A 118,396-nucleotide genomic window follows, 5' to 3' on the forward strand; every position below is an offset into this window, starting at 1 on the left:
TTCCCCAAACCTGCTGTAGCAGGTATACAATATACCCTAGATGGCTTGTCACAAAGACTCAAATGGTGCTGGGAACAGTCTTCAGTTTGTTCCAGGGAGACCGGCCTATACCATCTCTCCGCAAAGCTTTCAATTAAACAGTGCCATGCTTACAATGCTCATCCACCAGTTACTAGAAATGTGTGAGAGACATGAGCAGTTAAGACATACTCCAGATCAGAGCAGAAACATCTTGACCTACAACCTAATTATATGTCTGAACATTACAAGTCTAAATCCCAGGAGTCTGAAAAGTTCGAGCTTAATTTAGCGGGATGAAAGGGGCACATTTATGAGTGTGCTCTCATCTTGAAAAATGTATATTGTCTGTCGCATTGTCAGTAATATTAATGCTAGTTTGAAAGGTTGACTAATATAACCACTAAATCTTCATATAATTTCATACAGCAAACAAGAATCTTCCAAATAATTTTTTTTGTTATCTTTAACTTTTTATAAAGTTATAATATCTTTAAATATTATCATCATTTTAAGCTTAGCATACTTGTATTCAAATCTGCTTTAGGTTTTCATGTATGCTTACTGTTATTTCATATATCATGGCACGTTGACTTGCACACCACACATTTTATTATTTTTATTGAATCAGTCTTGAAAAGCTGTATGTTTCAGAACCCTTATCCTTTATTCACCACTCAAATTAGCAGGTTTTACCTGTTAACATATTTCTTGCCAGAGGTACCAGAGGTGGCAAATCTACCCTCATCCTTCACTTAAGTTGAGGTACATTTAGTCATGTTTTAAAATACTCTGGTAAAAGTTGACTATACGTTTTTACTCAAGTTAAAATATAAAGGTTTGGGTACTAACATGTACTTAAGTAAAAAGTAACCAATACTACTAAATATTTTAGTGTCACGCTGGTAACTGGATTTCATGTCATATTAATATAAGGGCTGTCAATCAATTAAAATATTTATTTGTGATCAATTGCATGATTGTCATTAATCAACTCACAATTAAACGCAACATTTTTATCTGTTCTAAATGTATCTTAAATTAGTGCTTTTCATGTTTTTAATACTCTAATCAACATGGGCATGGACAAATATAGATGCTTTATGCAAATGTATGTTTATTACTTGGGAAAACATACTCAACATTTTGACAAAGACAAAATAATCTTGTAAATGTTTTAAGGTAATTATGATGTTTAAAATTGCGTAACTCATCAAGACACCAAACAGAACTTTACAAAAGCACAGCGTTTTGTTATTTTTATGAGTGTATACAAATAAAAGCAGACTCTTTACAGATTTGAATGATGTCTTGCTCTTATCTGTAAGTTTAAAAAAGATTTAAGTAATTTAAGTTTGTTTCGGCACTATATTTATTTATATATATTCTTTACAAAAGAGGGTCAAATAGAAATGGTAATAAAATTAGTGTAGTTAAAATTAATTTGCATTAACGCGTTATTAACGCTTTAATTTTGGCAGCCCTAATTAATATAACAAATATTACAAAACAAATTAAAAATGTTGTTATCTAATGAATGTATCCATTCTGAACATCCATTATAAAGAAAACAAGCAGAGAAAAGATGATGATGATCAGGTAATCAGAAATGTCTCTGTTCTCAGTCATGTTTACATTGCTGACTCCCTCTGTCTCATCCACGTCAGCCCCATACTTCTTGTTGCTTTCTGCCTTACACATTGTTGACTTTGTAAACTAGCCTACATCTGCGGTGTGTGAGAGCCAGGAAATGATATACCAGTGGTAGATTGAAAAAGCCACTCAATGACAGGAAACAGTTTGAAGGGCTGAAAATAGTACGCAGTGAGAAGGAAAAAATATTGACATTTCACCAAATAGATTAAAACTAATGTAACGAGTGTGATTTTAAAATGTAAGAAGTAGAAAGTACAGATCTTTGTGTTAAAATGTAGAAGGAAAGTAAAAAGTTGTCTAAAAATAAATAGTGACGTAAAGTACTGATACCAGAAAAATCTACTTAAGTACATTAAAACAAAGTATTTGTACTTCATTACTTCCCACCTCTGCCGAGTACACAGACTTCCCTCATAGAGTTTAAGAGCGTAATTAGAGAAGTCATGTAGGAGTAAACAGATTTTAATCTAGGTGAGACCTTTTTGGCCCAAAAGCAACATTGTTAAAATATCCATAAAAATTCGCTGTTAGCACAAAGTGCGAGTAATTACAGTCAGGTGAGCAGTTCATGCTGCAGGACACTAAACTGAATGAAAAAAAAATTAACTGCTCTCAGAACTATTGTATTTTGTTGCTCACTAACAGAGAATACTGCTGGCAATTACAATAAGGAAAACTGATTGTATTTTGATGCTTCTGCTTGGCTCTGAGCAGAAGGCTACTATGCCGAGAGAAGCTGTGAGGGAGATGAATGTATGCTATAATGGAAAATGGATGCCTGTTTGTATACAGTGAGTTTTTGAACCCTGGGCAGTGGTCACACTGGCTAAAGAACACTTATGCACTCATGCATATTTCTGTGTCTGATTGATTTTATGAACTATACTCATTCTATTAGGAACACAGTCATGCAGTGATCAAATCATGCAATCATGTTACAGCAAAATAATGCAAATACAAGTCAAAGTTTCGGGTAATGTTTACACCAAACACAAGAATAGGCTAAAAGTGTGATCTTTGGAACGTGAATTATGCTATGGTTTTTCAGAAACACATTTCTCCCTGTTTTGATGACTGCTTTGCACATTACCTAAAGTTGCTGGCATACAGTTCTAAAATACTGGTACAGTCTATAACATTAAACTGGTACCTATTCAGATTTGATTACCTTAATGCTCACTGTAATGCTCACTTGTTTGTAGGAATGCACTGATCCCACATTTTCTGTATTAAATACAGTACCAATGTTACCACTGCTGAAAAATCCAGATGTATCTGACCAGCAACCATCTGCCAGAACACAGACTGAGCTGGTAGACTATCTTTGCCAGCTGCTAAGTGTTGCTATAAAGAAAACATGTTTTAAAAACCATGTATTGATCTATTTCTTTCAAAAGTTAATAACTTTCCAGCTGGCAAATATCACCTACCAGCTTGTGTTTTAACTGATGAGTCTTAAACTTTCCAGGAGGGATTGCCTGGGTATTGGCTGATGCTCATTAATAAACTGAGACATTGACTATAACTCATACATATTCATGTGATGAAGTATGTCAGAGAATCCAATGTTAAAATACATTGACCAGGATCTGGTCCCATCAGAACACTGTTTTTACAAAAATGCTTTTTGATTTCGTTTCTCTCTACAAAATGTGGGAAAACTTTTTTAAGCATATGATAGACTATTTTTGAATGGGGCAAAGATTACCCAGGCATAAGACCCATCTCCTCCAAACCTCCCACCGTACAGAGTAATCCTAGTGCAAAGGTATAGTGCGTTCTGAACTCCAGGCTAGCAAACAGCTCAGTGGTGCATGAGGAGATGGCAAGAACATGAATGAAATATGCATGTCTACCTAAAGGAAAAAAAAAATTACTGCCCCATTTATTATTTTCACCACTATAGTAACTAACAGCCAAGTAGATAAAAGCTGAATGCATACATCCCAAGCTGCATGCAGTGGGCTATATCATAATACCACGCCAGTATATGTTATGGAGGAAGCTCTAGCTAATAACCAAAAGCTCCATGCAAGGAAAGAAGGAGCGCAGCAGCAGCAGCGTCCTGCTCTTTCCTTCAGCCGTTTTTTTGATGGAGGCGCCCTTCAGTCCGTTCTGCCCAGGCTTTAAGGGAGCAGGTGCAGGAAAAAGGGGTTAAGCACCATTACGGACAATTAGCTTCGCAATCTGATTTTATAGTAGCGGCGAAACGTTTATTTCCTCCCCCTCCCCGTGTGGCAAGAAGATGGTCGCCAAACAGAGGATCCGAATGGCCAACGAGAAGCACAGCAAGAACATCACGCAGAGGGGCAACGTGGCGAAGACCCTGGTAAGACAGACACTTTTCTTTATTTTTAATCCTGTGGGAAATGACAATTTACAGCCAAATATATATCTGGATAGATAACAGAATTTTAAAGGAGGGTGTTTTCTCTATTTGCGTTATCTCTGCTCAGTCGTTTCCCATGTCAGCGGAGAAACAATAACCCTCCTTATCTGTAGCATCATTTTCTTTTCTGGGGCGACTGTTTACTTCTGTTTGCTTGCTGTTGTAATAGATAACGCAATCACTCCGATTACAGGCTACACATTTGCTCGTCGGGATCCTACATTGTGTTATTTACCACTTATAAACCTATGCAAGTAATGAATTATTCCTGGGTTCGTCAGTTGTGTATCCAGATGTGATATTTAATCATGCACTAATTTATCCCCACCCCGATTTTTTGTTGTTGTTGTTTTTTTGTTTGTTACAACCGATATTTAAGCATAAAAACAGTCCTAGTGCAAACCTTTCCATTCAGTATATATTCAAACAGATGTGTTCATGATGTGACATACCAGCTCGCTCCCACCCCAAAAAAATGCCCAGTGGTCACACCCTCTGATACATGTGGCTGTAAATACAGCCATATTATGTGTACTTTAGGCCTACACACCTGGCACTAGATGATGATTCAGGGCTAAGAATCAGAAGATAAGAAGTTATAATACAATATGATGTATCTTAAGACCTTGTTTATATATGCGTATCGTTTTATTGCATGGCTGTTTCTGGCCTTAACTTAACTGCTATACCTCATGAGTTCCATGTCCCATCTTATTTAATGTCATGTCCAATTGCAGTTTTATTTTGAGATATGCACTAATTGATATACAGTTTATGACTCCTATGTTGTTGTTAAAGCAAATGAGATATTTATACAATCCATCAAATCCTAATTTTAGTTTAAACTGCCCTTCTAACAGACAACAAGACAATCAGATGTTCTTAAAATTAAACCAGGCTGAAACTATCATTAATGTACATGCATTCGTATGTTTAAGAAATTTCCCCACTGTGGGACGAATAAAGGTATATCTTATGTTACGTTTGTACCTTTAGACAGCTAATCTTCTCTGTTGAACTGGTCTTGTGTTGGTAATTAGAGATTTCTTTTTATGCTCTAAACCATTTGGCGAGGGAACACAGCACCAAACGGTGCTATTGTGGTGCAGCAAGTCTTTTTTTCATCTCCCAGCTCCAGGGTCCTGGGATCGATTCTAAGCTTGATTTACTCTCTGTTAGTTTCCTATGTTCTCCCATGTTCACGTGGGTTTCATCCCAATTCCCAAAATACATGGCAGTAGATGGACTGGCTACAACGTGTGCAAGGTGTATGTGTGTGTGGTACCCTGGGATGGACTGGTGCCCCATCCGTGGTGCATTTCTGCCTTGCAGCATGGGTAGACTCTACATCCAATGCAACCTTGACCAGGATAAAGTGGTTAGTGAAGATATATGAAGCACCCACTACTAAAGATGTATTAAGCACTTACTAGGTTCTTTCATTATATACACAATGTTTTCATTGATTAATTCGAAACATTACAGGTACAGGTTTAAAAAATAGTAGAATAAAAATATTTTACAAATAACATCTAATATACCATGAACCTATATAGTTCAAATGCCTTAGTACAATTGACAGTTTAGAGGTGAAGATGGCTGAGCCTTGGCTCTGTATTTTGTCATTTGAAAGGCGAGTGTAATTTGGCTATATAATTAAAGAGAAAACATGATAAATGCAGCAATAAGATACATTTGAATAAAACTAAGAAACAAAAGTGTGCAGTCTTATCCAGATGCTTGTGTGTCTGAAGGGTCTCATTTTACCTGATCAACTCTTTAATCATTTGATTATGTGAATGTAATCAGGTATACTTTGGCTTTGATGGAATTTGATTTGATGGAATTTGATGGAAAGCCTGCAGCCACACAGGTCCTTTGGGAATAAGATTTTGCCCTCTTTCTACAAAGATGTTACCATCTCATAACCAGGTGGCTTATTTTGAGCCAGTGGGATTATTTTGCAAGTAACTAAAATTTAAACATTTCCCATTTACTGATTGTGTGTGTCAATGAACCACAAAAAGTGTATAATTCAACATGGCTGTCTAGTTACTTTCTGAACTTAATGCAATTTTTTTGTTTTCTGCTTATCTTGCAGCGACCACAAGAGGAGAAATATCCAGTGGGACCATGGCTTTTGGCTCTCTTTGTATTTGTTGTCTGTGGATCAGGTAACATATCACATCTTACATTTACCCACATACAAATGGGTGACATATTAAAGTAAAAAAAACAACAAACAACATAACCTAACTTAGTGAGGTTTTGGGCAAACACAAGCTGCCAGACCAGCTTTAGTGTGCCTTGGCACAGATCTCTAGAACTGTACAAGGGGGATTAACAACAATCTTTTCAAAAATATATCCCCAGAGTTGGTGGATTGATGATTAGTGCTGCCAAACATGTCGCAGCAAATTGTCCCATAGGTTTTAAGTTGGCTTGAGATGTGGGGACTGTGAAGGCCATAGCATATGCTTTACATTGTTTTTTTATTCCCTTCACATGGTCATGAACACTTGTGCTTCTGTATTGGGGCATCTTCATCCTGATAGATAGAACTACCACTAGGATATAAATTTAGAAAATCCATATAACCAGGATATCACAAGTTTGAATCCAAATGCTACTTTTCTGTGTCATGTAATTTCTCTTTCCTGTCTGTCACTGTGACACTAACTTATTGTGGGCTTCTGTGAACATATGTATGTAAAGGAATACACCTAGTGCTTTCCTCTGTGTGTTATGCTGCTCTGTAACACACCATGAGCCATAGAAATAGTTGGTTGGATTTGTTTTTGCAAGAAGAATGTGTTAGTCTTTATCTTTCCAGTATGGCAGCTGGTAAGAACTGGCAACAGACTGAAATTAAGGACAAAAATTGTGGATATCCACCAAAAAAAGAAAGAAAAATGCATTATTGCAGATTAACATTGATCGGTCAGAATAACTTTATATTAATTTGCAATAAACTTGCACTCTCAGAGGGATCTAAGTGGACCCAAGCCTTTTCAGTGGAATTCCACAAATATCAGATACTCCCCCCTTCCCCTAATCTTTCACTTATATGTACATGATTAAATGTTTATTGCCATATGAATGAGAGAAAAACTAATTCTGTTTAATTCTAATACTTTAGCAGATGTAAAATTGTATTATCTTTGCTTTAACTGTTTTTTTTTTTTTTTCTTTTCAGCCATCTTTCAAATTATTCAGAGCATCCGAATGGGAATATGAGTCCTGCACCTTCTCTACACATTCAGAGGATCTGGGCCCATTAGGCACAGTAGAAGGGAAACTGGAGGCTGCAGTTTTGATCGTCAGCTGTACGCTAAGGAACAGAGCCCTGTGCACAGTACATGACATTGCCATTCAGCTGTTTACAATGTACCTGGATGACAGGAACAAGTGTTTTTTCTACTGAACCATTGTGGCTGGCTTTGCCTCCTTATGTCTTATCATGGATCATTTTTGTGCAATAGAATGTGTGCTTTTGTAACCATTATTGTTGTGCCATATTTTGTTTGTAAATGTTCTGTTTGGTGTCCCGCAAGACCGTTTTCAAAATAAAATTCTGCACATTTGGGAAATGTCTAGTTTTGCTTTTGTAAATACACAAGTCTGATCTCATGCATACAGCAAGAAAAGAGAATATTTGATTATAAAGTTAATAATGCAGCTAAACAACAATCTTTATCCATTACTGTTTTTCAAATAGCATTGGAATAATTATCATTGTTATGCACATGTTGTTCAGCAATGGGTGTGTAAATAGCAAAGCCACTCCCTTCTTGCAGCATTTAAACAACAAATTAATTCAATAGGATAAATATTGATCTGAAATTGTGCTTGTAGTTTGAAAAATGTAGCTTACAGTTTTATACACATAAGATGACAATAACAATGTTATCTTGTTTAGGACACCTGTCCTAAACAAATGTGCAGATGGGATAAAGATACTAGAAACTAGGAAGACAGAAGTAAATTAGAGATACTGACTCAGTAGTTCACCTTACCTACCCTAAGCCCCCCCCCCCTCCTCTCTCTCTCTCTCTCACACACACACACACACACACACACACACACACACACACACTTAAAATAACAATTTCTCGATCAAGGTTCCTTAAACATTTTATTGGGAGTTGTGAAGTGCAATTGAACTATTTTACACCTTATCACCGGCTTTGAGAGACATGCACGCAACATAAGCATACAACTTATATATAATGCAGTAATAATGCATATTAGTTATTAAAGATATTCAGAATAACTAAGTTGAAGGTTTGAGCTCCAAAGTACTTCACTGTCAAAAACAGAAACAAATCACATGGGTGCAATATACTTCAAATAACTTCAAGTGAACAAGGTTTACAGTAGGTGTTAACACAGCCAGGAAGTTGAGTTGTTGTCTTTTGTCCTGTAAATATCCTAAGACTGAAACCTCCATTCTTTTATAACAGCATAAAAAAGTCAAATATCTCAGGCAAACCAACAACCCAATCTATAGTTTGTACAACCTAAATAGTGTCTCTTAGTGTTTCTCACAATATCGGTATTTTACAGATTACTTACACTAAATATACAAGGATATACAGAAGCCCACATTCATTCTTCAATTCATTCTCTCAGGACATTATTCCCCCCAGATTCTTGTGAGTCACTGCACTGAAACAGCAGCTTTGAAGTCGCAACAGATCGAATAAGGAATTCAATGTTAAATACTGAAAATCAACACCGCTCTCCTAACCAACTTTAATCCCTTCATTCACCCAGGTATAATGATGACCATAATGCAAATAATTGTAACACCATCTCATATACCTTGCACATGTTGATGGTGCACTGATTGGATGTTCAACAATGGATTTTCACATTTACCATCATTAAAGTGCTTGCTTTTTGGAGTCTTAAAAAAAGACTGGTCAGCATTTCCACTACAAAAGTAAGTGAGGTATGGAAACACCATTACAAAGCCAAGAGATACCACTGGAAAATGACATCGCTTAAAATCCTTTAGACACAGGCACAGTGATTCGAGTTGTGTCCACTTTTAATATTTATTCTCCCAACAGTCACAATCCATGAAGTTTGGCAATATCCAACATGTCAGCAACCGACAGCCAGCAGTGTGTACAGCAATGTAGTGTAGCCTTGTCAGGTTCTTAGACTTTAAATATGTGCAAACTTTGACATGGCACTCTTGTACAAGAGGCATGTGTTTTCTGTAAGTGAAGTCTGCCTTCGCTCAGTTGACCACTCAATTCCTCTTCACAGGAAACTTGAAAGTTACACAGAGGGTCCAGAGTTCTGTGCGGGCAGCTGCTGCACCGGCATTGATGATTGCTGTGCTCCCTGTGTGGACGATGGTGGAGAACCACTCTGGACTTGGGCCTGAAACTGGGCCAGTTGCTCTGGACTGGCCAAGTTCTTCAGCAGGTTGTTTTCCTGCTCCAGCTGAGAGTTTCTTTCTATTAGTTCTTTGATTTGCTCTTTCAGCACCTCCACTTCCTCTCGAACAGCATACATCAAGTGACTCTTCACAAGATCCTGAAGACAGAGAATACAGCATTGCAGCATTCTGAATTAAATATAATTGAAGGATAAAACACGTTCAACACAACAGAATCAGAGAATTAGAAGACAAAGAAACTAAAACACATGCAAAAAAAAAATTAACAGTCTAATATTTACAGTAATAATATATTTAGTTAAAATTTTCAGTTATGCAGGACATTTTTGTCACGATCACCCCTTTGCATATCATTGACTGGAAACCCAAATTTTTATATACTGAAATACAGAAGAAAAATTGTGGACAAAACTGATTATTTGAAATGCATCTGGAGCAGCGCATTTTGAGCCAAACTGATGCAATGCTAAGCAAAGCAATGGGCATATGTTCAGTTAGGGAATACCTGCATTCAGCATTACAGGCTCATGCTCCACTCCGCGTCACAGAGAGAACAAAATGGCCGTCCCACACCGAGCTCAGCCAATCAGAGACCAAGATATTTATAACTGCCTGTAAAAGCTTCAGCCTTTGCCTAGCAACAGTAACGAGGCACAGGCTTGCGTGAGGCCGAGGACTGCTCTCCTGATTACGGCTTCATGCAGGAAATATGACTCCACTTTCAAAACATGAAAACAGGCAGGGGTATTTTTCTGGTTTCTGGGTATATTTCGGCACTGAATGAAAAAAATGTGTATCTGCCCCAAAGATTGTATCCTAAATATCAAATACTACTGCTTATTTGTTATTTGCTTTATAATTACGAGGGGTGAAGCCGCAATATCCACTTGTAACAATTCTACAAATGAGGCAGGAAAAAGAAAACCCAGCATAGCTGCAGCATGTGTAACAAAAGAGAAATTATAAAGAAAAATTATTATTAATATTATTAGAAAAATAATAAGAGAATAATGTGAAGTATTGAAAGAGCTGAAGCGACACTGCAGATCCAAAGCGTTTGCACCAAACTGCTGTGCACCAGTGTCCGTTCAGTGATTATGTAATTCAGTGGACAGACACAGATGCTGATGCAGCTCTGTCATCAGCTCGATCCTCACTCACTACTGTTCGCTTTACTACACAAATACACTCTTATTCTGCTGCCAGCAGGGCCGCATTATGTATATAGCAAGAAAAAAGAAACCCACACACTTACCATGGCTTGTTCGATTTTGTTGTCTATGGCCACGACACTGGCACCCGAAGAACTGAAAAACACATCAACACAGTTATGATTAATCGGAGAGAAAAGAGAATTTTTTTTAAAAACGGAACTGTCACAATCACAATTGAATATTCATTAATGCACAAAACTATATGATAGAAATATAGCATTTGTTTCAACAGTTATCTCTCGTTAAACAAGACACCACTTTAGAAGGGAAAGCAAAAATGTCCAGATTTCCAGAGCAGTATCTGCAGCATCTTTCTCTAAGAGAAATGGATCGAGTGCGATAAACCAATCACATTTCAAACCTTAATAAAACGACATTACCATCCACAGGGTATTAAATACACAAAGATTCAGTGTTTTAAAGATAAAAGAAAGAGCTATGGGAAGGTCCACGGATTGATTAAGAGAAAACACGGCATTTCTAGACACACTACCGAGTGCAGTCGATCTCATGCTCTAAAACACAGACGATTTTTCTTTTTACCTATTGTCGAGTCTCACAGAGGAAGTGTCGGTTCCCAGCAGTGATGACAGAAAAGATATCGAAAAATTTCTTAGCTGGCATACACCAAGATCCATCGCCACCGAATAGCATTGAGAATTCATGCTATTTCCTCCATACACACCGACGCGGGAACAAAAAATAATTAAAATGCGGCTCTGGAGCAATGCGCGAGTGTCACACAGCCTCTCCGCGGTTTACATGGAGTCGGTCGGCGAGAAAAGTCGACCTTCGGAAAGAAAGGCTGCTTATCAGCAGAGCGCACATCCACCTCCTCTGCACAAAGGATCTCCAAGGTCAGCTCATCTCCACTGTGCTGAAAATCTGCAGCCTGTATTATTTGCATAATATATCCGAGAAAAACAGCGCAGCGCCGCAGCCTATTGGTGGAGAAGGAACCTAATTTGACTAATTTATACGGGAAACGCCTCCACCGGAGACTCAATAGCGCCCTCACGCAAAATCTATTCAAAACGCTCGCTCCTAATAAGGAAGTTCCTCTTACACCAGAACAATGCATTTTGTAAACCGGGCAACAAATTAAAATATTTTATGCTGGACATAATTGTAATCTCTAACCCTGCACTAACAGCAATAGCAGCACCATGAATTTACCGGCTAATATAACTAGAGCTAAAACTATTCACACATTACCGAAAATAAATAAATTTTCACCTAAAAATAACACTTTCCCAACCAACACACAATACTGCCAAAAGCCACACTGAAATTTAACGTGCGATCATACAATTCCTTTACATGCTGATGACTCGTTAGTAAAAAAAAGAACCGTGATATCTAACAGGTTGTATTTATAATATATTTTTTATAAAATCCACGAGACATTCACTATTTACTTAAAATGCCAATGATTTAGCAAATGCTTTGTGAAAAATGCTCTTGTTTAGAGAATAAAAAAAAGAAAAACGCAAGGTTAAGTTATTAGCAGAAGGCCAGTGTACGGTTATAGTTTGTGCAAGCTGAGCAGTAATTCAGACATACACTAGCACAGGTATATAATGTATAATATTCCAGCCAGCCCTGGACACAAATAATTGCCTTTCATTAGCAACCCCATGTAAAGAGCCTGGCAATGCAGCGCCAACAGGCATTTTAGCTCATGAAAAATTAAATGCTTTGACCAGAATGACACACAAAAATCAAATTATAGTCATGTGATCAAAAGTAAGATAAACTTTATTAAATCCTCATTTGGAAAAAGCTGACTGGTTGTTACCGAGTGTTTATACAATGTCACATGACGATCTAAATGACGTACACAATGCTGACCAGAATATAATGATCACCTTACACACAAGCACAGTACACAAAAACAGTGTAAGCAGATTAAAATCTTTGTTCTAAATATGATCTTATCTTAAGGTATGGTTTTACAGGTTTTATTACAATAATTATTTATAGTTAAACTATCCATGAAGAATCTAAGCACAGGACGAAATGAATTTGCTTTCCCTCCAGTATCAAGTGAAGTTTTAGGTGACCCTGATCAAAGATTACTTTCTAATACCACCCCTCAGCTCCTGTGCAGTTCTTAACTTTATACAATTTATAAACAAAATCAAACTGTGTACTGTTTATTTTATTTTGTATAATCATTTTAAATAAAAAAAAATATATAGCAATCAATTTTCAACAGTAACCTGAATTGGTCCGGTAAAAACAATATATTAGCAGAAGTGACTAAAAAAAGTGCTATTTACAGGCATGCTTTCTGTGTACCATGAATGCATTCTGGGAAGGGAATGTATACTACTACTAAAGGTCTCAGCTTGTTTGACCCCAGATGGTAATGGAAGACTACTTCTAGGCTTCTATTCCAACATGCATGGAAGCTGCTACAAATATGAAATGCTCATGTAAATTCGCACCAAATGGCAGAAAAGAAAAGCACATTTACAAGTAACACAAGTGAACAAGAAGATTTTCCGGGGGTCTTTGACTGTAAGAGGCTTTAAGCAATTACAGTGCTCAAATGTACGTCATTTGTCTGTGGTCTGACCTCCTGAGTCCTTTAGACTAATGTCATTTAAGCGACTTACAACAAACCACTGCTCATTCATCCCTATGCTGTGACTTTAAGTTACCTAAGCACTTTGGACATACCACAACACACCAAAAAAAGATCGTGACACAATCTTCCTCTAAGCAATACTGACCATCATTTGAATGAATTAAATTGTAGAAAATTACATTACAACACATACGTTTCAGAATATAACCATATTAATTATAATACTGCCCCGTGTTTATTACTACACTAACTAGTGGCACATTTTTAAATAGCAGTTCCATTCAGGAAAAATGTCTATAGGTACTTTTCAAAACGAAATACAAAAAGACACATTGCAGCACACAACTATAAATAGAGGCTTGAGAACAGTGTTATACAAGGCATTTGCTCTTTCCAGTTGTGAGCTTTACCTCTTTAGATGCTTTTCCAACTCCCAGAACAATAGCTTTACGGCCATTCTGTCCCGGCCCTGCACCTGGAGATCCGTTTCTCTCATTGAGTCGTCAATCAACAATCCTTTAATAACAAAATGTAATCCACTATAGTCCACAAATCTCAAACACATACACATTAGGACACAGCAAGCAGTATGTTACACTGTGTACCTGCCACAAAAATTCTAAAAATCCAAGGGTTGCATGTGTCTCTTTGCAGTTGTTTCCACTGCACTGCCTTTGTATGTCTAATAGAGTTGTGAGCAATTGATAGAGCAGAAGAACGGGACAAGCAGTGATGTCACGTCATGTGACTTGCTGTTACATAAACCATCAGCAGAGATTAGGACCTTCCCAGTGATCAGCGTTGTTACAAACTGATGCACTGGAGGCTGCTGCCCACACCACATCAGCAAGCACAGAAAAACTCTCATAGCCCAACCCACTCTCTCCCTCCTCCTCTTTCTCTGCCAATGCAACATGCATTTCTCCTCCAACTACAGCTTTGTGGAGAGATGGGCCCCTGCACTTCAGCCTGGACTTATCTTGTCACTTTTCATCAGCAATGTAGACTAGCAATGGCTTAAAGTGACTACAACTGATAAAGCATGTGCATGTCTCATAGGCTTAGGCTGCTTTGACTAAAATAATAGAGAAGAGCCCTACAATAAGAGGGACTGTACCTGTCCAAAAAAAAAAAAAAAACCCACCAAGCAATGCTTTGGATGTTAGGGTAATGCAGTTGTGTTTAGATGAGTCTCTATGCAATCAAATACGCCAGAATGAACACATCAACTCTGCTACAGGCTCAAAAACAATATTGGATTCTAATGTTGGTCAGGTGAATGTACATGCTTGTTTAATTATTTATTCATATTGAATTTTTATATAAAAATATGGATTCTAAAGTACTTGTGCTTTAAAGGAAAAAAAGAAAAAGGCATTTTACTTGTCACAACACAGTGACATTCAGTGAAATTCTTTCTTCTTTCCCAAAACCTCAACTGTTGAGCCACTACACTAATGTAAAATTAAATAGAAAAAATCATTATTAATATGATATTAAATATCATCAGGAAAAAAAAAGAACATTAAGAAAGAACATTTGGCAGGTATCACATTCACATCTGCGTTCTCATTAACAAAAACTTTTGGTTCAGTTCGGTTCTGCTGTATTATTAAATATAAAATTTTTGTATAACCAACACAAGGTAGTTACATAGCATCCGGTTATTTTAGTAAAAAATTTTATTAAATGTGTTGACAAACACAGGGATTCTCCCCCAAATATACAATGATGCATGCACAACTCTGATTTAAAACTTGCTAAAATAAAATAAATTTGACATAACACTGCCTACTGAGTGCCACAGTACAAACGTAACCTCAGAAGCCCAAACATGCTGTTTATCCAGGCAGATGCTTCCTTCTCCAGGCTGGAAAAGTACCGTAGTATTAAGAAGTGTCCTTTCCAATATCATGAATGCTGAATATCAATTGATTTATCAAATAAATGATTATCAGCACATGCTTGTGTGTTACACATTCGAATAAATGCCACATTGCCGCCCAGCATGGCAGTGTACGTCATTTTGCCATTTGGGCTGACAGCAGCAGGTTACACAACAGAGCTTCATCCTGTGTTCTCCAGCTCCCACACTCACAGTGCAGCACACGCAGAAAAGACTGGCCAGCCACAGCAAGTTTCAGCAAGAAGAAGAGCAAAGTGAACTGCTTCATTGTATAAATACAACTAATCAGATCAATGTAGTGGGTTTCAATGAATCCTGGTAAACATGGATTATTACCTTTCATTCTCAACCCAATCCATATCAGCTCCTATTTAGCAACTCATGTTCTTGTTGAAGGACATTTGAATATCTATATGGTTTTTTCTTTTTCATTGTCATGGGATAATTTGTGGACAAACAGTCACCTACATATAATATATAATAAATGTTTTATAGCCTGTTGTGCGCTACTTTTTGAGGAAGTGTAAAAAGCTTCTTACATATTACATTACATAACTGTACTTATCTGTACACAGAAGCAGCAGGTATAATTAATGTGAAGTGAAATCTGGTATGTAGAGGATTCACTGGAAAGCAAAACAATCAGTAAAGCAGATCTGTGAGAAACCATTAAAGTGAACAGGGAAACAAAGACGCATAAATTGGATGCCACTAGAACATCGGACAACTTTTGCCACCATTGTGGAAGCCAAATCCACACACACTCATGCATTTCATCCCTATTGCTGAAACCACTGCAATCTGTACATTAACTGACTGTTATAACAGTTTGGAATGTACAATTTGGGCATACAGTATTATGGAGTCTATAACTGTATTAGTGTGTGTTGTTCTTAAGTCAAGTCTCAAACACATGAAAGAAGTGTGAAATAGTTCCAATGAAGTGGACCAGCAAGGATTAGAGTAAAGACAAGCTCTAGTTAACTGATGAAATGACACAATGGTGGGGATGCCATGATGGTGGTTGTTTGTACTCTACATGGTGTTCTTGATACAGATGGTCAGTCAAGCATGAACATGATTTCCAAATGAGGCCTTAATGTGATCATGTCAACCATATGATGGCAAAACTGTTAAGAGCATGACATGACACATAAAACATGAAATGTATAGCTTTTAACTTGGTGTACTGCTATTTCACAACCCTTTTTATGATCATCAAAACAAAACACATTACAGCCAATTAAAACACCCAATATAACTCCAGACATTCCAGGCAAGCCCCACAATAGATCACACTTTAAACTTTTAGTAAAGAGGAAATGTGAAATATTGCTCTGCAAAATTTATCAGCATCCTCCATCTCATGCCTTGTTATTTCTAAAATGTGCTTTCACTGCTGTATTTATTGTTTTGGATGAATGCAGCAGCTGATCAAAAGCTCCCAACAGGAAAAAAATATCACTTAATCGAAAGCCAGGCATGTGTGGAGATTTTTCTCTTTTCCTAGTGTCATCACATAAACCTAACAGTCATAACCAAAGAGAACAGTTTTCAAGCCACAAAACACATATGGCTCATCTGCTTTAGACTGGACATGACCACTAAGAACACAAGGTCACCACTAATGACTGAGAATTGTGTCATCTCTGGATTTCTTTCATCCCGATGAAAGAAATAAGATGCAGAAGACAATTACATTGCTTCAATTATCAGTCACTACCACACCTACACCTAAAACTAAATCCAGCAGCTCAATTTGTTTCGCATAATATAAAGTTATTTTTTTTTTAGTTATAATTTTTTTTTTTTTTTTTTTACTCTTACTGGAACCTTATTACTACTATAGGGTGAGCTGCCTTTTTCCTACATTCACTGAGCTCATTTCCCCACCCCTTTTCTCTTTCTCCATCTGTCACGTCAGATTGTGACGACTGTTCTGCTCCCTATTGGTTTGCCCTAATTCCAAGAGGAACATTCACAGACAACAACCGGCAGGATCCAGTTTGCTTGGGAGCAACAATCCCTCTGTTGAAAGTATCTGTGCATTGCAAGGGCATTTTAGTCTTGTGCTGGCTTGTACATGAAAGCACACCTGCAGCGTCTCAATCTGCATGCCAGAACTGCCAGAAAAAATGTAGTCCGACTGCAAGTCCTTAAATACATAGGAGAGCATAAATGATCCCAGCACAAATGTTGCATTCTATTGGGTGGAATATAGGATAAAGAATGAAATCCAGACCTACGGATTGAGAAATCCCACTCAGTTCAACTCCCAAATCAATAAAACATTTGATTCAAAAGGCAAATAAATGTAATTTAAGGGAGCATAAGAGAATCAGTCTGAACATGACTCCCTTGGTACATAAAATTCTGTTCCTCGTAGTTAATGAAGAGCTCCTAAAATTTTTAAAGAGCTTATGGCTCTGCTGAACACTTCATTAACAGCCACTGAATAAAATAAAAAGAAACCTCAGGCACAACCTGTAAAACTAAAGCTAAATTCAAATGTATTCATTTTTGGATGGAGTTTGCATTTCTCCAAGTGCAGAGCACAGAGCTTGATTAAACACTTCCCTCATTAGCCACTCTGCTTTTTGTCCTTTTGTTAAGGCAGGAACAGGTTGTGAGCTCTGAGCGAGCGGGCACATTGCCGCCTTCCGCACGCCTGGCAAGAGAACAGAGGTGTGCTGTTGAGAGAGCAGTGGGTATGCATGACTGAGAAAAGCCTGAGTAAGTCACAGACTGGAAAAGGCCAAAAGTCAGAACCACACCAATATGACAAGAACCATTGTTAAATACAAGCCACTTTCACATAATTAAAAGGTGGGTATAAAAGGATAGTGTTGTCAGTCTGTAGAGTTAATCTGTCCAGAAAACCATAAACCAGTTTCAGTGAATACCTTCACATTAAGAACAAATTTCCCTGGTTTATATGAGAATGTTAGAGTCTTTAACTCCATATGAAATGTGTTTTTGTAAATACAGTGGTCCCCCGGAACTCACGGGGGTTACGGTTTTAGATCCCCCGTGAGTTCTGAAGATCCGCTGATTTTGGACGCACCCCCGCAGCCCTTGCTGTTAGATAGGTTCCAAATAAGAACCCGCAAATTTTCCAAGTCGCAAGTTCTGAACCGCAAATTATCAGGGGGTTGACTGTACACCATCTTTGCTGATTGCGTGTCTAAATTACTGCAAAATTTTTAAGTGTGAATATGCATGGTAATATGAGAGACTTGTTAAGTATAAGGAACCCTTTCATCCATCCAAAGTCAGAGAAAATAGGGCAAAAGGATAATTATTAGGCTACAATTAATTAAGCAAATCAATAGATTTTGTTCGGATTACTAAGCACCCTGTAAATCACTCTCTCTTTACCCAAATTAACAACAAAATACAAATTGTCAATTATTTCTAATTAGTGTAGGATTACATCAGATGCAAAGCTGATGCTTGCTTCTCTATGATCATTTTAGATATCCCAAAGCATATAGAAACATAAGCTCAAGTAATGGCCTTAGCAAAACAAATAGGTCACGATTTTAATAAGGCATGCACCATAAGGAAAAAAAACTTGACCAAAATAAACCAAGAAAACGTGGTCAATTTGGAAACAAGAGAGAAGAAGCTAAATGACAATTTAAAAAAAAAAAAAAAAAGACAAATAATGGAACAGCAGCTCCATTCTGGTTAAATCCTAAATTCAGTCTACTATCTGTGTGGCATTTTACGTATTTCTTCCCGTATCTGTGGATTGGTTGGACTAAATGTGAATGGTGCACTTTTCTGGATTGCTGCTCTATCCAGTGTCTATTCCCAACTCACTGTTCCCAGATCAGGCTTTTTGCCACAGCCTTTACCAGTTTTAACTGACTGAGAAAATGTACACATAAATTTACAATTAAACTAACAAATGCTGCCACCGTTGTTGCACTTTGGGAAGAGAAAACCTTTCACTAAATCACACATGTAAAACAATCCTGAACTGTGTTAATGATCATACAGTGAAAACTGAAAACAAAACAACAAAAAAAAAAAATCTGAAATGCACGATGGAAGCAACTCATAAGGGCTTTTCCCCTCTCAAAAACATCGACACTGTAGGCAGTGAAACTCAGAGGAGAAAAGCTCTAAAGCACCCATAGTGAAATGACCTTACAACTAACATTAAGTCTGCATAGTACCAAGCAGAACATTCCCAGTGTTAAGGGCTAATGAACAGCTTAATAGAAATAGGACTGCTTATGACGTTTGTAAGTGAAATAGTGAGAATGCCACTGTGGTGACTTTCAGATTACTTTTTGCACATTCATGCCACTGCTACTTCATCAGCATTTTCACAGGCAGCATCTACTGATTTGAGCCTCACAGCTCTTAACTTGGTATCTCACCACAATGTCAGACGTCAACAAGGCTTAAAGAGAACATTGTGTGGCTAGATCAAAGCCAATATATGACCTGTTCTAATGCTCAATTTAATGTACTCGCAACAATTATAGAGAAACTCTATATGAATATTATCAGAAATAAAAACTAACTAATGATAACCAACACCTTCAAATGAGCCTAACTGACAACATTTGTTTCAGGGAGTAGACAGAAACAGAGAAATGGTTAATCGTGAGACAGTTGCCACAAAAGCCCTCATTTGACATTTAATGCCCACACAAACAAACAAAGGCAAAGCTTGCATAAAAGAAGTGTGGGGAAGCAGGAATCTCTGATGGTGCAAGTTTGCTCCCTAGTGTACATTTCAGGCATTGCAAAGCCTGGAAAAGCATTACAGTATCAGGAAGCTAAAGAAGAAAAAGGTTTTTTTTAAATATTGAGAATATTCAAAGTAAACTTGCACAACATCGTTAAATAATGTAATTTTGATTAAATATGAATAGTCTTTATAGGTCTATAAAGCACTAATCACATTCTCTAATAAACGTTTACTAAATAAATTAAGCAAATACAGTTTCATAAATAAACCAGAACTGAAGTAATGCACTATAAACCTAAAGGTTTTAAAAAGACTAGCATTTGAAAATGAATAAGTCCAGCACTACTCAGGCCAAAAAAAAACATGCAATTAACATGGACAAGAATTTTAAAACCATTTTCTGCCAAACTGAAATACTTAAAATGGAAGTCTAACAGCAATGAGTGCAACAGCTAAGAAGTATAATATAAACAAAATGAAAGATGAAAATGAATATTTAACCAAAGCTGCTATGCTGGATATGTTTTCTTATTATTTACTGAAAAATACTGCAGCAGCACAGAAAAGTAATTCAAGTTGGTTTCCCTGAGGTTTTTTGACATCTGTGCATGGTTAGTTTCATTTCTGTTTACTCTGAGCTACCTAGTTTTGCAATGCACATCTGCACTCGGGGGTGTTCAAATCTCAAAAAAAGAATGGAGATGGAGTAATGTGTTAAAAGCTAAAAGCAACCATTTCTCATGAGATCTGGTGTTTGTAATATCTTCAAAACATGTGCAGCTGAATTATTATGAACCCAATGCAATACCAAAGCACTTTGCAGTTATCTGATGGTTCAGTTATCAATGGTGGCAAACTTCACCCTAAACACAATGATGAGATTTAATCCTTACCACTTAATCAGTATTATTACTTCTGTGTCACTATTTTTCACTGCCTCTATAAAGTGTATGTCCATTCTGTTTAAATTACTTATGTAAAACAAATAACTATATTAAGTCACTAATGACTATATTCAGTGCTTTCAGGAGTGCTTACACTGTCAAAACATTATTTTAAGCATATTCCATCAAAGCATGTGCAAGAACATTGCCACGATCAAACCACCCAAAATGCCATTTGTTTGTGTGATCATGCATAATTTAGAGCGAATTAAGGAATCTTTCCAGATAACTTTTCCCAAAATAATGACTATTTTCACAACCGTACCTTTATATCAGGGTCATTGGAGACCTCTTGTGATTCTAGTGGTTTTAGCTGCTATTTAAACTATAATCCTGTTTATTTCTTAACTGCACTCTTTAGATACAACGACACACTACACATTGTAGTAGTTGTGTTACATGACTGAATCTAATGAGATTGGCATCTGCATCATCCAATGCTTTCTAAACTTTAAAAGAATATACTCCTCGACTGCCGTTTTGCACATCAAGTATCTGCTGTATACTGATACTCCCTCCTCCTCCCCATGCCTTTGAAGAGAGCGTCATCAAATATCAACTACACAGCATGCGCCACTAGTGGGCACTGTAGGAATTAGCATTCTCTTCACAGATTATGGTAAAAAAATAAAAAGCTTTTCTTTAGACGCATTAATCATACAGTTTACACACATTAAGTAAAATGTCGTTAAGTTTGAAAAAAGAAATAGCCTTAGACTAAAATTTTAATGCAACAATATAAAAATTCTCAATTTAAAATAAAATTATGTTCGCAGAAATTTCTACACATCAGCTGCTGGACTGTTTGTCCAACAGTCAAAAATAAAAGTTTCAGGCTGTTTAAAGAAAATAAAACTAACTGGCAAAAATAAAACAGCTAACAGTAGGGGGAACCAGGCAGCCACGTTTTGTCTTTTGCTGCTTTCAATCACATTGGTTTACACTGCTCAGTGTAGGGGTAGACAGTTTTCTAAAAGTTTTCCACAAATTCGACAGCGGAGTTCTTTCATTTGTTAAACTATAATAAGCATCTAATTGTCAGTTACTGGCAAACAAAAAAATTGTTGCATAACTACAGCTTAATTCAGCTTTTACAACTAAAAACCAGATCAGTCACAAGCCTGAGCTAACTCTAACAATCCTTCATCACCTGCATCACATTTGCCTGCTTAGGTGCTACGATAAGAATAATCATGCACCTTGCCTGGAGCACTTTGCTAAAGTGTGTTTTATCATTTCAGTACAGAATAGGATGAGTCATATGACATTTTGTCATATGAAAACTATCCAATGTGCCAGACAAGAATCCATTGAGCAATTCCGGTGTCACAACGCTATTTTCTAGTAGATTCATCAGAATAACTACAGCAAAAACAGAATAATATCCCATTTGAGCTCATCACAATTATCTCCAAAGATTTTCAATATTTCTAAAATGTTCTTATTGTAATAGCAACCTCCCCCTGGTATGTGTCAGCAATAAGTTTCAATAATGAATTTAAAAAAATGAGCTCATTTAAAAATCCTGCATAACTACTGATATTGTTTTAACAGTACTACAAGTGAGAGTGAGTACTGTGGACAGTCACACATGAATGAAGTGAGGACAGTGTGAGACAGACACCAGCAGTGGGTACATGTCTGTTTGGCTCTCTATGTCTCTCATATTACCTACACCCCTGGGTGGGTGAACGAATGTCCAGAGAGAGCAGAGAGGAAAGTTCTCCATCAATACTGCATGAATGTCACTGGATCTATGCTTGCTGCACCATACTAACGTACGCAGCAACCCACTCTATTGTTTGTGTGCGTTTCTGTGTTTGTGTGTGTGTGTGTGTGTGTGTGTGTGTGTGTGTGTGTGTGTGTGTGTGTGTGTGTGTGGCCTGAAATGGTTAAAGCCTGCTCACTGAAGATGAAAGTAATTTTAAAAATTCAATAACATGCAAGTCAAATTTATAAACCCAACTTGCTATGATCCCACTTTCACCAACATGTGAGACATACCAGAAAAACCTGTTGATATCACTAGGCTTCCTGGAAAAAAAAAACCTTTCTGCCAATTGTACACTGGCAACTTAACTTAAAACTATTGTACTTCAACAAAGGTAACTGTAATTGTTCTTATTCATGCTACTTTCTAAACTCGCCCTGGCCTTCTCCCTGAAAACATCATGTGTGGCCCAACTTAACAAATACAGCAGTAAATGATGTTGGTCTGCCCAATGGTGCCAAAACCGTTGCTAGTCAAGTGTGCTTTCTCAATATTTAATCCATGTTTTATTTACACATACCACAGTGAGATGGGCATATGCACAATCAGATAATCAGATAAAAAAAATGTTCTAAAACACCATTAAATCATCAAAACAGAGAAGTATTCACACACTGTACAGACAGTGGACCAAGTTTAAATGTAAAAGATTTACCCAGGTCACCACACGCACACAAAGTATAATTACTATAATTTCCTACAACCTCTGGAGATGTCCTAGCTGAAACTGCACACCAGTGACATCTGTCAATGATAAAGACAACATATCATCTACTGCCAATATACTCTGTAAGGATACTGAAGAATTTCCAGCACACATTCAATATTAGAATTATGAACTGTGTCAATTCTTCTGAGGAGAACTACAGAGTGGGACAACAGGCCTTTCTGAGAGAAAGAGAGAGAGAGAGAGGTGTGTGTGTGTGTGTGTGTGTGTGTGTGTGTGTGTGTGTGTGTGTGTGTGTGTGTGTGTGTGTGTGTGTGTGTGCGTGTGTGTAAAAACTGCCTACAGGGACATAACTAGGATTTACAGAGCAAAACCTAGCTTGATGAAGGAGCTTCAGGCACAGTACACTGCAACAAGCTCAGACAGGAGCCTCCATTAAATTCATGCTTCAGAAGCCCCTAACTGAGAGTAAGGGAAGCTCCTGTCAGCAATTCAACCATCAACTGATTGTGCGTTTTTGAGTGATACTTTAAAGTCGCCTTTGATCAATCAACTTATAAATAAAAAGCCAATGCACACTAATCATTTGCCTCTATTTCTGAATAAGGACACAAGCCTCGCTCTCAAACAGCAAAGTCGGCGCACCCAAGGCAGAGCAATAATGAAACAAGTTTATTTGGGAACACTAGCCATCAGCTACTGACCCATACAGAAAGACAGCCAGTGCTGCTACATCACTGCCTGTCACCTCCGGCACTGTCAGAGAGGACAAACAAAAATCGATGCTTCAGAGCACAGATGTAAACAGTGTGTGCAATTAAATTCAACTGAATTTAGAGTTTTCAATTAACATGAATACAGCATAATTCTATTTGTGGGCTCAGTATGTTTTTGCACTTATTTTACATTAACTGTATTTGCTGTAACGCTGTTTGATGCAGTATTAATTATTAATTGTAATTATCGCTTGTCTTTTGTGTCCTGTGTCTGTATTGAAATTATCCTATACCACTCCAGCACCATCACCTTATTCTTTTTTAGGTTTCTGCACATTTGCTGGATGTTTGGTTTTACTATACCATCAGCTGTTTGCAGGTTTGGTCCTTTGCTTTGCATTAAAAAGCTTAATGACTACATGTAATGCTATAGCAATGCTAGGTCAATGATGCAGTGCATGCTACATTATATAAAGCGTTTCCATTTTAAAATGCCAATCAACTTGAGCTCAAGGCATAAATAACTGAAAAAAAAAAAAAAAAAAAAAGGCACGCGACTAAGAAATACCATATTAAATCGCTTAGCTCTTATCCTGAGAATCAGGGCAAGAAACACGTTGGCTGGGGATTGATGTGCCACCGGGTTTTAGCCTGCTGGTCGCTATAGCAGCATGGAGGTTGCTCAGACAAGCGGGCAGACTGGTATAAAGGATTGGGCTGACTAGCATGTGGGGTAGGGATGGAGGGCATTGACATGGCCGGCAGCCAGTTCGGCTGAAACAATGACCCTGTGCTAATAGTTCACACAGTGGCATGCTGTAAACTCAACACAGGAACCAACTACTATTTAGTCGTGCACATGGGTTTATTTTAGACAAAGTGATGCACAACTACAATCATATAACCTCTGTATTAGCTGGTGGCAAACCAAACCCTTTTTTGGTTTTTCACTTATGCTGGTCCAATGTATCTATTGTAAGTAAGTCTATAGGTTCAGTTGTCAATCTTAAGAAAATATATATTTTTTTTAAACAATTAGGTTTAGATGGATTTAAAAGCAGCCCAAAACAAAAAACAGCTGTAGCCATCATATAGTCAGACAATTATTTACGCTAGTAACAGAGAAAGCATGATCTAGCATTTTGCCAAAGTCTTACATATACAAGACTGGAATGCAATACTGCGTGCAATTATGAGTGGTGTATTCTTAAAAGAGTCATATAAATATAAAACAATGGTACAGTTTTGAGAAATAAAACTAACAAACTTAAATTATTAAACTACATATAAACTTGCTGGGGTGGAGTCATCAGTTTGTGCAGCAGCTACCATTGTATTTCCTCTGACCTCATTTCACACAGCTCAGCCTGATGGACAAGGAGGGGAAATCTCATTGTGGGGCAACAGAGCATGAGCAACACATGGGTACATGCTCAAGGTTGTACACTTCAGTCAGATATTTCCTGCTCTATCTAAACCTACAGTAATACAACATTCCAATTCTGCTGACTCACATGCAGACCAGCCCAAGGAAGGCCAAGAATGAAATGCACCAAAGCTTCAGCCAACAGTTTTACAGCCTGTTAACATAAATGCAGACACCTAGAATCAAGGCATAAACAAAGATTACCACTAAATACTTCAGTTTAAACACAACTCTGGATGGATGGATAGATGATTGTGAAAATGTGATTGCACAATACAGCTACACAGAAACAATATGCAGTTCAGCATCTTCCAGAAGCCCTACTGCTCTAGTCAAATAGTTTTAATAGACCACTGCTTACCATACATTTTAAAAAGGCACTACCCGTAATAACGCAGGGAAATTCAGACACACACATATCTGAAATAAGTGTCCAACACAAGACATTCTGAGGTGGAACTTAAGCAATTTGCATCAGTGTTGAGCAAGACGAAAGATAAACTAATCATATGCATCACGTCACATGCACAACTGTAGAGAGAGCTCAAGGTAAGATTCTGATTGGAAAACTGCCATTATGTGTAGAGGAATGCATTTACCTTTAAGTAAAACCACTATAATAATATACTAGTAATTGTCTAAGCACATTAAGGCATTCCTTTAATAAAAGTGAGCTTGTTCATTGTGTGAACTTTAACAGGTTGCTTTATTAAACAGTGGCTTTCTTATGGTTTGTTATTAAGGGCTTTTCCATCACTATTTTACAGTAAAGCGAATTTTCATTTTTCGATACGATTATTCACGTATTACCAAGTTGAACAGCATGTTCTGATTCCAGGTCTCAGTATCTAGCAAAGCAGTTTCTGCTAATGGAGCATCCATGACTCCTGATGAAAACAGATTTACCCTGCCCTTTAAAAGATAATTCCTAACAGTGTTTTTTTATTTCTCCAGCACAGTCCTGATATAAAAACAGTATTCTTTGTTTCGAGGCTTTCAATTACAACGCAGGACAACCACTGCATTAGCAAAAAAAAAAAAAAAAAAAAACAAATTAGAGCACAATAATTGGTAGGTTCTACATTCCTCATGGAGGTTTGATATGATCTCTTTTCATAGAGAGACACAACACAAAGTACAAACAATTTAATTCAATATGAAACAGTAGAGGCTTGTTAGACTGCTGTTTTAACAAATGTAACTGTAGTCCTATTACTGACTCATTTTATTAAAAGAGACAATGGCCTCATTCCTCATTCGCCGATACGTGCAGCTAATTGCCAAATCAGATGCGCAATAAATATTACATATATGATAAACAAATATGTGCTGCAACATGCTAAGCAAATCAATGCCAATAAGTGAATTTAGATGAACTTAGTCAGTTTATTTGATCTACTAGCTATGTCTCTGTTTGGACTGAATTTTAGAGAGGTTGGCTAAATAAACCAGATAAAAAAAGATCTGCATAGTGATGTGTTTGTGTTGCTGATCTTAAATACTCTTCTGCCTTTTTTTTGGGTACATACTAGGCACAGCACTATATTTTAAATTTTCTGATGCACTAAGTATCTAACTGTAAAGGATTCCTGAAAGCAAACCATAAACCATCAAGAAGCTGGCACGTCAATCTATAATCATCCATCTGTTTATTTTTTAATCACACAACATGCAAACACAGCTACATTTTGACAAATTCTAATTAATAACAATCATAATAAAAATCTAATTAATAACACTCCCTTTGTGACATTTACACAGACAAAGGTTTACATGTTCCAACCAAATCCATAAACTAATATTTTTCAAAACTATTCTAGCTATTAGTAATATGGTTAATATTGAGTAATATGATGGAAACATTTCTTCTATCCAGAAAAAAATAGACCGCCATTATTATGACCCGTGTTCTATACCTTAAGTCAACTGTCTGTCATCCTTTTTTCTGTCTGAAGTATTTCTACACAGCCTGCTAGTTTGCAACTTTCACAATTTGCTAGACTTTGCTAAATAACCAACTTCACGTTGTCATAGCAACTTCGCTCATCATCTAATGTTATCATCACGTAACACTTCACATATCACTTTGCTATAGCCGAAAGGATTGAGTGTTATTCAGGCATATAGAACTTCTATATGCATATAGAGCATATAGAAGGAAATAATGTTATAGAATCTGAACAAAGTATTTATTTCCTGCAATATCTGACCAAGCAATTTTTAGCCTGAACCAAGCACAGTGGTTTATCTCTAATGCGGGCACAGGGATTTAAAATAATATTAGAATTGCTACTGTGCTACACAGTAGCTCTTTAAACATGCAAATGAAATGGCCAAGATGCACTAAAACATGTCCATGCTTTTACAAAAAGAAAGTAATTTAGAAACAAACTAGTCAACAACAGTGTTGAATTGGTGGAATAGGTGATTAATGATCAGGTCACAATTCGATTGGATTCATAATACTGACTTCACAATTTAATTCAGTTAAATGAACAAAATGAAAAGACATTTTTATTTGCCTTATAAAACTTAATCACAATGTGTTACTCAATAGTGCAAACTAAATGCTTGATTAATGCAATATGTTATTCCACAAAATGTTTCAGCTTACAATGTACCATTTAAAGTGCACATATTTTACTCTAGGATAGTGCAAGTATGTTGAAAGGCATGCATGTGAGCATCTTCATGATGTCAATGCATGTTTTCAGATACAGAAGTGAAATTAGCCGTAGCACTATTTTCTATCTTATATAACCAGAGATTGGCACACAATATGATAAATCACACACACACACACACACACAGACACACACACACACAAACTAAAACTGGCATTACCATAAACAGCACAAATGTATTCACGTAACTAAGCCATATTTGCTTGTGATAGTAGCTAGTGAATAAAGCTTGTTTGATCAAAATCAGTATCTAATAAGAGAGAGGAACAACATATCCTTATAAAGTCTCTACAAAATCTGCAGGTCTTACAGACCTTTCCCTTTTTATGATATTCCAACCTACAAAGTTTATTTATTTATTTTTTTTTAAGGATAGTCTGATCCCAGTGACAAACATGAGAAACAGCTGGGCTACTTTTACCTAAAGTAAACATTACGGATATGCAATACACTAGACAGCAGCTCTTTCTATGGTAAATTTCAATTTGGAACATTCAGATATTGCAGCATCATAGGAGTGAGAGAAACACACAACACGGTCACTTTAAGAGAACAGCCTGTTGAAAGTGAGACCCAGCTTTACCACAGCATAAGTCATGTACCTTATCTGTTCTGGCCTAAACTGGCAGAATGAAAGCATTTCCTGTCCTCTGCCATTCCACAAGGTCCATTAATTGGAGAGATCATCTACTTGATCTCCACACAATAAGCGATTCATCGAGTCTCTCGTGCATTGCTTGAATTACTGCCAAGGCAAGATTATATTAAAAAAGCAAACATGAAATAATTATCTTCCTAATAAGTCTACCAGTTGACATCAAGACCCAGGAAAATTACAAAACCTTATAAATGCAGCATCACTTTAGAATTATGGTTTGGGATAATAATAATAATAATAATAATAATAATATATAAAAATGTATAAAAATGTTTATACCTAAAATACAGCAATGCTGTAAATTAAAGTCAGTATAAATATGTAAAAAGATACAAGTACACATTTGGCTCTTCAACTAAGATTCTTCAAGAGATGAGCTAGTCCTGATACAGGTGATAAGATTTAGATAAGATAGTTCAATTGTAAAACAGCTGGGGGCATAATAAGAACAGCTTGTTTGGACAACATGCTGAAACAATCTGTGGCTATGTCAAATTATCCTTTGGGTCTAAAGCAACAGGCATTACTCTCTGTGCTTGCTGATTAATCTTGTTGCTTCAACCCTGTGTCACTTCCACAGCACCTTAGTCAGCAACATGATGCTTCGGGTAGGCAATTATTCACTTCCTTATAAGTCAAACAGTCACACCTAAAAGTATGACAGAAACTTCCTCTCACGTTTTGTTTAAATGAGTATCCATTCCGAAAGAATCCATTCCGAAAGAAACACACTAATTGCAAAATAAACGGGGCTACCGTGCCAATCAAACATCACCATATCAAAGTTTATAATACATTCAATGTAATTACATAAAAAAATTAAAATAAAAACAGTGGGCAGCCATTTTATTATTTAGCCTGCAAGCCATTAAATATATTATGGTAATGCTTAAATACTGTCCTTGCAGGTATTCTTAAGTCAAAGACGAAATAAATATAAAGTTGAGGAAATATGCTGGACTGTAAAATTCTGAATACAGTGCAGCTTTATGAAACGTTAGAAATCAGACAATCAACCCTAGCAGAAAATATCAAGAATAATGGCTTTGATAGAAGAAGCCAGAATTAACGTGAACGCTAACCCGATCTGTGTGAGGAAAGTGTACAAATGAAGACGGGGTAAAGCTGGACTAAAATGCTGCTGCACATCTCTCTTTAAACACAGATGAATCATAAAGTGCTAAATCCCACTAGCACCCTATAAGTAGGGAGTCAAAGGGGATTCTGAATCATGAAGATAATTAAGAAAATAAAGTAATCAGCAGTAATTTTATGTTATGTTAGGAATAAAAGTTGATTGCTTTCCTAGTTTGTTTTTACAATGAGCTAAACTATAGCATATAGATAATTTACTTGAATAATGTTTACTAGATATACAAACTGACACACACACGCACACACACGCACGCCTGTATTTATTGATTAACGCAATAAGTTGTAAAGTAATAATAATAATACAAAATAAAAAACCAGGTCTCTTTAAATTAATGACGATGGCTCAATCCATTATACAATCAAAAACTTCACACCAGAACAACACTAATCACTGCAACCCTTCAGGCTGTTACAGCTTATAACTGTGAGAGCAAAGCTAAAGGCCAGCACCAGTTAACACTTGGACAGTTACTAGCAATAAATTGATGTAGACTGTGCTTCTCTTTTTCTTCTTAATAATTCAAATATTACTAAAACATGCCAATGTTTAAAAGTGCAACAACAAAGGGAACAATCTTTAAAATAAAATAATTAGAAAAGTAGTAATTATTACTGTGCAGTAGATTTTGCATCTAGGCATTAAGATATCAGTCTACTATCTAGCACAAACTTGACACTTACCCATCATCTTCTCCATCTACAGGCAAGTTCTTCAGCAGACTGGCTGAGGCAGTTAAGGCACTGACTCCACCACTCTCCTCAGGAGCTGAAGAGGTGCCACTTTGTGAGGCACAATCACCAGTTGCTAGTTTTGGAAGTGTGAGAAGGGACTGCCGCTGAATTAGAAGGCGTTGAGCATCCTCCAGCTGCGTTGCAACCAGCGGGGGTAGGGTGGCATAAAGGGCACTGACTGCAGGCTGAGCCCCACCATCCTTAGAGCCATTCTGGAATAAGCTGGCCTGAGGATCACTCTTGATACAGAGAGGCACATTAGATGTGGGCAGACTTGAAGTAACAGAGATAAACTGGGCTCCTATGCCTTGGCTGCCGAGAGAAGTCTGTTGCTCCACAGAGAGTTGTGTTGGCAGCTGAGGCCCTTTTGGAGGCTGTTGTACAACTCCAGGACCTGTAGACTGTACTAACTGTGGCATGACACCACCAGTTGGAGCTTGGACCATCTGTGGTGCCTGCTGGGGTTGCAGGATACCTTGAGTAGCTGAATGGGCCACAGAAGCAGGTAGATTGCCCACAGGTGGCTGAGAAGTGGGCATCAACTGCCCATTGCCAGTAATGGTCATAGGAGTCATAGTGGTTGACAGATGGGGCAGGGTTTGTGTTGATCCTGAAGCTGCAACCTGGATTAACTGTGGAGACTGGGCAAAATCAGATGGCCGGGTACCTCCTTGGCTTAGCGAAGTGACATGCACAGGGGCTACTTGGGCTGCTGTAGCTGGCTGTGGAGCAGGTGAGTAAGCTATCTGCTGCTGACTGACTCCTGGCACATTCTGAACTGGAGTCAGCTGTGCTGTTTGAGCATATGTCAGCTGCTGTGGGGGTACAGCTGGAGACGGATGGCCAGTCGTTGTCTGCAAGCCTCCCATGTTGACTGGAGCCTGCTGATGATTGCTACCTGGCACTGGGGTGGCAGTGTTGGCCTTCTTGATTGGATGCATCTGAGGCTTGGTGATATTAGCAGGCATGGAGTACTCAGGCATGTGAGCAGGTGGTGGAAAGCTCTGCTGTAACATTGAAGAGCCCCCAACATCCACACTGGGAACACCTTCAGAATAGTGACTTAGAGTGCTGACTGAGCTGCTTACAGAGCTGACACCAACAACCTCTCTCTCTGAGCTGTCAGGTACAAACTGGCGGATGCTCTCCACTGTTCGGGTGCTAGGCGCATTTTCAGAGGACCCAGTACCTGGACCTTCTTTGTCATAATACTCTGTGCATGTCCATCTACCTTTCTTGAATGGCTCTGAAGTAGAGTCCAATTTAACTACTCGAAAACGTGAGCTGGTGGTATGAGGGGCAGGCATTGGGGTCTGCTGGGGTGAGTGCTTGCGGCAGGTGCAGCAGAAGGTGGTTGAATTATGTCAGTTATTCCTACATGGCTGGCACTTGATGACCCGATAACCGCAGAAGCGGTAGTGCCAGTGGCCACAGCACTACTTGCGCTGCTGCTCTGTTGACGCATTAAACTAACATTTTGATTATTAGTATTATTTAAGCCACTAGAAAGAGCTACACCACTACTGTTTGTACTTATGCCACCCAAACCAGGCACAGTGGAGTTTAAATTATTAGCATTACTTGCTAAGGGCTTAACACTAGCAGTAGTACCTGATGCTGCAGAAGCCATTCCAGTAGTCATTCCTGGGGCAGCAGCAATCAAGGGCTGACCAACACTGACTGTGCCAACAGTGGAATTATCCCCTATTCCTCCCACATTTGAAGGCATTTTCTGGTCTATGATTGGTAAAGCTCCAGGGTTTGGTGTGACATTAGACATGACAATATTACCAAGTGGGATCCCAGCTTGTGTCCCACCTGAGGCTGTTGAAGCACTATGAGTATTTCCAGAAGTAGCAGAGTGAAGCTGGTGATGGGTGTGAGGATGGTGATGGTGAACAGCACCATTAACCATAGTGCCATGAGTTTGAGGGAGTAACGGCGGTTGGTTTGGGGACACGGCTCCAGGGGTTTCTGCATCGTGAAGGTTACTTAGAGTGTCTTCTGAAGAGCTGCGCTCAGGTCCGGCTGCATCATTGGCACGGGACAAGGACACATCCAAAATCTCAGAAGAGGACAGGTCCTCTGTGTGAGACTCATCCAAGTCATCACAACTCTCTGTGTCTTCTGTAATGCTGTTATTTGTGCTGACAGAGATCTGTGCTGGAGTCACGCTGGTGATCTGAAAGCCACTTTTCTTTTTGATCTGTGCACCTGATGGGGGCACACCTGGGGGCAAAAGCGAGGACTGTGAGAGGATGTTGAGGCTGTGGGGAGGAGGGTGCTGGGTCCCAAGTGAAGACGCGGCTGTGGGCAAGGGCTGGAGCAACGCTGATGGCTTATAGTCGTCTGACGGAATCAGGTTGCTACCATGACTGGCACCCCCCGATGAAGGAGCCAACGCAGAGGATGAGCCACCGGCAATGTTAGAAGAAGCACGTCTGGGACAAGTCGCCGCCTGCGCCATTTTTCGAGCGTTCGCTGGATCTGACAACTCAGGATGATGCATTTCTACGGGTGGTCTCCGGCAGAGTTGTAAATACAGACTAGAAGAACTGCCGTGTCGACAGGCCGTTTGTTAGCAAGAGTTTCACTCGCCCAAGTAGTTTCCACATACAACGAAGGTCCGCTTTCACGAACTACAGCCAGGATTCTGTAATTCCACTTTTGCTCCGGGTGCTTGAACAATGTCCACGGCCAGGTCGCGCGCTAATACGCTAGCTAGGCTGGCTAAGTTCAAAACAGTCGTCGTTGAGTAATGCTAGCTCACAGCGTAGCCAACAGCGGTCTGGCTGGCTGTTTATCGGATACGCGCGTTCAAAGCGAGTCAATTTAACATACCGCGTCTGTTTTTCTGCCTAAACAAGACTGACACTAAGACTTCCACGTCGCTCTTTATATTAGACAGCGTTGGCTACAACTGCACGCATCGACACTGGGTTATATCAGTCACAGCTAACAGACTGGAAGTCGCATTTTGAATAGAACGCTATGTGAAGCTTTAACACGTACAAACTCCTCGACGATGGCACGTCGACAGATTGTATTCGCGTAAATTGACGGTGCCGCAAGACTTGTTTTAATCCAGCCTTTAGTTTAGACCAGTTGCTATCCTCTTCCACAGCTATCGCCTTGTAATGTAGCCGTGCTAGTGCTAGCCGCCTGTGACGAGACCAAAAGGGGAGGAGAATTCAGGAATATGGCGACTGCGCATGTGCGTTTACGGTGCTACCGACCAGACATAAAGCCAGTCTGAAGAGAAGGCTGAGTGTCAAATAGCGTCCATACTACTTCTACAAGTGCACTGCACTGGGTACGATATAATGGATACTTTACACTATGTAGTGTACTACGTGTTGGAAAGGAAATTATATGAGATTCAGCCATAGGCGGAACAGAGAAAACAGAGAAAGTGTCAAATATAACTGTGAGATCATCATAAAGAATAAAAATCAAAGTATCAAAGAAAATAATATTTTCTGTAACTACTGGGTTACTGTGCAGCCTTGACATTGAATTAGATCATTTTGGCAATTTATATTTCGGTGTGTGCGTGCACGCGCGCGCGCGCAAGGATCACGTGAGAGGGGAGCTGCATCTCGGGGCGTTGGTCTCTTGTCTCTTGTCTCTTGTCCGCTTCCGATCAATGTTAGTTAACCCACTGTGTGAGTTTTTTTTTTCCTTTGGTTTAGACGCCCTAACTAGATATCCTAAAAGAGTCAAACACAAATAATCATTTAGCACATTGTCTGACCATTTTTGCTGCCAGGGTCCCTATAACAGCTACTACTACTACTACTACTATTAATAATAATAATAATAATAATAATAATAATGTATCACATTTGTGTATTTTTTTTTGAGTCGTAGTTCTATTCCTAAACTTTGCAATAAAAAAAAAAAAGATCATTCAAGCTGACATTATTTTTGTATGCCTATTTGCTTTTGTGTCATTGTGGTTGTGTAATAGTGTTAATCAGTGTGATTTTCATGACTGCAATATAGGTTTCTGATGGTGTTGGGTTTTTTTGTTAGTTTAATTGGAGTATTTGTAAAAAAAAATTTTTTAATGTTTAAACATTTTTTAATGTTTAGAAACTCCTTGTGTTTTGTAAACCCCATAGATTAAGCAATATATATATATATATATATATATATATATATATATATATATATATCCTTTACTTCAGTTGATTACATGTTGAGAACGAATGATTTAAGAGTTTCTCTGAAAAAATGTAGTGTTGCCTTTTCATTACTGGCACAACAACTTAACAAAAGAATGCATTGAAAAACATGTTGATATACTCTCACAGAATGACTGCAGTGAAAGTACTGCTAGATGTTTCCAGTGTGAGCAGACATATGATCAGTTAACAATTATTGATTGTTCCTTGCTTCTGTTTGGAACAGGAGCAAACATACTTAGCTACATTAGACTGCAAAATCTGAATATGGGTTTAATGCAAGGTAATGGTTGAGTGAGATGTTAAACTATAGCTTAAACGGATAGGCATGAACTTTTTTAGATCAACATGTTTTTCCACTGGAATATTGTCACTTGGCATATATGAAGCAAACACTGTAAGGTCAAATGTAAAAAAGTAGTGCAGTAATACAAGGCCTTTTTATTAATTTGTAAATAATGATGGAGAAGTCATTTTATTGTTTGAGTAAATGTTTAGGGCAGTGCACATTTGATGACAAACGGGAGAAATACTAGTGACAATTTTTATCAGAGGTACATATATATCAAATGTGTGATTGCAGAAGTTAAGTGTGTAAGTGCATTCCCATAAAATGACCTTTTATGCTTCTATTTCTTTTCAATTGAAATGTTCGTTATTTCCAAACTGCTAAAATAAACAGGTGCTTTCTCATCAGGGACTCTTCAGGGGAGTTCATATTCAGGGAGAGCTGATAATGAAAGGATCTTCACACCTCTACCTCTATCAGCTTTCACTTGTGGGTTTTTCCCCACAGAAATAATGTTATGATTGACCTAGGGCTAGAGCATGTTTCTTGTCTTTGAATCTTTCCTCTATATCTATCCTCTATTAAATTGACTGAAGTGTATGAAATACAATTTGATAAGATTTCAACCTAAAACAAAAGTATGAGGAAAAGAAAATACCAAAATAACTGTGTGCCTTTTGTGAAAAGCAGGTAGACAGACGAGTACGCACCCATACAAATGTCAGAGAGAGAGAGAGATAGAGAAAGAGAGAGAGAGAGGCAATTGCAATGTAAGTGTCTGGTGCTGTCAGCAGCTTTAAATCACACTGGTACTCTACAGCTAAACAAACAGAGAGCTATTGTCCTCCTGAACAATTATGCTTGATTTCACTGGAGTCTGTTTTTAGTTCATAAACATTTATTAGAAAATCTTTATGATTAGATAAAAAAAAAGAATGCCACAAAGTGTTGAGTCACTGTTATGTGTAATTTGCGGTATTAGATGAGATGTTCCTAAAAAAAAAGTGTTTATGGATTTAACAAGTGAGGCCAGAAAATGATGTGGCTGCATGCACACTGTAGTGAAATGAAATTCCTGAAAAACAAAAGCTTAAGAAATCTGTCTGTCTGGACAATAAACATTTTACTGCATGTAAACATCAGTGTTTGACGTCAAAATAGACGATTATTTTCCCTAATTTCATAACAAAATAAAATAAATAAGATTTTCGTCTGAAAAAAAATCTAAATGCTCAAGTGTGCCACACCTTAAGGCAATATTCCAATATAAGTTCTGAGTGCTGAAGGATTGTTTTTTGTAAATTGATATTAATATAACTAGCAAATGCTCAGCTCCTTACAAGTGGTTTAAAATGTACACAAACCCCCCAAATGTAATAAATAATAATAAATAAATAAAAAAAAGGGGGGGGGGGTTTACAGGGACTTAAACACTGCAGGAGAATGTGCAGACACAATTCTTTTAATGGTATAAATTTAACACTGTTCCAAAAATTTGAAAGATGGTGTATCACAATCATGTAGACGAGTTCAAAAGCCAAGGATCTAAAAGTGTGAAGTAAGGGTTGCCAAATGAATATTAAATCAGTAGTTTGGTTTTAATTTTCTTTTACATTGCAATACATTTTTCTCTTCTCAAATGCAACTCCTCTTGTTCCTTTCTAAGCTGATTAGGTTGGCAGTACAGTTTGGTGAGGCCATTTTTTCCCCCATTATAATTAGTTCATTGAAATGTAGTCAGATATGTTAGTGTTGGCCCCACATATGGAGAAGTAAAAAAAATAATAAGAATTTTTTTTTTTAATATCTTTTACACATCCAGAGAAAATTCTGACACAGCATGCAAGGCAATAATAATGAAATGCCATATATATACAGTATGTGAGTGTGTGTGTGTGTGTGTGTGTGTGTGTGTGTGTGTGTTGTTTGTGATTATTTATTAATAATTAGTAAATGCCTTATCTTGGTCAGGATTATAGCGAGTTTGTTGACTATCCTACGTAAGGTGGGAATACACTCTGCACCCACACATTCAAAGAGCACTTAAGAGTATCCAATTATACTGGGGAAAATCCCACACAGACATTATTTCTAGTTTAGGATCAAACTGGGGATCAAACTTTTTCTATTAAAGCCAGCTATGTTATAGCAGTCTTTCATTATGCACATTATGCTAATTCTTATTGTTTTTGGACCTCTTCAATTGATATGAAAATGATGAAAGGTAAGCGTGGATTGAAAAAACTTTAAATTGCAGATCTTGAACTAATCCTTTAGTTTTGTCAAGTAAACGTGCAACCACCAAGTATTTCAAATACTGTATTTAATTGAGACTAGTATACCAGTCTACTAGTATTTCTGCCAAGACTGTTTGAAGTAAGATATGCGCATGTCTGCCCCCTGGTGGCTGGAGTGAGACTAAAGCGCAGTAAACGGCCTGCTAGTTTTCAGTGGCCTTCAATTCAGCATGAATGAAGAGTTTGAATAGTGAATAGGTTTGATGCAGATGCAAATATAAATGTAACTTAATAACTTTTTTATTAAATAATGTTAATAGTAAACTACTACTTATTATTATTATTATTATTATTATTTCCTGGACAATATGCAATCCATTTCTTTTACCATCCTGGAAACAAGTGACGTAAATTGTTTGCATGTGAGATCCATTTGGGTTTGAGATTTGATTGAGCAAGTGTGTTAAATCTGGATCACACAAACTCGCAGGTGGTTCTGTTGCATTGGATGTCTTGGTGAATTTGATAAGATTTACTTTTCTTCAGTAAATCACTTAAATTGCAAATCAAAATGAATTTCTAAATGTAAAAGCTAGAAAAATACAAAACAGACATTCTTTTTGCTAATAGTCTGCTGAAGTATTTGCTTTAATTAAACAAAGAACATATATTTATGCAAATGAGGCTTATGAAATTAAAATCTATTTGATTAGGTTTAATTAAAAAAAAAAAATTAACTGTGAAACATACTCTCAAGAGAAAGACTACAATTGTACAATTTGTCAGAATATGATTTATGTATTGTTCAATTTCGGCATAAATCCAGACAAATGAACATTTTGAGAAATTCTTCTGTAATATCCTTCTAATGTGATGAGCATGCAACATTTTCTGAATGCAGTCCTAAACAATGTGGCTTGACAATGTTATATGGCTGAGCCGAGTAGGCAGGACTAAAAGTTTTTGAGTTTTGGAAAATATTTCAGTTTAAGAGATGTCATGTTAGATACAATTTACTAAACAAATGCAAAAGCTTCCATATTTAGTTTTGTGTCATGCTGAAGCTTGTAAAATATAAGCACGTGGTGACTGTGGAACAGTTTTGACCACTAGGTGTCAGTATATATACACTGCACTTTTGGGCTATGTTTCAAACGCATGAGCCTGAATCATTGCTATATAATCAACTTTACCCCGAGTGACCACCGGGTTTGTTTTTTTATTAGAGCACACATTTCCTCGTTAGACAATATCCAAGGCTGCAGCAGCCATGACTGATAAGGGCCGCGACGTCGATTTAACCAGAGCCAAACAAAACACTGGCGTTTGGCTAGTGAAGGTTCATTGTTTAGAATTTTCAAAATGTACATTAAGTTAAAATACGCACTGCTGTACTAGTGAGCATATACAAGAAATGGTCTAAATAAAAATGTTGGAATCCTGATGTTTTCTCTATTAGATTCCTAAATATTTGGCCCAACAGTGGGGAAAAGCATCTGGACGAGGAGAAGTTGGCAAACTAAAAATAACTAAGTAAGCATCATCTGCCTTATACATAATATATTAAATACTGTATTTGATTTGAGATCATTCAAACAATTTTTTTCCATTTTCTTTTTGTTTCATCTCTGCAAGACAACAAGGAAAAACAATGGTGAGTATAAAACCAGCTTTCAGTGATTATTTAAAGCCAATGTCTGTGAAATGTATAAATATAACAAATTATAAATTGATGGGCAGCTAAGCACAAAGTTTCAGTGGTCATATATATTGGTATGTATTGTATGTCTGCAATTACAATGAAATGATGTGAAGAGTATGGCTTCAGGAAAAGAGTGACAGTTTTTGCAATTTGCTGTAACTGGTCATTTATGGTGTAAGAGCAGCCTTTTAGACTGTGAATTACCATAAAGCATAGGAAAATGCATTTTTACTGTGCAACAGAATAAGGCAGGGTTACTTATGGCCTTACTTACTGTATTTAAGGTGTCATTCAATCTGAATGAAGAGCTAAGTGTGGTTGAACATTCAGGAGAGAAGGCCATGTCAGTGCGAGCACCCAGAGAGCATCCATTCACTATGCAGGCTGTGGGGGGTCAGACCCTGGCCGTCTTCACAGAGAACTCCTCAGGTGAGCTTTGACATCAAACACTTCTGATGGAAAAGAGGAGTCTGTCAGAAACTTGAAATCTCTTTGCTACTTTAATAAAAATCTACAATAGAAAGGAAAGATTCACCTTGGAAGGCCTCCATATCAATATTTATGACATTTGATATTCCATATAATTTTTGGTTGAAACCTCAACTGACTCATTCGCCTATTTGCACTTTGAAGACAACACAAGACAATTTTGAAATACAATGTTAACCAGCCACTCATTGATAGATATATCGCTGTATATTGCAAAATAATCCTGAAAGCTGGACTCCAGCTTTTGTTCTTTTTCAGTCGATCATAAAAATGACATTAAAAAAAGAGTGAGAAGAGGAACTTATTTTATAGTTCACTAGAATGTTTTCCTTGATAAATAATATTATTTGTCTGCACTACTAATGTACTTAATCTGCCAACAAATCAGCATTCAGAATCTCTGAACACATATTGCATGCCAAATATATTTTAATATATATTCATAATCTTTTACTATGGCGGAGTTTTTTTGTTTGTTTTAAGCATGCATGCTGTTTGGCTGAAGCTCAGAATAGTGTTCTTGAAATGCCTCCAAAAGCCCAATAATATCTGTCCATTTATAGTACAGTGTGATGCACCTAAACATATTTTGAAGTTTTAGATGCAGGCAATCTGACAAATCTTGCAAACAAAAATTTATTTTCCCAGTCTTTAATCTTAGTCCAAACCTGTAGTTTAATGAAGCATATCTTTTGTCTTTGTCTGTGTTTTAAATTATTATAACACCACAAACATTTTTGTTACTGTTCATTTTTAACAATGTCGAGAAATTCTATTACAATGATGCATGCGGTGATGCATGATTTAGCAGTAAGGGGTTATTTATTCATAAATAGCTAATGACTGAAAGCAAAAGCAACAAAATGTGGAATTTAAGCTCAAGTTCTCTTTGTTCTCATTGCTTATGAATATTTTTTGCAGCCGTCTGCCTAGCTTTTGCAAGCCGCAGGTATTGATTAAGTGGTTGCTAAGCAACAGGTTAGCCACCGAACTTGGCAATGAATAGAGGCTCTCGCTTCAGTTAAAAGCTTTCTCTGGCCTATGGGGGTGGTAAGGGAGGGGGAATATTTTTCAAGGCAAGTTATGAATTGAAGTAGTTCAGGGTGAAAAAACACTTCAACAAATGGTACAGTATATAAATGCTCAAAGCTGGCATTTTAAGAATTTCTCTAAGAATTAAAATGTGTACATTTTACTCTTTTTATTTTATTTTTCCTGCACACAAAACTATACAAAACATGTTACAGCAATAAAATTAGAAAGCAACATTCTCCTTTACAACTGAATGATTTTGCTTGTAGATGAATAGATTTAGCTTGAACTATAATGTTATTTTTGTGATATATACCAAACTATTCACTGGGTCTTTTATTATTAAAGAAGGGAGCATTTAAAGCTTTTGAAGATGTAAAATTATATTATATTATAGCTTTTTGTTGTGTAGTTGACAAATCTTAGCTTTTGCGTCGTAAGAAAAGTTTCCTTAGATAGATCTCATGAAATATGTATTTGTATGAAAAATAAATCATAGCTGTTGAACCTGACACGTCTTCGCCATTAAAATCTTGTTGTAAATGTGCACTGTACACACAGCCTTTTCTTGGAGAGGATCGAAGCTAGAATAGTTCCAGACTAGTCATCTCAAGATAATATTTAATCTGACTGCTGAGCATTGGATAAGAGCCCCAGGCTCCAAATTGAGTTGGAATTTTAAATCGCATAAATGTGTTTTGGGCAGCATTTGGAAAAAGAGGAAACGGCTGTTTTTAGCAGTGAGATTCCTTTCCAAAGTAAACCAGCTGTGTGATTTAAGGGGTTTGTGTGTGTGTGTGTGTGTGTGTGTGTGTGTGTGTGTGTGTGTGTGTGTGATGAGTGAGTGAGTGAGTGGTGGTGAATGAACGTGCCTCAAAGGCTTTAATAAGGTGTCACAGTAAAATGTGAGATGTTGCTTGTTAACAGCCCTACTTCTCACCCAGTGACAGGCTGGAAAGTCAACTTTCCTTGACTCACGTAGGCGTATATAGTCAGTTGCCAGGTCAGGCTGGAGCAAAAAGCAGAATGCTGAAGCATGCACGTGCATTGAAAGATGTTTCATGATTATAGTACTTATATAAAACAGCGGGTATTATGAACTGAATCCATAAAAAGTCATAAATGATGCTGCATATGGAAAAACAGAGCCGACCTGGAAGGAATATAATAGTCAGATGACCAAGATGATTAATGTAGAAGGTTAGGCTTAAGTTGGCTCTTTTTTCACAGTCATTTTCTCAGTTTTTCTGTGTTTGGAGAATGGTGTTAGCCTGAAGCATGTTTTAAAGAGGTAAATATGAGTCACAGTAGCTGATTAGAGTCTCTGTATTAGCGTATAGCCAGCCATAGTGCCAGGATTGTCGCTGTCCACTTGTGTAGGAGTTACAGCTACTGATCATTTATACAGCTCTTAATTATAAACAAACCAAAAAAAAAAACAGTATATTTAGCGTTGTAGCTGTTAAATGGTTGAATGTGTCAGTGTATGGTTGATTTCTGAAGGTGATGTGTCTTGATCATGATGAAAGTATAATTAAGTATAAGCTAGTAAGATCATTGTGTGTTCAGGAATTCATAATTTCCATTTAAAATTCTTGTCTCTATAAGCTGCATTTGGAGCTTTATTAAAACACGCAGAGGAAGTTTAATCATTATGAAGTTGAGAAGTTTGATTTTGCTTAATTGTGTGGGTTTTTTTTTTTTTTTTTTCTTTTCTTCACACCCATCTATTCTCACCCATCTAGCACTTCACATTATTAATGCAAAACGCTCTGTTTAAGATTCTCTTTAAGATTCCGGTTTCTCTGGTGTTAAGCTTTGACAGCCAACAATTCTCTTTCTTTTAGTAATTTCCCATTTTGAAAGAATGCTATACTAGAAGACCTCTTATATGCATTTCTGTAAAAGCCAGAAAGCTACATTTTATTTCTGCTCATAAAGATGCTCGGTTGTGTTTATCTATTGTGATTATAGTGAGATGAAATCTTTTCTTGACATAATTGACATGCAAATTCATGTGTTTATTCATCCCTGTCTAATTGAGAAATGCACAGTTTATTATTACGCCTCTGTGTAAGATACTTTACAAGACCTTGCTACTGAGTGGGCAGACTTTTTGAGTTTTCTAAGCTTTGTTAGACTACATTCAATTCTAACACACTAGGAATTTGAAGCAAATGTATTAGTTTGGCACAGTGTCAGGAGAGTGGCCTTCAAATGCCTGAGTGATGTGTGAGTGTTTTATTAGAATATATTCTTTTATCTTTCTTTGTAGATTGTGATATGTCTGCGTCCTTGGTGTAACTCTGTGCTATATAAATAAAAGTATAGTATTAAAAAGGAATAAATGACAGGTGAATAAAAATAATAGTGTGGTGATTGGCTGACATTTGTACATTATTACTAATATGTACATTTATGGAAAGAAATCAAATCATATCTCTAACCTGACTGTGCCTCATTCTACAGGTGTAAATGTGTTCGAGATTCCTCAAGGTTATTTGCAAACTTGATTTCACATGGTATCTTGACTGATTAATTATTATAACGATGTTAGTCATGTCGCCCCTGGAACACTTAATAAGAATCAGTGGGCTTTTGTTGTAATGTAGGAGTATTGCCTGGCAGCAAATGGATGTGAGACTAACCCATGAATATTTGAGCAGTTAATGGCTGTTACATCTGAAATAAATGCACACAACCTCCCCCCGCCCACACTGCAAGGTGTTTGTTGCCCTAATGCCTGTGGGTTAGAGCTGCATCATCAGTCATGGATAAGGGCTAATAAGCCCCACAGTCTCTCATCAAAAATGAATGACCCTTATCTGCAATTAAAAATGAAACCCAGTTTGATGTTCTCACAACAAACTGTGGGGATGGGTATGATTCTGTCTTCTCAAGTGTCAACTATTCATTGTGACTCATTAGCAGAAGATGAGTGCAGGACTGATTCTATGGAAACAGATGTATTTTTGTGTGTGGAGATGCAGTCTGCCTTGTTGTGGGTGTATCCATATGTCCAAAGTTACTTCATTTAAAAATGACTGGCATTCGTCTGTAATCGAATTCACACAGGCATCAACCAAATGTATTAATCAACATTCACTAGTGTTTTTATTTGCTTGATATTCAAAGCTGTATGGATATGAATATCCTTCATAACTACCAAGCTATATCAAGTTGCATTGCTCATTTTATATTTTTTGGTGGCAGAAGAAAATATGAAAGTTGTCATTATTTTGTCACGCATGAATAAATTGATAAAATAATGACAAATAAAATGTTTGATAGAACAAGCATGTTGAAAGCTCCTTTATAAGGTAACAGTAAATGTGATCCATGTGTATATGGCTGGTTGTGCTTAATAAGAGTTTTTGTAGAGATACTTGTTCTGTCACAAAGTAAAAGCTTGCTGCATTTAAAATGGGATCAGTGCTTGAGGAGAAATTTTATAATTATTGGAAAATGGCCCTCTGTTTTTAGGTCATACAAAATATTGCACACTTATTTAGGGCACAGCGTAGCCTCTGTGTTCAATTATATTTAGGAATTGAGCTTTAAATTTGTCCATATTGAACCCATGCAACTCTATACACGAATATTCAAAGCCTTTAAAAAAATTATATATAGACTGCTATTATATTACTGTTAAAATTAGAAACAAGTCTAACCAAATCTACTGATCTGTTGAAAAATGTTAAATATAACAAGCATTAAATAAGGCATATAGTACAATTTACTATATATACTCTTTATTTTGCAAAACATTCACAGTTTCTGAATAAAAGTAGCTGTCAACTGTATTTTTTCACAACACAAGCAATTACAACATTTGCTCCCAAAGGGGAATAATATTTATCCATGCATTTTGTATTTTAACCTGTTGATCAGACATCACAGTGCCTGTGTACCCTGTTCTAAATCTGTTCTGAGCCTGAATCAATTCCTCTTATTTGAAAAAATTCTGTAAAGAAGTTGAAAGGTTTTCTATAATACAGTGCAGTTCAGAAACCATTATCCATATGCTCATTGTCTTACTATAAAAAAAAAAAGCTAGTTTGTGTCAAATAACATTAAACATTATAAGCAAGAAGAAAACACAATACATAAAACCTCTTTTGACTTCTCATGGCTGGTAAGTAGGAGCTGGAGGAATGCAGAAGCAGCATAACTTGCAAAATGTTTTTTTGTAAATACAGTGCAGGTCCTGTGCCGATGGCTGGAAACATCAAGGTAGGTTGATGGGTACGTTTGTGCTGGATTGGGTCACTTGACAAAGTGCAGAGCCTCACATTGCACTACTGATCCCCGGCTACTGTCCAGGCAGGTGAGCAGCCGAAAACCAGCTCTAAGAGCCATCATGACCGTTTCAAGCTTGAGTGTCTCCAGAGTGCACAGGAAGGTGCTGTCCTCCTTGAGCACCAGACGTGAACCCTGCTCAGACTTGATGAAGTGCCGGAACTGGATGATATTAGATGAAACCACAAACTCCTCAGGGAAGCCATCCAGGCGACTCTTGGAGATCTGTACTAGGCGTGATTTGACTTTCTCGATGAAGGTTGCATTGCTGCAGTAGACTTTGAGGCCGTGTGAGCGCTCGTGGCTATCGGTCACCTCAAGGAAGGCAGGCTCGCGTTGACCTGCCTGTTGCTGCTCCCACTCTTGCAGAGCCTGGGCCAGTTCACTCAGCCTGTAGAAGTCAGCTTCGCGGCGCAAAAGTGCCAGTTCCTTGAAGTCATCTGGCAGAATCAGCTCTCCGGTCCTCAGGAAATTCAAAATATGACGGAAAACAGGCCCATCACGATCAATAAACGTATTGCCCATGGAGTCTACATGCTGCACGGCTTTCTTACCACTGACAAGCTCTTCAAGTAGAGAGCCAGGGTGTTTGGCTAGAGTTTGCCGCTGTGCTGCATATAAGTAGCCCCCCACATTGAGGGTGATGGTGCCCGAGGAGGGCTTCTTAAAGCTCTTGCTGGGTTGCAGCAAGTCCGGATTGATCTGCCTTAGCTCGCTTTCCATCCTTCTGAGATTCCATTCCATGCCGTTTCCTGAGCCCAGCCTGATAGTGTGTGGGGGGAGGAGCGTGGTTTTGTGTGTGCGGGCGAGCAAGCAAATAGCAGTGGCACTGGCATTGAGCACGGGAGCACTAAGCCCTGCCAGCAAGTGCCGGAGCCTTTCGCAGCCACACAAACACACATATACAAGAGCACGCAAGCACGGTCACAAACGATTACAGTCTCACAGGAGGAGGAGGAGGAGGGCTGTTAAGGGTGGTTTTGTCTGCGTCAGTGGAGAAGGGGAGAGAGGCGAGAGAGGGAGAGAAAAGGAGAAAGAGAAAGGGAGCCTTAGCGATAGTGCACGTGCAGCCCTACCTCCCCTTTACAGCCTGGATTTAATCACCTCTACACTCCAATGTGCTCCTCCGCTCTGGTTAGGCAATTAGCACTCATTTGGCTCTGATGAAAGAGATCATCAGCCGAACAGCAGCTTGTGAACTTGGTGGACTTGTCATAAGCTTAGTTTAATTTATACTGGGCGTAAACTGAGCCAGTGGAAATAGGGAGTATATTAATTTTTATAGTTTTCACACATTTTATTCCTCTTTTGTCAGTCTTCTCCTTCAGAGGGCCATCTGTTCTTATTGTGTACTTGTAGTGACTATTGGCAGCTTTATAAATAAACCCGGCCAGATCGAGAACAGCGCATTGGCATGTTTATGTAAATGACTTGTTTCTCATCTTTCAGAATGCATAATTGTATCCAATGCAGCACGCACTTTAAGATTTAGACTTTAAGATGCCTAAAAGGGAAATCTTCTTTAAGATGTATACATTCTAGTGAGAAATTTAAATACTGGCACACAGATTGAGTTAAGGTACAGGCTTTGATTCATAATTATTCTCTGGCTGAGAAAGTGTTTGGCACATAATTGACCTCAGGCTGCCACAGAATATATTACAAAAGAGATACACACTGTCATTAGCCCATAAAAACACTTCCAGGGTTAAGACTCAATATTTTTTTGTGATATTAGCATAAGAATGTGGGCTGACAATAACAGACAGCCTAAGCAACGTCTGTTTGTCGCTAAGGAGACATGCCTTTTATACAGACCGTTGTGTTAATGTGTCTCTGGCATCGTTCTCTGCACTTAGCCATCAAGGCATTTCCGTCAGCTGTGTCTGTTAACAATGACATCTTGTCAGTCAGTTCAGATAATCTTTTTGCCCTGGGTCAAGGGAGCTTAGCTCTTTGACATTGGCATGACAGTAGTGTGCTGTTTGAGAATAGCAGCAAGCTCGTTTTTCTAGACAAGGGTAGAAGGAATAATTAACATTTTGCAGTTTATGATAATGTAAAATTGAAACCATGGATAATGTTTTTAGTCAGGTCTTAAGTCTACTTTACCCAATTATAAGTAACTGTAATATTTTGATCACTTAGTAATAAACAGCTTTAGTTTTAGGGCATGCATCTTAAGAGCTCTAAGGTGTTGAAGAAATAGCATGTCTCAAGTGCCTTTTTGCATCTTTATAGGAGATCAAGTTACAGTCTGCATTTCTCAAAGGAGACTTTGCAGTTTAATAGGAAAACTGTTCATACATTTACAAGCAGTTTAAATGGAGCATTGAAGAGAGACTTGGGACAAGAACTGATATAGAAAAGCTTAAAAAAAAATCCTGATGGTGTAATAATTTAGATAAACAGTGGATATAAAATGTCTACACACCCTTATAAAATTGCAGGCTTTTAAATGCCAGAAATAACAACTTAAATGTCAGACTTGTTACATCTTTAATGCGATCTTACAACAAACATAAATCCATAGAAAAGGGGAAAAAAAATGTAATTATTGGGAAACTTTTACACCCTGATAGCATATGTTTGCACACCCCTCCCAATCAATACTTCTATCTATAAACATCTACACTTTGGAATTTTACCCCATCTTTTGCATAAAAAAAAAAAAAAAAAGTTCAAGGTCCTTCAAATTGTGAGGAGATCTTGTGTGTGCTGCTCTCGTTCGGTCATTGTTAGGATTGTCTCTGAGCTGGCTATGACTGAGAGTCTCATCTCACTCATTTTTGTTTAGTTTTCTCCAATACGGATCCTGGAATATCAGTCACACAGACACCCGGGCATGTATGCAAGATATCCAAAGTTTAATAATGGAGAAAATGCATATATAGACCTCAGTGACGACTATGGGACTATTGCATTGCATATCAGTACATGATGGACAATAACATTTTGTAGAAGGTCATACTGTTCTTGGCACAAATGTACCATCATAAAAATTACAGTCGAAGCATAGCAATATGCAATGAAAGATAATATGAAGTCGTCACACAAACTGGGTAAATTACTCCTGGTAGACTAACCGAATAAGAGTTTTGGAATATTAACTAACATTGCCACTTTTTATTCTGAAAGAATAACATTTTATAATGGAAGCCTGGCTTAAGGTCAGGAGGAAAAGGAGGAGGATTAATTGGGCACAGAGAAGCGACCGTGCCAACATAATTCAGTTATGTCGAACCTGTACTCTCTCAATTCTTGTAAATGCCAGGTACCCTCGTTTGATAGAAGAGACCTTGAGAAATTAAAGGAATATGTAATCTTTCAGAGACAGTTTGCAAAACAGTACTGAAATAGGGTCGCCATGGATTTTTTATGCCATAGGTTTTCAATGTGATTGAGGTCTGGGCTCTGGCTGGGCCATTCCAGGACTTTGATCATCCTTTTCTGAAGCAATGTCCTGCTTGATTTTAATGTGTGCTTTGGGTCATTGTCATGTTGAAATGTGAAATTCCTCTTAACCTTCAGCTTTTGGACAGAGGACAGAAGATTTGGTGCCAAAATATCACTATTTGGAGCTATTCATTTTCCCATCTATCTTGACAAGTGCCCTTGGCCCAACTGAAGAGAAGCAGCCCCAAAGCAAAATGCTACCCTCACCATGCTTCACTGTCTGTATGCTGTTCCTTTGATGATTTACTGTATTGGCTTTGTGTCAAACAAACCTTTTAGAATTATGTCTAAAAAGTTGATATTTTGTCTTGTCAAACCATAACACATTTTCCCACATGGTTTTGGGTGACTGAAAGAATCTTTTGGCATAATTGAGATGGGCTTGCATATTCTTTTTTGTAAGAACTGGCTTCTATCTTACCACCCTACTGCACAGCCAAGACCACTTCAGGATGTAGGAGATAATAGTTGCATGCAAGGACTGACCAGTACCTGCCAGAAATTCCAGTGATTCCTTCAGTGTTGCTGTTGGCCTTTTGGTAGCCTCTCTGATAAGTTTTCTCCTAGTACTCTCATCAATTTCGAAGGATCATGCTGCTCTTCACAATGTCTTTGTGGGGACACATTTTCTCTTCTTATTGATGTTTTTGACAGTATTCCATAGTACTGTACACTGTTTCCTGATTTGTATTTTTCAACAGTTAAGTATCTTTGTTTCTTTGGCAGCTCTTTGTGGCCCGTAGATCTTAGTAGACTGTAACCCCAAACATCCAAGCAAATACTACAGCAACAGCTAAATGCCAACTCCATATGAAAGGGTGTGCAAACTTCTGCAATCAGGGTGTTTTTGTAGTTTTTTTATTTTTTATGTTCCAAATTATTATTTTGTTAATTTTTTTTTAGATTTCAAAAACATGCTATTTCTTTCTAAAATTACTGAAATTATTGATACTCCTACTCACCCATACATGTACTGTAGGTATCTGAAACAAGGCATCTGTGTGCATATGGTCAGAGTACACTAGAAAAAAAAGGAGTTGTTCGAGAAACTGCATGAGTAGAGGCAGTCCACAGATTGAAACATGAATAATGCAGTGTGTAATACTCAGCAGTGCAGACATATTTCTTGCAATCATATAGTATTTGAAATTATTACATAGAGGAATGAGGAATAAAAAATACATTGTATTGTTTGAGATATATGAGCCACATAACTTATTATTTTAGTTTGATGTTAAGACCAACCACTGTTTGACATCCATTTTTAAATTAAAGTTGGACATTGTCCTAATTTTTTTCCTTTTTTTTCCCCCATTTACATACAAGCACAGTTATGTTTGTGGATTTAGAGAAAGCGTACGACAGGGTGCCAAGAGAGGAGTTGTGGTATTGTATGAGGAAGTCAGGTGTGTCAGAGAAGTATGTGAGGGTGGTGCAGGACATGTATGAGGACAGTGTGACAGCAGTAAAGTGTGCGGTAGGAACGGCAGACTGGTTCAAGGTGGAGGTTGGACTGCATCAAGGATCGGCTCTGAGCCCTTTCCTTTTTGCAGTGGTGATGGACTGGTTGACGGATGAGGTCAGACAGGAGTCTCCATGGACTTTGATGTTTGCAGATGATATTGTGATTTGTGGTGAGAGTAGGGAGCAGGTTGAGAAGAGCCTGGAGAGCTGGAGGTCCGTGCTGGAGAGAAGGGGAATAAAAGTCAGTAGGAGTAAGATAGAGTACATGTTTGAATGAAAGGGAGGGCAGTGGAGTAGTGCGGTTGCAGGGAGAAGAGGTGGTGAAGGTGGAGGAGTTCAGGTACCTGGGGTCAACAGTGCAAAGTAATGGAGAGTGTGTTAGAGAAGTGAAGAAAAGAGTGCAGGCAGGGTGGAGTGGGTGGAGAAGATTGATAGCAGGAGTGATTTGTGATAGAAGAGTATCTGCGAGAGTGAAAGGCAAAGTTTATAGGACTATAGTAAGACCTGCTATGTTGTATGGTTTAAAAACAGTGGCATTGAGTAAAAGACAGGAGGCGGAGCTGGAGGTAGCAGAGCTGAAGATGTTGAGGTTTTCGTTAGGAGTGACGACGATGGACAGGATTAGAAATTAGTTTATTAGAGGGTCAGCGCATGTAGGACGTTTTAGTGACAAGGTGAGGGAGGCGCGATTTAGATGGTTTGGACATGTTCAGAGGAGGGACATGGGGTATATCATTTGGAGAATGCTGAGGATGGAGCCACCAGGAAGGAGAAAAGGAGGAGGTTTATGGATGTGGTGAGGGAACACATGCAGGTAGTTGGTAGTTGCGTTGAAAGAGGCAGATGTGGAGGACAGGGGGGTATTGAGACAGATGATCCGCTGTGGCGACCCCTAATGGGAGAAGCTGAAAGAAGAAGAAGAAGCAGAAGAAGACGACATACAAGCTTAGTTATGTTGCTAAGATGAATACGAAGTGAACAGACTTTAGTATAAGGGCTTTAGTCAAACTATGCAGTTTTCCATTAAGTTTAAGTGAATTTGAGTGGATTTTTAATATGGCGCTATTGATACATGATATTCCAAAATGCTATTTTAAGCACTTGTGTGGTTAACAGCAGCATAGTGTTTGTTATAAATAAGATTCTAGATTCATAAGATAAGATTCATTTACAAATGCCAACACAGGATGAATGTGCTGCTTTACAACACAGCCACTACAAACAGGCTTACAGCTTATGCATTCATTCATTTATTAATATTTAGGCAATCTATCCTGAACAAAGTTGTAGTGGATCTGAAGCCTTTCCCAGGAACACTCAGCTTAAGCTAGGAATACACTCTGAACCCATGTGCTTGTGCACAATTATACCTAGGGGCAATTTCCAGTACCCTTTCTACCTACCTACATGTTTTTTGTAGGTGGGAGGAAACCAGCAAACCAAAAATCAATGAAGAACATGTTACTGGCAAACCAAACAGCTGTATTCACCAGTTGAACACAATCATTTTGTCACTGTTAAGGCACATAATTAGCATTTTAAACAGAATTAGACTGTACTGAAAATGTGTACAAGTCCCTTACTAACTATACATTGGTTTAGTGCTTTTCTATTAGGCAATCTTTTGTTATAGTGTGTTTTTATGCCTCTAACTGATTATTGGGGCATTCTGTTTTTGGGGTTATCTATCAGTCTATCTATGCATTTGTTTGCTTTTTTGAGAACAATTGGTTGAATGTTTGTAGAATTTATGTGGAGTTCTCACAGTTACCAGCAGATGAACTGAGTAGGTTTTAGAATTGACTCAAACATCAAGGTCAAATGTTTAAAACGTTTTTTTATTTCGGCCTCTTTTCGGTTTATTTTAAGGCATATAAAAAAAAGTTACAAGAAGGATTAGACTTTTGTATCACTGTTTCTACTTGCTTCATTCAATTCTAGATATTTTTTTCTCTGTAACAGTATATTTGTATCCCACCTCTGCTAAGGCACACTAAATGTTCAGCTCTTATGAAAGGTCTGATGGTTTAACAGTATGTACAGCCCATTTGACCATGCATTTATTAGCTCATGTTTACAAAAGGCCTTTTAAAAAACCACTGATAAGATAGACATGCTTAATGTGGAGAGGCACTTGATTCTGACTTTCACAGTAAATGTAAATTTATGCTCTCTACTTTGCATATGCAAATTCTGTATATTAAAATGTAGGATCCTGTGCCATTCTAACTATTACCCTAGATTTTAACATGTAAATTGTAACAACTCATTAGAGCTGCGTTTAATTACAGCTGTCGGGATGATGTTATCAAGTCACTGTGTATTGTGATAGATTTCACAAGGCATATCATGAATATAAATATAATAACCTTTTGAGTTAAAAAAACAAACAAAACATAAAAACATAGTGGAAAAACTTCTTAAGTTCTTTTTAAGATCTTAAGTTCTTAAGTTAAACTTTGTCGTAAAACTGAGTACATGCGTGACCAGATGTCACTCAAATTTTTTTTAAGGGTAATTGATGATAATTATAGTGCACAGTCACTGTTTGTCATGCCAAGATTTTCTATAAATGGTAACGCTGTTAAATTATTCATAGTTTGCTGAGGTGTAAGATAAATCTCTTGATTGGCAGTTGTTGGAGGAAAGAGTTTTACATGAGACATTTGCCATTTGAAACTGCAAATTACAGTTGACTGTCATTGCATAACATGGAGGTGGTGGGTGGCAACGAGTTAAGACGTTCTAAAGAAAATGTCACACAGATGATAAAGATTGCCTCCACCTTTTCCAACTGAGATCACTCTGATGCCTGTTGAGTTTCACAACAGTGTTTCTTTCATAAACCCTTTCCACATTTCCAGTTCTATATGATGGTTGATACCCCGCCTTCTCCTCAGCATCTACCAGGTTTGATATTTAAACACAAGAGCAATATTCACAGTTAAAAGTGGGTGCCAAAAACAATCCAAAGTGAGAAATTGTCTCTCAGATTATTTTGCAGGGCATAAATATCCCACTGAAAAATTCATCACAAAGCTGTGTGTGCAATATATAGTACAAAAGGATGAATTCGCTCATGGGGATGATGGGGAAGATGCGTCAGATTGCTCTGTAATAATCCGTTTTTGCAGTCATATGCAAATTGACTGAGAAGTCTGGGGATTCATGGCACTGTTGCACACAGGTTGGTATAAGTGGGGGTTGAGAAAGTGAGAAAGAGAGACTGTTTGTGTAGATAACTCAGGATGTTTTGAGCCCTAGCAGTGCAGAGAGGATTGTAACCTGCGAGGGGGCGGAAGATTGACCTCTAACCTTGCCAACATCTCAGCAGCCCACAGCCTACACCACCCCCAACTCCATTCAGTTTGGATTTAAATGCCTTCTGCTACATAACTGGAGGCTTCATGAATAGCCATTTTTTTTCCTCCCCCAAATCCGAAGCACATAGCCTCTTGTGCCACTGAACCATGTGTTCCTGTGAGGCAAATGGATGCTTCAAAATGGAAGTGGGTGTATTTTATTAAGTCAGTCCAATAAGTACCTCTGGACCCATCAGTCAGTAATTGCTAATAATTGTGTACAAGACCAATGATGGATTTTGTGGGTGAAATCGTGATTCTGTTAAAAGGTTTTCTATTCGACCAGAGAGCCCTCAAAACCATGTCCTTTAGTGGTATTGTTTTATACAGGATTGCTTATTTTTATTAAATATGAAGGCTTCGAATCACAAGACCACACAGTGTAGCAGGTAAGTAGATAAGGACTTCACACTTATTATATATATATATATATATATATATAATATCAGAGGTGGCAAAAGTACACATCCTTAACTTAAATAGAAGTACAGATACTCATGTTTTAAAATACTCGAGTAAAAGTTGAAGTAATGGCTCTGAATGGGCTCTGACATGTACTTAACTAAAGAGTAGCCATTATTGCTACTTGTTTTCGTGTCATGATGGTAACTGGACCTCACGTCCTACTAATAATAGGGCTGTCAATCAGATTAAAATGTTTAATCATGATTAAGCGAATGATTATCATGACTTAACTCACGATTAATAGCAACTTTCAGCACACATTTTAATCTGTTCTAAATGTACCTTAAATTAATACTTTTCAAGTTTTTAATAATCCAACATGAACTTGATGCTTTATGCAGATGTATGTAAATAAGTAATGTTATGTCTACTTATTTATCTGCATTATTTGCCCGATTGCTACTTTTTGCAAAACTGCCAAACTGCATTTCGTTGCTATGTACCTGTACTATGCAATGACAATAAAGTTGTATCTATCTATCTATTAGAGAAACTATACTCAACATAGAGCATAAAGGCAAAATATTCTTTCAAATGTTTTAAAACATTATGGTTTCCACACGGATGGTTAATGAGGTGATACTGGAGAAACTACCTTATAACTTTCATAGGGATTAACTAATCTGAGAATATTTGTTTTGATGTGAACTTGTTTATATAAAATATTATAATGCTTGTGAGGCAATTCACTAAGATTCAGGTTGTTTTATTTGTATTTTTGAAAAGAGATGACCAGGACTGTAGAGAGCACACCCTTTCTCTTTTCTTTATTTTACAAAAGCACAGCATTTTGTTATTATGAGTGTATACATATAAAAGTAGGCCCTTTACAGATTCGATTGATGTATGGTTCTTATCTGTACGATCACAAAAGGCAGTAATTTAAGTTCATTTCAGTGTAATGAGGGGAAAAAAGGCACAAAATGACCCCAGAGAGATTGTGTGTATCTGCAAGAGTGAAAGGGAAAGTTTATAGGACTGTGGTGAGACCTGAGGAGATGTATGGATTAGAGACAGTGGCATTGAGTAAAAGACAGGAGGTGGAGCTGGAGGTAGCAGAGCTGAAGATGTTGAGGTTTTTGTTGGGAGTGATGACGATGGACAGGATTAGAAATTAGTTTATTAGAGGGACAGCACATGTAGGACGTTTTGGAGACAAGGTGAGGGAGGTGAGATTGAGATGGTTTGGACATGTGCAGAGGAGGTACATGGGGTATATCGGAATGCTGAGGATGGAGCCACCAGGAGGGAGGAAAAGAGGAAGACCAAAGAGGAGGTTTATGGATGCCGAAAGAAGAAGAAGCAGTAAAAGATAACACAAGTTGACGCAACATTCAAAAGGTCAACAAAAGACCCTACAACAACATCAAAGGAACTGCAGGCCTCACTTTCCTCAGTTAAGGTCAGTGTTCATGACTCCACCATAAGAAAGAGACTGGGCAAAAATTGTCTGCATGGCAGAGTTCCAAGATGAAAACCGCTGCTGAGCAAAAAGAACATTTAAAGCTCGTCTCAGTTTTGCCAGAAAACATCTTAATGATCCCCAAGACTTTTGGCAAAATACTCTGTGGGTTGACGAGACAAAAGTTGAACATTTTGGAAGATGTGTGTCCCATTACGTCTGGCGTAAAAGTAACACCGCATTTCAGAAAAAGAACATCATACCAACAGTAAAATATGGTGGTGGTAGTGTGATGGTCTGGGACCTTCAGGACCTGGAAGACTTGCTGTGGTAAATGGAACCATGAATTCTGCTGTTTACCAAAAAAATCCTGATGGAGAATATCCAGCCATCTGTTTGTGACTTCAAGCTGAAGCGAACTTGGGTTCTGATACAAAACACACCAGCAAGTCCACCTCTGAATGGCTGAAGAAAAACAAAATGAAGACTTTGGAGTGGCCTAGTCAAAGTACTGACCTGAATCCTATTGAGATGCTGTGGCATGACCTTAAAAAAGGCGGTTCATGCTCAAAAACCCTCCAATGTGGCTGAATTAAAACAATTCTGCATAGATGATTGGACCAAAACTCCTCCACAGCGCTGTAACAGACTCATTGCAAGTTATCGCAAACACTTGATTGCAGTTGTTGCTGCTAAGGGTTGCCCAACCAGTTATTAGGTTTAGGGGCAAACACTTTTACACACATGGATTTTGTTTTCCCTCAATAAGAAAAACCTTCATTTAAAAACTGCATGTTGTGTTTACTTGTGTTCTCTTTTACTAATATTAAAATTAGTTTGATGATCTGAAACATTAAAGTTTGACAAACATGCAAAACAAAATAAGAAATCAGGAAAGGGCAAACACTTTTTCTATCTAGCTAGCTAGCTAGAAAACTGATCATTATCCAACATTGACAGGTCTATATACTTTCACTCTTGCAATCAGTGAAAATATATAGGCCTGTAGATGTTGAATAATAAGTCTTCTTTAGACATTGACAGCAAATGCAGGCAGCAAAGAGCTAAGGAATAAAATGGATTTCTAAGTTCAGGGAGACTCAGTAGATTACATTTATCCCTTGTTTGTCAGACCATTATTAATAAAACTGCAAAATGTAAGTACTGAGTCAGAGAAAGTACCAGCCTAAACCACATGACTGCAAATGTCAAGTTGAATTTTGAATAGAGGTTGTATGCCAACACTACAATTGAGGGTTCTTGTTTCTGAAAAGAATTACACTGCATTGTTCGGTATTTCGCTACCTAATTTGATCAAGTGGCACTATGGATTCATGCTACAAGTAGATGTTAAAATCTGCAGAGCTTTCTGGCAAATGTAATGACTGGTTTTGTTTATATTAAGTCATAATCTAGTTATTGTAAGTTTAATGCATATGTTGTTTAATATATAAGTATTATTTATATGCATTTTATGCATGAATAAATTTAAAATGGTGGTGTTCTTTTTTTTCTGCTTCAAAGACCAGGTTACACTTGAAGGCATGGTGGTACAACGTGCTGAATGCAGACCTGCAGTCAGTGAGAGCTACATGAAGTTAAAGAAGTGAGGACACACAGTGGTGAATAAAAAAAACAGTGTTCAGTATTTAAACGTTAGTAACATAAACCTGTTGTTTGCAGACTACAGATTGAGGAATCCATGAAGCCACTCCGGCTGTCTCAGCAGCTGGAGAAAGCAATTACCACCAATTACAAACCTGTATCTAATCACACCTACAATGTTAGTGTGCTTCTGTATTTTCATCATTGTGTTTATCTCTGTTTTGCATTTAATTACATAAATTTTCTTGCCTGCAGGTGGAATATGAGAAGAAAAAGAAAGAAGAAGGCAAGAGAGCCAGAGCTGACAAACAGAAAGTACTGGACATGCTCTTCTCTGCTTTCGAGAAACACCAGTATTACAACATTAAGGATTTGGTGGAGATCACCAAGCAACCTGTGGTGAGTCACGATGTTCTTGAATCAGCCATACCCATGTGGCAAAACAAATATGTTAAAAAATAATGATCTAAACCTTGGGGGGTCGGACTCCAATAGCAAGTCAGAGTTGTGGAAATGTAACCTTCTACCTTGTGTAATACACCTGGTGCAAAGTAAATGCAATGCAGGAGAAAATAAAACAAAGCTTTATTGGGTAGTAGCCTCCAGGATATGAATTTGACCCTGCGTAATAGGATCGAATCCTCACATTAATTCCTATCGAAGATTTTTTCAAAGAAGAGCTGGTTTATAATGTAAGCAATTAATATGCACATTAATATTCTGTATCTATAGATACAGGTTTCTACCTCTGTGCAAACAGAACAGCTCTTTTTATGGATGTGAGCCAGTGGTTGGTGTAGGTAGTTTAAAAATGTCTCAAAATAGTTTTCTGTTTTGTAACACTGGGCAGCGATTTAATTGGGTTTGGAAACTGACCTCTGGATGAGCTGCCTGCTTTGAATTTATGCATGAGAGTTCCAAACTTCAGAATCCAATTCACCCTTTGTGTACTGGTTTAGTGTGCTATTCTACTGATGGTCAGTATTAAAGCACAGCAATCTACAAATGCTTAATTTTGAATGACCACAAGTATGGCAAAAGATTTGTTAGTAGTATAATCCAATTCATTCATCTTCAATTACTGCTTTATTTTGTGGTTGGGGCTGAGGTAGATCTAGTACTTGTTGGTAATACACCCTGGATGTGACATCAGTCTACCACTGGGCTGCATTCATTTAATTAAAATTAATAAGAAAGTAAAAAGATTTTGCAAAACAGTAGATTTTCATGTGTGAAATTACAGCTTGACAAATATATCATGTTCTTACGAGGCACTGAGATATTCAGACGTGACATTTGTGTCATAATGTAATGCACTTTGACTTCAGAACGGCGTTTCTCCTCAGGTGGGCTTTGTACTGCTCTCTGATTGCATTATCATTGTTAAGGGTTCTTGCCGTTCTCAAGTATACTGTAACTACCACATAAATACTGTCTCAGTTTGTTCTCGCTTGAGATGTAAATGTCATGAAGTTAGATGACTCATCAATACCGCTGAATTATGATACTAATCAGGAGCAGGGAAAGTTTTAAAGCATATGGTAGTCAAAGCTATGCTAACTACCGACCTCCAGTGGACAAGGTTTCTAATTGCAGCAAATTGATCTAAATATTATGAAGCATATACAGCGGTACCTCGACATACAAGTAGAGGTGATAATCGGAGGCGGAGGGAAAACTCGTTTTTTACTATCACTCCTGCACACTACGTATCCCTAAACTTTAATATTTTTACTTTTTCTCCTTTGCTTATCTTAATTTTCGTCACAATCTTCTCTTTCTGTCTTCGATTCGCCATCTAGCAGTGGCGTCTCGAGCTCGTAGCTCAAGTTTTTGCTCACGTGGCAAAGCAAAAAAATCGACAGAGTGACCGCTCGTATCTAAAAAAACTTGTATGTTAGGGCACTCGTATGTCGAGGTACCACTTTACACCGATCAGGCATAACTTTATGGCCACCGAACAGACATAACATAATGACCACCTGCATAACATTGTGTTGGTCCACCTTTTGCTGCCAAAACAGCCCTGATCATTCAAGCATTAACAGCACTCATTTCTCTTCAGCAATTTGAGCTACAGAAGCTTGTCTGTTAGATTGGAGCACACGGGCCAACCTTCGCTCCCCACGTGCATCAATGAGTTTTGTCTGTCTGTCTGTCTGTCTATCGATCTATAGATAGATAGATACTGAATTTGAGGACAAAATGTTTACTTCCTTCATAATATAACCCACCCTCACACAGGTGCCATGATGAAGAGATAATTAGTGTTATTTACTTCACTGGTCATAATCATTATGCCCAGTTGGTGTACAATACTTAAGGCAATAGTAGCTGCATTACCTTTGCTTTGTTTTTAGTACAGTGAATACCGAATGATTGTTTAGATAAATGAACCAACTTGCTTTGCCCCTTCAGGATTAAGAAAAGGATGACTGGCATTTTTTTTTATTGTTTCTCACAGAAAGCTGAAATAATTTAACCCACTCATTGAGTTGTTTTAAATTATTTAACAAATCGACAATTTAAATTACACTGACCAGCTTAAAACAGTTTCTGAGCATTAAGGAAATAAGCCAAGCAGCTTGTTTGTTCCAATAAACTCCTGTTAGAGTGCATATCTGACCGCCTATTTCTGTAGGTGACTTTTCTGTGGGATCCCAGTCCTGACAGGCACTTCTAGTTTAAGAATCCATCAGACAAAATGGCACCAAAAATCCATACAGAGATGCGAGATGAGAAAAATGCCTCACTATTGAAAGAATTTGTGGAGGATTTTGAGAAAATTCTAAATATAGGGCTATATCAAATCTGCACAAAACGTTTTCTTGCATGGTTTGTATCTAAAGCTTATGTTTCCTTAATTGTTACAGAGGGAATTTTTAACAATCATTCAAAAAAAAGAAACCCAGACTGCAGCGTTCACATATCACTTCAGGGGTTTTCATGTAAAAACTTGTTGCCATGGTGACAGAATGACATCACTTCAAGCGCCAGATATCACCAGTTCTTAGGCACGTGACCAGCTGCAGACCAGCTGTTTTGACTTTAGTAACCTTATGAGGGGGCACAGATTTATAGATGCTGAAAGGACATGATCATTATTCTAAGGTTTTGTTAACCAGCTGCTTGATTACTGCATTATTTTTATAGTTAACAAATGACCCTTAATCTTAAACAAGTTCAAACATTCCTAGATTTACCTGAAAGAAATTCTGCGGGAGATTGGAGTTTACAATCCCAGAGGACCTCACAAAAGCACCTGGGAGCTGAAACAAGAGTATCGACACTACCAGGAGGGAGAAAACGAAGAAGAAGAAGAAAAGATGGTTTAATATATTCAATGACATGGCTGTATTTATACAATAATGAGAATTTATTACTAATTTCTTGTCAGTTAATTGACTAACGTTGGAAAATTGGAATATTTCTTTTGTTTGTGTGAAATGAGAGGGCCTCAACAGAAATCGAAATAAATGTGTCTATGCGTAATACTTTTTGTATTTGGTTAAACTGCTATTCAACATGGCAGAATGCCTAATTAACTGTTTATTAGTGTTATAGGTTGACCGATTAATCGGCATCGACCGATTGTGCCGCAAAAAAATGTAGGCCGATTATTACGCAGTCTGATTACGCATCTGACAGAACAAACGGTGCGTGTAGGTTCTGCACTTGCTTGAGAGAAAATACCCCTCTCATACAAGCTGGTGGCAGTAGTCTGTAATCGGCATCCAAACATTTCCAATCATGCCTACTAAGACAAGAGCAAGAATGACCACAAGCGTGTCCGTTTATTTTTTTTTTTTACCTGTGCTCATTTGCCAAGCTAATTAGCCAATCGGATTCTCTTTCTCTCCAACAAGCTCCGCTGCTGATTCGACATTGAGAATCTTGCTCCATTTCCTCATGCAGAACATTCTATATCCTTGATATTAGCTTTGTGAATGTAGACGTCAAAGTTATGTACTGTAGCACTTGGCACAAAGGTACTTTTTTAACCAGTTCTGTTGATTGGGAATGTGATTAATTTCCTTGATGAATGGCCGGATCTAAACCTCCTCATAGAGACAAGGATTTGGGCTTCATTTTGTGTAGTCAGTCATTTTTGGAATTGACCCTGAAGTATCAGTGATTTGCTTCCATCTCTCATAATAGCTATGTTCTTTTTATGCAGTTCTTTGCTGATTGTGTACATTACAAAAAATCCCCCAATTTTGCTTTTTTGCTACAAAATGGCGCAAATGTATTTCCAATTATGCTTGAGTATCAGATGCTGCATTTTGAGATGCTGTAGAAACGGGCCTTTTTTTTTTTTTCTTTTTTTTTTTTATAGAATTTAATGGAAAAAAAAAAACCTTTTTTTGCCCCCTCCCACTGTTTGTCTTAACAGTGATCTTTAGATGCTGTTTCCCTCCTTCACCATCCTCCTCACTGTGTGGGTGGTCAGTGTGGTCAAGGGTCCAATTTCTGGCAAGTTTTCAACAGCTTCAGACATTTTAAATTCATTGTTAAGTCCCTTTTGTTTAAATGTATGAGTGATGATATTTATACTCCGGGGATGCAGGACATGGATAAATGCAGCAGCTAAAGAACAAGTGAAGTCTCCATCCCCCACAAGTGCAATTTGTTTTGCATTCCTTAAGGGCTTGGAATTAAGGTACACAATCTCGTAAAATAGTGCCATATAAAAAGGTTGGTTAATAGTTTATTGAACAAAAATTAATATTGAGTACAAATTGAGAGATAACATACAAAGAAAAATGTGTGTATTTGTATACTATTTAAAATAATTTAAAAAAAATCCAAAGACAAGATCTTGTAGTTAAATTTATTAACACTTGGACTATAAATGAACAATTCATTTACTCCCAATAAAAGTAAAATTGCATGGCACAGCTTTAATTTACAGTGCTAAGTGTTGTTATCATATAACACTTAGCACTGTAAATTAAATCTGTGCCAAGCAATTTTTATTTTTGTATGTGTGCAATAAGATTTTTATAAACTTTATATATATATATATATATATATATATATATATATATATATATATATATATATATATATATATAGAGCACACATACAAGCAAAATATCACAAAGTTTGCATTAGTAAAACTGGTTTGCATTAAGGTCATTTATCTGCATTTACCTTTTACGATATGACATTTACGATTTCAAAAAAAGCTCCAGGATTGAATCAATCCCATGCTTTACCTGCAAAATACATTTTTAGCCATAATTCTTATTCCTGGTAGCACAATATGCGATAGATAAGAGGTATGAAAATCAGACATCTGTTAAATACCTACTGTTTCAAACTCCACGTGACAAAACTGTCCTGATCGAGATCTTCACTGTATTCGAAGAAATCCACAAAACCCTAGAAAACAGAAAATCCAAACCCATTAAAAGTGAGGTTAGCACAAACAAAAGTAGTATTTATCAAACATTGTGCTCAGGTAATACATGCAATTATAAGTTTCATTGGTTATAACCTCATCAAGTTAAGGGTCATCTTTGCACACATGTTCTACTCAGCATCACGCTGATTAGTCTCATGAACATGGCCCTGATATTGATAATTATTTACCTTAGAAAGGACTAGGTAGTGCTCCCTTCAGCCATCTGAGCATCCATTTACCTGTGGGGGGAGAGGGGGAGGAGCTAAAAGTAACCAAAAACCTTCATCTGTCTAAGAAGTGTAATCAGGTAATACATGCTATTAGGGTCACTGGTTTTAACCTCAGAAGAAAATAATCATCATAGCACACATACTCAAATGTAATTATACATTTTACTCCTCATTGCAATTCTTTATAAACGATCATTTTCTTTTCTGGCCTCAGATATTGTTACTATTTATTTAAAAATGTGCTTTTCAATGTGTCCGTCATTTACATACCTATAAATCTCCCGCTGTCCACCCTTTTCTGGACAATGATCAATGGCTGAGCAGAAATATGAAATCATTGTGGTTCTGTGGTAAAAAACAGTAACAAAAAGAAAATTCACCAGGAGCCATGTGATTTCTGGGAGAGTACAGCGTGACCTCACTGGACACGTGATCAGCTAATACATGCTTTACCATTTCACCGGTTATAACCTCAGTAAAGGGGAGTCATCATATACCATTATATTTAGCTTGGTAATAATCATAACCCTCGCACGTTCCACACACCGAGAACGAAAAGTTTATAGGAAAGCGTGCGACACACTGATTAAAAAAAGCGCACGATGTTGACGTAGCAGTCATGGTTGCCAGGTCCTCCAACTTTCTCCCAAAGAGCATTTATATAATTTTTGTTCCATGGTGTTAAAAAAGCATAATAGTATATACGGCATGATAGCGACTTCGTCACGCCATACCACACATTTTAAGTACAAACTCTGAAATGACGCATGCAGCAGGGAACTATGCAAAGGAATATTCCAGAATACTGTATACCTTTTGTTTGTTTTATACCAGACTGGCAACGCGTCTAACAGTCATTTCTTGAAAAAGAGCGCCCACGTGTGGGAAAAAATACCAATGTTTACAAATGCACTTTTTGTTAGTTCGGAGGCCAGTAGAGGATATTCAGGCTGAAACTAAAAGATTCAGTGCAAACATGATCAAAAAGCTGCATCCTATACGATGTCCTCCTTTTATTACAACAGCAATGTGGTTTATAAAATATCTTAATCCAGTTAGAAACAGAACCCTCCTGGGGAACCCCATGTTAGACCAGACTGGCTCTTGAACATATTAACCTGGTTTGGCATGTTAGCTAATAGTTAAAAAGGGATATGAAAATGTCAGGCATATGTTAAACACTTTCTTTTTCAACCATTTACACCTACAAGACTGTATTGATACAGATATTTTCATTGTGAATGAACAAAACCACCAAAATAAAGACTTAACAAAACAGACAAAAAACCCACAAAAAAACTATTTATATAAAGTGCTAAAATAATACATGCAATGTTCCATTGGTTATAACCTCAGCAGGTTGTGGACCATTCTTGCACATCTTTTATTCTGCTTTCATTATTCTCTTAGCTGATTAGTTTCTTGCATAACTGCATGGTCATGACCTAATTTCCATTACTTTCAGAAAAGCTCTGACTATTTATGAATGTGGTCCTGATATTGTGAATTATATACCTTAGAAGGGCCTTGATGCCTCTTCCTTCAGTCATCTGAGCATCCATTCATCTGCATCTAGTTAAAATGTGGTTTTTACAAGTTCTTTATCCAGAATGATCTGCTACTCCCTACAATGGATCTTGGACCACAATGGATCATAAACCTGTTAACCTGATTAAACTGGCTTTAACTTGTTGAAAGTTAACTGTCATATGTCATTACAATTCTTTTTTAAATTTCCATTGTATTTTAGTCTTTTTTATTGGACTCTTGAATTACTACTATAAACTCACCGGGCACTTTATTAGGTACACCTTACTAGTACCCGGTTGGACCCCCTTTTGCCTTCAGAACTGCCTTAATCCTTTGTGGCATAGATTTAACAAGGTACTGTAAACATTCCTCAGAGATTTTTTCCATATTGACATGATAGCATCACGCAGTTGCTGCAGATTTGTTGGCTGCACATCCATGATGAGAATCTGCCGTTCCACCACATCCAAAGGTGCTCTATTGGATTGAGATCTGGTGACTGTGGAGGCCATTGGAGTACAGTGAACTCATTGTCATGTTCAAGAAACCAGTCTGAGATGATTCACGCTTTATGACATGGCGCGCTATCCTGCTTGAAGTAGCCATAAGAAGATGGGCACACTGTGGTCGTAAAGGGATGGACATGGTCAGCAACAATACTCAGGTAGGCTGTGGTGTTGACACGATGCTCAATTGGTACTAATGGGCTCAAAGTGTGCCAAGAAAATATCCCCCACACCATTACACCACCACCACCACCACCACCAGCCTGAACTGTTGATACAAGGCAGGATGGATCCATGCTTTTATGTTGTTGAAGCCAAATTCTGACCCTACCATCCAAAATGTTGCAGCAAAAATCGAGACTTATCAGACCAGGCAACGTTTTTCCAATCTTCTATTATCCAATTTTGTTGAGCCTGTGCGAATTGTAGCCTCAGTTTCCTGTTCTTAGCTGTCAGGAGTGGCACCCGGTGTGGTCTTCTGCTGCTGTAGCCCATCCGCCTCGAGGTTCAACGTGTTGTGTGTTCAGAGATGCTCTTTTGCATACCTCGGTTGTAACGAGTGGTTATTTGAGTTACTGTTGCCTTTCTATCAGCTTAAACCAGTCTGGCCATTCTCCTCTGACCTCTGGCATTAGCAAGGAATTTGCGCCCACAGAACTGCCGCTCACTGGATATTTTCTCTTTTTCAGACCATTCTCTGTAAACCCTAGAGATGGTTGTGCGTGAAAATCCCAGTAGATCAGCAGTTTCTGAAATATTTAGACCAGCAGTCTGGCACCAACAACCATGCCACGTTCAAAGTCATTTAAATCACCTTTCTTCCCCATTCTGACGCTCTGTTTGAACTGCAGCAGATCGTCTTGACCATGTCTACATGCCTAAGTGCATTGAGTTGCTGCCATGTGATTGGCTGATTAGAAATTTGCGTTAACGTGCAGTTGGACAGGTGTACCTAATAAAGTGGCCGGTGAGTGTATATCTATTTTTATTCCATGGTTGTGTCTGTGTCAAATAAGACATTATTTAAAATTTTAATCAGAATTCAGGCATTATTCTGCATTCCATTTAGACGTCTATTATCAAGTCAAGTCAAGAAGCTTTTATTGTCATTTCAACCATATATAGTTGACGCATTACACAGTAAAATGAAACAACGTTCCTCCTGAACCCTGGTGCTACATACAACAACAATCACAGAAAACAGAAAACACAGGGCTAAGGATTAGTAAGTGTCCTTGCCACATAAAGTGCATCGTGTGCAACCTAGTGCAAACAGTGCTAAGACAACACAAGCCAGTGCAAGACAACACAAACCAGTGCAAGACAACACAAGCCAGTGCAAGATAACACAGAAAGTGTAAGACAAATGTCTTGTGTTGCCCACACTTTTACCTGTATTCATTACTTTAGTTGATTTTATTAGCCTTCAGTCTACATTAGGCATAGAATGCATTTTTTTTTACATATAAACAAATACAACTTTAACAACAGTGAGTAAAAAATTGTTACGCCAGTTTCCAGTAGGTTGTGCTGCAGCATCATCGATGTCCTATTTGGGCAACAGTTTCCGTGCAACAGAAAATATAATCCAGTTTAATGTAGGAAATTATGCTTTGGGCTTTCTAAACTAAGACAAATGATGAATGTTGTCAGTTTTGTCTAATTAGTAGGTAGTCTGCATTAAGCCATTCACAGCCAATTTCATTCTGCCCCAGGATATAAGAATTTTAAATAGGCCCTGTGGTTTTAGAGAAAGTAATCTATAGGAATTTAACTTTTCTTATTAGATGGCATCGCTCCTGAGAACTTATTAATGAATTCATGTTATTCAAAATTTTGTGTTTAAGAATTTGTGTTTTTACTTTGATCAATGCATAATGATTGAAAGGCAGGTATTCAAATTAGATTGATTTATATTAATTTCTCCTGAAACTATATCATGTACTCAGATGCACAGTTAATTTTTTAAAACCAATTAAAATATCTAAGAGCCAATTACATATGTCTAATAAAGATGCTTCAGCATGCATCATTATACATTTCATTACATATGCTAGATACTAAAACTGCTATATTTGGTCAGGCATCAGTATGTAGTTGATATTGCAGTAGTTTGTGTAGTTTAATTGAATTCAGTCGAAATTGATTCTGCTCTGTGAGGCAGTAGCATCATGTTTGCTGAATTATGTCTCATTTGTTTCGCTGCTCCTCACAGCACACCCGTATATAGCCTAAGGATGTAACAATAAAAACAATCAAATCTTGAATTACAAACATCTTAACATGTTAAGACTGCTGGTCCAATTATCTGCTGCCTTGTGATTCAGCACTGTATTGGCAGGACCAGGCAGTGGTTCAATTAAAAAGAAGATGCTTAAAATGCTTTGATTCTCTGCATATGATTGGGATCTCAATTGGCTTTCATTTGCATCTCTCTGGAGATGCGTTTTGTATGCTAATTAGAAACTTAAAGAGGCATGATGGGTCATATGAGCTCAGGGCAATTAAACAATTCAAACAGGAAATATGGCGTACTGTTTCAGTGTTGTGTCTGCACACTGAATCTGCATTTGCAGTTCATATCTATAGTTAGAGACAGACTGTCAATGCATTAACCTTACAACTAACTAATGTATTAACATTACTAAAAAAAAAACAAGATTTTGACTATTTGTGTAGTCACATGTTTGTACAAATACTGAACAGCTAATATTGGTTAAGTGCTTCCAGTACCCCCAACACACACACACACACACATCCTCTCTCTCTCTCTCTCTCTCTCTCTCTCTCTCTCTCTCTCTCTCTCTATCTATCTCCCACTCTTCTGAAATATTAAAGACATTTTTCTGTGCAGATAGACCATTTTATAATAATGTCTGGTGATATTTATGACATTCATTTTCATTTTACAGTGTTTAATTGGAGCATGAATATTTTAATGCATTACCTCTACACATAGGGCTCCAGTGACGTTTAGAAAATGTAATTTTAATCTCAAAGGTAGCCTTTTGGTCAAAATCCTTTGCATTTTAAAACAATTTTGATTTATTTTACCCACTGTTTTAATTAAACAGTATTTCACTCTAGACTATTACAGTGATTAACAAGATTAGTCATATATGTGTTATTTCTTTTTGTCACAAAGTTGCTCTTATAGAAAATAGCCGAAAATCAGGTGTTTGTCGTCTGGTGAAAATGGTCAAGTGGTTATATATCCAGTATGATATATTTCGTGTGTTTTTTTACTTGGAGACTTGGGATTTTATTAATCAAGACAATAGCTTTAAGGTTGGTGGTACGTTTTGTATGTCTTTGGTTTTAGGACAGCTGATGAATGTATGGTTGAATTTCATTGTTTTCCCAATGGTGTCTGTGGAAATGAAGCAGGAATGATTTGTTTTATTGAAGCAAGACAAGTTGTAAGAATGTTTAACTTGTTCAAATTGTGCTTGGAGTATCTTTTTCCAGGTTATGCTGGGTTATTGTTGTTTTCAATACTGAAAAAGACACTATGCATTCAAATATTCTGAAGTAATTATGGCACATAGCTAGTGTGTGGTTCCAGTGTTTTGACACTGTTTAGCCAAATGCTATGTTTCATTCAGCTGCTGTGCATAATTCTCAGTGTTGTTGAATCTTGATGCATTTCTGTTGTCCTCATCCACTTTACAGATCTTCTTTTCTGCAGACTTGGATCACATTCCACCACTGGGTTTGCTATACCTCATATTGTTTTAATTCCTCAATAGTTGAGTCATATAGACCAATCAGGGTAGACTAAGGCCACAGTGCCTTTTTTGGGAATGTCATGTGAGAAAGCCGGTGCCGTTTTTGCCTCAAAATAAAGTCAGAGCTGTCTGGAAGTTGTGGAATGTGGAGCAGGCTCAGGGCCAGAGCTGTGTTTGGAGAGAACTGGGTCGATTAGCAAAGTTCCCAGGGCCACACTAGCAGACAGGAGGGCAGGTACTGCCGAGTTCTTTCTGTCTCTCCTCCCAGAAGCTCTCTTCACTCCTGCACATCTGCTTCCTTCTTCATCACACTCCTACCAGTCTCTACCCCTACATAAAAACAAGTAATTTCTGATACGCAATAAAAACAGTGCAGTTTATGTGCTAGAATGTCTGTGTAGGAGTAACATCTTATGGTTTATCTAAATAGAGTTTGCGGATGTGTCACAGATGGGCGTTGCGCTTTATTGAGCAGTTTTATATTAATAATAGGGAGTATTCTGTTGTAGGGCTGCACTTTCCTATCCTTTGGCAAAAAGTCTCAATTGATATCTTAGTAGAAACAACAAGAATAGACTTTTGTTTTGCATCCCCCACAGTGATGTTTATTATTGGGCAGTAAAGCTACTCCCCTTGCCTCTAGATCTTGCTAGTTCATAACTTTATAACTGCTAAGAGTGCTCCATTTATTGCCTTACTGCAAATAAAGTCACCCATGCAGAACCAGACACACTTTCATATAAGCCAGTGCCCATATGGGCTACAATGCTTAAGTCTGTTTAAGGTTGTTCCCAGCGCTGCTGGTGATGAATTTGAAGAAGTGGCCTTAAATGTGTTCCAAAACCTCCTAAAGATAGCCTAAGGCTTAACAGAGCTTAAAGTGAAGAACTGCAGAATGGGAGACAGAAACTTTTGTTTAAGAAAAGTATTGTAGGTAAGTGCTATTAAGATCAGTAAACAGTAATTTATGTGCATGCCTAGCATTCTTTATACAACTTTCAACTGCTTGATTCACCTGTTGATCTTTTAAAACATATATAATTTCCTGTTGATCTTTTGTGATTTTAAAGACTTGGGTCAGAATACAAAACACTGTGTGATCAAGTTAATGTGTTCAAATGCAGCATTGCTTGGATAGTAGTTTAGCTCAGGTTTGCACCGAACTACACTGAGAAACTTTCAAATAGTGAAAGCTGCCTATTTCTGGTTATTTGACATGTAGCAGGAGCAGGATTCTGGCACAAAGTAAGAATTAGATTGTGTAGTTCCTTTGATGTAATTCTTTGTCCCATCAATTCCCCATATGTGAATGCGTGTGAGGAAGGCATAAACAAAGTAAATATGTTCAGATTTCATGTTACAGCTGCACAAACTAAAAGATCAAACATTGGACTTAATAGCAAGCTGGCATTAGGATGGTAGTGCAACAGCTGGGGGTGTATGTTTGCCAGACTGGAAGGGTGTGTGTGAACATAGAATTGTGCATTTTATATTGCATTCACTTATTTAACTACACTGGTGTTTTTGCTTTCAAGTAGACTATAAAGGTAAAAATAAAGTTTAAGGGCTAATATTGCTTAACAATGTAATGAGCTTTTGAGAATATATTTTTGTTGCTAGAGTATGTGTATATAAGCCAGTCAGAAAGAACAAGACAGAAATTGAAGTAAAGAGAGACAGAGAGAAAGTACACATGTGGGTACCATATATGAGCACTGGCCTGGCCCACATTGGGCTATATTACAGCATGGCTGTTGCGTGACAAAGGGAGGGGCCCTAGAGTATGGCAAGGAATGATGTTTTCTCTTAATAAAATCCCTTGTTTTCATTGAATAGTGAAAGGACAGGAAGCCGGCTCAATTCCAGCCTCATTACCCTGACCTCTTGGATAGGGCTCAGCATGTCATAATGATGGCTCTGTTGGCTGAAGCTCACTGCATATGGCACCTAGTTTCCCCCTATTCCTTTCAAGAATCTCTACAGCAATTTTATTATCATCAAATTCATCACCATCAAAATCTAAAAGCCTATAGGACACTGACTGTGATGTAACTATATTATATTCTGTACTTACTCCAGGCTACCTAAAGTGAAATTAATACTTATTGAAAGGTAGCTGCTTGCCCAGGATTTTCTTGTCAGTTATGGGTGTTATTTATGTGTTACAGTTATCCACATTATCCACTATTTGTTATTAACTTATTACAACAATATTGTCTGCTTTATGTAATATTTATTTGTCATACAATGGCAAACCTGTTTAGAATAAGTTAAGATTACACATGCTCTCTTCACAAGTTTGATGCGACATACACTATATGGCCAAAAGATGTGAACACCTAACCATCATACCATATGTTCTTGTTGAAGTCAACACTGCTATTAAAGTAAAGACAGCTTTTCACTGGATTTCAGAGCATGGCTGGGAGACTTTACCCATTTAATCACTAGAGTATTAGTGATGTTCTGAGGTTGAGTGAGGAGGTTTGGGGTGCTGTCTGTAGTCAAGTTTATCCCAAAGGTGTTAAGTGGGGATGAAGTCAGGGCTCTGTCATGGACACCTAAATTCTTCCACGCCAGCAAACCATGACTTTACAGACCTCACTTTGTGCTCAGGACCATTGTCATGGTGGATAAGGTTTTGGCACAATGGTTGCTTGTTTACAAATATTTGGCTATAATAGTCGCTTTCTGGAACCAGGTACTAACCAGGTATCAGTACTAGTACTCTCTGAGCATCTAAGAAGGACCACCAGAAATTCAACTGTTCCCTGTATATTAAGTCATTAGGCTGTTAAGTTGTTAGGCATGATGTTCATTATGATGGCATAATTCATTGTATGGGGTGTGGGTAGGGGTTTATTATGTTTTATTATATATGGTATGAGCAATGTGCAGGTATTCAGTTACTGACCATAGCTCATTTGTTGCTCATCAGCACATTTGCCCTGTTTATATGGAGGTTGTTACCACTCCCTTCAGGGTATAAACAGTGCATATAAAGGGTGATCAGTCAGAATAACTTTATACTGATTTCAGTGATTCTTCCCTCTAAATGACCAAGTGGAAACAAACCATGACAGCAAAATAAAAAATAAAACCACTTTTTTTTCACTTGCACTCTGAATTCTGAATGTTTTTACTGGATATAAATTACACTGTAAGTTGACCAATTAATAGTGTTTTCTGTACTTTAGTGTTAAGGAAAATAATAAAAATATATAGAATAGCTAAGCTAACTTTTTTTGTGTTCCTTTTGTGCACAGTAATAACTGAAAGACATGAGATGGAAACTCAATTAGTGTATCTCCTTTGTCAGGGCATGAGGGCTCTTCTTCAAATAAAAGATGTTCTCAGACACTGTAAAAGCAAAATGAGAACAAGTATGTTCCTCTACCTGCTGAGGGCTATGCTTTGTATTGTACTTTTGGAAGAGTCTGCTCCACTTCTGTTTATTACTCATCTATTTTCTCCTGTCCACCATCTGAGGATCACAAAAAAACACATAAAAAGAATAATGAATCAGAAGCTCAGTTAAAAAAAAAAGCACTTATTGCAGGAAGGTTTCCTGCAAAATAGTATTTGTGGGTCTTCAATATTTTAATATTGATAATTTGGACTGCTTAGATAATTGTTGTTAGATTTTTTATAATAGGTGGAATAGATGAACAGTTAAACAGTAACAAAAAAGTCTTTATATGATCGTTCTAAGTATTTGCAAGATATTTGAATGCAAGAGTCCTCAGTAGTTGCTGGTATTTAAATGAAACCTTCTGCTTGGGTCCTTTGGCCTTAGCAGTAGCTGTTACCACAATGTGCAGCCTCACAAAAAGAAGTACGAGACAGAAAGAAGAAGGAATTTTTGATAAGCCTAGAACACAGAGGAAGGCACGAGGCAGAATGCCAGCTATGTAGAGCATTCACAACAATGTGTAGTGTCACTGGCAGGCCTGCACAAAAGCACTGTTCTCTCAGCTGTCAAAGCCGCCATTGTGGCATCAGGCGAACAGAACCAACCCGCCACAGTCCATTATCACTCGTACATTCCACTCATGCTGCTCCCTGACGCAAAAGGCAGCACGCTTCCCTCCATTCAAACTCCAGTTCTCTTCCACTCCTCTCTTTTTGCTGCCTGCTCGGTGCTCCTACCCCCAGCTGGTGCAGAGAAGCAAGGCAGAAGATGCCAGAAAGAGGCTGGTATGTCACATGCAGTGATTGGCCCTTAGCACCTGACGAGGACACTGAGCTCTTACAGTGACGCGACACTTGATGTGTCCTGAAGGAATGACACCTCCCGGGGCTCGGTGTCAGTCAAGCATGGGAAGCACCAGTCGACATGAGAACACCACCCAAAAAGCTGCACCACAGCAAAGATTGTAATCTCTTTGAGGGAAAAGTGGGATAACAAGGGCTTTATCTCACTTATCCTGCTTCTGCCACAAAGTAGCACTGTGTAGCCCCAGCTGAGAGCAGCTCCTTAACAGGATAAGATGGCTCTGGGACCTGAGGGGAAGTGATACAAATTGCCAGCTAATTCCTTTGTTCTTCAACTGCCTGACCATTGTCTTGCCATCCATTTATAGTCTTCGACAGCAGCAGGCTTGTTCTATCTGAGGCTCAGCATGCTTGCTTGTTTAGGAGCTGGCCTGCCTGCGGATAGACTCACATGGGCTGGCCTGGACCTGCTGAGCTTGGGCTGGGGCTAGATCAGCTCTCCCACCAGGCATGGCTGAGGATGAGCGAAAGAAGCCTTGGCTCTGCTCTTTTACACACTCACTTCACCTACCCAACTTCCTCCTGACTGATTGACAGGTGTTTCAGAGAGCTGCCATCAGAGAGACATTTTGCATATGTGAAGTGCCTCCCCTTGTCATGTCTTCCCTCCTCTGCTAATCAGTGTGATGCAATGGTGCATGTAGCAAACACTATGCCAGTCGGTAATGTTAAATGATGCTACACAGAAAATTCTAAGCAAAGAAATGTACCTAATAGAGTACAAATGCTTTGTTGCTACAGCTGTAGGCAGCCCAGGATTGTGTAACAGTAGCAGTCCAGACTTGCCTAATGCCTAGCTCAGTCTGGATGCTCATGAGTCAGTACACCAGGCATGGCTTTGCATATCTTGTCCAGTGGGGGCATTTGCAGCAGGTAGGGGTTAAATCTCTAGCAATTATTTGGAATGTGAAGCAGGTGGCAGCAGCCCATTCCAAAATGTATTACTGTTACCAAAAGTACTATTATTGGTATGCAGATCTTTATTTATTATGTACTCACCTGGTGGAAGAGGTTTGGTTTATCCTGAGGATTTAAACCAAAATGAATACATTTACTGGATAAGTTCAATATATTCTACAAGTCTAATTGATTAGTCACATAACTGTGTCTGACTTTGCATTTTGGGTGTGTGAAGTAAGACTATTCTAAATGTAAATATGGAAAGGAAAAGCACTGAATTGTTTAGAATAGGTCTTAGTGATTAGTATAATTGGGAACGTGACACGATTTTGACGGATCACTTCCTGCATGAAGACTTGGGTCTGTTCTAACTTAATTAGCTGACAATGGCCATGTTTGAAGGGAGATAACTTTCAGTAGTGCTATTGTGTGACACCCTTTGCTGTTTGTATGTTTAGGCTGATTCACCACAACAGGGGTCTGTCAGAAAACAGCCGGTCACTGGCAAAGAGGAAAACAGGCCTAAGAGAATTCACCTACTAGAGACATTCATAGTCTGATGCACAGGCACACACAGGACTCCCATACGTGTTTTTATAACTTTTTAATTTTCTTGTCAATACAGGCCCTAGAGTGTTCTCTTTGAAAGAGTAGACCTAAACTAATATACAATGCACGAATAATGCACCTACAGAACAACTCAGTATTTTTCCACCTGGACTGAGCTAAAGCTTCATTATTTTACTTTATTGCTAACATGTTGATTTATGAGGAGTGATCGCTCTCATTGCTGCAGTGAGAGTGCAGCCCAACAACAGGTGCAGTAACTTTAAGGATAAAGCATTTAATAGATGTCTGAGAGAGATTATAAATCTCATTAGGGACAGTTATCTTACAGAATTTGCCTTAAGGCTGTTATAATCCTGCAAGGCCTTTAACCTAGCTAGCATTAATTTGCTTATTTATGCCTTATTGTTCACAGGGGGAATTCAGAGCAGTAATGAATGATCCATGTGCCTGCTTTGGCAGAGCCATGCTTTGTTTGGAGTGTATTCAGTTTGGCTGTGCTGAAGAGGTGTGAAGCTTAGGCATAGAAGCTAAATCAGGTGTGCAACATTCCTCTGGCTGTGGATCTACCTTTCTAGCATTAACAGCTTTCAAGGTTACACTGTCAATTAGCACTCTATATTCCAACAGGATTTAAAATGTGTTACTGCAAAATATTGACTTGGATAAAATATGTCAGTGGGCGATTTAGAGTAGAAATAACATTTAATTCCTACAAGGCAAACCCTGTAGCCCATGAAAAGCAAAAGGGCAGTGTCAATTTTTCTTCCTTCTTGCCCACTGGACTAATTGGCGGTTTAAGGTGGACTTCAAATACAGCTACAGCTGTTGACTTTGCTGTGGTGAAAAACAAACGACCATGTAGTTGAGGGCCTAGCTCACGCAGAGCACACTAATTTCATTGTGAGCTCAGGAAGCCTGTGGCAGAGCTGGGATTGAAAAGCGCAACATGCCAAACAGATGTACGGTCTCGCACCGAGGCCCACACGGATCGTTGCCAAGCTCCTGAGCCAAAGAAACAGGTGGAGGGTGCTCACTAATCTCTTATTAAAATGGAGAAGTATTCTAGCTATGCCTACACTGGGTTGTGTTGTTCTAGCCTTTGGCTTAGCACTGTCTCTCATTACCTTCTACTCATGCAACAGTCAATCTATTAATCGCTTTAATTTTGGGGGTAAAAGACCAAAGCAATGTCAAATTAGAGCCTCATTCATGATGAACTGACACGTTAAACTAACAGTGCATTTGTTTTCTAATCACAACTGCACAGACAAAAATATTTTGTAGTGAGGACTAATAGACTTTTTGTAAGGTAGTCAATAATGCAGGTAAAAATTATGCTCATAAATTTTGCTCTACATTGCACAATACATAATAAGTCTATGGAAGAAGCAAATTGACACAGGACATATTGTAGATTAAGAGCATGGTCTAGTCAGTGCTACTGGTCTGTGTGAGAGAAATGCATGCTTGTTCCCACCTGCTCCTGCTGTAGTCCATCTATTAACAGGCCAGACTTTGTTTAGACATGACTAGTGGAAGTTGAAGTGGCAGCCTTCTAATGAATCTCTTCCTCTCATCAGATGACCACAGGGCCCAGCGATTAGCACCACTAATGAAAATATTTGGCATGTTCAGACTATATCCAGATCACTCTCCTACACTCAGACATGTAACTCAGAATCTAAAGACATTACTAGAGTTTTCTTTTTTTTTTTTTTTTTTCTTAATGAGGATTTTAGGAAAACCTCAGGATATTTGTTAAACTTACAGATTTAACTAAATTATTATAGAATTTTTATATGTCATAAAATGTAATGTTTAATTAATACATTTTCAAAATGTTTTAAGACAGAACTGTTTTTTTTTTTTTTTGCACTTTCTTTTAAATTGAAGTATGAGATACACAATAAGGTGCATCATATGTATGTGGAAAAAACATAAATATGATAATAGAAATATATAAAACTATAAATATTTCATTCAAACTGGTATATTTGCTAATTTAAATAATAATGGAAAATGTATAAACAGTGCAATATTTGAAAGGACCATGCCACATGCTCACAGATTGTATAGAATTTTTTTAACAATTGTTTTATTATCGTATGTTATTAAATTTTTAGTTTATTTGTAGATCCTGACTGCACTAGGCTATCCTCTATCCTGCAATAATAAATAGTTGGTAATATCATTAGGCTTTTATTGCTTAACATAAATTTGAGGAAGCTAAAGTGTCAGTAAATGCAAGGAATGCACTTTCATTACACAGTGGGTGGGCAAGTGCTCCGCAGGTGGAGAGAGCAGACATGCTGATGGGATATTCCTAATTCCTAACATTATATACACTCATCAGTGTTGACCTAAACAAGTATTTCAAGTCATGCTTTGTTTTGATTAATGGCTCTGTCATTTGTCATTTTTTCAAGCAACCACCTGCTTTTACTATTATTGTAATAGTGATCTGCAATTGTTTGTGTGTTTTCCTTTAATCTAAAAGCCAAATAAGTGAAGTGTGTATAGCCTAATCCCAAAATATTTTGTACATGGCTAAGTATATTTTAATCAATACAAAATAAAAATACAAATTGTAGAAAGCTAAAAAGTCATGTAACAAGTACATATATAATACTGAAAGCATGTGACAGCTCCAGTTAAATGACTTGCTCATTTTAACCCAACTTACAAGTGTGTTAACTTTTTTTGGCAGAAGATAATGGGCCATGCCTTTGATATTCAAACAGAACCACAGTGCAGTGTTTTATTCTCTAGTGCCTTGCATGAGGAAAGCAAATTAGTCAAAATTATTCCACCAGATTAGAAGAGAACTTGGACTGTAGATGTTAGTGAGCAGCTCAAGCTATAGGTTTAGGCTGACTTTATAACTGCCATATGGTCTTGTACATTCCTGAAAGCAGAGGTGTGCCAAAGGGGTGTAATGAAATAGGGGTGGCTGTGTTTGTGCTGTTTCAGATTCAGACAGCTGGTGTTGTGTTGGTGATTGTTACACTAATCATCTGCTCAATTACGCAGGAATGGTGCTGAGAGATGAGGGAAGGCTCCACTCTGTTCTCCGAGCACTCCAGCTCACCTTCTTGGAAAGAAAAAAATCTTTCTCCAGGTTTAAATATTATTATATTCAATGAAAAATAATGCTCATTCCTATACAGGGATATATATGTGTAGTGTTCTTTTATTAAGCTGGGAGATTTTGCTGGTGCGCTAACTGTTAAAAGTCTGCAGCACAAATGCTGCTTTGGATATGTACAATATGTTTGTATATATCCAATGCTAAACCAAATTATCTGAGAAATACAGATATGCAATTTTTATTATTTATTATTGTAATATTTAACTAATGTTTTTTTTTTTTGGAGGAAAATTGTAAACAGTGCATTTGTTTCTTCTTGCTGTCCTTTGAACAATATTATTTTCCTTTTACGTTTTGATCAAGAACTCTTTATATTGAGTGTATCAATCTTGTGGGGATAACCCTGTGACCATGAAGACTTCTTTTAAACTGTGTCTTTCACTTTTAATATTTGGCTTATACAATACATTTCATTGAGCATTAGGTTTCTGGTTTCTTTTTATCTAAGTCTGTGAGCATTCTGCCATTCATAAATGTCATATTATGGCCTTTAAAGATCGACAATTTTGTGATTACATTATCCATTTCTAATTCGTGATTTAAAATCTTGAACATTTCTAATTGGTTGGTCATGTGTTGATTGTAAGTTCTGCCATTCAAACCCATTACATTACCTTTTTTTCTCTTGCTTTTATTATTTTGTTTACTTTTCAGGTGTTGTTTCTTCTCAACACTGATATTATAAAATGTTATAAATATACAACAAAATAAATAAAATAAAATAATTGTATCTTTTATCATCAGCAAAATTGACTAAATAAATCTTTACAATTACATTTTTTGCTTATAGTTGTTTTTTTTTAATCCCCACAGGAAGTAGCAAAGCCATTTTAGGCAACATCCTGCCATGGCACTGTCAACTGTCTGGTTTGGAAGTGCCTGCGGTGTGTCCAAAGGATACCGGTAGGAGCCCATAGTGAATTAGCATATAAGTGCATTACATGTTAATGCAGGGGCTACAAGCTGAGTACTTTGATTTCTATGCTCCAAGCAGGAGCTGCATTTTTCCAATGGTTGGTTTCCTGAGGGAGGGACTGTGCCTGGAGAGCTGGCTGGGGGAGAAAGCTAGGTTCCTTGTATTCTGCTAAGAAAGCACTGGAGAAAGTAGAGTGTTCTTTCCACCAAGCTGTCAAACTCATCAGTCATCTGTGATTATAAACCCAGTTAATTAAAAGTATAAAATATTGTTTTGAGGAGGCAGGTGTGACTACTTAATACACATGCACCTTATACTGTATACTCATTACAATCAAATTCATTCTTTTCTTAATATTTGTAAAACAAATTTCGCAAACAAAGTGAAAGCTTTGGCCTTTAATTAAGAATATTATTATAATCAAGTACATCCTTGATGCTGGCCCTCAATTGAGTTTGTACATTAACCATCAAACATGTAGCAGTACCACACATGAACTAATTACCATCTGTATACCACTGATGAACAGCAAATAGAGTTATGGATATGGATTTATGGAGAGTTGTGGATATTCAAGTAGAGTATGATTCACTGTAGATGGAAAATCTCTGTACTCCTCATTTATCAGCTTAATTTCTGTCTGGGCCACTTTAAAGAGCTCTCTTCCTGCACCTGATCACAGGCCTTCTGTTCTCAGGACTTGGATAACTGAGAGTGGCAATTAGAAAGTGCTTCAGGTTACTCTATATTGAGTGGCCATGTTCATCCACTAGAGCTTATATTTGAAGACATTATTTCAATGATGGACATAGCAATATTTTTTCATTCACAAAACAAACATTTAGGAATGACAGACACTGGTAAAACAAGTTAAATTATTGTTATAGCTAAGGTACAAGTACACCTTTACTTTGTAATACAACACAGTTTCACGGCATTTTGTGATATAGTAACAAATATTTATTGATTTGTGTTAATGGACACAAATTTTTCTTTTTTTTCATGTCACTCAGCACGATTGCCTTGGTCTGGCTTCAAATCCATAGCAACGGAGGCAGAGGATCATGGGTAGTGCTGACAAAAATGCTAAAGGTCATTATTTTTCCCCCATTTTTATAAGAGAATAAGACAGAAAATATATGGTTAGGGTTAGGGTAAGGGTTATGTTTATACTGTAATAAATGTGTGTGTCTAATTAACGCAGGCTCCTATGAGGATAAGCGGGAGAATATATTTACTGTTTACTTTATATATTTAATATTTACTTAATATTCATTACTAGAGATTTAAAGCACTTTTGTACGTCGCTCTGGATAAGGGCGTCTGCTAAATGCCGCAAATGTAAATGTAAATGTACTGAATTTTGACTCGAAGGAACCACCGATGACAGTTTCTAATAGCCAGTAGCTTACAGAATATAAAGCAATAAAACCAATGATAAAATCTCCTGCTTAAATGTTGAGTAGCGGTAACAAACGAGAAAAAAAACAATACAGTGTCTGTGGTATCCAGTGGCAGAAAAAAAATATTCCTATTGAAATACATTACATAAAAAGTTGTTCTTAGTGTCATGAAAAAAGAGGGAAATTTGTGTCTATGCACACTAATCAATAGTTTACATTTTGTGACTATATCGTGAAATGTAGTGAGCCTGGGCTGTGTAATAACATTAAGTTGCTTTAGCATAGCCCAGATTTGAATCCAATAATCATTACAAACATATGTGTTAAACTTCTATAACATACTGGTTTGGCTATATCTCAGTTTTACTCATGCAGAAAATGTATTTTTTATGAGGAGACAGAATGACAGGTTTAATCCCCAGAGAGTAAAATGTCAAAGTTTAATCGTACAGTTTCTGGTTGGTCCTGACACCTGGTCAGAAATTTCACTACCAGATGATGTCATTTGATGATCTCTTTCCCAACATATCCAGCACTGACCCAACAGCTGGCTGAAAATAATACACTTTCTGGCATTGGTCTCCAATCAAAAATATTTCAAGTTGTAGTTTTCCAAAATCATGTACAATTTCACACCAGAGTACATACTGCACAGTCTTTACATTCTTGAGCTGAATTTAGGGTCATTTTTTATGTGTTTATATGGTGTATATGATGCTGCATTTAATCATGGTGTTTGTTGTGGGGATGTGCTGTCTGTTAAAACTAACATTTGCTCAATTGATTTGGTTTTAACAGAAAACACATCACAACATTAATATAAATTTAATTATTTAATTAATATAAATTACAATTAAGATATCATGTAAAATATAGTGTCGTTTTTAAGAATACTGGCAACTTTAGAAAGCAGTGTCAGTGGCTTGGTGGAAGTGGGGTTGTCCTGTGAATTTGAATGGAATGACACCATGCCTTCTGGGATTCTTAGTCCTCTCAGTGTTTTCCCAAAATTGGTCAAAAGCCTATCATTGGTCTACAATACACCCAAAGCACTTCTGCTATCAACATGTTATTAATTGTCCTTAAGTTATACATTCACTGATATAAAGGAAAAAAAACACTTTGGTGTAACATAATGAGATCTTTTAGTTAATAGCTGCAACATAGCATCCAGTCAACAAAGCAAATTTGCCAATACAACTTAGCAATTTATTCAGCATTTAGCAATAAAAACACTTACATTCTTATTCAAAAGTCAAAATAATGCAACATAACACTTTGGTAGAAACAATTTGCACAAATTCCTTACAGAACTGTCAAATCTGTAGATCACAAGACCATAGACAAAATATATTAAAGTAAAACATCTTTTTGAACAAGGCTGCTACTCAAATATTCACATATTTATAGCCACAATAACACAAAACTGGCCTTCATTTACAACGAGACAGGCAGTTCTTTTAACAAAACCAGTGGTATGTGCTTATACTTCTGTTCCTGATCACAAACCACTAAACAGGAAATGTTCAACATGGTTTACAAAAAGGAGGAAAAATATACCTCTTAAGACTTTGATACATTTGTGACTCTTCCTTCATTTAAGTTCCTTTTGTGAGAGCTGTTTGAAAGCCCAGGTTGCAACAGAACTCTTGCTGAATTCATTAACACCTCGTTCTTCGCATCATACACAAACTTGGACAAACGTCTGCATTTACAGAAAGTTGAGTTTCTCCAAGTTTATTGTTATGCTTGTCTAATGGAGGGAGTCAAAGTTTCCTTTCCTGAGTCGCCTCCCAGGAAATCTGAAAGCTTTCCAGAGAGAGATTCCACAGTGAGACTCTGGCCCATCTCACACTGCTCATGTCAGCGCTGCTCAACTCCAAGGCTATGTGTCACAGGCTGGCTTTCTCTGTTTCAAAACCAGACACTGGCTTTCGCTTTGTCCTGTTCCACTGCTGTCAGAAAGAAAGAACTTATTTAAAAATATATAATTTCAGATATTGCATATATTTTAGAAATCTATATAGGATGCATTGTTGTTAATGGTTATAACAGGAACACAGTTACAGAGCCTATTAGCTCTATTAATCAGCCTAAACATGTATTATATTTTCTTTTTCCCACCTGTGTCATATATATCTACAGAACCATGGAAGGTTGTTGGCCAGCTAGAAGCCGCAGGCTCCAGCTCTGTCTTGATTCCTTCTGTATTAGAAGAGGAAGGGCTACTCGATGCCCTCATGCCTGGCAACAGAAGGGCGCTGAAGCGATGGTCCAGAGCACTGCTGTGGCTGTGATGGAGCATGGGATGGGCATGAGCGTGGGGATGATGGTGGCGTGGGTGCATATGAGGGTACATGTCATGGACATGATGGTGCCCGGTGCTGCTTTGGCCACTCAGGCCATAGGGCCATGAGTCACTGAGAGCTGAATGAGGGGGCAGGCCAGGCTGGGTCAGGCTATGGCCACTCCAAATTCCAGTGTCTGCTGTGTGGAAGGCAGCAGCTGCAGGAAAATCACTATGAACGGAGGGGATGCAGGAGTTGGTCTGAGATGGGTAACTACTGTTCCATAACGATGTGGGCAAAGAACCACTTTGACCATCGCAGAGAGAAGCGGTGTCTGAAAATGGCAAACATACAAAACCATTATTAAAATATTAATAATTTTTGTGTTATGTAGCAATACAATAGATCTCTATGTAATATTAAAACATCCACAAAATCTGATGGTGTAACTGTCATCCTGGCTCAAGTTACCTTTCCAAAGTCCTCCAGATGCCAGCTTAATGCTCTTGGTGTCATTACTGAAGGCACTAGTTTGGCTGAGGGCACGGGAGAAGTGCTCGTCCACCACATCACCAATGTCCCCACGGAAATATGTGAAGAGCACACACCTGGAGCTCAAGTACTCTGTCTCAGCTGGTTGTGAATCCTTAGCTCTCACCTCCTCCTCACTACACCGCTCATCATCATCTCTTTGCAACTCAGCCTCTGGTCTGGGCTTCTCAGCTTGTTTACTGTGGGCGCAGTGCGCAGGCAATTCAACAAAGTCCTGCATCCTGCTATATGCATTGAACTTTTTCTGCAGAGCAACACAAAACATAGAGATTGCATAAGACATTGTGTTTTTAATGTATATATTGCACATACAGCCAGTATACAATTTTTTATATTTATATATATATATATATATATATATATATATATATATATATATATATATATATATAGCCTACAAATCCATTTCCTGCCGATGCTTTTTTTTTTTTTTTTTTTTTAATTAATAAAAAAAAAATTTGTAATGGTTTGAGTTATGTATGACTAGCCATCTCAAGCTCTTAGTATTTAAGGGTTTTGCATTTAGAGTTAACTGCAGAAATAAGAATAAATGTAGATTAAAATGTGTTCTGATTTTTTTATCTGATTTAGAGACATGATCAGCTTGATCAAGCTGACACAGAAGTGACAGTTATCTCATATTATTAAGTACCTATTAGTCATAAACTGCAATTGTAATATTCAGAGAATCAATAACTCACCACACGTCTATAAAAAAAATCACTGAATTGGTTAGAGCAGCATAACCACTATCCTCCACTACTAAATAACAGTGAAAGCAAAAAGCAGGCTCATCTCAGTGAAAGGACAGGAAAAAAATAAACAGACAAAAAAAACCCACAATATTTAGATAAGAATGCATAAATAAGGGATCGTACCTGCTGCTGTTGATGGTGATGGTAATATGCTGCTTTATAAGCTGCTGCAGCGGTCGCTGGCAAGTAATGATGAGCTCCATAATTTTGATACATAACATCCAGGCAGCTCATGGCAGAAGGCTGTCAGTAATCTCGATAGAGTTTCAGAGGGGAAAAAAAGCAAAGCGGCCGTGGCTGGCTCCTCAATGACGAATAAATGCTGGTGTCATCACGGCTTTCTTTATAAACCTGAGCGTCAACAAAAGCGCTGCAGTGTGTAAAGACAAAAATTTACATACAAAAAGTGTTCCCAATTGAGGATTCACCACCTACAGCTCGTAGATCAAAATAGAGGAACGAACCTCGGGCACTCCTACCTAAAGAGTTACCAAAAGTTTGCAGGAACTGCGCTGATTGGATGGAAGTTTAGCGCGCCGTGCTCTGATTGGTGGAAGTTACTTGAGCAATCACACACCCACTTGACAAGCTCGAAGAGCGCTCAAACCCTGAGCTTAGATTTCTTTATGCACGAGTGAATAGGGTCCGTGAAACGTGTTTGTAAATACTTAAAATCTTTTTTTAGATAAAAAAATATATGCTGCCAGTGACAATGCCATGTAATGCTAAAGTTTATGAAAAATGTTGATGCTTATGCCTGTGCATTATTCCATTCACTCGAATTAGGAGACCCAAATCATCTTCTTATTGGTATTCAATCTGGGTCATACGCCTATCCGAATTTACTACGCATTAAAAAAAATATATATATTTTTTTAGTCCATATAGGTTTCTACGCATTCAGTGGCCCTGTGCAAATGAGTTTTCTGTTGAGAAACTGGTCTGCTCCTCTTAAATTAATCAGCCAAGTTTTATGGTCGGTTTGAAGCATGTATGTGCTGCCACCTGCTGTGAGTTTAGTGAGTCCATGTTTTATATCATTAGCAGTTAAATTCCAGTCCGATTACTCAGTTATTAATGGTAAGGCATGTCTGAGGTATGTCACTAAGGAATTTAAAATTGAACACATATATGGGTCCTGGGTGTAAAAGAGTTTATTTAACCTGGCATTTTGAATAATAGTCGAGTTGAGTCAAGTCAAGTTTATTTCTATAAGTGCTCACAACAGACATTGTCTCAAAGCAGCTTTATAGAATTTTAAAAGTTAAGGTAATTGGTGTGCATTTATTCCTGATGAGCAGCCATGGTGACTGTGGCAAGAAAAAACTTCCTTAGATGCTATGAGGAAGAAACCTTGAGAGGAACTAGACTCAAAAGTGGAACCCATTCTCATTTGGGTGACATCAAGAGTGTGATTATCAATCTTTAAACAATACAGAACACTGGAGAGTGAGAACTAACTTGAGCACTCAAATGTAAGATTATGAGTAATGTTCTTTCTACAGTCTTTTACAGTCATTTGTGGTTATAAAACTAGGAGCTCCTGAGCAACTCATAAAATAGCTCAACATTTGGGATCATCACAGATCCAACATCAGCTTTTCCATGACAGAGCCTTTAAACACTCAAAGAGGTCCAGTATCCAAACTCTACATGAAGTGGGATCCAACTGGCACTGGTACGTCTCTAGATGGTTCGGGATGTTTGTGGGGTCGGCATCTACTTTTTTCTAGGTCCACAATCTTCATAAAGTGGGACGTGACTGGGGCTGGAGCAACCTCAGGATGCCTCGGGATGGGTAGAGAAAGAGAACCAGTGGAGAGGAATTAGCGTAGCTGCTGTTCATGATATAAACAGCACAAGTTGATGATGTGCATTTGATTAGATGTACTGGAGCACAAGGTTATGATGTGATGTGAGTTATGTGTAGGCCTTGCTAAAAAGATACGTTTTTAATCTGCACTTAAACTGGGAGAGTGTGTCTGAGCCACAAACACTGTCAGGAAGACTATTCCAAAGTTTAGGAGCTAAACGTAAAAATATTATACCACCTTTAGTGGACTTTGCTATTCTAGGAACTACTAGAAGTCAGGAGTTTTGAGATCTCAGGGAGCGTGACAGATTGTAGTGTGTTAGAAGACTGGAATGATATTTTGGAGTTAAACCATTTAGTGATTTGTAAGTAAGTAGCCATAGTTTGCAGTCAATTGGAACCTCAACAGGAAGCCAATGTAGAGATGATAAGATTGGGGTTATATGATCATATTTTCTCGACCTTGCTGCATTCTGGTTTATTAATGATGCAGGACAACCACCAGATTTTTACCACTTGAATTAGGAGACCCAATCCTGTTCCAGCATGACAATGCCCTTATGCACAAAGTGAGCTCCATAAAGATATAGTTTACATGAGGATCTTGAGTAGCTTGCAGTAGAACTCTGACCTCACCCAATTCAGCACCTTTGAGATGAAGTGAAACGCTGACTGAATCCCAGGACTCCTCACCCTTCAGTACTTGACTTGCTAATGCCCTTTTGACTGAATGAACACAAATCTCCACAACCACAGTCCAAACTCGAATGGAAAATCTTCCGAATAGATTGGAGATTAACAGTAAATGAGGACTTCATTAGAAATAGGATGTTCAAAAGGCACATATGAATTTTATAGTGAACCCAGCAAACCCAGTGTCCACATAGTGTAGAATCCTGGCAAGCTTTATTGCACCTGTAAGACATTTTCTGGCAGTAGCATTTTGTAGGTATCTACAAAATGTAGATATCTACTACCTGTCTACTAGCAAATGCATGAATATATGAATAGATATTCTATACAGTTTACCAATAATTGATATTAAAAGGCTGAATAAATGTGATGATTAAATAGCATGATTTGGCTTTTTGTGTTCAGTATAATATTCACCTATAGTGAGATTGGTGACCAGAATATTGTAGCTAGTTTTATTTCACAGGTAAGTGATAGCACAGGAGACTGTATATTGTCTATATATTGTCTGATATATATATATATATATATATATATATATATATATATATATATATATATATATATATATATATATATATCAGACAATATATAGACAATATATTGTCTGATATATATATATATATATATATATATATATATATATATATATATATATATATATATATATATCTTTAAATGCATCATGTCATCAAGCTATTAAAGAAAGGTTTTTATAAGGCATTACCACAATTAAATACAGATATTTGTTTGTTCCCTTGCTTTAACAGAGAGAAAAGATATTGCACATTATACACTAATAAAATTCTTTTTTATTTATCTTCTACATGGACAATATCATTTCTTTATCCAGATAAGCTTTTATGTTATCCTTCTCACAGGCAGAACGGTGTTGTCAGCGCATTTATTAATGTGTGGTAATTACACACCCATTCCCCATATAAACATTTTGTATAGCCTGCTGTACAATATAGCTTATGGTTAATTGCAATTATTTATTTTACATTATCATTTAGGTTATCATGATTTAACTGCTACATTGTGATTTGCTTGACCAAAATACATGAGCAGATTATTAGTCAATATAATTATTGTTTATTTCAAATTAAATAAGTAAGCAGATTAGTGTATGTGTGCAGCAGCAATCTCCTCTGACTGGCGGCGTCTTCATCCCCTCCTCCAGATGGTACAAGGGGACCATCGCCTGCAGGATGTTATCAATCCCCTGAGACACATGAAGAGGAATGCTAAACTGTTTATTCTTTGCTTCTCTGCTTTGCCCTAATACCAGTTTTATCCCGCCTTTGTCCTGTGAGGAGAAAGCAATGAAGAAATTAAGACTTTAATTAGTACAGAGGTAAAAAAAAAAGTGATGTCATCACTGTGATTTTACTATGCAAAAACCTCAGACATTTAGTCACTAATAACACACCATCCACCAATCATCCACCTCTTTTATAATGCTTAATTTAGTCATAATATTTACCGAGCAATATTTTTTATTATAGTAGTTTCTTCTATTTTTCATAAATGAAAAAAAAAAAATTACATTATATAGATTCCAAAGTAATATACATGTAAACATGACTGTCATGAAAAAGTAATGTTTTGCTTCTTTTTGTTTTGCTTTAGTTTATTATCTCTCTAAACTCCCAGGAACTATTGGCAAGTCCAGACATGCGCCAAATGTAAATAGATGCTTAGCTATAACGGTCAGACATCACAGTATGTGGCTTTATTAAATTAATTTTGCTGCACTTGAACAAGAGTCCAAGTATGTTCCAGCATGACATTGCTGAATGAAAACCTACAGTGCACTAAGTGAGGTTCATAAAGGCATGTTTTTTCCAAGGTTGGTGATGAAGAATTCAGATGGCCTTCAGAGATCTCTGAACTAAACTCCACTTAACACCTTTGGGTGAATTGAAATGCTGACAACATGCCAGGCCTTTTCACCCATCATCAGTGCCTGACCGTAGTAATGCTCTTGCGGCTGAATTGGCAAACCCCCACAGCCACAGTCCAAAATCCATTGGAAAGCCTTTCCAGAAGAATGGAGGCAACTCCACAGCTCTACCAGCTTCAAATTAAGTTTCGAAATGGTTTGTTCAACAAGCACATATTAAAGCACAACATTTTTCCTCAAAAAGCATATGTACACCATACTTGATTGCACTGCAAGTACAGTTATACTGTAGGAGCAATACCAATGACAGAATAATTTAAATATCTTTTACTTTGTAGTACATTCAATATTGCAGCAGTGCTGTTTATATATGAAAGACAATATGAAAAGATGCAATTGTGCATACCCATTATTGAAATTATTATTATTATTATTAGTAGTAGTATTTCTGTAGAAGTAAAGGTAAAATCGAGGGCAAAGTGTTAGGGGTCCACTCAAAGAAAAAACATTTTCAGTAAAAAAGCAAAATCCTGTTTCCAAGACAAACATATTTAATCGAACAATCAACGTGCATGTCCACAGAGAGGTATTTTTCATACACTTAATTATCCTGCTGTTTCAGCAATTATATTATCATCCCAATACCGAATATGATTTTTAATTGCATGAGTGGCTCTTAAAAGGAAACTCATTTCAGTTGGTATAACTCTCATGGAGTAAGGCCAGACACCAAAGCTTTTTTGTGTTACATGTTCACTCCGATTACTTCCCATTTAAATTGATTCACCATTATATCAGAACCATCTTAAGCAGGGTCCGTGCATGAACACTGGATAATTAGGCATCCCTGTTTTTTGCAAATGTCATTATTTTGAAAATGTAATAACAATGAAATAATATTAACTGATATGGATTCAAAGACCTCATAGGTAGAGATAGTGAAACCCATCGGTTCTTTGCATAAGAATAAATAAATGTCAAACATTGAACTCAGCCAGAGTGAAATTCTTCATACTTCTAGCCTTTTTTCATTTCAGAATGGTTATAATATCTGATCTGAATTTTCCCTCTTTTAGCTAAACACTGATTCTGTATGTGTTCAGCAATGTCATTGAATGTCTATTGTTTTCTTAGAAATGTATAAAAATGAAGCTTTATTATTATTATTATTATTATTATTATTATTATTATTATGCTAAAAGATAGAAATGCAAACACAATCTACTTTTTTACACTATGACAGCAATATGAGTAATTTAGAGAGGATGAATTAAATGTTTCTGTACTCTGCCAAGCTATCTACACTTATCCAGTCTGAATGTAGGGCACATATTGGTTGAAGGCAGGGTGTACAGACACTAGCTAAGTCTGTCTGGAATTCTCCCAGTGTCCCTGTCTGAAGGACTTCTCCTCCCTTTGCCCTTCCAACTTTAATGATTCTAATTCCCCATGCAAATACAATTCATTTGCTTCAGTTGAATAATTCTGGTTTCTCCTTAACCCTGAGGCTGTAGTAACGGAAATACAGGGGAAGACCTGGCAATTACAAATTTGTACCCTACTTCGTGTGCCCTAACTTATATGAACCACACTGCTAGTTGTGGAATTGAGGAGAGGAGGTCAAACATTGCCGTCGGATAGTGCACTGTGATTTAAGAAAATGATTTTGCCAGATAGCATTTTTTTTTTAAATATCATGGTAATGTTATCCATGTCAGACATAATTATATATGACTGATTAATTACTGGGTCAGTTATAGTCTCTGATACTGAATGAGAGAGAGAGAGAGAGAGAGAGAGAGAGAGTGTGTGTTTGTGTGTGTGTGTGTGTGTGTGTGTGTGTGTGTGTGTGTGTGTGTGTGTGTCTGCGCGTGTGCGCATGTGTGCTTGCACAACTGCAACCCAACAGGGGTGATAATCTCTCATTACCCATGGTCCCTGGGTATTCCTGTGTGGTATGGTGCAGGACAATCCTGAGCCATATTCTTCCCAGGGGCAGATGGAGCGAAGGCAGTCATTCGATATATGAGCTCCCATGCCTCTTGTCCAGTGTGCTCAAGCACAACACATTCATCACTGCAAAGATGTGGCCACTAAATCAACATGATGGGACCCAGATTCCACTGTCCCTTTCTGAATCCACCCATGTCATATTCCGAGGCCACAATGAATGCATTATGGTCATCATGAACATTTTCTACAGCTGTGTCTTAAACACAGTATTCAACAAATACATACACAGCCAGGCTGAACACTGTGAACAAACTGCAAGCTGAATTTCTGACCAATTATCTTTGATATAATTTCAATAATACACTACAGTGGAATAAAATATGGAGATGAGATGTATCATTGTTTGCACAAAATATATATTTAAAAAAAAATACTATAATTCTGGCTCTCTGAAGCAAACAGTATAAAAATCTAATTTCACAGTTGAAATGTCTTATTTAGCTGTCTGGCGACATAGTTAGCTCATTAACACTGTGTGTCTATTAGCCTTGGGCAATGCCATGAACAGAGAAACAGAGATCATTGTTTCAGAAGTGCCTCTGTGGGACCTCACTAAATGTGCCAAATACATTCACTTCAATATGTGATCTAGATTTTTAATATACTTTGAAGACACCCTTCACTGGCAAAGGAAATTGTGGTTTTGCCTCATTATTAGATCGTACAATTGGTCTGTGTGCTTGGGGCAAGATTGATCACCAGTGGGCTTATTATCATTATAAGAACATTTAGTGCCAGTCCCTGTTGCCAGCCTTGCTGATTGTATGAAAACATCCCCCTAATAACCTTAACAAGAATATTGCCCCAGGATGGTCAATGTCTTTCATAGAAAGGGGCTGTAAACTGCCGGAGGCAATGCATACACTGTCCCTTTACAATGTCACCCTGTGTGGCTTCCCTCTTCCTTTCATCTTCATGGCTTCCAGGATTTTGCTGAGGTTCACTAATCCCCTAACCCTCATTTTCTGAGCCTGCCTTTTTCAGCTCTCTGGGGCTGATCACATTGTGCAGGTGAATGCAATAACCAAACTGGACACATTTTTTTAACGAACAAGATTTTGTGTTGAAAATCAGAATAAAAACAATAGATATGAGTATCTAATACATGCATTCAGCTCTAACCAAAACCAAGAATGAATAAAGGCTTTACACTCAAATGCCTGTGTGCTGACTGAAGGGTTGCCAAATTCAGCCAAACAAAAGGAAAAGTATTTTTTTAAATACGCACAAAAGAAGCTCAAACTAACCCAAAACAATACTTAAGTGTCTAAACAAAGACTTTTAAAGCAAAATTATTATAATTTTTTTTTAATTATAGTACAAAATAATAAAAAAAACTACCAAACAGACACAAAAGTATGGATTACTGGTGCATTTCTGGAACGTTTATCGTATATAGTTTTGTTTCTTGGTCTAATTGTGCTCCTTTGCCCTGGTCACTTTACACCAGGGTACATCTAAACGTGAATGTTAAATACCTGGTGACTTAATAATAGATAGAGCAAAGAAGTAAAATTATTGTTTTGCAAATAACCATTTAAAAATATATCAATATTAATTGTAATATTACATATTTATTGCAACATATATACATACCAGGCCATAAATTCACTAATTATTGACTATCCACATCTACACAAATTTATATGGCAATTATTGTAACATTTCTCTACTGTAATCAAAGCTGCTAAAGTGGGTGAACGTTTAAAATAGGCACCACTATCCTTCCAATATTCACTGGAGTTTCATATAATGCCAACATAGCATGCAAACAGCGAATCTGGCAACTCTGTGTGTAAGAAGGTCCCGCCCCCTAGCCTACTGCGCCCTCTAGAGCGCATGGCAGGAACTTCATTCTCCGGAGGTGATGACGTCAGAGGCGATCTGACTCAGTGCAGTCATGTGTAGGGAAAGTCAGCGTGCTGTACAGATAAACAACACGCAACTCAGGAGTTTTGGCAGGACAGAGAGCCGGGCTGAGATTCCACACAAAGTCATAGTTAGTTAATTAGTTTACGTCCATCTAATGATCATGGCGTCTCTGTTTAAGAAGAAGACTGTAGACGGTAAGTTACTTTTCACTGATTAAATAATGATTAAATATGACACGAATAAAATAATGTTTTTTATGGCATTTACTTTGTGCAAATCACAGAGTTCACGATCTGCCTGTTCTGCTTGACACATCACTTAGGAAACAAGAACACCTTTAAGAAAGATTATTGTAATTTTGTGATCCCTCTGTTTGAAAGAGCAGTATGGGAATTACCATGTTAGCTATAATAATAATAAAAATAATAATAATAATAATAATAATAATAACACTATTTACAATCATTAACGTGTCTTAAAACTTCACATTAATTCACTAATTTAACTGTGTGTGGAATGGGTTCAGTCTATCTGAAGGTAGTTCTTCAAGAAGGAGACCCATGTTAACCATGAATAATAACAATATTATTATTATTATTATTATTATTATTATTATGATTATTATGATTATTATTATATTATTATTATTATTGTTATTATATATATATATATATGTACTGCTAGATATAACATTTTACAGATCTCTCTACAAAATGATCACGTTTTCTGTACTTATTATATATATATGTGTATATGTACATATATATATAATAAGTACTAGTAACGTTACATCAATAGTTTAGAATTTGAAAAGCTCACCTGAGCACTAACGTCTCACTCAGTGTGTACACTGCACCAAACTGCGCAAGACTGAGGTGATGCTTACAATACTCAAATGTAATTTAAGTACCTGGCTTAGACAAAAGGATCCTTGTCCTAATTATTAATGAAGCCAGGCTAAGTGTTTATTTCATGGCTTTATTCATACCTTTTATAGCCTTTAACTTGCTTTTTCTTCAGAGTGGTGTGATATGCATTGTTATAGTCTATTTTTTTTATAAAGCAAATATAAAAAAAAAATGTAAACACTTTAACAAAAATCCTATCTCTCATACAAATAGCATTCAACTTTTAAATCGCTTTCCATTTATTATACATTTCCTTATTGAATCTGTGCTCATACTCATAGCAGATATATTTGACAGAGCTGATCTCTAATATCTTACTCCATCTGTGTACATGGTGTAACATATTGCACTTGAATACGGCAAAGCGAATGGTTTTTGAGTATAACTTAAGGTACACCCACATTAACAAACCATATAACGTATTGACTCTGTTTAATGCGATACAACAAAAAGCAGGTTATTCGGAGGGATCCTACTATTAATGCTTGGCAGAGCCAGACTAAGTGCTTATTTCACGGCTACACGAGTCAAGGCTTTTATAGCCAATACCTTTCTTTCGTTCTTTTCCTTACAGTGATGTTACATCAACTTCATATCATTGTACGGGACTAGAGCCCTGGCATGGACTGTATGTATATATTCCACGTTCTTTATAGTACAGATATCTACAGTGTTTTGCCAGTGTTTCTGCTCAAAACCTTCTTCTGACTCCTATTCTAATAGCCTCCATCTAATCCTTAATAATAGATTATTGCTATTAAAATGTCCACAACAATTAATACATGAAAAATCTTCTAGGCTTTACAGATTTTCCCCAATTTCTTAACATTTTTCGTATTTGTGTAAAAAACGTAGCAGATGTATCGCATACCAGACCATACCATATTTCATGTACAGTAAAATTTCCATAAACCAATTTGACATGTTTAACAGATTACTGTTATATGTAAACAAATACATACATTAAAACAAACACTGTAAGTAATCATTGATACTTACATGTCGCATGTATTCCTTTGTCATTGTAATTCCATGGTGTATTTCTTAGGTTCAATTGCTAGTCGTAATCAGTATTATTGCCATATTAATACAGTACAGTATCAACAGTGCTAGTGCAGTGCCAGCGTGCCAAACTGCCCTCTAGTTTAATTTGAGATGGCACAATTGGTTTGTCTCCTAGACTTACATGTACGACATCCCACCCTCTAATACGTTTCTATATACGTCACCTTTTACGTAGTGTATTAAAGTCGTTAACAGTTACTTTGCCATTTTTGGGCAATCGGTTAGTAAGAAACACTTGTAGAAGTTATAATGGAATTGTGTTTATTATTTTCAAATAGGAATATTATTTATGTAAACTTTTTTCTTTTCAAATATGCATTTGGTATTATTATTATTATTATTATATTATTATTATTATTGTTGTTGTTGTTGTTGCTAGTATTATTGTTATTATCATTATATTTATATATATATATATATATATATATATATATATATATATATATATATATATATATATATATATATACATTTTTAAATTCTTTTTCTTGTTTTTCATTTCTTTTTTCTTTTGCTGTTTTACTTATTCAGTTTTTTCTTTAATTACAATTTTGCTCAAAACCTTGTTCTGACTCCCATTTAAATAGCCTTTATTTAATCATTAATAATTATTTCTTGCTATTAAATTGTCCACAAAAATTAATACATCAAAAAATCTTCCAGGCTTTACAGTTTTCCACAATTTCTGAACATTTATCGTATTTGTGTCACTTTGTGTAACATTTTTCGTACTTCCATATTCACACACTTCAGGTAGCAGTAAAGGGAGCCAGCTGCCCATAGAGATATTACAGTCCAACATCCCTATGGGTAGCTGGCTTCCTTTTCTGCTACCTGAAGTGTGTGAATATGGAAGTCTGTTAACGGTTGATGGAGGTTTATTTTTACATTATAAAAATGTATGAAAAAAATCTAATTTGCCACCAGACAAACTTGTCCATGTCTTTAAATCATGTCCCTCTTTTCCCCTGTCTCATATAAACGCTTTAGTGTTTTACTCAAGGCAATATTCTGATTTAGTATTCACTTTTCTTGTTCATGGGCTAAATGCTTTTTAAAGAAAATAATGCATTTCTCAATAATAATAATAATAATAGTAATAATAACAATAATAATAATAATCACAATAAATTATTAGCATTTTTATGAAAACTGTATGTTGGTTTATATGGCTTAGCACCTATCAAATAAACCAGACCCAATGCTGCATGATCCGGAAGACTTTGGAATTCTCATATCTTTTGCCATTCGTTGAATCGTGTATGTTTGTTTAGCCAAGTAAAGACAAAGTTCACCTTTTGAAAATAGCTTTGTAATGGTTTGAAATAGCCAATAATCTCTGAAGACCTGGTGTGTAAATATAGAAATCAGAAAGGAAAGACCATGTCTCACTGGGACTAAAGCACAGCAGTTAATTATGCGGCTTTCCTTATGTTATCACAAATAATTAATTCAATTATTTTCAGGTCGATGGATTGAACAGTTATGTTCAATGTTATTTTAAACCAGTCTCCATTTCCTAGTTCCTATCTATCTATCTATCTATCTATCTATCTATCTATCTATCTATCTATCTGTCTGTCTGTCTATCTATCTGTCTGTCTGTCTGTCTGTCTATCTGTCTGTCTATCTGTCTGTCTGTCTGTCCGTCCGTCCGTCCGTCCGTCCGTCCGTCCGTCCGTCCGTCCGTCCGTCCGTCCATCCATCCAGATAGATAGATAGATAGATGGCCACACAGAAGCACGACTTTGCAGAAAAACATTGTTATTATACAAATTATTTAATTATACAAATATATTTTTGTGTGTGTTATAGATACTGTATGCTTACATGTATTTGCCTGCTTATTTTTTGTAGAGGTGTAAAAGTGTTTAATGCAGCAGCCTAAAGGCAGCTTTACTTTGATGCTTTCTGAGCATGAATCTGTTGCCAGTACTGAATTATGTTAAGAATTGTATTAATGGCCTACGTAGAGGTCCACAGATGCAATAGACCTAAAATACAGTCAGAGTTTCAGCTCAATAAACTATAACTGGATTTCCAAGGCAGATTTATTGCATTTTCGTCCTAATCCTCTTCTGCTACAGATATCATTAAAGAGCAGACAAAAGATCTGAGAGGCACACAGAGACAAATCAGCAGAGACCGTGCTGCTTTGGAGAAACAAGAGAAGCAAATGGTAAGTGGAAAAAAAAAGGGCAAGTATTTCCGAAATTCATGTTTTCCTTTTAACTGTACAAAGCACTTAATCTCACTAAACTGCATTTTGCTTGAGGTATATTATTCATTTAACCCAAAATTAAGTTCTGTGTTTTAGTTTTAGAGGCAAGTAAACTAGATGATATAAATGGCACTAATATGAGGGGTGTTCTTGCTAAAACACCTGAGGGCTGAGGAGAAAGAGAATGCTCATAAAGAGGCTGTCTACATTACATCCACTGAATAATGTATAGTTTTACAATGATTTACTCATTAAACAAAAACCTTGGTAGGTTCCTATCATTTTAGGATTTATTTTTGTTCTAGGTCAGAAAGTGCTCTGTTGTACAACATAGAAAGTTGCCTAAAGTGAGCTTTTTTGCCAAAATGTAGCATAGGAAGCATTTTTGGGTCGTTGTGACTGGAAGGCTTTCTCATAAAATCGTGTCATTTGGCAGATTAATGCAAAGTCTGCAGTACAGTGGAGCTCACTTTACCATAGCTTATGATGGTGGAACTACTGTCAGACTGTAGACAGGAGACTGTACTTCTTTAGGCATTATTCTGTCAATTTTGCTCCAGCTCTCAGACTCTAAGCTCTGCCTAGAGTCTGACACAGCAATAAAACATCCCTGATAAATTGTATTCCATGTAGTTATGCTCCCATTTTATTCCGCCAAGCAGTATTAATAATCACCATGACAGAATCAGATTCTCAACAGCAGCATTTTCGAACAAGAAGAGTGACAACAGACAATTGTATCATCTATCATGATATATACTTAGGGCCAAGTTTTCCACAGCATATTTTGAAAGTAGAAAAAGTCATGCATGAGTTATCAATGATGCAAAAGATTGAGATTGAGAGAGAGGAGATTGATGTAAAAGCAACCAACTGTTTCAGTGTACATGAAGCCAGTGTAAGTTTCCAGTACCTCAGAAGCACTAATGGTAAATTGATAACTTTATTCATTCTAGAGTGAAATTCACAAATATTTCTTAAAAGCTTAGCCAAACTCACTTCTCCCAGAAAACTTTTTTTACCCTGCAATACAAAACAGCATCTCAGTTAAAACATTACCATCAGAAACTACAGTATAATCCCCCGCTTTACCGCGGTTCAAATCTCGCGCCCCCAGTTAATCGCGGAATTGCATTTGCCACATAACTAATTTGTTTGGCTGATTTTCCTGGTCTCTTGAGAATTATTTTGATAAGTTTTATGTTAAAATAATGAAATTTATTAATAAAAATATAATTATTAATTGTAAAATGAAGTAAAATGTTAATACAGTACAGTACTGTATACATAAAATAGCATTTTTGGGGTGGCGTCCGTTTATCATGGTTTATCGCTTATCACGGGCGGTTTTGGAACGTAACCACCGCGATAAATGGGGATTACTGTACTTAATTCTTTATTAATAATTAACACCTCCAAAATACACATCTAATTTGCATATATTTTTTTTACCAGTTCTGTGTATTCCATTCATGACATGCACCACATATTTAAATTTAAATAGAAAACAAGTTCTTATTGTTTTCAATTATATTTTTTCAAACCCCAGATGCAGTGTTGTACTGTTCACATAGGTAGACGCTGTAGACCTTTTGTCAAACATAATTGACACAGCTAATTTTGTAAGCTACTAATGTACCTTTTCAGTTAACTGAGACTGGTGGTGTTGCAGATCACAGTGTATATGTATTGATATTGTAGTGCATTTGTCTAATACATAAAGCCCCTGGAGCCCTAATATGCTGCTTTTTTAACTCCTTAACACATGTTTAAATAAGAACCTATACATCATTAACTTTGATGCATCAGCTTTCACAGATTGCTTTATTACAATCCACATCACCTTTGACTATATTTATTTAAATGATAACTGTATTGCTTAAAAACAGCATCTCAGGTAATCATATCTGGTAGGAAGTTCTATTAAATTAAAATTATAAATCTATTTGTCCTCAACAGGAAATGGAGATTAGGAAAATGGCCAAGGCTGGAAACCGAGATGCATGCAAGATCCTGGCCAAGCAGCTGGTCCAGCTGAGGAAGCAGAAGAACCGAACCTACTCTGTGAGCTCTAAAGTGACCTCTATGTCCACACAGACCAAGGTCATGAACTCTCAAATGAAAATGGCTGGAGCTATGTCTGCTACAGCCAAGGTAAACCTGTAACATTTTGGAGCCATTAGACATTTCTAAGCTTAGGAATGATCCTGTTAACTTTATGTGATCAGTGTTTATAAGAAAACTTTAGGTAGGTTGCAAAAGCTGAAGCCCTTACGCTTCAGATACTGAGCTTAAAAATAATGCATAAGCAAGTGTAATTAGCATTAGCCTCTGGAGGATTTGAGGCAGCAGGCATGCAAATGAGCTATTCTATATAAAGAGCTACACAAAAAGGCAGAGCTTATTCTTAACCTATTGGAGGGCAAATCTGGCACCAGCAGCTGAGACAATCCCAGCTACAATAATGTTTGTTAAATTGCTGAATTGAAGATACTTAATGCTGATGGGTCACAATGAGTGAACTACAGTTTCTTAGGTGCCTTAGACGGTACCGTATGACCAGTTTGAACTCAGCAAAGAGATAATCTGTGTTAAGAGCAGGATATAACTCGCCCCAATACCTGAGGAATATTAATACAGGACACTAACTTTTGTTTTTTTTGTGTGGATTTTTTTTTACTGGGATCAGGGTGTCATTTGAAATGTAATTCTTAATCAGGTGCAAGAAATGTGCATCTTGTTAATATGTCTAATATACACTCTGAACTAGATTTTGAATTCAGACCTCTAGTGAATGTTGGACAATTGTTTTGTGAAATAGCACATCACATACAGTCAGTAAATCACAAGGGAAATTATTTTGAAATTAGTTTAATGTTAATCAGATAAAAGCTTGGAAACTATTGCAATTACTATTATTATAATTATATATATATATATATATATATATATATATATATATATATATATATATATATATATATATATATATATATTTTTTTTTTTTTTAAATGAATTGTAAATTGATAATGCCTTATGATGAAACCTAAGGCAGGATCTTTAATAAGATATACATTTTATAGTTCATAAAAAACAGTGAGCTGTGAAAGAAGCATAGTTTCATAGTTTTTGGAGGCTTGAAGGCATTTATAATATAAATGATTGTTTATTAAGTTTAGAAGGTGTTTTTCCCAGCTAGTTTCTGGTAAACTAGGCCATACCCACATACATACACACACACACACATACACAATGTATCAGACTCCTCTGTGTAGGAATAAAGCTATTAATATTTATTTCCATGACTGTAGATGATGAGTCCTGGGATTGGTAGTGTCATAGTAAAGGCTTTGTGGAAGGGTTGCTGTCAGTGACAGGGTCTGTAACGAGGATGTGGTAGAGATGATTTGTGTAAATAATTCTCTATAATCAAATGGGGCTTTTCCTGTTTTGTCTGCAGTTTCATTCTGAAACCCCATAGGGACTTTAAATAAGTCTGCTCTCAGCATAAGCTTATATGTGTTGTGCTTACAACAAGATTTATGTTGAGTAATATTCCATATGTATTCATTCATGCCGGGTCCTGCTTGTGATTATAATGTTTTATCCCTTGGGTTTAAATGACACCTTATTATTTTTTCTAAATCTGATTCATAGCATGATCTCTGTGTATCTTTCAGACTATGCAGGCTGTCAATAAAAAAATGGACCCAAAGAAGACTTTGCAGACAATGCAGGACTTCCAAAAAGAAAACCTTAAAATGGGAATGACTGAAGATATGAGTGAGAATAATTTTTTAAGTATTATTATTTGGTATTTTGTTTCCACATATTTATTTGTTAAGCTTTATTCTTTTTTTCATTCTCAACCTTTTCCTGTATTTTCTTGCCCTGTTGATAATTAGCAGTCAATCTTTCATTAATTACTTAATCATTGGATGCCTTAAACTAGTTAATTAATAGCTGCATACAGACAACAGATCAACAGACCTGGTACTACTAAAAATGCTTATTTAAAATATTTACTCTTATTTAACTCGATTAGTTGTTTTTTGGAGAAAAATACCCAACAATTAATTTCAATTGGAAAATATGGTATAACACAAACCCTAGTTAGAGCTAGCTTAAAGGGTTGATTTTTGGTTTGTAGTGTGACAGAACATATTCCTTTGACTCACTTCACATCACTTCACAGTGGTGAATATGAAGATTTTAAATGATGGCTTCTAAGGCAATAGCACTAAAAAAGACATACACTTTTTTTTTTATTCTTTTTTTTTTACATTCAGCGGACATGAATCCCTTTTAGAACATGTGTTGGTGTTGATTTCTGTGCTTGAATATGAAGAACACAGAACACAATTATCATATAGATGAAATGGAGAAATAAATAAAAATAAATACAAGCACATAAAAGAACAGACAAATGAATACTGAAATACAACAAATAAATGTCAATACATAATACATTTATTATACATTTTTTACAAATATACAGTACATTTGGATTATGTTTTTCACTAAATAAGACTTCATTCTTAATAATAATAATAATAATTATTTATTTTTTATTAGTTAATGATACGCTGGATGAAATCTTTATTGAGTCTGGTGATGAAGAGGAATCTCAAGACATTGTGAACCAGGTGCTGGATGAAATTGGAATTGAAATTTCTGGAAAGGTAAGAGACTCATTAGCTTTATGTTATTAGCTCCTTTATGTTCTAGGTTTCCATCTGTCACATATGAATAGTTTGATCTTTTATGTAGACTTTAGTTATTTTTGACAGATGTGTGGCTTTTAGCTTTGCCTCTGGTTTGTTTCTTACTCATTTCCATCAACTCAGACAGATGTATTATGTCCTCCCTTGGGCCAAAACACAACTTTCTTTTTCTTAGTTTCTATTGAAAATTATGTGATTACTTATTCTTGAAATGTCTATTGAGTGTCAGATATTAATCTTAAGGACTGACACAGAGAGACAGTTGTATGGCTGTTGGTTTTTAAAACTGATGTGATTTTGCTGAATGGTGTTATGCAGATGGTGAGAGCCCCCTCAGCTGGAAAGAATCTCCCCAGTGCATCAAAGACCAAAGCTGCTACTATTTCCGACGAGGACATTGAGAGGCAGCTGAAGGCCCTGGGAATGAATTGAACTTCTTTGCACTCTACACCTGTGCTCTCAGAGCCAAAGCAAAGGGCTTATCCTAAGACACATACACACAGAACATGACTACTGGCTGTGGATACGTAGGGATACAGGGCTAGCTGCTAAATCAATGATGAATAACAGTATAAATGATGTAGTTTGCAAGGTTTGCTGTACATGTATAAAGTGGTTTGGGGGTGAGTAAATGAATGGGTCTTGCAAAGATGGTCTCAGAAAGAAAAGCCCTTTATCTTGTATAAGACAAAAAAGTAATTTGCCTGTCAATATACTGAATTATCAGTATTTTTATTCAGTCATCTAGCACAAATTTGTATAATAAGCTACAAAATGGTGTTATCATATAACAAAGGTTTGGAAAAGACCACAACAAAACTCCATCTTCATACTAGTTATCTTACAATAAATCCACATACAGTATTACCCATTACACCATAGAAAGAGAGTGAAAGCCTCTCACAACTCCCTACTATTCAACATCTCATTCCCAGGTTAGAGAATATATTATAAAGGACTTCAGCAGATCACAGAGTTCTCACCCTTTTTTTTACATTTCAATCCATCTTTTTGTGACTTAGATAAGGGCATGTTTTGCACTCCCAAAATTGAGGCATTATGATTTTAGTTGATAGAATATTAACTTTCTGGTAAAGTGTTTATACGAGTGCTGTTTTGTACTTTTGCAGATATGAGATGCTCATTTTCCAGTTTTTTCATCTGTGTAGGTTCACTACTACCATGACTATTGGAAGTAAGTTTAAGCGAAAGCTTTGTTCTTACAATGTAGTAAGTGGCTTTGATATGCACTTGGTAAGGATTTGGTAAGCATTTTATTTGCTCATTGAAAGATCTTGCATCGAAATTGGCCAAATGGCATTATGATGAAATGCTCTTCATTACTGAATTAATTTGGAAAGCTAGTTGATGCATTGTGGTAATTAACGTAATAAATACTGTAATTTAGATATGACTGCACTAGGATATACAAGTGATCCTGTCAGCAAGAGTAACTCAATTAGCTCTATATTAGCTCCACTAAGAAGTCTTTAATTGGATGCAGACACACAGGTGTTGAGGAAACACAAAATCGTAGTGTCAGCTACAGATAATTATGTGGTCAAGTGTTTGCTGATGAACACTGGGTTTCAGGCATCATTATCACAACATTGTCCACACGTGCAGGCTAATTATACTAAAGGTCTTATGGTGACTTGAGAATTCCCCTGTCATGGTCAAATTAGAGCCGTGTCTTCTGATAAGCAAAAGAACATTGCCAGGATGGAAGTCAGTGTTACTGCAGTGGTTCTCATGTTAATGAGTGAATACATCATTAGCTTAAGGACATTTACATTTAAATCATACTGTGTCTACTGAATTAAACAACTTTAATTGTAAAGTATGCAAAAGTCATTAAACTCTGGTGTAGTTTTTGTAGCATTTGGAAAAGCTATACAGTACATCTTTCATTTCTTTTTTACTATTTCAATACTATACTATTTATAATCTTTGATTATCAGTATGTTTTAATTTAATGTTTATTGTTTAGGTTTTTTTTTTTAATCTAACGTTAAATGTATGTGAATAAAATTTTATGGATTTATTTGATTTTGTAATGAATAAAAAAAGAATTAATACCTTGTGGTGTGTTCTATTTCTTAAGTTAAAAATGCATCACAAAATGAAGGGTTCTATGGGGATTTTTTTGTTTATTTTTGCATAATTGCATGGATAAATGTCCAAATTCCAAGCTAGCCTTTTAGTCCATTTGTAATTGCATTAAATGATAGTTAATTGTTCATAATTATAAGCAAATATAATTTTTACACAAGGTCTTAATGAGTTTTTGCAGCATGACCTTGCTTAATTGAATTTCTGTGGAAACCCATTAGTTTAGAAATAATTTAAGTGTGTCAATTAATGGCTTATAAATCATTTTAAGATGGATAGATTTGTAGGAAAATCCATCATTGTATTTAAAAAAAAAAAAGAAAAGTTTATTCTGTGAATACTCTATGCATGTGTAGTTGCTTGATATTAAATTTCCCCAACAACACCACATTGTGCACTGCAAGTGTAGAATCAACATTATAGCTCAGATAAGTAATGTAATGTTTAGTGCGATCAGTGACAGGATGCTGATGATAGTATAGATCATGATATTTTATGAATGCGAGTGTGAATGTCCTTCTGAATGTGTTCGTACACTCAACAGTATTGTAGAACATTACAATAAATATTCCCAATAAAAACCCAGGGGGACACAGGAGAGCTAATGCTACTGCTTTACACACCTGGAGGAGTAAATTAATGTCTACCCCCAACAAACACTTGGGACATATACTGTACATCCCCCACAACTTGTGTGTGCTTTCTTTGTATCTGCCATATATAAGAACTGTTGTGATTGAGTATAACACCTAGTTAATTAGACAAGATACTTTCATCAATTGTGCTTATGTTTTTAATTATTTAAGATATTAGGGTCAGTTTTTAAACTCACATTAACATTACAGACACCATAAAGTCTTCTGATGTGTCTTTAATGTCACTCACTTTCTATTATGTCAGCACATTTTACAATAGGAAATCAATGTCACTGCTTTTTATGTACATTAATTCAATATATTACATTTAAATGAGCAGTTAAACTGAATATATTAATTTAAATAACTTACTATCTTAAAATGCCTTGTCACACAATTGGAGGAATCAATTGTTCATTCAAAAATTATTAAAATAATAATTAAATAACAAGAAATAACAGACAATGACTCAACATGATGTGAAAATATTATGGAAACACAATTGTATGGTATTGTTAATGATTTACAGCAAGTCATCTGCATGTGTACCCTTAAATAGGTCAATTCTGTACAGGCAGAGCACTACATTCACTCCTGTTAACAAATCAGAAGTTTTTTTTTCTTGTTTTCATATCAATATGTACCACTGCATAATATGATAATACTGAATATTACTCTGCTGTGCAATGTACACAATCACATTGATTTTCTTTAGGATTTAGGAGATAAAGTGTCAAAGCCTCAGCAGAGTGGCGTTTAAACACATCAACGTCATCATCTATCATGTCTACTTACAGTGTCTTTGGTCATAAAAGAGCTGTGATGTAGACTTGTCTTGACTCTTTTCTCTCTTTGTCTGCGATTGCAGAACCAAACACGCACCACTTCTTTCTCCAAATGAAGCCCCTCTGCCATGCGCACAATTTCCTGTGAAGACGGCTTACTCTTCTCAACAAAATTTCTCTCTAGTGCCTCCTTTGCCCCTAGACTGTGGAAGTGAATTAAAAATGCATTTCTCATGAATAGTGAGTTGAAATAATGAAAGAGCGAGCGAGCTCAGATTCACTTGCTCCTGCATAATACCTGATGGTAGTTCTTCGTTTCCGTTTCCGTTCTTGGAGTCCCATTTTGTCATTAAATAATGCTGTGGAGGGAAATGTAATGGGGATACACATCTGAGCATGATCCTTGATTTTTCTTTTGATAACATTTGGGAGCATATGTCCCTAAATATTTTAACAATCGAATAAACGTTTAATAAGTTAGAATACAATAATTTCAGTATATAAGTTTCAGTGTATGCTGCTTTTGTTGATCACTCACCACCAGCCTGCTCAGCCTCCTCCAACCATTTGGCAAGTATGGACTTCAGCTTGCAAGCATTTTTGAAACTGAGCTGTAGGTTCTCAAAGCGACAGATGGTGGTCTGACTGAATTCAGAGCCATGTACAGCTGCTAAAGCCTCTCCAACATTGGTCTGAGTGTAACCTATGAAGTTTAAAACAAATCAGACGATTACATGTTTTATTATATAGGTACTCGCATCTTGTAAAATGTAATTTTGTTCACAACTCTTGAACCTTTCCACATTGGTCTGGTTGCTTTAGAATTAACTTTGGGGTTTCAAGACAATAAAAGTGAATGCTTATGCAACCAAATGTTTGTGGTGTTTTTTATGCGAATAAAACATATCACATAATTACCAGAGCAAAATATATGAAGGTGCATTTCACCATGTTGTGCAAATAACTTGAACTGGAAATAGAGTAAACAGGATGTGGGAAATGTGTGCCTAAATACAGGTTAAAATTATATTCTAAACTATTACTGCCAGCCAATGAAAAAAACAACAGAAGGAATGGCACAAACCGAGTTTGATCCTGCGTAGTTTGAAGTCATTCGCAAACTTTTCAAGCTCACGGATCTGGGGTGAATCCATGTCTGGTGGTTCCTCTGGGGCCCGACTCTTCCTCCTCAGCTCCTGCTTGATGTCTCCCAGGGAGGGCTCATCTGTGAACAGGGCCTGGGGCAGTGCGGAGAAACTGTGGGACAGAGTGCATGACCCTCCTGCCAGGCTGTGCTCAGGAAACTTATACAGACAAGGAGCCAGGGCACCTTAGGGTTAGATGAAGTTATAAACATTAGCAATGGTTAAATGTTGTGTTTGTTTATTAACAACTAGTAAGAAAATTTTGCTGGATGTAATGCTATACACCACGTCTAATGATCAAAATATCATACCATATTTAGCTAAAGTCAATTAAAAACCTGCACAGGAGTTTTTTTGGGGGTTTTTTGGCAAAAAAAAGGACTGTGCTTCCCCCTTGTGGATACGTTTGTACACTACAATGCCTAAACATTTAATAGTTTTTCCACATCTTATCATAACAAAGGAAAAATACTGCTTTAAATTACAGCTTGACCATGATTTGTCTATAATGAAAAAAAAAATTATAAATACAGTAGACAGAAATTTTTTATTCAGGGACAACACAGGTATATAAAAATAGCTACATAATAATGCTGAAAGTTTCTAACATGCTGCAATACTGCAATGCTATTGTGGCTATTTATATGTTCTTCTTGTGAATTCCACTGACAGGAAAATTTTTCTTCTAGATGATATTGTTTGTAAGCTTACATGTTTTTTTGATTAAGTGATTAAGTGATTAAGTGAGGTTTAGATATAAACTTGCAAGATTTAAAGAACCATTTGTTTTTGGTACACCTTTGGAATGACATGAGTGAAATTGAAGGGTAGCATTATTTTATTTAGCACAAACTAAAGCAAAAAGGAGGACTAGGTTCATGTTCCATCTTGGAAACTGTACCTTGAAGTGAGTTGGCTCCATTGACCATATTGTGTGGGACACTGCAGGTCTGTAGGATGCGTGTCTGTGAGATGCTGGCTGAGAGCATTTCCTGTGCTGGGGACAGAAAACCTATGCTGTCATCATCAAACAGTCACACTCACATTCGAAGAGTAGCATTGATTGCTATCACTCAAAGCACTGAATCATGCTTTGAATGAAGGCTTCTGAAGAGAGCTCTGACGGAGGCGAACAGCAAGGCGACCCAACACACCTGCCATCATGCCGTAAGTGGTCTGCTGGTTGCTATAGTGACATGGGGGCATGGAGTAGTGCAGGCCGGCAGAAGCGTTGCTCAGGGCAGAAGTGGACAGATGCATGTGAGAGCGCTTGGATGACTGGACCAGGGGCAGACCCGAGGGAACTGTGGAGAGGGGAACAGAAAACATGTAACCTTATCAGCAATAACCAAAGGACAAAATGATAAGAAATATGACAGATGTGCCTCAGGGATTCCTGGGACTGAGATAAAATCATCACATTTATTTTTTTTTACATTCTTAGTAGAAATATATTTGCAATATATTTCTACTAAGAATGTAAAAAAAAAATAAATGCAATATACAGTAATCAGTATAAAGAAAGTCACTATTTGGTGTGACCACCCTTTGCTGTTTTGTTTTTTAAATAATGTTTTGAGCAGTTTTTTGTACTTATTTTTAGTTCATGCAAACCCAGGAGCACTCTTTGGTCTTTTACATAATATGTTGATATCTAAACAAATATTTATAGCAAATGTTTAAACAAAACAAAAACGTAATAAAATAACGTGCTTATGATTTAGCATATCACTGTATATATATATATATATATATATATATATATATATATATAATACTGTATGTGGAACATAAAATTCATAATTCCATAATTCATAATATATTAAGTGCAAATATTTGTTATTGTCACTTATGGTTTGTATTAGTATTTGACAATAAAAGAATAATATAATATTAATAATACATAATATTTCTGTGATATTAATAAAATAATATCACAGAAAAAAAGCAACATTGTCCTTATTAAATTACTTTGGCACTTAAGAGCACTTTTTGCTTTGTTATTACACTTATCCCCTATTATGTTCAGACAATTATCTCTGAAGTTTTCTTTATCACACCTGCAGTCTTTGAATAAAGCTTTGTCGAATTAAACCTCCCATCCCAAAATTATATAAGAATCTCTCCATTATTTGTTCTTCTTATCTGCACATGATAAGGCACCACATGATAAATCAATGTGACAGCAATTGTCAATACATTATTAGATAATCAGCCCACTACAAAATGTTGAGGGGCACCTACCTGAATTCAAACTCAGGCAAGTGTATAATTGTGTGCTGGCAGAAATAACATAATAGGTGCATTATACCGTTAAGCAATTGTGCTTGAGTGCTAGGATTTATTGTGTGTCGCAATGAGTGGGAGAAAAACATCACTCAGTTCAGTGAGCTTTTTAGGGACATTTAATCAAAGCTGTCTCACATGCAAGTTACTGATGCAAAGACAAATGATAATTTAGTTATCAACATGTCAAAGCAACAACATGTCTGCTTCTCTAATTGCAGTGTGAAAACAGCAGCTGTGCAAAAGGAGCTTATAATTTTTGCTTATTCAAATCAATTACTGTTTGTCAGCCCAAATTCTCCACATGCTAACTTACACACACATACAAGAACACAACTCGGCCCATTTTCATTAGCACTGTACAGCTGTTGCCTTGTCAAAGAAAAGCAAATATTATTCAATTTACTGTGGAATTTTGGATCCAAACTAGAGAAGTGTGGGTATATGTAAAAGCACTTGCTTGAATGATTACACATAAAATAAGCAATATTCTCTGAATAATATAAACAGTGTAAGTTCACTTAGCTTAGATTTGTAATACATTTACATTTTAGAAACTGGCGAGAAATCAAGAGAATGAGTATAGTAGAATGTAGTCATTGCTGCTGATGGAAAGGACATGATTTAATGTATGTGCAAGACAGAACAAGAAAGATGTAGAAAAATAGCATTCTGGAAAATCTCTGTTATAGAAAAACAGTGAACTCCCATAACAAGCCCTAATCACTTCTCCGTCTCTATAAAGATAGCTGATAGCTTATCTTTCTCCATTCTTTTGCCTGCTCTAAATTCAACTTATAACAAGCCATTCCATCTTCAGACTTATGAATATTTCAAGACAACATGCTGGTCAGTCAGCGAGGAAGACTGCTGTGTAAATGTTACTTTGCAGAAAAGCTTTTAGTTAATTATGTAAATTAAATCACAGTGTCAGCCGGACTGCCTAAAGTAGACTAGTAACACATCAACAATTCTTGTAATTGCTTGTAGATTGTGCTAACAGATGTCTGAATCTCATAAATGTTTTACCTTTATTTCCCTCCTACATAAATGTGGTGAGTTTGTTGAAAAGAGTTGCATTTACCTGGAGGCACAATGTTGGTGGTGTGGCTGGTGACGGGAAGGCAGTCAGCAGCTCCAGCATGGTGCATTAGCAGAGGAAGAGCAGCTGATTCACCACTCAAAGCACTGAATGAGTCAGTACTACTGAAGGCCTGGCAGCTCATGTCTCTCTGTCCAGCTCTGTGCCAATGTCTCTGTCTCTACCGTGGTCAACTGCACTGTACCAGTTTCAGGACACCTGTGTGACACACACAGCGTGTGCAGGTATTTATAGTGGCTTTTCCTACAGGTTTGCTCATCCATGTTAATGCTTCCCTTCTCAGGGCTACACCAGGCCTCTGCAGCCTCCCAGAGCAAAAGCACAGTAATTAGGGCAAAAAGGGGTAACTTGACACCCCCACCACATTTCCACTGTCCACAAGGATTTCAGTTAATGCCAGTCACTGCTTAAACAAATCCATTGTGATTGTTTGTAAGAATATACAAGGGAGTCAATTAGAAAATGCTGTGCAAGGAGTTAGATGTTGTTTAAAAATATATGTATGGAAAGAAAGAAACGAATATGAATACAAATTGGAAAGACTTTAAATATGCAAATCTGATTTACAAGATTTTGAAATGAAAGATTAAATAATAAGTAAAGATAAATAAGTAATAATAAAAATTTGGGCTGTCTTAGTATGTAAACATATTTCACATGCACAGTGCAATTTAATTACCACACAAAATGTTATGTGAGACAAAGTTTTATGAATCACATTCAGTTTTTAATCAGTGAAAATCTGTTTATCTTTCATGCTTTACAGCTGTTTCAGAGGTATAACTGCAGGGAATCTTTTTGCAGTTAAATCAGCCAATTATGAACAATCGTTTATGTAGCTTTTTTATGTTTACAGCGTGCCATCTGGTAAGTGAGGATTACCCTTTAGATGACTGCTATTCAGATAGTCCATTTGTGTAATTGTTAAAAGCACAAGTTTGAGCTGCCCTGATTAGGCCTCATCCTGATGTCTTGACTTGTTTTACTTGTGATTGTTTGACACTCAGTGCTTAAGTGAGCAGGTGAAAGGATCTCTAATATTTACGGCCACCCACAACTGATCAACAGTTAATATACAGCTCTTCTGAAACCTGTAACATATAATGGCCTATTGAGTAAATACTCATCTTTACGCACTTTAAGGTTTTTACACTTAGAAATGAAAGTAACATGATATGTAGTTTACAACATTACTATATTTAAACATTTGCACCTCACTACTTTCGTTTTTCTTTTAATATCTCTAGGACCAGATAAAAAATTATTTGTTCTCATTCAAAGTTCAGAAAAGCCATTTGCAAAATTGTCAGATAAACAAATATCACTTTTGTTTCAAAATGGTAAACTATATTCCAACAGGCCAATGATAATTTTATACTAAATAAAAGTTTTATCTTGTATTGTGATTTTGCCACCAAATGATGCGCTGAAATTGACTAGAAATACTGAAAACCAAAATTCATTTGTAATTACTGTAGTTATATAACAATTGTAGCATTGATTGAAGCATTTCACTGCATGTCATACTCTGTATGTATGTGTATGTGACAAATAAAATTTGATTTGATTTGAGGATTAAAAAATACTATAAAGCATGTTTTAATCCCTGTGTGCAAAACAGGAGCTGTGAATATTTGCAAATAAAACCATAGATAAATAATAAATAATTGTTAATTTCTCTATATAAATATATAAATAAGTTAATGTGGCATGCATATGTTATGAGTTTTCAGTTTTCAGGTTTTTTTACTTTATTAGACTTAAAAGAAGAATATTAAATATAATGGTATTTGACAGATTAATTTTAAGCCCTACAGTTTATGGCATTGCAGTTCTCAGAATTCTTTACACACACACACACACACACACACACACACACACACACACACACACACACACACACACACACACACAGATTATTGTGTAACTAAGTACACATTGCATTTTATATGACAATTTCATAATTAATGGCATGGTGTGGTGTGGTGTGGTGCCTTGTCCCTAGGTGAGGTACTTAACTCCATTTAATGATGTACTTATGCCAAAAGCTGTGAACTCATGATTGGCTTTTAGAATCTGACAGCTGCTTTTAGAAATGACACATATTTAAAAAAAAATCCATGAGTGTGCATTTTTGAGACAGAGACAGGCAGGAGGAAGAAACAGCAAACAAGCCCATTTCCCATGAAAATGGACAAAAGAGCAGCGATTTGGGAGAGTGGGGCAATGTTTATTAGGTCTCTTAGGGTAAATCCTTGCACACTGAATCCTCATAGCCTTCCAGACTAAACAGGCACCACTGCACAAAGCCTCTGGTCTTAATTAGCGTGGCGAGATTGAACGAGGGCCTAGAGTTGTCCTTTTGCACCTGTTCCAGCCTTCTGTCTCTCATAGCCAGACATGGTGACACCTCAACTCTTTCAACCAGGTCTCCAGTGGGAACAGCAGCTACATACACCTTCTCACAGGTATCACAGCTTAACTATTTAATACACATTCGTGCAGTATTCAAATCAAATTAATGGTGTTTGTTATGTATGTTTAAGTGCATATATACACACAGTGTGTAGACAAATATACAATATACATTCATTTTTTTTTCTTTTTTCTTTTCTTTTTTTTAACATTTATTTATATTGCTAACAATTAGCAAAGAATTCCAAAAATGTATCTAAATCTAAATATTTATTATTAATACATTGACATAATACAAGTGCAATTGCAAACATTTATAACAAGAAAGATTGTTGATTCTGTGTACTTTTGTCCAAAAAATTAAACAATCAACAACAAAAACCTTTAACTTCTTTAACAGCTGTTGGATGCTAATTCTGATTGCCTGAAAATTAATCAAGTGGCTTTGATAAATGTCATCTGTAGAACAGGCCACAGCTCCCAGCTTTAATTTCTTAATTATGCAAACATGAACTACTGTGGAGCTCAGTGTACTGATGAATATCAAGACAACCGTACATTTAATTCCTAAAACATCTGCCTGGTGGGATCAGTAACTCGGATTTCAATGAATAAACAGAAAAACAGTGGCAATGAAGATAATTTCATCATCATATTCAATATGTCGCAACATTAGGCTTGAGGCCAAGCAAGTCAGCTCTAGTTTCATAGGACTACATCAGTTTGCAGCATTTATTTATTAATGCTGAAAGTTTTATTTTTATCTTATTTGTAAATGTGATTACATATGCAAACACACGCAATGGTGTTTCATAGATTTGGATATTTTACTAATGTTCTTATGCACTACTGAATGTTTTATCCTTTAAGTCTGGTATAAAAAATTTACAATTTAATGCTCTATATACAGTATATACAACATCACTAAACTCTTCTAATTTGATGGGAGTACTGAATGCTTAAGACTCTCTGTTTAGTAATGATTACTTGGTGTTATTTATGCAGCAAAAGAAGTGCCATATTCAATGCTTGCTCCATTTTCATCATACTCCTGCTTTACTCTGCAGCGAATTTACATAGACACTGAATTTACAAATCAGTTGTAAGTGAGCTAGAATGTTTTATGTCAATGAAAACAATTTACAAATAGTCTTAAAATTGCATTTTTACATAAACCCCCAAGAGTCTTTAAAAGTTAGTTAAGGTCAGATAATTAATACAATATGTACTGTATTTATAAAGCAGTAAAAATAGTTTAGTATAATAACAAAGCAAATTTCTTAAACAGTTTAAATTAGCTAGGAAATGGTCATGTGTATCATATTCAAGAAGTCAAGAACAACTAAATAATGATTATAATCAACATCAATTATTATCGACATTCCAAAATAAACTCAGCATAAAACATTATACAAGTTAAATCACAGTACAGGCCAAATACCAACAACACAGACTGAAATTTACCTGTCAAAATCACAAACAATTAAACATTTTATACATTAACTAAAGGTAATTTATATATATATATATATATATATATATATATATATATATATATATATATATATATATATATATATATATGACTGATTTTTATTAATGAAGTTAATAATAGTGACTATTTGAATAAATTTGTCAGTTTATTTATTTATATAATATATATATATATATATATATATATATATATATATATATATATATATATATATATATATATATATATATTACCTTTAGTGAATGTATAAAATGGTATTCCATGAATAAACAATACAATTTTATTGCGTACACAACACTATAGACATTTATTGAATATACTGAAAATGGTGACAATAAACATACAATTTCATGACATTCACATTTATGCAAACCATACTGTGGTGCAAAACGTATATTAGCTATTAGCAAGAGATAGCAAGTCAAATATTCTTTGTTCAAAATGGATGACAGGTCATCACCCTTTTTTCCAAGAATTACCTTGTAATGTAATGGACAATCCTATGATCCATCTAAGGACTTTCCTGATTGAAAATGAAAATATATGGTAATAGTTGGTAGCTAAGCAACAAGCTCAGTAAAAATCTGTCTGTTGCTGTGATGGCAGGCTGGTTGAGTTCCTTCAGACTGTCAAGCACGATCAGTCTCTTCTTCTCTACACACACCAGTAATGCTGCACTGTCAAACATACTAAAGTAACTGAATATAGTACAATCAAGGTTTTTTTATTCCATATTATCAGGAAATTAATAGTTTATTAATGTATTTATAAATCACACTGTGTCATATAAAACAAATATAATTTTGTTATAAAATAAAAACACAGGTAAAAAAAATGTAGAACAATCAGTTGGCCCATAGGAAACTCTTAACAATAAAGAAAAGATGCAATCTTTTTGGAGCAGTGCACTCTTATGTCCAGCAGGAGGGTTTAAAGGACTTTATGGAGACCTCTAATTCTTTAAATACCCAGACCAGCCACTCAAGATATTATTTTAATCCTTACCAAACCATAGCTAGCTCCATTAAGATATATTTTAAGAGTTATATTAGTTAGCCTGTTATATCAGTTAAACACTAATGTTATTAGTTAAAAAAATATAATAACTAATGACATTTATACTGAAATTAACACCAGTAAAAATGCAAATAAACGTTTGATGATTATGACTTTTATAAAGAAAGCAAAAAATGTTGTCCGTATTATGCCGAGGGACTCCATTACCCAACAGCCACAAATCCTTGATTGTCACATGACACTGATCACGTACACCTATCCTTTGTCACCTTTATTAGCACTTGTGTCTGTAGCTTTACTCCTCGTGGCGTCTCACCAAATCCTCACACATCCTTGGAATTGGGTTTTGTTCTTTGTTCTTGTTTCTAGCTACTCTGTGATTTTTTTATAGTGTTTGGGTTCTGTGTTTGTAAAATAAAATATATTTTTTTATTTTATTGCATTGCTTAGATAACAATCTTAAGTGTTAGTTCTGTAGGCAAAATCACTCTCAGAAAAATAATTACAGAGGGAAATGAGCACTAGAAGCAAAATGTCAGTCTAAAATTGGCGGTACAGTGTGCATTTGACTCTTAAAATTATCATGAGAACTTTTGTTAAGCTTCTTTACATGACTTACTATTGTGCCATTCATAAAAATAGCCTTACACCCGGGCTACTGAGGTGAACTGGTCTAAAAATCCTGTAATTATAGTGTTTGGGTTTTGTGTTTCTAAAATAAAAGAAGATTTTGCACTTGTATCCGCTTCCCTCGTGTTATGTGGCAACTTTATTCTGGGGTAATATAATTAGATCTTAGGCCAAGCAAAGATGGATAACTCTGCACAGAAATCCTTTATATTAGACATGTAGAACATTAGTTTACTACAAATATTGTTATGAACTTTCTAGGGTCTACTCTATATGCACCAAAAATGGTAAACAGCTGTCATTTATTTTCATTATGATTTATGGCATTGTGTAGTCAGTAGCTTTGAAGCAGATAAAAGTGCTGGGGATAATGACAGGGCTGCTGCTGTCCCTTGTAGTCCTTAAAAACAGCCTGGAGGCTAAGATCAAACAGGGCACTGCATGGATCAAGGATGAAAGTGTCCTAGTGCAAGGCCACTGTACCTAGATTCAAGATTAATTACAAGATTATCAGACCAGTTCACCTTAGTAGTCCGGGTTCCAGGCCATTTTTATGAATGGTACATAAAGTCATGAAAATGGTAATAAAGTCATAGTAAGTCATGTAAAGTATCTTAACAAAGGTTTTCATGATCATTTTGACTTTATAGCACATTGTACTGCAAAATTTAGACTGACATTTTGCTTCTAGTCCTCATTTCCCTCTGTAATCATTTTTCTGAGAGTGATTTTGCCTACAGAACTAAAACTTAAGATTGTTATCCAAGCAATGCAATAACAGTATAGTAAAGCTCCAAATAAATTTGATTCTTATTCAGAATAGTTACTTCCGGTAAACATTTACAGGAAAATACATGAGGTTATATGACATTTGCATTTGACATTACATGAAAATGTACATTACTCACTCAGTGGCCACTTTAATAAGAGCACTTTTATACCTTCTTAATCATACAACTATCCAAGGTTATGAATTTTAAAAACTGTTGAAGTTCTGGGATCTTTCCAGATTATTAGAGTAAACTAGAATTTGCAAATAAAAGTGTGAAAAACATCCATTTATTTGTAGTCCTGCGGGTGGAGATACCTTGTAATGAGAGGAAAACACCAGAATAGTTCAAGCTGAGAGAAATTCATATTTGGCAACACAACCTCAACATAAAGAATATTAACAGGGAAGGACAAAAAATACACAGAGATTTAAAATAAGGGAAATACAGAGTGTCCAAAAAACTAGCTACTGATGATGGGCTAATGATTGACACAGACAACTGAGCAGCTGTGTTGTTTCATGTTATCCTTACACACAAAGAAAAAAAAGAATAAAAAACAGTAGGTCTTGACCTCATATGAAACAATGTGATGAAGTGAAGACCATATCAGCAGGGAGACAGAGAGATAGAAAGAGCAGAGACAAAATGAGAATGATGAGGGAAAATCAGACAGCTGAAAGCCTTTTCCCTGGGCAGATTTGTTGTTTGTCCATTCTGTTATTCTCTCTATCTGTACTTCAAAGTAAATGTTTAGCTTGTTATTAGCCATTGCTATTAATCAATAGACAAAATGGTAAGTAAATGAGAAGATTCCAAATCAAATCGATATTTGGTGTGCACACCCTTTGCTTGCAAAATAGCTTCAATTCTGTTAAGTACACTTACACATTTAGATGCCGTTTTTGAAGGAACTCTGAAGGCAGGTTGTTCCAAACATTTTGGAGAACTGCATTTGGTACCTGGGCCTTCAGTGGGGACTTACCACTTAATCCACTTCTTAATACCACCACTATCACGTCACAATTATAGAATCCATCAATGCTATACAAAAACGCAATATAACAGTGCATGGCATTACAGAGAGAAAGGCATTTTGCATATTGAGGTTGAATATCATTTTACTAAAGCAAGCTCCAAACCTCTACACTACAACCACAACTGTGCCACCTTCATCATCTGGAGCAGTTCAGAATCAATATTTGTCTAATAACATGACAAAAACATAACATTTTTATAATACAACCAACTGACCAGAGATGCATACTCATAATTTGCACCGCACATCAGAGGCTGTAATCCAGTGGTACCGCTCGTATTCACTAGTCGGGAAGTGGTGAACAAACCCTTTCCTGGGCTGAGAACTGGAACTGTGAGCTGATCACAGTTGAACCTGATGTGGTCTTTTGCTGTTGAAGCCCCTCATGGTTCAATGTGTTCTGCTTCAGAAATACTATTCAGCTCACATGAGTTTCAAAGCGTTTTTATTAAACTACTTAAAAAGTGTACCTGTCAGCCCAATCCAAGCTTGCCATTGTTCTCTGACCATTCTTGTCAACAAGGCATTTCCACTTGGAGAACTGCCCTGGATTTTTTTTAAACCATCTACAGAGGCATTCACATTAAGATAACAGTGTTGTGAGCGAAAATCCCAGGAGATCAGAAGTTTCTAAAACATGCAAAACAGTCTGTCTTAAATACGCACAGCTGTAATTATCATATCATAAACATTGTAAGAATGAACACATGCAGATAAAAGAAGAATCATTATAGCTGTGAGTTACAACACAGTGCCTGCAAATTCAGATTTATGCAAATTCTATGCCTCTGAGATTCACCCCTGGTAAGTGTTCTCCCAAAGCTGTAATGAGCATTTCATCTACTCAGTAGTAGGTTACTTCTCTGTTAGGCAGAGCAATTAAAAAATCTTTATGGAAAATCAAATGATGTATTTTTATCATCCAAATCAGGATCTCAAACATAATACAACCGACTAAGTTTAAAAGATTAATTGAAAACACATTGATACCATTTTGTATGACATCAGGAAGAATTTAAAAAGTTTTCTATGTCATGGGGTATTTAGGACTAGAGACCTCTATGATGTTTGTAAATGATTTGTTGAATACATTTAGAGCTCCACAACTGGACATGCAGACCAGAAAAGGTACATTGCTCCAAGAAAATTAGATCACCCTCATTGCATCATTGCATAAGACCAAGTCAATTAAACTTCAGGGATATCAATCTGTCCAGTTATTAAAAAAAAAGTTATTGTAAATAATTTACATGCTTTGGTGCAAATGAAAAAATGTTGACTGGAGAGGTAAAAGCAAGACAGTTACTCTCTCCTTATACATACCTCTCTATTTATCTATACCTCTCTCCTTATCTATACTTCTCTCCTTATTCATATCCTTGTTTTGTTAGAGTTCTTGTCATTGTAGCATAAGGTAGTACCTGCAATGGTACCCATACTGCTGTTATGTACCGGGAAGAAATCCTCAGAACAACTTACGCTGGTGCAATGTGCCATGGGTTCCTTCTGGTTTATGACAAAGCCTGGCCTCATGTGAGTGTATAAACAGTTTAATGCCAATGCTCTACACGTTCCCCTGACCTGATCCAACTGACATTCTCTGGGACATTATGTAATGAACAATCTGGAGCCACCAAGTAGTACCACAGACTGTCCAGGAGCTCACTGATGCCCTGATCCAGGCTTTAGAGGAGATCCCTGAGGAAATACACACTACTGACTAAAATTATGAGATTTTTACATTTATTTTCGGTGTGATTTGAAATCCAGCCTGCCAATGGGTTAATGATTTGAGTTTCCGGTGACCATTGTCACATTGTTTTGTTCTCAATGAATTATACATGTTAATAAGTGAAGATTTTCAACTTGAACATTTTGTTCACTGTGATCTAATGTGTGATTTAAGTGTTCACTTTGCATGTATAAAATATCAAGCAAAAAGAAAGGTCAAAATAACATAACGCATATTCATCTTGCATCATCATTTAAAGATATTTCTGCTTGTAATACTCTATGGTAACAGATACAGAAACGAAGTGCTAAAATCCATTCCAGCTGCTTGGATAGGAGCTAAATTATGTGTGTTGGTTAGGAGTCCTTAGGTGGCTGTGGCATTGGGAGAATGGTCAAGGTACAAAGAGATAGAGAGAGAGCTGGCAGAGCCTGTGAGGCACATGCATTAATAAAGTGTTGAGTTGTATGAAGTGAATAAACATGAGCTCAGTTCTATGGTGAAATTTTGCATGCCTTCCAAGATATTCTACACACCATCAGACCATCAATTCTTTAATAAGACATCTTTGGGGATTGGGGTTTGTATCCATCCTCCACATAGACATGTGATGTAGGCTTATTAGCATTTATTAATTGTATGTAGTGTGTGATTGTGTGTGTGTGTGTGTGTGTGTGTGTGTGTGTGTGTGTGTGTGTGTGTGTGTGTGTGTGTGTGTGTGTGTGTGTGTATGTGTGTGTGTGTGTGTGTGTGTGTTTGGTTGTGTGTGTGATTGTGCCCTGCGACTGGGTTGATACCCTGTCCAGATTGTCCACAGCTCCCCTATAAACCTATGCATCATCAGCAGTATAGAAAATTGTTGGATGATATTTAATTTCTCTGTGTTGCATCTTTTTGCATAATTTTTTTTTTACATAATTTAAAATGATTCAGCTAACTCCTTTCAGTAGCAAATTGCTGAGATCCTTTCAAATTATCATTCTGCTAAAGGAATCAAACAAATCATAACCAAACATAAAATTAAAGCAGTGGCAGCATTGCATCACTTTAAACAGGTGACCGGAGCCATCATTCTCAATACTGTTTAGATTAGGCTCAGCCCAACTAACGACTCTTGTCCAGCTCCACCTCACCACATCTGCTTGCTTTAAAAATTAGCTGCACTATAGCT

The 118,396-nt window shown here is 36.8% G+C and overlaps 7 protein-coding genes and 3 long non-coding RNA genes across 15 annotated transcripts; 4 read left to right on the forward strand and 6 right to left on the reverse strand.

The window, feature by feature from the left end:
- The first annotated feature begins 3,477 nt into the window (after nucleotides 1-3,477).
- Nucleotides 3,478-7,653, forward strand: serp2 (stress-associated endoplasmic reticulum protein family member 2). Its single transcript, XM_046841516.1, has 3 exons — nucleotides 3,478-4,003; nucleotides 6,165-6,237; nucleotides 7,260-7,653. Exons 1-3 carry the CDS (start codon nucleotides 3,920-3,922, stop codon nucleotides 7,298-7,300), a joined length of 198 nt encoding a protein of 65 aa, XP_046697472.1. The 5' UTR covers nucleotides 3,478-3,919; the 3' UTR covers nucleotides 7,301-7,653.
- Nucleotides 7,654-8,179: 526 nt separating this feature from the next.
- tsc22d1 (TSC22 domain family, member 1) lies at nucleotides 8,180-33,914 on the reverse strand. The gene is given in 4 exon segments (XM_046844052.1): nucleotides 8,180-9,613; nucleotides 10,732-10,783; nucleotides 30,600-31,977; nucleotides 31,980-33,914. Coding segments are annotated over 4 exon segments (2,871 nt in total). The 5' UTR covers nucleotides 33,160-33,914; the 3' UTR covers nucleotides 8,180-9,352.
- Nucleotides 33,915-38,518: 4,604 nt separating this feature from the next.
- On the forward strand, nucleotides 38,519-60,131 carry gtf2f2b (general transcription factor IIF, polypeptide 2b). The gene is made up of 8 exons (XM_046844079.1): nucleotides 38,519-38,702; nucleotides 38,823-38,896; nucleotides 38,999-39,017; nucleotides 39,350-39,494; nucleotides 56,559-56,640; nucleotides 56,718-56,817; nucleotides 56,895-57,038; nucleotides 59,837-60,131. The coding sequence occupies exons 1-8, from the start codon at nucleotides 38,634-38,636 to the stop codon at nucleotides 59,972-59,974; spliced, it is 771 nt and encodes a 256-aa protein (XP_046700035.1). The 5' UTR covers nucleotides 38,519-38,633; the 3' UTR covers nucleotides 59,975-60,131.
- On the reverse strand, nucleotides 44,317-46,079 carry kctd4 (potassium channel tetramerization domain containing 4). Its single transcript, XM_046844065.1, has one exon. It carries the CDS (start codon nucleotides 45,627-45,629, stop codon nucleotides 44,853-44,855), a length of 777 nt encoding a protein of 258 aa, XP_046700021.1. The 5' UTR covers nucleotides 45,630-46,079; the 3' UTR covers nucleotides 44,317-44,852.
- Nucleotides 60,132-61,722: 1,591 nt separating the features above from the next.
- On the reverse strand, nucleotides 61,723-62,868 carry LOC124382018. Its single transcript, XR_006924965.1, has 3 exons — nucleotides 62,547-62,868; nucleotides 62,235-62,285; nucleotides 61,723-62,024 (listed from the first exon to the last, which is right to left on the reverse strand). It is a non-coding gene; the product is annotated as an uncharacterized LOC124382018 (long non-coding RNA).
- Nucleotides 62,869-76,735: 13,867 nt separating this feature from the next.
- LOC124382961 lies at nucleotides 76,736-81,519 on the forward strand. The gene is made up of 5 exons (XR_006925146.1): nucleotides 76,736-76,903; nucleotides 77,747-77,836; nucleotides 77,928-78,081; nucleotides 78,863-78,941; nucleotides 81,398-81,519. It is a non-coding gene; the product is annotated as an uncharacterized LOC124382961 (long non-coding RNA).
- vgll3 (vestigial-like family member 3) lies at nucleotides 80,440-83,312 on the reverse strand. Of its 2 annotated transcripts, none has more exons than XM_046845340.1 (4): nucleotides 82,971-83,312; nucleotides 82,012-82,336; nucleotides 81,377-81,874; nucleotides 80,440-81,204 (listed from the first exon to the last, which is right to left on the reverse strand). In XM_046845340.1, the coding sequence occupies exons 1-4, from the start codon at nucleotides 83,079-83,081 to the stop codon at nucleotides 81,167-81,169; spliced, it is 972 nt and encodes a 323-aa protein (XP_046701296.1). In that variant the 5' UTR covers nucleotides 83,082-83,312; the 3' UTR covers nucleotides 80,440-81,166. The 2 variants fall into 2 exon arrangements, with proteins under 2 accessions (XP_046701296.1, XP_046701294.1); XM_046845338.1 differs by having other exon boundaries at nucleotides 80,440-81,207.
- A 2,833-nt stretch (nucleotides 83,313-86,145) lies between these two features.
- Nucleotides 86,146-93,190, reverse strand: LOC124380582. The gene is made up of 2 exons (XR_006924701.1): nucleotides 93,052-93,190; nucleotides 86,146-86,662 (listed from the first exon to the last, which is right to left on the reverse strand). It is a non-coding gene; the product is annotated as an uncharacterized LOC124380582 (long non-coding RNA).
- On the forward strand, nucleotides 91,186-102,093 carry chmp2ba (charged multivesicular body protein 2Ba). 4 transcript variants are annotated; one of them, XM_046845320.1, is made up of 7 exons: nucleotides 91,186-91,338; nucleotides 95,205-95,296; nucleotides 97,298-97,492; nucleotides 99,019-99,121; nucleotides 99,914-100,020; nucleotides 100,381-100,383; nucleotides 101,193-102,093. In XM_046845320.1, exons 1-7 carry the CDS (start codon nucleotides 91,299-91,301, stop codon nucleotides 101,196-101,198), a joined length of 546 nt encoding a protein of 181 aa, XP_046701276.1. In that variant the 5' UTR covers nucleotides 91,186-91,298; the 3' UTR covers nucleotides 101,199-102,093. The 4 variants fall into 4 exon arrangements, with proteins under 4 accessions (XP_046701276.1, XP_046701279.1, XP_046701278.1 ...); XM_046845323.1 differs by having other exon boundaries at nucleotides 101,232-102,092; XM_046845322.1 differs by adding an exon at nucleotides 92,627-92,680 and having other exon boundaries at nucleotides 100,381-102,091.
- A 1,387-nt stretch (nucleotides 102,094-103,480) lies between these two features.
- pou1f1 (POU class 1 homeobox 1) lies at nucleotides 103,481-108,251 on the reverse strand. 2 transcript variants are annotated; one of them, XM_046845589.1, is made up of 6 exons: nucleotides 108,118-108,251; nucleotides 105,894-105,973; nucleotides 104,679-104,924; nucleotides 104,133-104,297; nucleotides 103,893-103,953; nucleotides 103,481-103,797 (listed from the first exon to the last, which is right to left on the reverse strand). In XM_046845589.1, the coding sequence occupies exons 1-6, from the start codon at nucleotides 108,249-108,251 to the stop codon at nucleotides 103,584-103,586; spliced, it is 900 nt and encodes a 299-aa protein (XP_046701545.1). In that variant the 3' UTR covers nucleotides 103,481-103,583. The 2 variants fall into 2 exon arrangements, with proteins under 2 accessions (XP_046701545.1, XP_046701544.1); XM_046845588.1 differs by having other exon boundaries at nucleotides 105,894-106,043; nucleotides 108,110-108,251.
- Nucleotides 108,252-118,396: the final 10,145 nt, after the last annotated feature.

The sequence above is a fragment of the Silurus meridionalis genome, chromosome 3, assembly GCF_014805685.1.
Source record: "Silurus meridionalis isolate SWU-2019-XX chromosome 3, ASM1480568v1, whole genome shotgun sequence".
NCBI lineage: Eukaryota > Metazoa > Chordata > Actinopteri > Siluriformes > Siluridae > Silurus > Silurus meridionalis.

Coding starts and splice junctions, on each gene's coding strand:
- serp2 (XM_046841516.1), top strand. CDS start 3,920: ATGGTCGCCAAACAGAGGATCCGAATGGCCAACGAGAAGCACAGCAAG. Junction 4,004..6,164: donor GCAACGTGGCGAAGACCCTG/GTAAGACAGACA, acceptor CTTATCTTGCAG/CGACCACAAGAGGAGAAATA. Junction 6,238..7,259: donor ATTTGTTGTCTGTGGATCAG/GTAACATATCAC, acceptor TTTTCTTTTCAG/CCATCTTTCAAATTATTCAG.
- gtf2f2b (XM_046844079.1), top strand. CDS start 38,634: ATGACTGATAAGGGCCGCGACGTCGATTTAACCAGAGCCAAACAAAAC. Junction 39,495..56,558: donor CTTCACAGAGAACTCCTCAG/GTGAGCTTTGAC, acceptor TCTGCTTCAAAG/ACCAGGTTACACTTGAAGGC. Junction 56,818..56,894: donor TATCTAATCACACCTACAAT/GTTAGTGTGCTT, acceptor TCTTGCCTGCAG/GTGGAATATGAGAAGAAAAA.
- kctd4 (XM_046844065.1), bottom strand. CDS start 45,629: ATGGAATGGAATCTCAGAAGGATGGAAAGCGAGCTAAGGCAGATCAAT.
- vgll3 (XM_046845338.1), bottom strand. CDS start 83,081: ATGAGCTGCCTGGATGTTATGTATCAAAATTATGGAGCTCATCATTAC. Junction 82,337..82,970: donor ATCACCATCAACAGCAGCAG/GTACGATCCCTT, acceptor GTTGCTCTGCAG/AAAAAGTTCAATGCATATAG. Junction 81,208..81,376: donor TGTAGATATATATGACACAG/GTGGGAAAAAGA, acceptor TCTTTCTGACAG/CAGTGGAACAGGACAAAGCG.
- chmp2ba (XM_046845321.1), top strand. CDS start 91,299: ATGATCATGGCGTCTCTGTTTAAGAAGAAGACTGTAGACG. Junction 91,339..95,204: donor TAAGAAGAAGACTGTAGACG/GTAAGTTACTTT, acceptor CTTCTGCTACAG/ATATCATTAAAGAGCAGACA. Junction 100,021..100,380: donor GAATTGAAATTTCTGGAAAG/GTAAGAGACTCA, acceptor GGTGTTATGCAG/ATGGTGAGAGCCCCCTCAGC.
- pou1f1 (XM_046845588.1), bottom strand. CDS start 108,251: ATGAGCTGCCAGGCCTTCAGTAGTACTGACTCATTCAGTGCTTTGAGT. Junction 106,044..108,109: donor CACCAACATTGTGCCTCCAG/GTAAATGCAACT, acceptor CCCTCTCCACAG/TTCCCTCGGGTCTGCCCCTG. Junction 103,954..104,132: donor GGAGGCTGAGCAGGCTGGTG/GTGAGTGATCAA, acceptor TTCCCTCCACAG/CATTATTTAATGACAAAATG.